Source organism: Rhinolophus sinicus, chromosome 13 (genome assembly GCF_057876585.1).
Source record: "Rhinolophus sinicus isolate RSI-liver-muscle chromosome 13, RSI-T2T, whole genome shotgun sequence".
Lineage (NCBI taxonomy): Eukaryota > Metazoa > Chordata > Mammalia > Chiroptera > Rhinolophidae > Rhinolophus > Rhinolophus sinicus.
In genome coordinates this window covers 23696194-23829985 of record NC_142513.1, presented here as the reverse complement: position 1 = coordinate 23829985, position 133792 = coordinate 23696194, and the positions used below count along the sequence as shown (strand labels likewise).

At 42.8% G+C, this 133792-nt stretch overlaps 4 protein-coding genes across 24 annotated transcripts; 1 reads left to right on the top strand and 3 right to left on the bottom strand.

Annotated features, from left to right (window-relative positions):
• Positions 1–5425: 5425 nt before the first annotated feature.
• Positions 5426–31896, bottom strand: RAD21L1 (RAD21 cohesin complex component like 1). Of its 4 annotated transcripts, none has more exons than XM_074317498.2 (14): positions 31786–31896; positions 29786–29961; positions 28493–28622; positions 26670–26763; positions 24871–24977; positions 22913–23083; positions 22076–22171; positions 20858–20965; positions 19066–19292; positions 18730–18826; positions 17798–17922; positions 15681–15776; positions 13324–13401; positions 5426–8601 (listed from the first exon to the last, which is right to left on the bottom strand). In XM_074317498.2, the coding sequence occupies exons 2-14, from the start codon at positions 29927–29929 to the stop codon at positions 8413–8415; spliced, it is 1662 nt and encodes a 553-aa protein (XP_074173599.2). In that variant the 5' UTR covers positions 29930–29961; positions 31786–31896; the 3' UTR covers positions 5426–8412. The 4 variants fall into 4 exon arrangements, with proteins under 4 accessions (XP_074173599.2, XP_074173600.2, XP_088645342.1 ...); XM_074317499.2 differs by having other exon boundaries at positions 15681–15773; XM_088789216.1 differs by lacking the exons at positions 28493–28622; positions 29786–29961 and having other exon boundaries at positions 31786–31892.
• A 7695-nt stretch (positions 31897–39591) lies between these two features.
• On the bottom strand, positions 39592–63583 carry C13H20orf202 (chromosome 13 C20orf202 homolog). 16 transcript variants are annotated; one of them, XM_088789214.1, is made up of 7 exons: positions 62786–63560; positions 61617–61768; positions 48815–48877; positions 47796–47891; positions 46795–46863; positions 44288–44397; positions 39592–41675 (listed from the first exon to the last, which is right to left on the bottom strand). In XM_088789214.1, exons 6-7 carry the CDS (start codon positions 44351–44353, stop codon positions 41442–41444), a joined length of 300 nt encoding a protein of 99 aa, XP_088645340.1. In that variant the 5' UTR covers positions 44354–44397; positions 46795–46863; positions 47796–47891; positions 48815–48877; positions 61617–61768; positions 62786–63560; the 3' UTR covers positions 39592–41441. The 16 variants fall into 16 exon arrangements, 2 of the variants coding, with proteins under 2 accessions (XP_088645340.1, XP_088645339.1); XR_016018210.1 differs by adding exons at positions 42607–42773; positions 43281–43357 and having other exon boundaries at positions 41550–41675; positions 44288–47891; positions 62786–63583; XR_016018208.1 differs by adding an exon at positions 42607–43357 and having other exon boundaries at positions 41550–41675; positions 45110–47891; positions 62786–63583.
• Positions 62185–69150, top strand: TMEM74B (transmembrane protein 74B). Of its 2 annotated transcripts, none has more exons than XM_019755211.3 (2): positions 62185–62484; positions 66613–69150. In XM_019755211.3, exon 2 carries the CDS (start codon positions 66654–66656, stop codon positions 67350–67352), a length of 699 nt encoding a protein of 232 aa, XP_019610770.2. In that variant the 5' UTR covers positions 62185–62484; positions 66613–66653; the 3' UTR covers positions 67353–69150. The 2 variants fall into 2 exon arrangements, with proteins under 2 accessions (XP_019610770.2, XP_019610769.2); XM_019755210.3 differs by lacking the exon at positions 62185–62484 and adding an exon at positions 62531–62700.
• Positions 69151–78407: 9257 nt separating this feature from the next.
• Positions 78408–113592, bottom strand: PSMF1 (proteasome inhibitor subunit 1). 2 transcript variants are annotated; one of them, XM_019755198.3, is made up of 7 exons: positions 113101–113592; positions 106590–106742; positions 105053–105135; positions 95067–95255; positions 83457–83510; positions 82170–82328; positions 78408–81638 (listed from the first exon to the last, which is right to left on the bottom strand). In XM_019755198.3, the coding sequence occupies exons 1-7, from the start codon at positions 113227–113229 to the stop codon at positions 81587–81589; spliced, it is 819 nt and encodes a 272-aa protein (XP_019610757.1). In that variant the 5' UTR covers positions 113230–113592; the 3' UTR covers positions 78408–81586. The 2 variants fall into 2 exon arrangements, with proteins under 2 accessions (XP_019610757.1, XP_088645338.1); XM_088789212.1 differs by having other exon boundaries at positions 80320–80489; positions 113101–113429.
• Positions 113593–133792: the final 20200 nt, after the last annotated feature.

The window sequence follows — 133792 nt, the reverse complement described above, 5'->3', positions numbered from 1 at the left end:
CCCCCCAAACTACGTACCTCTGAGAACCGGGGTTATTTAACGCAACCTGCGCTTGAACTACTAAGAAAAATGAGAGCAAGATTCTTAAATGTCTGAAAATGAAAATGTTTTTCTTGGAAGTTAAGATGGTGAATCATTGGAAAGGTGGAAAGCTAAACAAACACAACCTGAAGTAAGTGTTCCTGAAACACCTTCTCTTTCTGTCTTCTATCACGATCACAGGGGAAACGAGGGGAAAAACAAGAGGAAAAGTCCAGAAAACTGTATTTCTGCCTAGTCCTTGCACTTCTAGCCATGCAACAAGTGGTAGCTCCATAAGTTATCGCCATAAGAGTTATCAAATGTCACAGTTTCCTAAGTGGGGCGCAGTGGGAAGGGGCTACTTCCTTCTGAAGCAGCCCTAACTATCTGATCAGTCATTCCTCTATTCAAAACCATCCCTCACTTCTAGGTCTCTGCTCAAATGTCACAGTTTCAGGGAAGCCTTTCTTGACCACTCCAAAGAAAACAGTAACCCCTGTCTCCCCCACTCCCTGTGCTCTAGTGTTGCTGTATTTTGCCACCAGCTGATGTGTTGTGTATTTACTATTTGTTAGTCTGTCATTATCACCCGCCCTAGAATGTATACTCCATGAGGGAAGGAACTGTTTTGTCCCCAACTATATCCTCAGTGCCTACAATAATAGACTAACACATATTAGGTGCTCAATAAATATTGACAAAGTGAATGACAAAGCAAGCACACATTGTGCCAGGCCCAAATCTTCTGTAAGAACACTAGGCCAGATGCCATCCTGGTCTCTTTAAGCCTGTTTTCTTTTGGCAAGGTTGAACTTGGTACCCTCTACTCTCTACTCTAAGCGGACTTTTCCAAGAGAAGAATTTGTAAAGTGACTTCACTGACTTTGTATCATGACTGCAATACTGGCCTGGTGAGAAAGACTATTTATAAAGTACATGAAGAAATAATGATTTTAAATTAACTGTTACCTTTCAGAGTTAAATCTTTCTCTGTAGCTCTGATTTGTGGTAAATCTATCACTCAATAACAATGCCTATAATTTTGCAATAAAGGCCTATACATTTTTTTTTATTTTTTTTTTTGGCATTGGTTATATTTTTCCCTCTATTTAATTAACTTGAATTTTCCTGTCAGATGACCATCATTATACTATGCTTTGTGGGAAAACATGGTAGAACAATTGTACTAGGAACAGGAAACTGTAGTTGAAAAAGCCATGGGAAATAAGGCCTGCTGTCTAAACAAAAACTAATGTTATATTAGCAAGTTAATTGATGAAATGTTTTATCTCCCTAAGGCCCACATAATTATATAAGTGACTTCTTTACACTTAAAGCAAAAGCAAAGGAAGTCATGTAATTACTGCTTGTTTATCAGGAGATAATTTGAGATCCTCATTAAAAAATATGTATATATTTTTATTTGTCTCCCATGTTTTTTTGCTTGGTACTTAGAAGACTACATTTCCCAGAAACCTCCACAAGGAACTTCCTCAAAACTAGAGAGCACCTCCATCCACAATACTACCATCTGGAATGGTGTTAACTTGTAAAGAATTCTCTCCTCAGCATCATAAAGCATGTGATTGAGAAGAGAACCAGTGTTTAGTTATAATGTAAATTGCGACAAATTAGGATTTTAAGTGTAAAACAAAATTATTCTAAAGAAATCAGTAGTTTTATACTAATTGGGAAATACTTACATTTATTTAGTTTCAAAGCAATTTTGGTTCCAATTCTGGGTAAGCACACTCCTCCCACTGAATGTTGTAATAAAATAAAACCTGAGCTAAATGCAGGGAGCAACTGCTTGAGGATTCTAAAGAGAAAATCCTAGCAGGCAAGTTGGGGAAGAAGGCCAGAATTTGAGGTACCACAGAATTAGTGAATTTACCATTTTTGTTTTCTCTAGTATCCCTTAGCCTGGTCTCAAGGCAGCCCAAAATCTAGAATTGGGGAATCAACACATAGAGAGCTCCCAAAGCATCTCCCTAGTTCTGACTTGAGGATCAGGAAAGGAATCCCCTTTAATGCTCAGGGTGAGTGGGGGAAATCATTTTTCTTTTCTTTTCTTTTTTAGTCTTTTCTCCAGTGTCTCATGACCCAGCCTTTAGGCAACCCTGCAGTGGTGGCTATGGCAGCAGGGACCCACAGGTGCCTAAAACTCTGAGAGAGGAGAAACTTCTCCAATCAGAGTAACTGTGGTCTTGAGAGAGGATAAGCTTCTGCTGTTTTTTGTCTCTTTCTGTCCTCCCAACATGTTGCTTAAGATGCAGGTTCAATTGTGGGAAGAAGGCAGCAAAACAGAACAAACAAATTTCCAGACTCCAGCTTTCTGGTAAATCCCAAACAGGATAAACCAATTAATAATAACAATGATAATAATAGAAAAATTATACCTTTCATTTACTATTGAAAACTAAAAACAAAGAAAAATCTTGACAGTAATCAAGGAAAAATGATGCACTAATTATACTAGAATAATGATTTGAATAACTGTGGGCTTCTCAACGAAACCATGGAGATCAGGAGAAAAATGAGGAAAAAGATTCTAAATTGATGAAAGAAATGAACAGTCAACCAGGATTCCATACCCCACAAAAATATCCTTCAGGAATAAAAATGATATAAAGACATTCTCAGATAAAAGGAAACTAAGAGAAGTCATCACCAGAAGACCTTCTCTGAAAGAACTGCTGAAGAAAATTCTTCAGAAAGAAGGGAAACTATATTAGAAGGAAACTTGGAACATCAGGAAGTAAAGGAAGACAATCAAAATGGTAAATATCTGGGTAAATGTAATAGACTATTGTCCTTTTGAATTCTTTAAAATATGTTTCACAATTAACAGCAAAAATTGCAACATTGTCTGATGGGGTTTCAATTATGTATATGTAAAACATAAGACAATTACAATTACAATATAAAGGAGGGAGTGTAAAGGAACTTATATGCTACAAAGTTTCTACACTCCAGTTGAAGTGGTAAAATATGGATTCCAAATAGAGTGTGAAAAGTTAAGCATGTATTTTTTAATCCTTAGAGCAACCATTTGAAAATATCTACAACAAAAGATATAATAAAAAATAAACAAAGTAAAATGGAATTCTAAAACATTTTTGAATATTACAAAAGAAGGCAAGAAAGGGGGAAATAGAGGAATGAAAAATAGAGTGAACAAACAGTAAACAAATAATAAAGTGGTAGATCTAAATCCAAACATATCAATATCTACATTAAATGCAAATAGTTTAAACACATCAATTAAAACAGAGATTGTCAGAATGGATACAAAAATTACTTAATTAGATGCTATCTAAAGGAAACTCAGTTTAAATATAATGATATAGGTAGGCAAAAAGTAAAAGATAGAAAAAGATGTGCCATGCAAATACTGATCAAAGGAAAGTTGGAATGGTTTAATATGAGAAACAGTAGACTTCACACAGAAGGACAAATACTGTATACTTTCACTTATATGTGTAACCTAAAAAATAAAACAAATGAATAAACAAAACAGAAACAGATTCATAAATACAGAAAACAAATTGGTGGTTACTAGAAGGGGAAAGGGTTGGGGATTGAGCAAAATAGAAGAAGGAAATTAAGAGGTACAAACTTCCAGTTATAAAATAAGTAAGTCTTGGGGATGTAATGTACAGCATGGGGAATATAGCCAATAATATTCTAATAACTTTGTATGGTGACAGATGGAACTAGACTTATTGTGGTGATCATTTTATAATGTATATAAATATAAAATCACTATGATGTACACCTGAAACTCATAGGATATTATATGCCAATTATACTTCAGTTAAAAAAAGAAAAAGTAGACTTCAGAGCAAAGAAAATTAACAGGGATAGAGAAAATCATTATATAGCAATAAAAGGGTCACTTCACCAGGAAGACATAATGATTGTAAATGTGGATGGATTAAAAAGAGCTTCAAAATACATGAGGCAAAACCTGTCAGAACTGAAAGGAGAAATGGACATATTCACAATTATAAGTACAGACATGAACACTGCTCAGTAATACACAGTATTAGTAGACAGAACATAAGGAAAGATATGGAAGAACCGAGCAGTACTATCAGCCAACTAGGTCCAAGTGACATGTATAGAACACTCCACCTAATAACTGCATAATATATTCTTATAGGAAAATATTCTTTACAAGCACCCTAGAACTTCCACCAAGATAGATGCTATATTAGATCATAAAACAAACCTTAAATAAGTTTACAAGAATCAAAATCACTTAAAGTACGTTCTTCAATGATATAGACTAGAAATGAATTATAGAAAAAGAATAGGAAAATCTCCTTTTGGAAATTAAACAATATACTTCTAAATAATCCATCCACAGGTCAAAAAGGAAGTCTCAAGGGAAATTAGAAAATATTTTGAACTGAACAAAAGTGAAACTACAATATATCAAATTTGTGCAATGCAGCTAAAGTAGTGCTTGGAGTGAAAAATATGCCATTAAACATTTATATTAGAAAAGAAAGAAGGTCTCTTATCAATTAAGCTTCCACTTTATAATAACTAAAAAAATAAAAGCAGAATAAACCCAAAGCAAGCCAAAGGAAAAAAATAATAAATATCAGAGAAGAAATCAATGAAATGGAAAAAAGAGAAAGAAAAGAGAAAAATCAATGAAATCAAACACTGGTTCTTTGAAAAGACCAATAAAATTAATAAACTTTTAGTACTACTGAAAAGAAAAAAGAGAGAAGACATAAATTATCAGTATCTGGAATGAAAGAAAGGTTATTACTATGGACTCCACAGACAAGAAAGGGTAAAAGAATACTCCAAACAACTCTACACATATCATCACCAATTTAGATGAAATGGAACAATTCCTTGCAAATCACAAACTATCAAAACTCAGAGCAAATGAAATATGTAACTGAATAGCTCCACAACTATTTAAAAATTGAATTCACATTTTAAAATCTTCCAAAATATCATCTCCAGATCCAGATGGTTTCATGGGTGAATTCTATCAGACGTTTAAAATAACAGCAGTTCTACAGAGTCTCTTCCAGAAAAATAAAATGGGAGGAAACATTTTCCAAAACCAGGAAAAGACAGTATAAGACAAATACAGACCACTATTCCTCATGAACACAAATGCAAAAATCCTAAACAAAATATTAGCAAATCCATATGAAAAGATGCTTAACATCATTATTTATAAGGGAACTGCAAATCAAAACCACGAGATATCACTTCACACTCACTAAGATTTCTATAATCAAAAAAAGGGACATGTCCAACTAGAATGTAAGCACTGTAAGAACCAAAAAAAAAAAAAAAAAAAAAAAAAAAAGACAGAGAGAGAGAGAGAGAGAGAAACAATAACAAAAGTGTTGGTGAGGGTGTAGAGAAATTGGAATTCTCATATAATGCTGGTGGAAATGTAAAATGGTGAGCTACTTTGGGAAACAACTTGACAGTTTCTAAAAAAGTTTAACAGTTATCACATGATAACTCCATAATATCATAGACATATGGTATCATATGATAACTTAGCAATTCCACTCCTAGGTGTATATTCAAGAAAGATGAAAACATGTATATACAAAAATTTATACACTAGTGTTCATAACAGCATTATTCATAATTGTCAAAAAGTGAAAAGCAACACACATGCCTACTAACTGATGAATGGATAAACATTCATATAATGGAATATTAATTTGGCCATTTAAAGGAATGAAGTACAGATACATTTTACAACAGGGATAAACCTTAACAACATTACATTATATGAAGTGTGGTTAAACAATACTGTGAATGTTTAAATAAAAATAATTTACAGTAAGACACAATGCCATTAATCCCCCTCAAAATACTTCCCCTTGCTTTGAACACACTTATCCCATTGTTCTTGCCACTTTCTGAAGCAGTTCTGGAATTCCTCTTTCGTGAGTGTCTTTAGTTGCACTGTCATGCGTGGCTGTCTTGATGTCCTGAATTGATTCAAAACGTTTACCTTTCCTGGTCATGTTGACTTTGGGGAAGTCAGAAGTCGCACAACGCCAGATTTGGTGAATAAGGTGGATGAGGACATACTGTAATGTTTTTGTTGGACAGAAATTGCTGTACCAGAAGCGATGTGTGACACGGAGCCTTTCCGTTGTGATCACAAAATCCGGTGAATGCTGCTGCTGAGTGCCAACCAACGGAAAGGCAGGATCTTCAGTACGGGAAGTGGCACATCGAACCTTAGTAACAAAATGTGGTAAGTTTCAACTTGTTTGGAGCAGTCAGTTGGGTGTGAGCTACAGTTGAGAGAAGCTGTGTTTGAAAGTGTGCTGTAAATCATCCTCCACCATGACAATGCTCTGTGTCATACATTGCTTCTGGGATATGGCAATTGTATTAATGACAAAATTACAGAGATGGGGAGCAGATTAGTGGTTGTCAAGGTCTAGGGAAGAGAGTATGGAGGGAGTTAGCAGTGGCTACAAAAGCGTAGCACAAGTGATCCTTAAAATGGAACTGTTCTGTTTCTTGACTCTGGTGGTGTCACATGAAGCTACGTATGTAATACAATTGCATAGAACTAAATACACACAAACAAATAAGTGCATGTGAAACTGGTGAAATATGGATAAGGTGAATGCAATGCATCAATATCAATTTCTTGTGATATTGTGTTATAATTATGCAAGATGTTACCTTTGGGGGAAACTTGGTGAAGGGTAAATAAGATTTCTCTGTCTTATTATGATTTTTTATAACTGCAGGGGACCTACAATTATGCCAAAAAAACCACAGTAAGCAAAAAGTCAACTGGAACTCTCATACATTGCTAGCAGGAGTGCAAAAACGTACATCCACTCTGGAAAATAATTTGGTAATTTCTCATTAAAGTTAAACATGCATTTGTCATATGACCTAGCCATCTCACTTCTAGATATTTACCCTAGAGAAATAACAACTTATAGTCACAGAAAAACTGTACACAAGTGTAGGTAACAACTCTGTTTATAATTGTCAAAAACTAGAAACAACTTAAATGTCCTTCAGGGGATAAATGGATAAATAAAACTGTGGTACATTCAGACAACACAATACTACTCAGCAATAAATAGGATAGAACCACTGATACAACACCTTGGACTAATCTCAAAGACATTATACTGAGTGGAAGAAGCCAGTCTCCAAAAGGTTACATACTATATGATTCCATTTACATGGCATTCTCAAAAGGACAAAACTATAGTCATGCAGAAGGGTGGTTGCCAGGAGTTAGAATGGAGGAAAGATGTGACTTTGAAGGGACTTTTTTTGGTGACAGTACTTTTGGTGTCCTGCATGTGTACAGGAGTCTATATATGTGTTAAAATTGATAGACCTGTGCACCAAAATGAAAAAGTCAAATTTTCTGTATGTTAATTTAAATAACAAAAGAAAATTTTAAAAAGGCAATTTGACATTTAAATCTTATAGTTAATACGTTCAAAGAGACCATTTAGAATTTAGTTCGTAGCACAATTTCAGATACAACAGTATTTTAGAGAGTACCATGGGCTTCATCTTACAGTATATTATGGGACTCACAGAGCATTATATGAAAATTTACTGACAAACTTCAACTAAGAAAAAAGAAAAACAATGGTTTTAATGTAAAAAATGCTCAGTAAACACCAACTAAAAGGACATTTATTTTAATGACTTTTACTTGAATTGTAGCTGCAGACAACATACTGAATAAGTGTCTTGCTAATTTTTTTCAACATAAGAAGCAGACTTAGTTTTCTTGACACATGAATGGTGGTTAAAATAATCATTAAATAGTGAATAAAATGGTTAAATGACCTATAAATAGACTAAAACCACTCAGATAATTTCAAACAAAGATGAATTTTATAACTCTCCAATTAAGACATTAGATTAAAAACCATGGCACTAGGTCAAATCAAGGATGATATGCATTATAATCAAATAAATTATTGTCTGTGGGGAAATAAGAAAATGTTAATTATTAATTAATCCCATAAATTTTAAATAAATAATCCAATGTAAAATAATCTTTTAAAAAACATCCTTGAATGTTTCTTGAAGGCATATGTATTTTAAAAATGTACTCTAACATGCAACATTCAAGGTAGGAAAATGGTAACTGTTATACATTCAAGTCAGCTAAGTTAAAAATATTACTTAGCTATAATTCAGTATTTCTGTAAGCATACAGGTTTCCAGTTCTGGCTATGTTTATTTTGGACTTACAAGGAAGAAATGGGAAGTTGTCCTGTCTATGAAATGGATCAGACCTTCAGCTGCTTCCAGACACCTACTGCATCAAAAATTAGACAATCTATACAGAAATTTCAATGGTGATATAAATCTGCATGTTCTGGATTTCTTTCACATTTTATGGAACATTGGTCCCACTGTAGCTATAATATCTGTGTAGGGAGCACTCTGGCTCAGCTCAATAGCCTGCTGTTTTTTTAGCACAAGAAAGGTATAAAATTTGGCAGCAACTTCTTTTCGGCCGCTATTCCTGCAGAGAGTCGTCAGACTAAAGAACTGCCTTCCCATCTTGTTGGATTCCTAGGAAAATAATTCGAAAAGAGGAAAGGAAAGGGAAACATGATTATTAAAAGTAGAGCAGGTTGCACATGCATAATGAACAAAAACAATACTGATATTTTTGATAAGTGATTGTGAAATCCTTAAGTGGAGAAACGCAAATGACTCATTAGTAAACTTAAAAACCATATAAGTCATTGAGCACAAGCTTGGTTCATTGAGAAAATACATGCAAAAGAACTCTAAAGTGTTACACAAATTTCTAACGTGTTATACAAATGTTAGGTCTTTTAAAAAACTGATGTTAACATAAATGGCTCCTGTAGAAAGTACAATTAGTTTAGACTTGCAGGGAGAAAAATTCCACAGTACTTTGCAAGGCTTCAAATATAATGAAAATTATGAGGCTTCTATCAGGTTTCTTTTCCTTAAAGGTAGTAGCGGGTGGAGTGACAATAAAACTCTAGTGGTAAATGGAGACTTATCTTTGACCTTTCAGTGATAGGGCAATATGATTATACAAACGTCTCCCAGTTTCTTTACACAGGTTAAAAAGATGTTGGATTCACCATATGGTACCTGTGAACCTGCTAGAACAAATTGAGGTACAACAAAGTGTTTTATTGTAGATGAAAATAACTTCTTTTATAAAGATTAGTACTTGGAATCAGATTCCCAGGCTAGAAGTATAGTTTTTTGGTTAGAAATACTGTGGTGAATACTGGCCAGCCTCCCTGTGAGTATTATACTCCTTAAATAGTTGCGAAGCACTTTTATTTTTTATTTTTTTATTGGGGAATATTGGGGAACAATGTGTTTTTCAGGGCCCATCAGCTCCAAGTCATTGTCCTTCAATCTAGTTGTAGAGGGTGCAGCTCAGCTCCAAGTCTAGTCGCCGTTTTCAATCTTAGTTGCAGGGGACGCAGCCCACTATCCCATGCGGGAATTGAATCGGCAACTTTGCTGTTGAGAGCTCGCGCTCTAACCAACTGAGCCATCCAGCTGCCCGTGAAGCACTTTTAGAAATACCATATACAAGTTTTTTTGTTTTTTTTTGCCAGTCCATAACATTTAACAAATTAATAAGTTAAATACTTGATCTCAACCGAAGGAGTGGCCCTGTGTCACAACCTTTCAGAGAAGGCATGACAAGCCTTTATTTATTCCCTCACTTGAGGAAACACGATATGGATTGGGTGGCTTTTTCCCCTGGGAGAGAGCAGGGACAGCCTTTTCTATTTCAAGAATCCTTTTGAAAAACACTCTGAGTGGACAAATATGCAAGACTGAACACATGTGCTTATTCTGTTCCCTTTAGAAACACCTCTAAAATGAAGGAAAAGAATTAAAAGGCAACAAAGGAAGGAGATGAAAGACAAAGAAAGTGGGAGACTAACTGACTTGGCAGAGTGGAGAAAGCTGAAACCTAAGTGCCAACAGAGAGGAAGGCCAGCAAAAAGCAAGCCAGTCTGAGCTACAGGACCTTGGAAAAGCTCAGGAATTGGAGGCCACAGTATATTATAAGATGAAGATATGTGATGAAAACAGAAGAATTCCTTGAAAGTCTATTTGGGATCAGTTAGACACTCTGGTTTACCCAACCACTTCACTGAACCAAGAGACCATGACTCCCACACCCTGGCAGGCTTTTTCCCCTGGGAAAGATCAGGGACTGCCTTTCAAGAACTCTTTTGAAAAATACCCTGAGGGGACAAATGTGCAAGATTGAGCAAATGTGCTTATTCTGTTCCCTCCACAAACCCCTCTAAAATGAAGGATGCAGGAAGGTGCCTTTCGGAGGTACTGACAATTGAGATTCTAACACTGGGACACCAGGCAAAGTGAATGGCAAAGTGTCATACAGTTAACTGGGGGATTCAGTGAAATTCTACACTCTAAACAATAAGGCAGCCAGCCTTTCCCTTACCCGTTTTTCATTCCTAAATCATAGGCATCATGCTTATATCTCATAGATAGTAGATTTGAAGAGTAAGCTGGGAAAACTGACCATTCAGAGGAAAAAAACACTTATAGAGAACGACATCTGTGTGTGTGTGTTGGGAGGGGGGCACCACCCAATTACTTCACTCATAAAGACCACAAGTCTATAAGCCCCACCCATCCTTATATAACTTCCAATCAGATTTTTGGTGTCTCACTCTTAATAAAAACAGATAACCAAAGTTTTACCAGACATTTGAGTAAACTTCCTAACATTCAAAAGCAAAAAAGAATGCATCCGAGAAAATTGCTAAGGAAACAGATAATGTCAGGAACAGAAGCAAACTATAACATTTAAAAGTTAAGAAAAGACACTGCATCCATAAAAAATGATGAGGATAATACTGAGAGAAAGCGGATCAGTGATTTGCTTGGGGAGAAATTGGACAAGGAATTATCAAGAGGCACAAGGAACTTTCTGGGGTTGTACGTAAGTTCACTATCTTGATTGTGGTAATGGTTTCATAGGTATAAAACTATGTCAAAACTTATCTAACTATACTTTAAATAGGTATGGTTTATCATATGCCGGTCATATCTCAATAAAGCGGTTAAAAAATTACTAAATAAAAATATTAAGATGCTATAAAACAAGAGAATAATTAAAAAATTAAGAAAAAAATTCCTGGAAAACAAAAAAGGTGAAAGCACAAACAAAATTTAATAGACTCCAAGATAAAATTGAAGAAATCTTCTAGAGAGTAGGAAAAAAAAGAAATTAATATAGAGGGTGAAAGATTTTTTTTTAATTAAAGGTGCAATTCTGGAGATCCAACATCTGAGCCACCTGGTCCCATCTGGTGGTCCAGAAAGAGAGAACAGATTAACAACAAGGAGGAAATCCAAGAAATACAAAAAATTTCCTATAACTCAAGGACATGAACTTTCAGAATAAAGAACCCACTACACGCTTAGCACAATAAATGAAAAAAGACCTGTACCAAAGCACATCATCATGAAATTTCAGACCACTAGGGATAAAGAAAAGATCTAAAAGCTTCCAGAGAGAAAATAAAGGTCACCTACGGAGGATCACTAACCAAGCAGCATCTGACTTTTCAACAACACAGGAAGCCTAGAAATGTTACAACGCCTTCAACATCTGAGACAGATTATTTTCAAACTATGTTCAGAGAAAACCAAGCAAGTTAAAGAACATTTCAAACTTATATGTAGGGTCTCTATCTCCTATGCCCTCTTTATCTCAGGAAATTATGAGAGGATGTTAACCGAAAGGAAGATCAAAGTACCAAGAAATAGAGGAATAAGAAAAGAGACAAAGGAATTCCCATGCACGGTAAAGTAACGTCCCAAGACAAAAACTGTGGAGCAGACCTACAGAGCAACTAATCCAGATTAGAACAAGAGGATGATGAGCTCCAGGAGGGATTTCTTAAAGAAAAAAAAAGTGGAACTGATGAATTAATTGCTATATTTGACCACACTAAAAGGGTTTTAAAAATATTATGTCACCAGAGAGTTTGGGAAAAGAATTAAGGATGGGTATATAGACACTAAACTAATAGAAAAAAATGAGGTAATGACTAACCCCGCGCCCACCCCCCCAACCAATTCCTATAAAGTTGACAAGAAAATAAATGTAATTACACTATGAAGTTTCAATGTGAACTAATTTTTACATAGTCTTTGTGGTAGCAACTGCTGGTTGTCCCTTAATATCCATTCTCCTCTTCTTCTGTAGTAATAGAATTATTAGCTGGGTCCAAGTTTGCCATATAAGGACTACATTTCCCAGCTAGATGTGGCGAGGTGACTAAGTGCTGGTCAATGAGTGAGAAAAGTGATACACACAGTTACTGGGTTGTGCCCTTAAGGGAAGCTTTGCTACTGATTGGAATGCAGACATGGTGGGTAGTCACCCATTTTGGATCCTAAGAAAAAGAAAATGAGATAAAGGGAAACTGGGTCTCTGGCAACTTGGAGAGCATCGCTGCGATACCAGATTGTACTTTTACCTGAGAGAGAAATAAATTCCTATCCTTTTTAAGCCATTGCTATGTCTCTCTGTCACAATTAAACCTGCCTCAAAATCATTACAAGTATAACACTGTAAGCACTGAATACTGTGCTTAAAATATACTGGAGAGGGGGGAGATATAACTAAGCTAAATTTTCATTTTCTATTGAAAGACGTAAATGGATAAAATTTAAAGCTGAAATCAAGAAATTAAAAACATGTTAATTAGAAATATGGAAAGACATACTAAAAGAAATAGCTTAATGTAGTTGCTTCTGGTGAGGCAGGACTTAGGAATCAGAAGGGTAACACAAAGGAATTCTGTGTTTCCTTTTCAGCCTTATAGCTGAAAGTTTAAAACTATTAAGTTTAAAACTACTAAACTTTTAAAATTATATAATGTATTATTTTGATAAAAATATAAGTTAAAATTTAAAATTATCTGTCTCACTCTTAAACTGTTATAAACTAAGTTCCACACTGAGAATTGGTTGACAGCCTGCTAAAAACAAGAATGGGACAGAATAGATGTCAAGGGTCACGAGTGTGGGTAAGACGTTGATTAGAACACACAGACTCTGAAAACAAACGCCCATATTTAGCTTTGGATATCCCGCTCAAAAATCATCTCACTCTAGTATAATTTAACCTCAACAAAAACATGATGAAAAACGGTTTCATTTTTATTAATACCTTGAAGACTGAAGTCAACATATTACTTATTTTAAAAATGAAAATAGGATTGACAAACCCTACCATCTTACCCGCAAACTATTTAACATCCGAAGTGTTCTTCGATTCCATCGCTCTATCTCAGGATTTTGTTCATTTCCCAATGACTCCTGTTTGAATGATTGATAAAGTATTTCACTTAAGCAAATTTTACTGAATGTCTACTGTTTGTCAGGCAGAGTGTTAGCGGCTACAAGAAACACAACTATAACACTGGGTCCTGCCAAATGAGGAGTTTATAGTCTGATAATAGAATAAGATTAGCATACAAATAGAGACCAACCTTCGCAGGATTACATCTATACTCCCCAGGCTATCTTCTGATTAGGGGCTCAGAACAGGAGATTCTGCAGTCTTTATTTGTAATGCATCCCGGGGCATTGGGCCCTTACTTTCAAAGTAAAGTCAGCAAAGATGAGCACTTTGGGCTAGAATTTATCCCAACTCTGGTCAATCTGAACTCACTTAATTGGAGTAAACACAAATCTATAGAAAAACTGCCTTGTAAAGGTCTTTATTTGAACTTACTTGGTGATATAGAAGCTCTAACAATAACTGATGTTTAGTAGTCTGTATATAACTGGATTTTGAGGGTGCCTTGTCCAAAAAAGATCAACCCACTGCCTGTCATGTAATATGAATAGATTTATTCTTTACAGTCTTTAAAACGTAGCAACCTTCAGAAATACCTCAATATTTAAAAATTGTAAAGTTGAAATCCCTTCATGGGAACTCACTTGAAACGCTTACCAACTAACACCTGGGCATAGGAAAGAGAACAGAAACTGGGCATAGGAAAGATGCTAATCAGTTTACTAAAAGAGCAGGCCTAGGGAGGGCTGGGGAAAGGAAAGTGGCACAAATCTGACCTACTTTATAATTTTCCCAGGCTACCTCTGACCATGCAACCCAGTGGGATGTGACTCACCCTTATCACAGGTTCGCTGTCAAGCTTTCATATAGACCTCTGGCCCCCAGACATTTTCTAAAAGTGCTTTCCATTTTGTGGACTCTAGGATGATTTCAGAAAGCTCCAGAATACTCTGTATGATATTTTAAATCATTTGAGGCTAAAGGCTCTGCTGAGTCCCCATTCCCACCAGCTGTACCAGCTTCCTGGTCCTGCCTACGCTATATTCTTTCTTCTATTCCTAAGAGAAAATTTGAAAATATGGTCACTTTATTCTGAACAGTTCCCCAAATCCCTCCAGGTACCATTTATGTTTATTCCGTTCTGGTCTGTTCTGGGGTAAATGAACTCAATTTATTACTATTAATTTTTACTGTTAAATACACAAAATGCTATTTTTCAAATGTAAAAAGCAATGGTCCAACTCTTTGTGAAAGATCACTTATATTGCACAACTAAACTAACCAGGAAAAGGCTCAGAAGAAATAGTCTGTGTGTTTTGCTGAAACCTATCTACTTGATCTATCTGGACACCCTACAGCTGACTCCATTGTATGGAAAGCCCAGTGGATTATTAAAACAGCTGACCTTGTGCTGTGTTGTAGTTTGCTCGACCATGTATGGAAAATAACCTGTGTCTATAGCGGCAAAGGGAAAGGCGAAAATGAATCAACCCACTTCTGGCTCAGCTGTTTAAATGTTTTAGGTAAAAAGTTAAGGTATTTATTCTGTCCTAGATTATCTAGAGAATTCAGTCTGTTTTCCATATATGAAAAAACAATCTAATAGTCTTGAAACTCATAATGATAATTTAAAAATAAAATTAACATCAGGCATTAAGCATTTTGATATTTACTAAGAAACTTCTGCTAACATTCATTACAATCTTAAGAATGCCTTCAGCACTCTGGGACAAAATATAAAGAAATAAGACAGTAATATATGTATATGGAGTCAGACGAGTCAGATGTTACTTCTGGCTTTGCTGTTGACGTGGGGCCCTTTGAGCAGACTATTTTCTTTTTCTGATCTCTAGAAGTCTTATATAGATTATAAATACAGGCCTTGAGCCATATAATGTTTTAGAAAAAAATGCCCATATATTTTTTTGGTAAATAAAGTATAATTTCAAATGCCTTGGCCATACTCTTAATATAGCTCTGTTTCTGTAGAGATGTTATAAGAGTAACTTAAAACAGGGATTCTCAACATTTTTAATCTGTGACTACCTTTGATAAGCATACAAACCTCACACCTTCCTTTAAAATTATTTGAAGTTAAAATAAAGACAAAAAGGTTAAAGCAATTCTGAATGTTTTATAAAACTACTCATACACATCTTTGTTGAGATCACTAACTTAAATTATAATTTTAGCAAGTCACATGACATCTCTGAAAACCAATTTTTAGGTAAATAAGATTTTAAACATTGAGGAATAGAGCTTTTAAGAACATTCCCAAGACTATGCATATATTTACCAATTCCACTGGACAATTTTCAATTTCTTGTGTCAAGATGGCATTCACTGAAGAGGATTCCTCAGCAGCTGAAGAAACCATTTCAACAATATCCTGCTAAAGCAAATTACAAAAAAATACGTAAGTCACCACAGTAGTAGTAGTTGTCATCACAGAATAATCTCATTTTGTTAAATTCTTTAATCACATGAATGCTCATTTATAAAACTAATTTAAAATACTACTCATATTCTCAAAATATTATTTCTGAAATATCCCAGGTAGGCAGTCCCTGACTTAAATATTCCTGTTTTCTGTATGCCTCCCACAAATGGAGAACTTGCATGCCCCTCCCCCTTTGCTTCCAATATTTGTCCCTTCTATTTCTCTTGCCACTGCAGATCTCATATCAAAAGTCTTTGCTGCTGTGCAGCTCAGGCCACTTTCCTCTGAAGCGTTTTATCTAGCCCCAGTCCCCTACCTCTATTCTCATGCCAGTACCAGGTGGCAGAGGAAGGAGATCTGCAAACAGAGGGAGAAAGAGGGAAGGGATATTAATATCCCTACCTAGGGCCATGACAGGATTCTTGCCACCACTGCTGGAGCTGTCACTGGCAAAAGGGAAGAAAAACTGTGACTGGAAGGGGAGCAAAGATATAAAGGAAGAAGGATAAAGAGAAATCCAGGAATTCTCCATTCCGTATCATCTCCCCTTTTCATCGCCATAGGGGCTGTCAGTCCCTTCATCTTTAACCTGTCTCTAAGCTTCATTCCCCAACTGTCAGCTATGATCTTGATTAAGTTAGGAGCTTCTTACAACATAGTTACTTGATTTTTCACTTTAGCTTTTTAAAATTTTAGTGAAAATAAGGAGCTGCATTTTATTCTTTAATATACATATTTGTGGAGCCTTTTGTTTTTCTCTTTTAATTTCTATGAATAGTCTACATTTTAGATACTCTCAATTTTGCAGTTACTTTACATAAAAATTCAGTTTATGAAGATTTGAAAATGATTAATTGGAATCACTATTTCCCCATCCCTTCAAACTGACTGTGCTCCCATTCTTGACTATATTTCATATCTGTTGACCATTGTTGGAAGCATAATAAGAACAAAATTGAAGGTTAAAGCAGAATCGTAGGACAAAGGAGCAAAAGGTTCAAAAGAACCAGTGCATCAATCTCTTGCCTTCACTTCAAGCATTTGGGAAAATCTATTTTGTTAATATGTTTAAAAGTCATAAATTAAACAAACTTGCTTAATCATAATTTTCAGTAGGTGTGCTCTAAGAAATTCTCAAGCCCAAATAAGGAAGAGAGTAGTAGTGGCAACCCAGTATCCTAATATCCAGCATGTTATCAAATAGTAAAACACATTCTCTTTTAATGCATTATGAAATTATCCTTCCTTCCAAGGGCATTCAGTTTCATTGTGGACTGACTTTGAATTCCCTGAGTGGTTATCAAAGTACAGTGATGATGGAACAGACCAGAAAAGCATTGGTTTATTTTTATCTGGTGTGACTATAATATTTACACTTGTACAAGCAATAAAGTGACAATTGAGAAAATATTTTAAAGTACATTGTTTTCAAGTATGTTTTCAAATAAGTACGTTTTTCAAATAAAAATTTTGTCTTCAAATAAAAACTTTTTAAGATTTTATTTGGTCATGGATCGTTAGATAGTCTTTCAGATTCAAGGCTAAGGTAACTGGTAAGTCTAGAATATGTTACTCTAAGAGGTGGGAAGGGAGAATTTATGATCAGAAACAAAACAGGTATATTGTCTAGAGTCCTAAAGGATTCCATGACATATTGAATGTGGGGCCTAGTAGAATTCTCAGCATATAACCAGAATCAACTACAATTATTTATTTAATGTTCCATGCAAAATACTTTTTCTGTATGAAACTACTTATCTTGTAATTTACCATCCTAAACTTCTAGAAAATACTGTTTTGAAGGTGAAAATCATGTTTTATCCTGCAGTACTACTACTTACTAAAGAAATCATAGGATAATCTGAGATGAATATAAACTATAAATATACGAAGACATACCAGAGTCTCAATGTTCCTTCACTATATCTCTGTTAGAAAAAGAATATTTTTATGATTCTCTTTGGTTAACTTACCTCAGAGTTAATATTTATATTGGTATCCTCATGAGGTCTACAGTTTGATCCATCAATCACATCCTTCCAAGTTTTGGGTTGAATTAACTCTTGCTGGGAATTTGGCTCTTCCATGATGGAGGCCTCTGAATTATTAAGGAAGTAAAGAAGATTTCACCACAAAGATATCTTTCAAACTTAAATTGGAATATGATTGTTACAAAAGAAAGCTTCTGATATTGGAATTCAAGAACTTAAGCAAAGGGTGTACAAACAGCTATGGCTCCCAAGTCTCACATATTTATCTTCCGTTTCCCCACATCTGCCTCTTTATCACTTCCACTCTCTATCCTCCACCGACCTCCTCAGCACTCAGCCCCATACATTCACTCACAAGACAACAGGGATAGTTCAAGCCCATGTTGGTATACTGTTCAGCACATTTTGATGATTTCAGGAAGTAGAGGTTCACTCACCACATAAGTTGACTTTGTTATTCCTTTACAATAGTCACAATAATAATCACCAATATTAATACTTCATGTATCCTCTGGGTATATGGAAATATTTATGTCTCAGGTTAGTTGTATTGTTTAAATACTATTCTTATCACTAGGTGACTTTTCATGTCTTAAAGTGAAACGTTATCCTACTAGATTAAAAAAAGTTTCTTTGTTGAAGGTTTTTGAGTACTGCCTTTGAGGGTGGGGGAAATGGGAAAGAATAAGACAAGAATAGTATACACCTTATCTTTTTATGTAGCTTTTGGACAAAAATTAATCTGCAAAGCAGAAAATACAATGCTGACGTAACAATTTTTTTAAGTTCAAATACTCTTCCAGAGAAAGCATTTATACTTGGGAATATGGACTTGGATCCCATCTTCATTTTGAAATGCAAAATGAAATTTTTGTTTGTACAACATTCCCCTCAACATCAACAGAATGTCTCACCTACTATGTTTCTGCTTCCGATTTCTTCCCTTACTGACTCCTGTATCAATTTTCTTCCAAGTTTAAAGTCAGAGGACAGAAAGCGTTTTGTAAACAACTGTAAAAATACACATTTTTGTTTCTTGTTTTTGTGCAAGTAAAGCAATTCAATAAAATACAAGCACATATGCTAAAAAAAATCAAATCTATAATTCGTGCACATACATCCAGCAAATTAATTCAAAATAAGGGGACAGTTTTTCACAAGTTTAAATTCTGCTGTACAAATGAGTGTAAATATGCATTTGTTTATTTATAACCAAACACTGCACCCATGCAAAGGATGGCAAAAATTACCATTTTCAGTTCAGTATGAATCAAATCCTGATTAGCAGATGACAAAAGTGTACCGACTCCTCCCCTCTTCTTCCACATCATCAGTCTCTGGGTAGGAGGTGCAAGCTCCAAAACTGTGAGTGTGTCAGTAAAGGATGTAAGCTGTTTATGCATAATTTTGCTACTGATCTCCTTGACTGGATCTACGAGCAATTTCCTCTTTTTGCCTTTCCTTTTCCAAGCGACATCTAAATGTAAGAAATAGTTACAAATGTGATTGGTTGTACAGCTTTGTTAAGTGATATTCTAGGCACTGCGTATCTAAGAAATGTCTACCACAAAACAACCTACAGAGTTGCATAGTGAAGAAAATCCTCTTCTCTCTATTGAAATTATGCTTTACAAAGGTTTTGCACAACTAGAGTGTCTAAGCCGCCAACAGTTAACTCCTTTTGTAAGGTGTTACTCACAGGTGCTAACGAGGGATTCTGTTCACCTACTAAGTGGACAACGGAGGAAATCTGTAGCAAAAGGTATATTGATAGGGAGGGCACTCAGTTCTGAGGTTCCTTAAAATAGCTACATAACAAGATAACTTTTTGAAACATTCATTTGTATTTATCCAGTGTGTTTTTCCCTCCTCCACTGAAATTCATACACAAAGTCCAAATGGGTAGCTAAGCCCATGGGATTTTATTCCTATAGGTAATTTTACCAGGTAGAAAGCAGAAGTCAAGCTTTTCCTTAGTAAAGAGGCAAAAGGGGCAGAGAGGGTTAGATTTCCCAGAATTAACGAAGATCTGAGATCAGATGGAGCCTGAAAGAACAGAAAACTGCTTACTGATGTAAAATCCTGGGAATATAACAAGATCCCCAGTAAAATCCTGGGAATATAACAAGATCCCCAGTAAAATCCTGGGAATATAACAAGATCCCCAGTAAAATCCTGGGAATATAACAAGATCCCCAGTAAAATCCTGGGAATATAACAAGATCCCCAGTAAAATCCTGGGAATATAACAAGATCCCCAGTAAAATCCTGGGAATATAACAAGATCCCAGAGGAGTGGGCTGTGTGATGACCCCAGAGGCTGGGACGGTGGGCACCACAAACTGGTGTGGCTAATGACCAGAGGGGTTCCCTTCCACCTGCCAAACACCTCCCCCAAGTTTTGATACTACATGGCTTAGGGCAGATAGGGTAGCTATGCAAACTGAAATTCTTGCCAGCCCAGTGGGATAGAGGGTCAGAGTTGAATTTAGTAAAGAAAAAAAATGGAATGCTTTATTCCTTGCATGCCTGAGTTTATAAACTAAAATCCCCATCAATTCTACTACTTAAAACTAGGATGTTCTTAAAAGGTCTAGTTTTATATTAGATTCACATTTACTGTTTATTTTTAAAAACATGGTTGAGATTAAACGTTAGAGGAAATAGTGCCTTTCTACAAATCCTTTTATTCTGCCTTATTTTATATTCATTTGTATGTTTATTTATTTCCTGATCAGAAGGTAAACTTCTTAAAAGCAGGAACTATGTCTTCTTCATTTCTGTGCCCAACACTGAGTAATGGCTCAATAACAATTAGAATTGAACTCAGTTTCCCTAGCTGGAAATACGACCATGGTTTGACCAGGCTGAATATAATGAAAGGACCATCTCAAATTTCCTTCACACTCTTCCCCTATTATACGACAAATGTTATTACTAGATTGACCACCTCCTAAAATATTTCATAGGTTATTCACACATTCAACAGTAAATAAGACAGTAGGTGTCAAAAATAAAAATAAATGCATGAACGTCTCTGACCTGAAGCATCAATTGGATCAAGGATAAATATTTCCTCTTCTTTTGATAATGTGGTTGCATCCATTTTTTCATTTTCAGGTAGACATATATGTTCTGGATTATTTGGTTCTATTAATCCACGTCACCGAAGGAATTATATGTATATATAAAAAAAGACAGTTATATATATATAAAAAAGGAATTATATATATATTATATATGTATATATTATATATATATAATATATATGTATATATATACAAAACAGTTACGTTACAAACTAAAGGACTATATGAGAATTGAAGTAAAAGGTAAACTAACTGGAGATTTATTTTGCTAATAAATAAGTTAGCAAAAGAACCACATATGAATTCTTAGAATTATGTATTTAATAGAGTTGAAGAGACTCAGATTTCTATGGTCTGGGACCCCCAATATCCAGGTGCGTCAAGTAGCATCACTCTCTTTTGCACACGTGACATACAAGGCCAGACTTCGATGTGACTGTGACTCGAGTCACAGTCAAGTGAAAGCAGTGGTACCAACCATAATAAATGACTGACTTAAATCTGATTACATGTCTGCTAAAAAACTTGCATTCTGTTAAATCATTTAATTATTAGTTGACCCATAAAGAACCATATATAAATTTGTATTGCCCATGTCTTTTCACATTTTAAATTTCTACTATGGTGTTAGAAAGCAAATCTAACCTTAAAAAGAGTGAAGAAACAAAATGGAGCTAATCATACTTTTAATTCTTAAAAAAAAAGCAGACTAAAAGACCTCAAATCATTTAAGGTACCTTCACATGAATTTGAAGTAGAAAATATCCCTCCACTTGTAATTTCTCTTAAATTGTATATAGATTGCCAAACCATATTAATATTCATATGGTATTAATATTAATAATTAATAACCATATTAATGTCAAACATTAATGACGTTTTTACCATGTAAAGTATATTAATTTAATGATTCAAAAGAACAGTATTTTGGCAGAGAATTTAATGTGCTCTCATACCAAATAAACCTGTTCCTGGTTAAATGACCATTATTGTATCTTTCTCAGAACAAAGTTTCCTATTTTACATTGTCTGGAGTCAGACTAAGAGAGTTTGAGGAACATTTTTTATTACCTTTCACTATAATACATTGCTACTTAAAGCCAGAAGTTCTGAGGTTTAAACTGAATATTAGCATCTGTTCACTTTCCACACAAAGGAAATTTCAACATACCCACTATAGTATCAGGAGGCTCAGGAGGCAGAGAAATTTCTTTGTTCAAATGCATGTCTTCTAACAGGATAGTCTCATCATCTTGCAATAGATTGTCTTGAAAAACACAATAAATATTTTTCATCAGAGTTGAATGTATCATTTTTTCACTAAAGCTTTATTGACATTATTGTATGCAAGGAATTGTGAAGGGATAAAAAAATATAAATGAACCACATTTAATTAAGTTTAATTGGTTACATAGACTATCACATTTCCTGCAGGATAACATAGAATTTTATATATTTAATTTCCTTTCCTTTATTAAAAATCTATTTTTAGGTGTTTAATTTCAGGAAATATTTCCTAAACTAACATCAAGATAATATTCTTGTTACAAAGTTGAGTTTCCTAGTTTTTGTCTACCCTATTTTTATGATTACTTTATAATATCATAATATAAAAATAAAATAATAATTTAAATGCTAGGTAGATCCTTTAGAATAGCTGTCCCACAATTTCTGTTAAAGAAAGCAATGTTTTTTAGTGTATGACCTAGTATATTTTGTGAGGAATATTCTAATCTCACTCTTTCCCCTTTAAAAATAAGGAATTTTTAAAAATAAAAACAAGCAGTATTTCACAACCTACACGGAAAATATGTTTAAACACATGGCTATTTACTTAGACCTAAATGTTTAAATATTCCATAAACTTTGAAAACTTGTGTAAAAAATGTGTTGATTTGTATGACATATAAGCATACCTTATATTTTAGTTTGATCTAATAAATCTACTAATACATTATAGTAATCTGATGAAATAAATATCCAATTTCTGTAGAACCAGAGAGCATACCAATCATTTGTCCTGCAGTCCCTTCATCTCCAAATCCGTCTCCAGTGTTATAGAGGAGAGATTTTTCTCCATTGAGGCTTTCAGAACTATGTTCGAGTAAAGGGCCACTGGAATTCAGCAATATGTTGTCATCAAAGAAGCTATGTCTTCTAAGAATTTCAGATTCCTCCCCTAAATAAATATATATCATTAATGCTGACTTAGAGAAACACAGAATTTTAGGGTTAGAAGGAAATTCAGATATCATCTTATATAGTCCTACTCAATTTACAGATAAGGAAAATGAGAGCTAAAAAACTTTTTTTGAATTATTAAACTAAAGTCACTCAGTTAATCAGTGGAGACTGGATTTCTAGTCTAATGCTTTTTCCAATACAATAAGAAATAAAAAAGCCAAACATCAGGATAGAGTTTTTAGTCATGGTACAGTTTAATAATTTCACAGAAGGTTATTATTGGCAGTGGAATGATTCTTCTACTTTAGGTAGGTCATGTTCTGCTTGATCAAGTATTATTCATATTATTTCAAGGATAATTGCTTGTGTTATTTATCCATATTGGGAGTTTGGAAAAGAAGGAGCATATCTGCCTTCTTGGGAATGGAAAGGTGGGTAAAGTATTAAAGAATGGGTTTCCAACATTCATTCAATAAATACTTATTGAATGACTGGGTATTAGGCAATATGCTAAGAGTTGGAAATACAGCAGTAAAGAAATCAAAAACTGGTCAGCTAACATTAACTGAATGCTTATTATGTGTATTATATTATGCAATAGAAGATATTATTATAATACTCATTGTACAGACAAGGAAACACAACCACAGAAAGGTTTTGTGACATGTACATAGTCACACCCTAATATATGACAGAGTTAGGATCTGAACCTAGCAGAGACAGTGGTAGTATCAGTGTTAGAATTCTGGCTGGTGAAATATTTTGCCAAATTGAGATTTAGGAGAGAAAACTCCCAAGACACTGACAGAAACAGATAAAATAAACTCCCTGCTTCAAACTGGCTGCTTCCAGATTGGCTGTCAGCCCATGCATAGTCTTTCCCATCCTTGGGTTTGAATCTCTGAGTCCAGGAGTCTGAAACCCCAGAGCCTCAGAGGTTGGTCTTTTCATCCTGCCCTCTACCAACCATGTTAGTGCAAGTCAGAAAGAAAATCATGCAGTATCATTTGTACTGAAAATTCTTCCATAGGCACACATCTTCTAGAAAGTAAGGGTTGAAAAAGGCAAACTTCATTGTGCTGGACTAAACATTTGCTCAATAGAAAAGACTAATTTTTTCAAAAAGAGCTAAAAATATGTTCACATCTTCTAGGTGATAGCTCCCCACCCTTGCAAAAAAAATCAGCCTTGGTCAATAAGATAATAATAACATTTGTGAACAGACACTATAGTCTTAGCACTGAGCTTCACAAGAACTGAGACTACGCAAAAAAAAAAAAAGATGAAATAATCATTGCCTTCAATCTTACATTGCAATACAAAATAGGATGGATTAATATTAAACATTTGGAGGACATTACGTTTGAGTTCGTTTTTGAGGGAGAGAAAATTACTTATTGATGGAAAAGATTAAAGGAAGGAATAAGAGAAATAATCCTGTGATGTTGTTAATAGTATCCCAATTTTACAGATAGGGCAATAAGGTTCAGAGAAGTTAGGATAATTTGCCCAATATCACATAGCAAGTCAACAGAGAAAACCCAGACGCACACCCATATCTGCTGGTCTACTAAGAACATGCTCTTGTTACATAAACTAGAAAAAGGCAAGGACAAAAATCATTGGGGAGGGGGGTGGAATTTACACTTATACATCAAAAGATTTATTCTAAAGCTATTTCTACTGGCACAGAAATAGCTATTTCTAATGGCATTGTTTCAATTTTAAAATGCAAATATAATTGATTATGACTTGTAATTTAAAATTCTCAAATATTCTCACCAAAGTTCCCAGCTTGGAAAAGTAGATCATTGCCATAATCATCTCTAAGTGTGATTTCTTCTGGTTTGCTTTGGTTCAGAGTAAATTGTTCTGAAATATCAATAGCACTATGGAAAAATATAAGATTGGGGAATATGTATGAATAAAACACAATGATTTTGCAGTATATTGCAAAACCACAACAACAAAAATAGGTTTTATAAAAATAAAGGAAACCTATTTTCTCAATAGTATTATGTATAAACACTAGTTTATCATACACGAATACGATCTCCAGGTTGTCAAATCTAATGGTTAATTCTTAGTCTTTATCTTATTTACCCTAACCAATAGCATTTGAAATAGATGTTCACTTTCTTCCTCATGGAACACTTTCTACTCCTGGCCTCTGGGATACTACTTTCTCGATTTTCTTCCTACCTTATTGGCTGTTCCTTATCCATCTCCTTTGTTACTTCTTCCTCATCTCCCAGACTATTAACCTAACACTCAGTCCTCAGACCTCTGTCTCTCAAATGTACACTCACTCCCTTGGGGATCTCTTATGCCTTGTGGGTGAAGTTCCATCTATATACACACAACTCCTAAATTTATATATTCCATCCAGACAGCTTTCCTGAATCTCAGATGCAGATATTCAACTACCTACCTACTCCTCTTGGATATGTAACAGTTATCTCAAAACATATGTCCAAAACCTAATTGACTTCCTTCACCCTGCCCCTCTTAAACATGCCATTCCCTAGTTATCCTAATACTATCATTAAGTGGTAACTCCATTCTCATGCCAAAAATCATATAATCATCCTTCACTTCCATCTTTCACTTAAAGCCATATACAACCATCAAATTCTATTGGCTCTGCCTTCAAAATATATCCATAATTTGAATGCTACCACCTTGATAAAATCAAGGCTGAGAACCCATCATGGACGCTGCCATCTTTCACCTGCCCTTCTTACTGCAGTAATCTTCTCACACTCTCTGCTTCCTCCCTTTCCCCCTTACAGTAAGTAGCCAGAGGGAGCACGTTGAAATCAAATCAAATCAGTCTCTCTTCTATTCACAAACCCTCCTGTGCTCCTTATCTGAGTAAAATAGAAGTCCTTATTGTAGCCTGCAACACCCTACATCCTCTGCATCCCTCCCGCTACCTCTCTGACGTCATTTCCTTTCACTCGGACCCTCACTTACTCCACTCATCTCACCTGCCTCCTTGCTGTTCCTTGAAAATGTCTAATGCGCTCTGCCTGAGGGCCTTTCCACCTGCTCTACCTGGAACATTCTTCCTCATATTACTGAACGATTTGTTCCTTCACCTCCTTCAGGTTTCTGCTCTGAACTTATTTGAAAAGCCTTTCCTAACCATTCTATTATTTATTTGATTTTCTATTTATCTTCATAATGCTGATCGTCTCCTGACATATTGTATATTTACTTATTTATTTGTTTATTATCTGTCTATTCCAACTAAAATGTAACATTCATGAGGCCAGGAGCTGTGCTTTATTCATTGCCATCTCCTCAGTGCCTACAACAGTGTCTGGCATATGGAAGGCATCCAATAAGTGTTTGCTGAATGCATGAATGAATATTCTGTCAATTTGCAAACTACATTCAGCAAATATAATGATACATTTTTGGTGTAGTACTTAGAAATTTCACACTAAATTAAGTCTTTGCCAATTGCATGTTTACTCCAGTTGTTAACTACATTCCATTCGCGTTCATGAAATCTGAAGATCAAAACAATAGTATCAAGAAAATCAAACTGAAGGAAAATAAATAAAATAATTTACTTCACATTCAGGATGTCAAAATCATGAAATTCTTCTGGCAGTGTGATAGCATTGTAAGCTGCTTCAAAATTCTCTCTTGGAAGATCAACTAGTCCTAAAAACAATAAAAACACCACATCCAATAAGCAATGATGCTATATAAGTGAGAAACTCCCACCTAAATCTCTTTTATTTAAGTGAAACTTTCTCTCACTGGACTACTGTTTAGTCTCCTAACTGGTTTCCCTGTATCCACGCCTGGCCCTCTACAGTCCATGCTCTAAAAAGCAGCCGGAGTGATATTTTGAACACAAAATCAGATCAGATCACTCCCATGCTTAAAATGATTCAATGACATCCCCAGTGCATGTAAATAAAATCCCAATTTCTAATCAGGGCTTCTGTAGCCCTACAAACCTATCGGCATCATCAAACGACACTCTCTCTCTCAATCACTATACTCCAGCCATACTGGCCTTTTTGTTTCCCGAACAAGTCAAGCACTTTTCCACCTCAAGACCTTTGCTCTTGCAGTTCTCTCTGCCCAGAATGCTATTCCCTCAGGGACTTTTTACACGGCTGGGTATTTCTCATTCTTCAAGTTTGAGCTACATTCTATCCTCTCAGAAATGTTTTTCCCAACCAGCTTAACTAAAATAAATTTTGCTGTTATTTTCTGTTGTAGTACTCTTTTTATATTCCTTCATAGCATAATCACAATCTGTAATTATTATAACAATTTTAGATTGCAATAATTATGGTAAACCTTTTCTATTACCTGATGTCCTCACCAGACCGAAAGGGATCTTATTTGTCTTGTTTGTCCTTATATCCCAGAACCTTACATAGTGTTTCACACAAAGTATGAGCTCAATAAATATTTGTAGAATATATAATGAACAATGTGGAAATAATCAACAAATGAATCATATTAGATATCATTATGAATCTACCTAGAGATTCTACAAATATTTTAAATAAAGAAAAAAACTCTGTCAACCCTGATTCAACAAATATTAACCTAGGGAATAGTATGTGCAAGACACTAAGAAAAGTACTACAAGAAATTCAGAAAATAAATATGACAAAGATGTTGCCTCAAGGAGCTTGCAGACTAGTGTGAGAGGAAAAGCCTATACCCAAATAACCATAATACAAGATGGAAAATGATTAATGTCTTAAAATTAAAATTAAATTAAATTTTGAAGGCATTATATTTATGGTACTGTGTTTCCCCCAAAATAAGACCGGGTCTTATATTAAGTTTTGCTCCAAAATACGCATTACGGCTTATGTTCAGGGGAGGTCATCCTGAAAAATCATGCTAGGGCTTATTTTCCGATTAGGTCTTATTTTTGGGGAAACACAGTATACGTAAATCTACAGTACTTTGGAATGCCTAGAGAATTTCTATAATATTTCATAAATAGCTTGCATTTAGAGTCTTGAGAATTATGAAAACAATGACAATTATTGATATCTAGGTTTTGTCAATCATACTATTTCTAAGTTATCTCAAAAAGGCAAAAACAGATATGGCAAACTAAGTGACCCATTAAAACTGAATATCAGCGTTTCTTACACAAATGTGGTAGCTTATGTACATACACAGAAACATTACAAGTTTTTTAAAGCAAAACCTTTCCTTGCAAACACAGGAAAAGAGCAAGGGAAAGAATGAAATTTGTCCTTAATCATGGAAACTTAGACTCAGTCAAAAGAAAGTTTACATTCACTATATTCACCCTGTAAATACAGAGTGCCGCCAATTAAAAGATTCAACCCAAAATAAAAATGCAAAAGGGAACCGAGATGAATAAGACAAATCAATATTGCACATATACCTGGGCGAAATGTCATCTTCATTTTAAGCAATGCTTCACTGCAGTCTGCCAAAAGATATTTTGCCTTCCTATTATAGATTCGAACAACTCCCAAAAGAAGGTGTCCTGAAGTTCGAAGTGCAATTTTCACCTTTCAATAATTTTTAAAGTATTAGAATATTAAAAATTAGATGTAAAATGGTTAACTTTTGTTCTTATTCAATGAAGATAATTGAATGTGGCGTTTAAGTGAGGTAGGCTATCATCGGTTTCATGGGAAAATAAAATCTTCAGTCAGGCAGACTTGGGGTCAAACCTTGGCTCAGTTGCTGAGGCTGAGTCATTTAAACTTCCTGAACTTCGATTAATTAATAATGACTACCACTTATTATATACTTATTTTGTGCCAGGCATTGTCCTAAGGGCTTTTGATATATTAATTTAAGGTTGACAACAACCTCTATTTAAAGAAGAAAAAAATGAGACTCAGATATGTTAAGTAGCATGGCCAAAGTAACACAACTATTAAGAGATGGAGCAGGAATTAAATTTAAATTTGACCAACTTACTTAAGACTAAGTAAATAGTCTTAACTACCAGACTTCCCTGAACCTAAAAGAAGCTCTTAGGATTGTTGTGAAGATTAAATAAACTAATGAACATAAAGTCTAGTCCAGTGTCTGAAACGTGGTAGATTTTCAATTATAATTCATCCTTTTCTCAAGCAGAAAAATACTTAACCTATAAAAATATTTAAATATTTTAATGCAAATTCTAATAGCTTGTTATAGTTTTCATAATGAACATAGTACTTTATTGTTTATTAAATGTTTTCATATATATTTTCATTGATTTATACTCAGTCCTCCTTTTTTCTTTCTACTCTCTTCATCCATTCACTAATTTTTCTAAGACATACTTATTTGCTACCTACTATGTATATTTTGTTAGGGAAAAAGAAAGGATTATAAAATATGAATAAAACATGGCCTTTATCCTTCAGGGTCCAATCTATTTATGATAAATATAAAACAGTTATTATTGCCAACAGAAACTTATACAAGTATATATATTCCTATAGCATTTATTGCCTGAATATATTATATATAGTCTGAATATATATAATATTATATATATTATATATATTGTCTGAATATATATATATACACACACACAATAAATGCTATAGGAATTAAGAGAGAAGACCATTTGAGAAGTAAAACTTCCTTGGAAATGTATTTCATGATATAATGTATTTTAATTCCTTTCCTCTCCATAGGCAAATACATACTATAATTTTAATCAATAACATACCTTAGGTGAAAGAATTTTTTCAATGGTTATCTCTAGATTACATTCAAATACATGAGCCTTTGTGAGTTTCTTCTCCCAGTGAGCTGCAAGCCAGATTTTGGCCAATGGCCCTCGCTTACTCATAAGCACATGTGTGTAGAACATGTTGCCTGTATTTCTTAGTTGTATTTCATGAACTAGAGAGAACATTAAAAGATATTTAAAATTGATTACAAAAGCTTTTTAGTGCTATTTTCATCAATTTTACAAAATAACGTTCAGATTATCTTCTAGTTCAATGTATTATTCAATTCAAATTATATAAGAAACATTTAAAATACAAAATGATAAACTAATGACAGAGCTCTATTAGATTGTGAACCACACCTGGTTTAAATGTATCCTGATCACTGATTGCTTTTTATATTTACTTATTTTACGCTATAAAGGATTTGAGTTCTCTTATTAACATGGTCAAATAAAGGAGGAAGCCTGGGAAAAACAGGAGATGGAAACTGGGAAAAAAACCATAGAACAGGAAAAGGTGGACAAAACTAAGAAAACTCAACATAGGTCACCTCTTTTCTAAAACTTAAGAATTTGAGAAGTGTTGGATCTTTGATTTACATCCAAGTGTTGAATTTCTTTGTTCTCTTCAAGATACTCTGATTTATCAACAATATGTTAATTATTGAAGTTAAAATAATGGAACTTCAAAGGGCCATAAAGTGGGGAAAAAGTCAAAAAACAAGAAACTATAAGGAAAAAATCAGAAGGCAAGAAAGGAAAAAAGAATCAAATTAAAATGTTTTGAAATAAGAGTGGTAAAAGAAAACCACTTAAAACATAAACAAAGAAGTTATGCACATTTCTACAAATTGTACTGTTCTCAATAATATCAAAAGGCTCCATTATTAAGTAAAGGGATGTCATAATAGTGTGGCTGACTTCTAGAGAAGAATCAAATTATTGCTCACATACAAGCAATCTTAAACTGTCACTATATAAAAGCTTTTTTATTCCTTTTCTATTTAAAGTTCTGAGAAAAAAGGAAATTGAGCCAAAATGAACAAAAGACAAAATTAGCCACAGAATTAACAATTTAGCTTAACTTTGATCAATGTCCATTTCCACCCCAAGAGTGAAATCATAGGGCCCAAAAGAAAGATTACGCAATCTACCAAACCACATTCCCCAATTGGAGCTAGAGATTTTAATGTTTGTGGGCTGTGTCTCCCACTTTCTTCCTTTCTATTCCGTGTGTTTGGTATCTTGGAGTAAATTCCAATTTATCTTTTTAATGTACTTTATGATTAGTAACATACTTTAAGAAATAAAAAAAACCTGTGATTTGATATTCCTGAGACATTGATTTTCTTGAGTATTCCCGCCCCCTCCCCCCCCCACAAAACCCCCAAAAGTCCTGAGGGTGATTTCTAGATTGAATTTCCTCCGTGCAAAGTAAAGCTAACGCTAACGCACGGGCCTAAGAGCCAGGGATGGGCTAACTCGAGAAGGGCCCCAGGGAAGGAGTGGTGAGGCGCGGGGTGAATGGCAGCCGGAGGCAGGAGGAAGGGGCGAAGGCGGATCAGGCGGGGATGCTCCGGGAGAGGGCCGAGGCAGGCGAGCTCCTTCAGGGGAGCAAACTGGGGGAGACGAAAAGGAAGGTGCTGGGGCAGGGGCTGTCCCGGGCTGAGAAGACAGCGAGCGCCAAGCACAGGGACGCCAAGAGCTCCCTCCACAGACGGCTCCTCAGAATTCAAGGCACGCTGCTCAGAGAGGGAAACTGAGGCCAGAGGGTCGACCAAAAGCGCCAGTTTCCCCACAGTGTGGAGGAGGAGATTCCGGGCCGCGCGTCCAGCCCAGGGAGGGCTGCGGATCGCGGCGTTTCTCCCTCAGGCAGGACTCACGAAGGTGAGGAGCCCCGCGGGGCGCGTGCCGGGATGCTGGGGGCCGCGGGCCCATCACTCAGCCCGCCTTCAGCCCTCAGATCCCGCCCGGTCCCTCAGGTTGCGCCCTACTTTCAGCGCCAGGTTTAAGAAGAGGTGCGTCCGAGGAGGGGGATGCGAAGAGGAGTGGTCCGGTAAGCGTGTGGGGTCTGAGGTGCTTTGCTCCCAGCCGCGGGGCGTCAGCGAATGCGCGGCCGGACGAGGGGCGGGGCGGGGAGGGTCGAGGGGCGGGCCGAAGGGGCGGAGTGGCAGTGGATGGGCGGGGCAAAGGAGAGGTGGGAGAGAGGGGCGGGGCATTAGGCAGCGCAGGACGAGGGGCGGGGGCTGCAGGAGAAGGAGCAGGGGTGCATCGTCAGGGGCTGGGCGGGGCTAAGGGGGCAGTGGGTCAAGGACCCAGCAAGGCGAGGGGAGGGACGGAAAGGGGACTGGACGGGACAAGGCACTACCGTCCTAACGCGAAGTCACCCGCGTGATGCTTGCGCTCTTGGAGTTCTCTGACCTTGGACTTCACTGGTGCAGGAGGATGACAGAGGACCAGCCCGGGCCCCCACAGAACCATTGTGAAAGGTGGTAATGTCTGACCCCTCTCCCTGGTCTCTGAATATCCCTAGGATGGAGTCTCATCTCTTCTACTTATTAGCTAAGGGGGTTATTTAATTCCTTGAGCCTCAGTTTTTCTCATCTACAAAATGGAAATGATGATAATAAAAGTGCCATAGGTATTGTAAGAGATAAATGAGATGATGCATGTAAAAGAGCCTAGCAATAATAAATGCTCAATAAGTACTACCTATTATTACTGTTGTTATTAACAAGATCATTACATTGACCCACACTTTGGAGACAGCAAACATTTTCCTGTCTGGAATATCACAGTTTTCAATAACCAAAGGCATTTGCTAGGACATAAGAAAAATCATACTAGAGCATAAGGATCCAAAGCTGGCTTCCTTCCTTGAGTGTCATAGTAAATACAAATAAATCTTGAAACAGCAATGGCATCTAATATATAGGTTATTGATAAGGTCCCAGGCTCCTTGCTGATACCTTGTCTCATTTACTCTTCAAACAACCTCGCAAAGTAGTTCCCCTTTTGCAATGAGGATATGGCCTAGAGAAGAGAAGCAACCTGTGCAGGGTCACATAGTTGGGAATGGTAGAGACAGGATTCAAACTCAGGTTTAGCTCCCATTTTCCCACCTCAGGGAACGGTGTCACAGCAACCTCTCAAGCAGCTATCTGGGAGACACCCTTGTTGCCAACCTCACCTCTACCGTAATATCAATCCATCAGCAAGCCCATCGCTCCACCTTCAAATATGACTTTATCCACTACTCACTCCACCTTCATCTAAGCCACCTCTCTCCTGAAAAATCTCCAACAGCCTCTTCAGCAGTCCTCTTCATGTCACTTGCCTCCCTTAAGCCCATTGTTCACACTGAAGCCAGAGGGGTCTTGGAAAAAATATAAATCAAATCATGTTACCCTCTCACCTCACCCTTGAAAGCCCCTTACGTCTTCCTGTTGCTCTTAAAGTAAAACACAAACTTCCTAACAGCTACAGGGCCCTATATGGTCTCCCTGTACTTATTATTCTAGCTTCATTTCATATGTGTGGATTTCTCTTGACAATAATGATTCTTCAGTTTCAGGGCCCTTGCTTGCATTGGCTCCTCAGAGGCCCTTGGAGAAACATAGCAATTTGTTCACCTGGCCATCTTTTTGTAAACATGGCAGAATTAAGATATTTATAATCCTTTAAGATCGATCTATCTTTCCACTCCAACTCCCTCTATCACACTGTGTTGGTGGTGGCAATGGCGTGCCTGAAAGATGCAGCTAAGGCAGAGTTAAGTTAGGTGTCCATTTAATTTAGGTTCCGAGAAGTTTTGGACTGAATGGTTGTGTCTCCCCAAAATTCATGTGTTGAAATCCTAACCCGCAATGTGATGGTATTAGGAGGTGGGCCTTTGGGAGGTGCTTGGGTCATGAGGGCAGAGCCCTCATGGATGGGATTAGTGTCCTTATAAAAGGGACCCCAGAGAGCTCCCTTGCCCCTTCTGCCACGTGAGGACAGAGAGAAGACTGAAGTCTATGAACTAGGAAGCAGGTTCTCACCAGACAGTGAATGTGCTAGCACCTTGATCTTGGACTTTCCAGCCTCTGTGAGAAAGAAACATATGTTGGTTAAGCCACCCAGTATATTGTAGTTTGCTCAAAAAGACAAGACAAGAGGGATTCACTTATATGGTTAACCGTCACGTCCATCTATAGGAATGTCATTGCTGTCCACCTCAGTGCAGGAATGGCTCCCAGGAGGACTCCTCCTGCCCACTGTGCTGGTTCACCCTGCACTGTGACATGGAGGTGCTGGGTCACACGTTGTCTTATTGCCCAGCCTCAGGAGTATGTAGATAGTGGGTGGGAAACAGGATCTGAAACATACAGAGCCAGAAGCTAGTCTACAGAAAATTCTCCCAATCATCAGACATGCTAAACCGTAAGCAGAGGATTTGGCTCTCAGCAAAGCCTAGTTAAAGCAGGAGTCCTTTCCTGTCAGAAATATAGTTGGCAGTACAGCATATATAATTAAAAGTGCATTGCATGTTTTTTCTTCCTTTCTAGTAGGAATTGCACAAACTAGAGAAGTCAGAGTCCTGTATTTGTAGGTCATGGGGTAAACATATGGCAATATTACAAACAGCTAGACATCCATGTGGGAAGTTGCGTGTCTTATGATCTCATTGTATTGGGTCATGTCTTCCTTAGCATTTCTGCCCTAACGATGTCTGGTGGTTACAGATGAAATGACCTGTGGATCATAACAAAAGTAGTAATTCATTGAGAGGAATAAGCACATTTCAAATCAAAATAACAAATAGACTTGGATTGTTTGATAATCTAATTAATTAAAAGGAGTGAATTATATAAAAACATTGGGTACAGACTTAAATTTCTCACTTATTTGACATGAAATACTGACATGGATGAAGATTTAATCTTTTTTTGGGGGGGAAATTGACAATAAAATGGTCAATGTGCTGTCAACTTAAAGAGTACTTAAAATTAGTCACTATTCAAGAGTTACAGCTTATATATGAACAACTTAAAGGTTGTCCCAAATTTGACAATAATCCTGAAAATTAACATGGCATTTAAGCTTTACAACTTAAAGAAAATTGTTTAAACTATCCACAAAAAGCTAATCAGTCTTTGTAAAGACCAAATTATCTTCTTTACATTATATCTTTATAGAAAGACAAAAGTCATTGTCTTATCACTAGATGATCAAAGAATATATAGCAAAAAATATAAATAAAATTATTATAGACCTATATATCATGCAGCTAATTAATACAAATATTGTGTTATCTCTAGATTGTATGATGTTTATATTTGTCAGCTTTTAAAATGTTGTAATCTGTTATTTCTTCTGTCATTCGAAAAAAAAAAAATCCTCTAACTGAATTTCATATCTATGAGTTTGTATTCTTTTTCTTTAAGAAAAGAACACCCTAAATTTTAAAAGCTTCAGCCCCCACAAAATCCTGGTCTTGACCTTTCCCAACCCAGTTCTTCTGGCTCCCTCTGCTCTCGCCATATTGGAGTCCCTCTGTGCACACTGCTTAGGAAAGTGCCTGGCACATAGTAGTATTAGAAAAATATTTGTAGATGAATGAATGAATGATTCAGAAACTGGAATGCTAGAATGTTAACTACATGAAAACATGAATTTTGTCTGTTTGATTCATTGCTACATTTTTACATCCAGAATAGAGGCTGGCATACACCAAGTGCACAATAAGTATTTTTTAAAAAATGAATCCAAGCCTGTTCAAATGCATAAAATGCTTCTATCCATCGCCTCCAGTTATTGCCAGTTTACACTTTACCAAGATCTCACAGCTCTGAGAGGTGTCCTTTTTATTTTTGAGTTATGGTTAAATGGAGGCTCAGAGAAGTGACTTGCCCCAGGTCACTCAGTCAGGGGCAGAGCTGAAATTCAAACCCAAATTTCCAGGGCCAGAAAGCCTTATCTTCCTTGGCCGTCCCAATAAGGTGTCCCACAATAGGAAAGCAGATGGTGTAGGAGCCAGTCCTATCACCAGAGCAGGCAGGTTTCCGGAAGAATTACTCTGCATGGACACCAGGTGGCGCCCATCTACAAAGTAGTTACCCTGGTCTGATAGCATTTGGTAAGGGACGCAAAAACATTTGTCAAAAACCAAACTCTGAGCCACCAGTTTAATTTGCTCTCAAACTGTCCTGCTTTTGCTTCCTTGGCCATTGCTCTTTAGGCCTGAATAGAAAAACCTCGTCTTTTCCTCCTGTGTGTTTCTCCTTTACTTTTACACAGAGCACTTCACTTGTGACACTTCTGGTCGCCAAACGTGTGAGGGTTTTCCCCACACCAAGCAATTCTCCACTAGATGGGTGTTCTACAACTTAACTCAGTTCTGACCCTATCTACCTGGAGATCCCACGGGCTAAGGGCTCAGTCCCACAAGACTTCTCCCACCCCACTTCAGACGCCAATCACAAGCAGCAGGTCCCCAGGTTACCCACAATTCAGTCCGACTTGGCTACAAATCGTAGGTTCCCATGACTCCCTCCTTGGTTCAGTTAATTTGCTAGAGTGGCTCGTAGACCTCAGGGGAACACTTACCTTTATCGGCTTATTAAAGGATACAGATAAACAGCCAGATGAAAAGATACATAGGACATGGTCTGGGAGGGTCCCCAATGCAGTAGAGCAGCTACACCCTCCTGGGGTACATCACCCTCCTGGTATGTGGATGTGATCCCCAACCTGGAAGAGCCCTGAACCCTCTACTATTGGGATTTTCTGGAGGCTTCCTCACATAGGCACGATCAATTAACTCCACTTCTGGCCCTTCAATCCTCTCTAGACGATGGGGGCGGGGGGGCTGGAGCTGAAAATTCCAAGCTTCTAATCATGGCTTGGTCTTTCTGATGACCAGTCCCCATTCAGGAGCCACCCAGGAACCTGCTCAGTGTCAATAGAACAATGGAACAAAAGATGCTCCCAGTGTTCTTATCACTTAGGAATTTATAAGCATTTTAGTAGCCCCATGTCAGGGATGGGTCAAAGACAAATGTTAGAGCAAGAGATGCTCCTCATGCTCTTATCACTTAGGAAACTACAAATGTTTTAGGAACTCTGTGTCAGAAACTGGGCCTGTTTTCTCCTCTGACAAATGGGAATATTAATACACATTTCCTAGCCAGATGATATGTTTTGGTATCTACACATAGTAAAGGTTCAATAACTATGTGGCCTCCTTCTTCTGACAAGGCCCAAGGTCATCTTCAGCTATATAAAATTCTTCTTAGCCCTGCATATTGGCCAGAGACTGATTTCCAGAAGGAATGAGAGGGAATTTTCCTTTTGTTGATCACCTGTTCTGCTAGGCTGAAAAATGACCCCTGCATCCTCACCCCTGGAATTTGTGAATGTTATTTCATATGGAGAAAAGGGAGCACATCTGTGCAGATGTGATTAAAGATTTTAAGATGGGGAGATTATCCTGGATTATCCGGGTGGGCCCCAAGTACAATTCCATGTGTTCTCAGCAAAAGAAAAGCAGAAGGAGATATTACTCACATAGGAGAAGGCAATGTGAAATCAGAGGCAGAGATCAGAGTGATGTGGCCTCAAGCCAAGGAATGCCAGCAGTCACCAGAAGCTAGAGGAGGCCAGCAATGCATTCTCTCCTACAGTCTTGGGAGGGAGTACAGCCTGGCCAACACCTTGATTTTGACCCAGTGAAACTGACTTTGGCCCAGTGACATAGGAGCAGAGCTCAGGCCTGGGGGGCAAAGGAAGGACAGGAAGAGGCAGGGCAGACATTCCACCTATGAACTGGGGTTCAAGATATACTGGGAGCAGGGAAAGGGGTGCACCATTGGGGACACCCAGATTCTGTTCTTCCCTACTACTATGGTGATTTCAGAGGGTGTGGTCTTAGAGATGTCTTTGAGTTTCTTTTCCTCACAGAGAAATGCACAGAGATCCTCTTGCACCAGAAGGAGAGGAAAGGGCATGTAAGCCTGATTTCCGCTGCCTCCTCTCTCCCATGGCGCTCCTCCCCCCACTGTTGCTGATCAGAAGAGCAACATCTTAGGGTAGGTAAGAGCTCTGCTTACGTACACGATAGATCTGAGATTTAATGCCACCACGGCCATTTACTCACTGTGTTATTTTGGGCATCTTAGCTCTACTAAACATCAATTCCTTCATCTATAAAGTGGAGATATAATATTACCCCCCCCCCTTTTTTTGTAGAGCCACTGACTGGGTTCAGTGCAATGAGATCTTTATAGTGTTTCATGTAGTGCTGGCAGTTAGGGTAGATGATTGATAAAGAAAATCAATAGCTTACATGACACATATACAGTCCTCGTTAGATGACAGGCACTGTTGTCAATGTTTTACACGTATTAACTTATTTGTTCCTCGTGACGGCCCCAAGAGGTGGGAAAATATTATGATTCCCATTCTACAGATGATGAAACTGAGGCACAGAGAATTTAATGACTTGCCCAAGGGCACACAATTAGTAAACGGTAGAGCTGGGATTTGAACATAGGCAGTGAGGCTCCAGGCTGTACTTACAACCACTGCACTATCCTGAGTTTAAAAATGGTAGCTGTTATCATTAATTATAATAGCTAAAATTTATGTGCTAGGAACATGTTGACTCATTGTATTTGCTCAATAGCCCTGTGACGTAATTTCTATTATTATCTCCACTCTATAGAGGAACAGACTGAGGAAAGAAAAGTTATGCGACTTGCCTAAGGTCACAGAGCTAATAAGTAGCGACCTAGGAGTTAAACCCAGATAGTCTAGTGTCAAGGGTCTGATTCCTAATCTCTACATTACATTACCATATTGATGATGATGGTGATGGAGTAGAAGAGATAGAAGAAGTGATGAAAAAGGAAGAGGAAGAGGGGGAGAAAACCAACCTATGATGTGTCCAAGTGTCAAAAGCTGAGCTGATCAGTCAGATTTCCTCTCTATAGATTTTGACCTAGAGAAATAGCAGGCGAGTGACATCTTTAGCGGTGGGAGTGGAAACTGAAAAGATACAGAAAGAAGAGCAGAGAGTTAAGCTCAGACATGGTTATAGGAAGCTGAATCTACAAGGTTGGATGGCCTCTGCAGAACAGACTCCAACCCTGGCTGTCAGACTTCACTTGGAGGATGAGGGTTATGTAAACTTGATTCCCAGTCCCCAACTCAGAAGCTCTGACTTAGAAGGCCCAGGTGCGGCCAGGTGTTATCATTTCTAACGTGCACCTGAGACGCTTCTGAGACAGTGCTGGAGGCTGATGAGGACACACTCTGACAGGATAGGAAGCTGGTCTGTTGAGAGAGAATGGAGTGTGTATCTGCCACCCTGGTGCTCAGCAGACTCTCCCTGTGTTCCCCACATGTCCCAGCCCCCTCCTGGGACAGACCACATGATATGTTCTAGCTAATGGGCTGTGGGAGGAAGGGACACATATCACTTCCTGCCTAAAGTGTCAAAGAGCCAGTGTGTAACTCTCCACATGTATCTTCCTTGCTGTGGCATCTGGTGGATCCCCGCGGGGACCGGGACCTAGTGCCGTGAGAAGCTGGTGCTGGCTGGTGTCATGGGGAGGAATGGCTGCTGTGAGGTGAAGAAGCATTGCTGGGTGGTGCTCGTAGGAACAGGATGCCCCCAGGAAGCTACAGAGAACAAAGCTGAAGAAGCAAGTTCTTTCTCCCTCCTCCATCCCTGGGGTGTCCCTCCAGCCCCACCCTGCTTATTGGCTAATGCTAACAAACTCGCACCTGGAGCACAGATAACACAGAAATGTTGTTTGTGGGGTTCCAGCCCCAGCATCACAGTGCACGTTGTTTTTAAGTATTTATTTCTTTTTAATTGGGATAAAATATAACATAACATAAATGGTACCATTTTCACATTTTTAAGTGTACGGTTCAGTGGTGTCAAGTGCTTTCACATTGTTATGCCATCACCACCACCACTATTCATCCAAAACATTTTTCATCTTGCAACACTGAAACTCTGTACCCATTAAACAACACCCCACTCCCCACTCTCCAAGCTCCTGGCAACCACCATTCTACTTTGTGTCTTTATGGATTTGACTACTCTAGGTACTCAAATAAGTCGAATCATACAATATTTGTCCTTTTGTGACTGGCTTACTGGTATTTCACTTAGCACAATGTCTTCAAAGTTTATCCATGTTGTAGCGTGTGCCAGATTTTCCTTCCTTTTTAAGGCTGAATGAAATTCCATTTTATGTATATATCACATTTGGTTTATGCATTCAGCTATCAATAGAGAAGTATTTTTTTATATTATCAAATATTATATAAAAAAATCACAGGCTAGTCTGACTACAAACATTGTACATAAGAACATACCCCTCCCAAATTTGCTTCTGTGTGCAGTGGGTTTACTTTTGCAAAGCTATAAAAACAATATTTTAACAACATGCAGGTCAATTTTCAAAAATATAAAGTCCTACCAATAATCGGACTACCTTAACACCATGGCTTCCCCCGCCCCCACCAGTTCCATTTAAAAATCTTTCTTATAGGCAGATACACTTTTTAAAAGTTATGACTCCAGCACCCCATACAACTGAGTGTTCTGCCACATCATAAACCTTGTTGCCTGCTGCTACAGGGTTGTTCTTGCCAATCCTGAGAGAGGGAAATGCTGTTTTCTTCATCATTTCCCGCTGTTATTTCTTTGAACATCTGGATTGTATTCCTCAGGACCGCTTTGATTGCAAATGAGTGAAACCTTACTCAAATCAGCTTAAGCAAAAGTAAGTTGGTGTGTGTGGTTGTTGGTGGTGAAATTTACTGGTTTCAGTCACTAGAAAGAATGCAGGAGTAACTCATAGAATGAGGGCCCAAAACCAGGGACTAAAAAGAGCAAGTACTCTTCCTCTTGGCTTATCTCATGTGGCCCTCTCTCTCCTTTGAAGATCAGCCTCTTTCTTTTCTACTGCAGACAGGCCTTCTTCACTTGGAAGGAAACATGGCCACTGGCAGCCTTAGCTTTGCAACTGCAGTAGAACAAGCATCCAGCTAATAATCCCAGAGAAGGGCTATGATTGGCTGTGTTGAGTCACATGCTCACCCACTAGGCCAATCATGTTGTTAGGGTGACCATGGATTAGAATTGGGCAGGCCTGATCACACGTCCATTCCTATGGCCAGGGTGGTGACATGGTCTGTTGCTTTCAGAGAAAGGGGAATAAGAGGGCCTGTTGGGAAGCCAGAAAACAAGTAACAAGTCATTACACAGGGTTCCATTTTTCACCATGGCAACACTAGATGAACATTCTCACACACTGAACTCTATCTTTGTTTCAATAATCAGTTTGTGAGAAACTGCCAAAGATAAGATTTACTGTCAGGGTGCTTGCCAGAAGCCATGTAGCATGTTTGTGTCTTCAAAACATGTTCACATCCAATACTGTATTTGTGCCTCGTCAAAAATGCTGACAAGCAACAAAAAAGGAACACAGAGTAACACAGAGAAGTTGAGTGATGGGTCCAGGGACACATCATGGATGAGAGCAGAGGTGAACCCAGAAACTTCCTGATTCCCATTCCAGCTCTCTCCCAACAACGTCACAAAGCTTGACTAGTGGTGGGAGGGGTCAAGGCCCCGCTCATCTCTAGCCAGTTAAGGGAGGGAGCTTCGTCTGCTGTCTAAGCCTTGGAGGAGCTGGGCCAGCCGCCTGGATGATATGGGCTGGTGGCCCCTGCCTTCAGAGCCTGCTCGAGCTCTAGTGGGGGATGTCCCTCCGCTGGACTTTGCGTCTTCCCATTGTGCACTCTCAGCACGCAGCTCCTCCAGGACACTGTGAAGATGCCTCAGCGTGAGCAGGAGCCTCTGGTCTTGGACCTGCATCTCAGCCTAGGAGAGAGAATGAGTCTGTGAGGGGGGTGGGCAGAGCACTGGACATTCCCCAGAAAGCCCGTTCCCATCACTTTCTCACAGGAGATAAACCACAACTTCACAGAAACCATGTCCACCAAAGCCTCAGTTTCTTCATCTGCAAAGTGGAAAGCAAATTACTTACCTTTCAAGAACTCTTATGAGGACTGAATGAATTAGCCTCCACTGTAAAATATGACGAGGGGAACCACCAAGGTCTGTGATTATTTTCATCATCACCATCATCAATATTAAATATTATTATTCTTATTTACAACCCACTATATGCTTTAATCTTCACTCTGAAAAATCATTGTGTAGGTATTACGATGATAGTGACTTCATGTTAAATGGAATACACCCTGTAGGCAGGCAGCAGCTCTTTGGAACACTGATTCTCAGCATAAGATCCAGGGAACCCTTGGGTCCCAAAAGTCCTTTCAGGGGGTCAGTGAGGTCAAAGCTACTTTCATTACAACACCAAGATATTGCCCTTTTCACTTTTATCTTCTTAAGAGTGTACGGTGGAGTTTTCCAGAAGCTATGTGACCTGAGATGGCATCAGACTGAATGCAGAAACATATGAGAGTCCAGCTGTGTTCTGTCAAGGGAGACAACCATGCAAAACAGTGCTACTCTTCTCATTAGATATTTTCTTTGAAAAATACAGTTATTTTAAATAAAATATTTTATTAACATGTAACGAGTTTACTATTATTTTTAAATGCACGAATAAATACATGCTAAAAATTTCTCAGTTTTGGTTTCTGATTCAATCAATATTGATAGCTGTAACTCATATAAATAAGGGCTTTTTGGTGTCCTTAATAATTTTTAAGAACGTGAAGAGGTTCTAAGACTAAAAACTTTGAGAACTGCTTCTTCAGGCCTCTCTACCTCCCTCACTCACCCATCCCCACTCCTCTCGTTTTTCCCCAGGGATGTCTTTCCCCACACATTGATCCATGGTAGTCATTGGTGTTACTGATTTTTCCTTCTGCTGCATAAAGTGATTGTCGAGTGCTGGTCCTTCCCTGGTGGTCAAGTAGGGCTTCTTGGCTGGGGTCCAGAGGGGCCCTTATGGAGTCATGCAAATTCCATGTAATAGAGATAAAACAAAAACAGGCTTGACTAGGAAGTTCACAAGTCAGGAATCAGCAAGAGGAGATTTAAGGCTCCCATGTCTGGGCATCATGTGCAGAGAGGTGCCTGGGCCTGGGAGGCTGTGCCCCGGGTAGGCTGCCCCTGCCCTGCCTTGTTCCTTCTCTTTATGGGGTGAGAGAAAGGAACTTTATCGGGTGGAAAGTGGTACTTTTGGTTCAGTATGGGCACCCAGTGTTTAGAGAAGCATGGGGAAGGCCTGCTGCCCAGCTTCTGGATCCTTGAGGACTGTAAAAAGCTGCAGCTCCTGCTGCTGGCATCCCCTGGTCCCAAGAGAAGCCCTACTGGGTCAGCCCCTCCCACCGGCGTGAGGATGGGTTGGAGTCCCAGCTGATCTGTTGCCTGGCAACCCAGAAAGGTCATTTTTGGACAATCCTGTCTGCCCTTCCCCAGAAGGAGAATCTGGGATATTGGAATATAAACCTTGGGTGTCTTCTGAGGTTCCCTGAACCACCTCCTTCTTGCTCTTCGCTGATGTCCAAAAGCACTTTGGGGCACCCCTGTATTTTGGAACATGGAGAAAACACCACAGAGAGAGTCATAAGGCCTGGCATCCTGAGAGAGACCAAGGAACAGAACTCAGGAGAGTTAGTTCAGTTCAGGAGAGTTAGTGCCCCTTGGGATGGACCTTTACCAACAGGAAATGGGAGACAGGAATGAGCTGGGCAGATACATTTCCTCTTCTTTCTCTCTCCCACAGGGTATAGATCCTTCTTTGACACCTACAGAGAAATCCTGCAGCCAGATAAACCATGCTGCAGCACTGCTGGGCGTCCTTAAGGCTCCTTCTGAAGTGGCAGGCAGCTTGGTAACACAATGTATTTCCTGGCATAGCATTAGCTTTTGCCTCCATTCCCTATATCCCTCACTCTCATTGCTCTGGGTGTGTACCTCCAAATAAATGTTTAGTATCCCAATCTTTGTGCGAGCCTCTGCTTTCTAGAGGACCCAGGCTAAGACAGAGACCCATGTCCCCCTGGGTCGGGATTGTAATAGCCAATGTAGGTGTGCCAAGCAGACACTACGTGAATTATACTGTCATCTCACTGAATTCTTATAGTAACCCCTGCGATTTGGCACTATTGTTATCCCCATCTTATGATAAGAAAACTGAGGCTCAAAGCGGTAAAACCACTTACTAGAAGCCACACAGCCGCAGAGCTGGGCACGTTATCAGGACTCAGTGTAACTCTAAAACCAGTCTGGCAAGCACCTCACCCAGAGTCTCCTATGTAGGCCACGACCTACTTATTCCAGTACTTGCGATGGTGACAGAGCACTGTGTGGCTGGTCCCAGAGGGGTGCCTGCAGGGCCGACACCCCATCCTGCAGCCTCTGCCCCAGCCAAGGGGGCACCTGGGTGGGGGAACCAGAGAACCTTGGAAGATATAGGGAGGAAACACCAGGTAAAAGGAAATGCAAAGCCTTACCAGCTCCTTTCTCAGCCATTCCAGGGTCTGCCCAAGATTTTGGGTTGGCTCTTCTGCTGTTTTCATCTCAGTGTCCTCGGGAGAGACCTTGACACTGACCTGTGATGGGCCTGAGGGACGTTTAATGAGTACAGTCTCCCTCCTGCTTCAGACTGGAAGCAGGGTCTGGCCAAGTTACTGAGGATGGAGTTAATGAGAGCAGAAAGTGGCTCACATTGGAAAATGTAGTTGGCTTTTTTTTTTTTTTTAAAGGGCTTCAGTGCTCTGAACAGAACAAGGGGGGAGGGCAGGAGGGAGACCATTGGGATATGGGTGTGTCAGGGCCTGCGGGCTCCAGAATCCAAGATCTGATGCCAAATAGGATCACAGATGCTGTAAAGCTTTAAATGATAACAACAATAATTATTATGAGACTAGGTGTCCCCTTCCGAGGGCTCTAAGTGATATATATATATATATATATACAATCTCTATACATAAAATATATTCTCTATTATTTATACACAAAAGCTCATTTTATATTATGTATAAAATATAGACACATTATATATTATATAATATGTATTAATGTAATATTATTTATTTATGTATTTATATATATATATATACACTTATATATAAATAAAATCTCCTTTGGGACGAATACCCCATCTGCATCCTCAGTCCCCTCCTTCCGTTCCTCACCTATCCATAGAGTCTAGATAAAGGGAAATGCTCATTCTCCAAGTCCCCTTGCTTCTGGGAAGCCCAGGTGTCCTATGTCTAGCAAATGAAATCAAAACAGAAATTTGCTGTTAGACTTCTAGGAAAACTTTTACCCACCTGATAAAAGGAAAGCTGTCAATGATGCCCCCCCCCCCTTACTCCTACTTTCTCCCCCTTCCTTCTGCCTTGAATGTGGATGTGATGTCCGGGGCTACAGTAACCATCTTGCAACCCTAAGACAAAGGCAGAGGCATTTGAAATCACTGAGTCATAGAATCACCAACAGCATCTGCCTGTTTTGTGAAACAATAAACCCCATTTTTAATTGGGCAATCACAATCCTAACAGACACACCATTTATTCTTCACAATACGCTATGGAGTGGGTACCCTTTAATTCTCTCTTTCAAAAAACACTTATTGAGCACCTACTGTGTGCCAAGCTCTGCTGTAGGCACTGAGGATATAGCCCAAAATCAGAGAGACAGAGGCCCTGCTTTTCTGGAGCTGCTATCATAGTGGATGGAAATAAACCATAATCAAATTAATATTATAATGAAAATAAATAGGACCTATTCTCATTTTTCTATTCCACCCACATGAGCTAGGAACCCCAAACTAAGAATTAACATAGTGATCCCAGCTAAAGAGCTGAGGTGAGTCACAAAACAAACTCAACCCATTTTGGAGGGGTTGCCCTCAACCCACGCTATGCAAGCTGTCCTGAAGATGAATCATGATCCAACATTACAAAACACACAAGGAAACCACCCACCATAAGTGAGAGTCAGCAGACACCATCCATAGCAAGATCAGACCCCTCTTCCCTTAAGAACTTCAGATGAAGATAACAAAAAAAGCATTTTGAAAAGAATTAAAATCATATGAGAAAAAATGAAAAAACATAAGAAAAAAGACTATTTAAAAAGGCAGATTTTTCAAAAGGCAGATTGGTGGTTGCTGGGAGTGGGGGGTGGGGGTGGGCAAAATGGGTGAGGGAAATCAAAAGGTACAAACTTCCAGTTATAAAATAAACAAATCATGCGGCTGTAATGTACAGCATGGCTACTATAGTTAATAATACCATATTGCCTATTTCAAAGTTGCTAAGAGAACAAATCTTAAAAGTTCTCAGCACAAGAAAAAATATTCTGTACCTATGTATATGGTGCTTGATGTTAACTAGACGTATTGTGGTGATCATTTTACAAAACACACAACTATCAAATCATTACATTATATACCTGAAACTAATGTAGAGTTGTATGTCAATCATACCTCAATAAAAAGGGGCAGACTTGAAAAAGAATTAAACAGAACTTATACAAGCAAAAATTATAGGTTCAGAGGTGTCATTTAGCACTATCTCCATGTCCGACTCCTATTCTAGGGCCTTACCACCCTTGGGGCTGTCCCCTCTCCTATCCTGTGCCCTTGGCCCTCATCCTCACTTAGTAAAATACAAATTAGTAGGACATTTAACAGAAAGAAGCTTTTGCATGCGAGAGCCCTCCAACCCTCCAACCCTCCATTCCTACCACACAAGCACATGCCATTGCACCAACCAGAGGGAGCGTGAGGATGGAGTGCGGTTGGCTCGGGAGTCCCAACACCGCGTCTCCTTCTGTGGCTGTTAGTCCTCTTCCAGCAGCGCCACCCTCCCTTTGGCCCAGACACACAAAGCTGGTCATCTAATCATGTGTTTTCTGCTTGTGTCCCGTATCTGTGTACGCATAGGTCCTGAGCACATGCTCTGTACCTGTGTCCTCCAGGAAATGCTGCCAGGACCCGAGCAACACTCACCTTCTCCATATGTGCCCAAGGCGTCCTACGGCAAAGCACACCTGACTCTGCTTCAGGAACATGCTGGACCTGTACAGAGGACAGGCTGGAAGTTCTGGGAACAGCCCTTAACAATGACAATCAGGTGTTGGTGGATAAATAGCTCCCTTCCCTCAGCTCCCAGGTAGGACATACTCCAGCAGGACAGTCCAGCAGGACTAAGCCCCAGGTGCCCACAGCAGTTACATGCTCAGCAACATGTCTGCAGTACATTAGAAACCTTCCCCTTCCTGTCTCACTTCCCCACCTCACTGTGCTTCCTGGAACTTCCTCCCAAATAATCCACTTGCCCTCAAATTCTTGTCTCGGGTCTACTTCTGGGGGAACTCAACCTATGAAGCATCCTATCCACGTATGCCCGGTACACACGAGTATGGTGCCCCTCTTTCTGTGCACACCTGTGCTGGACATGACTGTCCGGTACACAGGTATTCCAGCCCTTCTGCTCTGTACACAGGCGCCCTGTGTACACGTGTCCTACATACATCAGTCCATTGCCCAGGTACCCAGTACCCAGTCCTAAGTCAGGAAGCACAGCCTCTGACCCTGCTGAGGTGGTGGAGACTCTGGTGAAGCAGAAGAGGATCGTAGGAAGAGAGTCCCTTGGCCCCAACTAGCCTTCAGTGTAACTTAGAGGCAAGCTGCCCTATTGATTGGAGCCCCAATTACCTTTTCGGGTGAACGAGCTCTAGGTCACCAAGCTGTCGGTGTTGGGGTGGAGGGACCAGGTGAGACAACCCATGTGAAGCCCAGCACAGGGACCAGACCATAGGAGATGCTCCATCAAGGCTCCCCCTTTCCCTCTCTTCCTGGGTCCACCCTCTCCCAAGGGAATGGCTATATATCCAGCTAACCCAGCACCTCCAGTGTACTAGGCCTTATGCTGGCCTGGGGAACAGGGAACATGAATGAGAGAAGACAAGATCCCTGCCCTCATGGAGTTGCCAAGAGGAGGTACTCACTGTTACAGAGGCTGGGAATGCGGGTCTCGATTTCCTTTCCTTCCAGGACAGGAAGAGATCTCAGCACCCAAGTTTTCCATTTCCTAAGGCTGAGAGCTTCAGACAGACCAGGTGGAGAGAAGGGAATGTCAACCAGGCTGGCTAAAGGTGTACGTGCATGTGGGCATGTGTGTGTGGTCACTCCCTCTAGGGCCTGGACATGGCCACAATTCCTGTCTGCAAATCCCTGAACCATGTCCTACTACCATGATATCAGAGCTGCTCCATAAAAGCATCAGAGCTCCAGGAAAACCAGATGAGCCAGGTTGGTGCCAGAGGGTAAATACAAGACAAGTGAACAAACCTAGACTCTAGACTCAGCAAGATGCTCAGAGACAGATGAAACAGAATGGGGCAGGGGAGAGGAGGCATGTAGCTGATCAGCCCTGAGACTCTAAGTCTATCGTCCACCTGAGGTCCCGAAAATCAATATGGAAGTCAGAGGCCCTTGGTTCAGGTTGTAGTGCTACTAACCCTTAGTGTGGCCATAGGACAATCTCGTCTCTCTTTGGCGTTCAATTTTCCCAAATGTAAAATTGGGGACAATGTTGACAATCAGGAATTTTGCATGCACTTTGAAAATTATGATGGCACCCAGCACAGTGGTTATGAGCACTGAGCTGGGGGTGGGGGTGGGGCTGGGGCTGGATTTGAACCCTGTATTTGTGGTATACCAGCTGTGTGACCTTGGGCAAGTTTTTAACCACTCTGTGCCTCTGCTTCCTCATCATAAAATGGGGGATAATAATAGCACCTACACAATAAGGTGGCTAAGATGACAAAGTGAGATGATATTTGTAAAGTACTTGGAACAATTCCTGGCATATGGGACGGTCTATATAAGTGTTGGTCAACTAAAATAAACACACAAGCAATTCACTACTATTACTTCATTTCTGAGTCTGTTAAGTGTTGTTCCCTCTTCCAGGAATACTTTTCCTTTCTCCTCCTTCCTTCACCTAATGAGATCTCAATCTTACCTGAGTTATTTTTTCATATTACCCTCCTGGACACACTGCAGGCTGTTTTCAGAGTTTTCTCACCTGGAACACAGAAGGGGCAGGTTGGATCTATATTTTTCAAACCTCAGTTACTCACATACCTCTTTCTCAATATTTACCTACCACCTCAGCTTTGATTTACTGATCTTTGTCTTTAAATTGATCATGTTAGAAATATTTTTCTGTGTGAAGAAAATCTGTAGTAATAGTAGCTTTTACAAGATAGTTTATTTCTCTAACAAATAAAAGTATGGGAAGCTATCCTAGGCTGGTGTTTCCACGGTCATCTGGGATCCAGATTTCTTCAATTTTGTTGCTCTCCCATCCTAACATGCTCCCTCCTCATGGTCCAAGATGGCTGCTGCAGTTTCAGCCATCACGTCAGCAGGAACAACAAAAGGGGAGAAGGAGGGCATATCTCCTTCCTATAAGAACATTTAATACACTTTGCCCACACCACCTCCTCTGATATTCTAATAGCTTATTGTCCATTTGGTCATACCTCACTGCGAGCAAGGCTGGGAAAGGAAATCCTTATTTTGAATGCACAGTGCTAGCTATCAAGGATTCCATCCCAGTGGAAGGAAGGAAGAGTGAATATTGGAAGAAATCAGCAGATTATATGTTGTCACAACTTTATATAGACATTTTTTTCTGTCCTCATCTAAGTAACATTATCCATGATATCTTTAGTTCCATGAGCTAGCTGTATATTTTTCTAAAACACATTAAAATAAATGCCTAGCCATTAAAATGAATACATACATGAGTGTGTGCATATTTACAGATATAGTATTGACTATGGTAGATTGTTACTATCCCCCAGTGATCCGTGCCTCTCAGTATTCATACCCTTATGTACCCTTCCCCTTCAATCTGGACTGGCCTGTGACCTGCACTGAAGCAACAGAATGCAGTAGAAGTGACCTGTACTTGTCCCAACCCTCAGCTTTAAGAAGCTCCAACAGCTTTTGTACCCTGCGGAAAGTTGAGGGCCACAAAAAACTCTAACGACCTTGAGACCACCATTGTGTGAGGAAGCCCAAGAGAGCCACCTGGGGAGACCATGTGGAAGAGAATAGAGAAACCCTGCTGGCAGTGAGAACCAAGTTCCCAGATACACAGCCAAGTCTGAGCTTTTCCAATCAGCTTCTAGCTGTTTCTATCACTCCAGCTAACATCATATAGAGCAGAATTGAACTGTCGTTGCGGAGACCAGCCCAAACTGAAAAACTGAACAAATAAATGATAATATTCTTTTAAGTTGCTATGTTTTGGGGGTTGTGGGGACAGAGCCCCAGAGAGCAGTTTCCAGGCTCTCAGTCTCACATAGAAAGGTGCTGGCTCAGGTAGTAAATGGCCATCAACTGTGATTGGACGGCCATCAGCTGTGGCTAGTTGGCCATCAGCTGTAACCAGTGAGCCACTGGCCACTAATATAACTGCTGTGGCTACACTAACAGAAAATGGGGGCTAGCAAGAAGATGGTGGCTGAGCTAGCAAGCGGCGGAGTGTGGCGGAGTGTGGAATGTGGATTCTGTGGCTCCTGCTTCCTGTGTCTCCAACCCAGCCGCCAGTGAGACTATAGTGTATGACTCCCCTACCTATGGCTCCGTGGGTGTTCCTTTTTGGTCTCGCCATATCCTGCGTTCTTATGTGGGGAGCGGGACCAGAGGCCCCGCAGGCCACCCCGCGTAACTCCCTGCATGACAGGGTGGTATTATGCAGCAATAGCTAACCAAAGCACATTTATCTATATATCACCTAAAATCATGTTATGTGCCACTACCCTTTGGAAAATTCTGGAGTAAGTGATATTCTCATGTTCTGTAAGAGGTCTCCGTTCTCTCAAAGGCCCATACATCTCACAGATACAAATCTGCAGTGAATTGACAGAACTTACCACATGCCAACATGACCACAATAACGTCCGAAATGGTCACTGTTTTCTCTCTTGTCCACTTGCAGCTGGGAGCAGCCACAAGAAGAATGTTTTCAAAATGCAAATCTGATCACATCTCCTTCCTGTTTTTCACCCACTGCAGTGTCCACAAGGGGTCTTCTTAGGTTCAGCTACACACTCACTCAACAGATGGCCCTTAAGCCACACTTGGCATTGACCTACTCTGCAGGATGTAGGACAGGAACTTCAGCTTGCTAGCATGGCACTCAATGAATGCTAGAATCAGGAGCTCTTCTGGGGGGGAGGGGTGTGTCCTTGCTGTTGTCTAGCAGAGCAGGACAGCACAAGTGCAAGGTGGTGAGATCCCTATCTGGTGGGTACAGGAGCCATCCTGGCTTAAAAGCTTCATGTCCCATGGGAGCCAGTATCTTGGACCTGCTCAGTTATATGAGTCACCACGTTCACGAAGCCCAAAATATGAGTTCCCACCAGGTATTTATAATTCCTTCCAGCCCAGATGCAATTTACCAATCAAGGATTTGTTTTTAATTTTATTTTTTAGAACAATTTTAGATTTACAGAGAAACTGGGAAGAGAGTAAAGAAAGTTCCCATCTACCCCACACTCAGCTTCCTCTATTATTAACACCTTATATCAGTATGTTACATTTGTTACAATGAATAAAGCAATATTGATACATTATGAGCTAAAGTCCCTACTTTATTCAGATTTCTTTAGTGTTTACCTAATGTCCTTTTTGTGCCCCAGGATCCCACTGAGGATACCATAGTATATTTAGTCATCATGTCTCTGTAGGCTCCTTTTGACTGACAGTTTCTCAGACTTGCCTTGTTTTTGATGATCTTGATAGTTTTGAGGAGTACTGGTCACGTATTTTATAAAATGTCCCTCAACTGGGATATGTCTTATGTTTATCTCATGGCTTAGACTAGAGTTATGGGTTTAGGGAGGAAGACCACAGAGGTAAACTGCCATTCTCATCACATCATATCAAGGGTACATACTTACATGATTTGACAGTTGATGTTGACCTTGATCATCTGCCTGAAGTAATCAGGTTTGTCAAATTTCTCCCCTCTAAAGTTACTCCTACCCACAACCCTTTTATACTATAGACGCTCTGAAAATCACAATGCTCAGCCCACATTTAAAGTCTGGGCAGTTACGTTCCCTTTCCTCGAGGATGGAGTATCTACATGTTTGGATTTCTGCATGGGAGATTTATCTCCCCCCTCCCATTTTTTTCATTTATTATACTTTAAGTTACAGTCCAATATTCCTTTATTTATTTTGTTGATCAGATTTTTCCAGCTTTGGCCATTGGGAGCTCTTTCAGTTGGCTCCTATGTCTTCTGACATACCCCCATCATTGTGTGTGTGTGTGTGTGTTTGTATGTGTGTGAGTGTGTGTGTGTGTGTGTGTGTGTGTGTGTGTGTGTATTTAAGCACTTCCTGATTTCTTACTTTCTGGCACTGTATGATGTTCCAGTCTCATCTTGTATATTTCTTGCCCGCGTCCTAGGATCAGCCATTTTCCCCTGGTTCCTTTTATTGGAGAAAGGTATTAGAAACCAAGATCTGGGCGCGAGGTGTGCTCATAGCTGTGCAGTATCATTGCTTCTAGGATGCCTTGGCTGACAGAGAAATACTCACATATATGTGTATACTAACCTGTGTATAGACACCTACCTACAAATACTTCGATATGTAATTATCTACATCTATGTGAAGCTAAGCATGAGTTCATACCGATATCTCCAATTCTAATCTGTTACTATGTGGATCACTCTAGCCTCCTCCTTGTGGGTCATTTTTTTCATAGCAATGTTCCCTAGTAACAGAGTGGACATACGTTTATCTGTTTCCAAGGAAACAGAGCTAGACAGTTAACCAAAGCTATAATTCTCATGTAAAAGAGGAAAACATTTTTTTAACCCTTATTCTTCCTGATCAGCGGCTCCCCAAGGCTCTGAGGATGAAGAACTAACGCCTTGGCCTGCAAGGTTCTGCAGTGATGTGGCTCACAGACCGTCCTGCCTCATCTCCCCGCATGTTCCTCACTGTGTCCAGCATGGCCACTACTCTAGCTTCCTTCAACCCTCACACTAACCGTACTTCCTTCCCTCCCAGGGCCTTTGCTGGGGCCAGTCTCTCTGCTGGGCCTCTCTTCCTTGCCCTCTTTACCTGGTTGCCTCTGATCCTTCTAATCTCAGCTCAGTCCTTGCTTCCGGAGGGGAGCCACCCCCATCGCCCAGGCTAGGTCAGCACTTTGTTTCAGGTTGACATAGCATCATGCACCTTTGCTTTGTAGCACTTCCTACAGTAGCAGTGTTACATTGACTTATCTTTTTCTCCCACTAGAATACAAGCTACTTGTGGGTAGGGATGAAGTCTACCTAGTTAACCAGTATATAAGAGATGCTCTTATTCTCTGTGTTGAAGTTCTCACTGAGTTCATCCATTCCTCTCCCCAGTTCAGTGAGCATCTTTATGACCATTACTTTAAAGTCTTTATCAGGTAAATGACTGATCTCCATTTCACTGAGGTTTTGTGTTTTTGTTTTCCCTGAGGTTTTATCCTGTTCTTTCATTTGGAATATATTCCTGTGCTTCTTCATTTTGCTTGACTCTCTCTTTCTCTGTTGGTTTCTATACAGTAGATGAAACCACCACCTCTCCCAGTCTTAAAGGAGTGGCCTTGAATAGTCACCTGTCACTCAGCCCTGCCTCAGGTCTTGGTTGTCTTTCAAACCTTTGTGCTTGTCCAAGCAGCCTATTATATTTTTAACAGCTCCCAGTAGTTGAGGACGTACAAGACCTGTGCATGTCCTAAAGGTGAGGATCGCAGCATCTAGATATAGGCTGCCTGGAAGCCAGGTCCTCAGGAACCAGCTTTTAAAAGTATGCAAGTATATACATTCCTGTGGGACTGCAAGCATAAGCCCTACTGGCCACCAAAGCCAGGTAATCTGGAGGTTTCCCCTAGATGGCAGTTGTAAAAATTAGGGCTCCAGACAAGTGTATAAGCCCTTTTCTGGGTGATACTGGTGAGCTAGAGCAAGGCAAGATGGCATCCACAGCCTACATACCTTGAGAGCAGCTCCAAAGGCCACCAAACAGGTGCCAAACCTGAAATTTGACTCTCAGGCCAAAGTTTCAGGACAAGTGAAGAGGCCTCCCTCACAGAATGACTGGGGTGTGTGCCTCAGTCTACTGTCTGTGCAATGCACTCGGGGTGGCAGCTTGCCAAGAACTGTCTCTCTGATTGCCATGGTCCTGTGGGACCCAGGAATGCTAGACCCCTGGACACCAGACCCACGCAATCAAGGGGTATCCCCTGGGCAGAGTCTGCAAAAATCAGTGCGTCAGACTCATATAAAGCTCCCTTTCAGGAGATATTGGCACTCCAGAGCATGTCAGAGGGTGAGTGCAAACATAGCACCACCCACCGAGGTCTGCAGAAAGGATTACAGTCAGCCCCTAGAGGCATGTTTAATTAGAAGCCTTCCCCTCAGGCCTCAGTCATAATGATTAGGTAATAAGCCTCCTTCACAGAAAGACCAAGTTCCTGAGTCTGTTGCCTCTTGTTGTGTTCTGGGGTAGCTGTTTAAGCGATCTTTCTCCATTAGTTACAGTCCTGTGGGACTCAGAAGCATGAGCCCCTCTGGCCACCAGAGTCAGGCAATGTAGAGGTAACCTTTGGCAGTAGTTATAAAAATTGAGGTGCCAGACAAGAGTATAAGCTCCTTTCTGGGTGACACCAATTATTACAGTCCATGGGACCAGGATCATAAGCTCCTCTGTCCTTCAGAGCCAAGCAACAAGAGGTGTCCCTTAGGTAGCAGCCATAAAATTCAGGGTACCAGACACATGTAAAAGCTCCATTCTGGGAGAGACTGGCAAGATGGCATTTGCCAGTCTCCATCCCTGGAGATTCTTCCAGCAGGCTCCTAGATGTGTGTTTTAAAATAGATGCCTGTCTGTCAGGCTGATTCTTTAACATAAGCAGGTATGCCTCCTTCACTTTATATCCAGGCATGATTGGCTGCCTCTGAGCTGGGCCCTGGGGTGGGTAAGTTTGAGCATGTGAGACCTTTAAGAGCAATTCTCAAATTGCTTCAGTCTTGTGGGTCTCGGGATGCAAGGCCTATTACTTTTCAAAGTTAGATGTTTCGGGGGCACATATCGAAAGAGTATATCTTAAAAGTTGGAATGCCTGATGTGAGGTTTGAACCGTTTGCTCCTCAGGGAGAAGCTCTGGGTTTTGAGTTACCTCCCTGTTATGGGTTGCCATTTCAGGGATGGGGTTTATGGTGAGATTGTGTCCCAGTCTCTCCTAGATGAAGCAGAAGAAAGGATCCGTCAACTTGAAGACAAGGCAGTGGAATTCACCCAGTTAGAGCAGCAAAAAGATTTTTTTAAAAAGTGAAGATAGTTTAAGGGACTTATAAGACAACATCAAACAACCTGAGATTCGAATCATAGGGCTCCCAGAAGGAGAAGAGAAAGTGAAAGCACCAGAAATATTATTTGAAGAAATAATGGCTGAAAAATTCCCTAACCTGGGGAAGGAAACAAATATCCAGATCCAGGAATCCCAGGGAGTTCCAAATAAGAGGAACTCAAAGAGACCCACACCAAGATACATTATAATTGAAATGTCAAAAGTTAAAGACAAAGAGAGAATATTAAAAGCAGCAAGAGAAAAACAACTTCTTAGGTACAAGGAAACCCCCGTAAGATTATAAGCAGATATTTCAGCAGAAACTTTGTAAGCCAGAAGGGATGACACAATATATTCAAAGTGATGGAACAATAAAACTTCCAACCAAGAATACTCTATCCAGCGAAGTTATTCAGAAGTGGAGAGAGAAAAAAATTTTCAGAATAGCAAAACCTAAAGGAGTTTATCACCACTAAACCAACCTTACAAGAAATGTTAAAGGAAATTCTTTAAGCTGAAAGGAAAGAGTACTAGTTAGTAATAAGAACATATATGAAAGGTAAATATATATTAAAGGTAGACGATTAATCACTTACAAAGCTAATATGATGATTAAGGACAAAAGTAGTAAAAATAACTGATAATACAATTATTTAAGGGATACACAAGACAAAAACATGTAAAACATGACATCGAAAATATAAAATGTGTGTGCGTGGGGGAGTAATAATGTTGAGCTTTACAATAGATCAAATTTATGTTGTCATCAACCTAAAATATACTATTATATATAAGTTGTTATATGTAAGCCTCATGGTAACCATAAAGTAAAACCTATAATAAATACACAAAAGATAAAGAGAAAGGAAAAAGGCATACCAATAAAGAAAGTCTTCCAAACAAAAAGGAAGAAAGCAAGAGAAGAAGGAACAAAGAGGAACTACAAAATAGCCAGAAAACAATTAACAAAATGACAATCAGCACATGCCTAGCAATAATTACGATAAATGTAAATTGACTACATTCTCCAATCAAAAGACACAAAGTGGATGGATGGGTAAAAAAACAAGACCCACTTATACGCTGCCTACAAGAGACTCACTTTAGATGTAAGGACACGTATAGACTGCAAGTGAAGGGATGGAAAAAGATTCCATACAAACGGAAACCAAAAGAAGCTGGAGTAGTTATACTTATATCAGACAAAATAGACTTTAAAACAAATACTGTGATAAGAGATAAAGAAGGGCATTACATAATGATAAAGAGGTCAATTCAACAAGAAGACATAACATTTATAAATATTTACATATCCAACACACAAGCACCTAAATATAAAGTAAATATTAACAGATCCAAAGGGAGAAATAGACAGCAATATAATAATAGTACTGGACTTCAATACCTCATTTATATCAATGGATAGGTAATCCAGACAGAAAATCAGTAAAGAAACATCAGCTTTAAATGGCACATTAGACTAGATGGACTTAACAGACATTTCTAGAACATTCCATCCAAAAGTAACAGAATATACATTCTTCTCAAGTGCACATGGAACATTTTCCAAGATAGGTCAATATGTTAGGCCACAAAACAAGTCTTAATAAGTTTGAGAGGGTTGAAATCATATCAAACATCTTTTCTGACCACAATAATATGAAACTAGAAATTAACTACACAAAGAAAACTGGAAAATTCACAAATATACAGCGATTAAACAAAATACTACTAAACAACCAATGGGTCAAAGAAGAAATCAAAAGAGAAATAAAAAATACCTTGAGACAAAGAAATGGAAATATAACAGACCAAAATTTATGGAATGCAGGAAAAGCAGTTCTAAGAGGGAAGTTCATAGCTATACTGCCCACCTCAATAAACAAAAAAAGTCTGAAATAAACAACCTAACTTTACACCCCAAAGAACTAGAAAAATAAGAACAAACGAAATGCAAAGTTAGTAGTAGGAAGGAAATAACAAAGACTAGAGCAGAAATAAATTAGAGATTAAAAGACAATAGAGGGGCCAGCCCGGGGGCTCAGGTGGTTAGAGCTCCATGCTCCTAAGTCCAAAGGCTGCCGGTTCAATTCCCACATGGGCCAGTGGGCTCTCAACCACAAGGTTGCCAGTTCAATTCCTCAAGTCCCGCAAGGGATGGTGGGCTGCGCCCCTTGCAACTAGCAACGGCAACTGGACCTGGAGCTGAGCCTCCACAACTAAGACTGAAAGAACAACAACTTGAAGCTGAACGGCACCCTCCACAACTAAGATTGAAAGGACAACAACTCAACTTGGAAAAAAGTCCTGGACGTACACACACTGTTCCCCAATAAAGTACTGTTCCCCAATAACGTCCTGTTCCCCTTCCCCAATAAAATCTTAAAAAAAAAAAAAAAAGACAATGGGAAAGATCAGTAAAACTAAGAGCTTTTCTTTGAAAAGATAAACAAAATAGAAAAACCTTCAACTAGGCTCACCAAGAAAAAAAAAAAGAGGACTCAAATACAATCAGAAATGAAAGCGGTGGTGCTACAACTGATACCACAGAAATACAAAGGATCATAAAAGCCTACTATGAACAATTATATGCCAACAAATTGGACAACCTAGAAGAAACAGATGAATTCCTAGAAATTTACAACCTACAAGACTGAGTCATGATGAAATAGAAGATCTGAACAGACTGATTACTAATAAGGAGCTTGAATCAGTAATCAATAATCTGCCAACAAACTAAAATCTAGGACAAAATGGCTTTACTGGTGAATTCTACTGAACATTCAGAGAACTAATACCAATCCTCCTCATACTCTTCCAAAAAATAGAAGAGGAGGAAACTCTTCTAAACTCATTTTATGACGCCAGCATTACCTTAATACCAAAACCAGACAAGGATGACACAAGAAAAGAAAATTACAGGCCAATATCCCTGATGAACATAGATGTAAAAATCTTCAACAAAATATTAGCAAATCAAATTCAGCAATACATTAAAAGGATCATACACCATAATCAAATGGGATTTATTCCAGGGATGCAAGGATGGTTCAACATCTACAAATCAGTCAATGTGATACACCACATTAACAAAATGAAAGATAAAAATCATTTGACCATCTCAATAGATGCAGAAAAAGCATTTGACAAAACTCAACATCCAATAATGATAAAAACGCGTACCAAAGCAGGTATAGAGAGAACGTACCTCAATATAATAAAGAGCATACAAGGTCTAACAATTAAGTTTGCAAACTCATCCTAGAAAAAGTGCTACATACCTCATTGCTCAATATCACTAAGGTCACCTTCGAAGTGCTCCCCTTGGGAAGCTATCACCGATGCCAGCGCCTAGTCCACCCTTCAGAGCAATTTTGGAACTCTTTTTCTGGATGGCCATCAGAGCTGTCGTCATATTGCCCTTGATGTCCTGAATGTCATCAAAATGTCTTCCTTTCAATATTTATTTTATCTTCAGTAAAGAAAGAAGTCACTGGGGGCCAGATCAGGTGAGTTGGGTGGGTATTCCAATACAGTTATTTGTTTCCTGGCTATAAACTCCCTCACAGACAGTGACGTGTGAGCTGGTGCATTGTCGTGATACAAGAGCCATGAATTGTTGGCAAAAAGTTCAGGTCGTCTAACTTTTTCACGCAGCCTTTTCAGCACTTCCAAATAGTAAACTTGGTTAACTGTTCGTCTAGTTGGAACAAATTTATAATGAATAATTCCTCTCATATCAAAAAAAGTTAGCAACATTGTTGCAATAAGTTCATGAACTTAATTGTCACACTTTGTAGATCACAAGCCCACTGCTAACATTATACTCAACAGTGAAAATTTGAAAGTGATTCCTCTAAGATCAGGAACAAGACAAGTAATGCCCACTCTCACCACTTTTATTCAACATGGTATTAGAAATCCTAGCTATGGCAATTAGGAATAAAAAGAAATACAGGCATCTAAATTGGAAAGGAAGAAGTGAAACCATCACTATTTGCAGATGACAGGATATTATATATATAGGAAACCCTAAAGACTCCTTCAAAATATGGCTAGAACAAATAAATGAAGTCAGTAAAGTTGAGGATACAAAATCAATACTCAAAAATCCCTTGTGTTTCTATACACTAATAACAAACTATCAAGAGGAGAAATTAATAAAACAATTTCATTTACAATTGCACCAAAAAGAATAAAATATCTAGGAATAAATTTAACCAAGGAGGTGAAAGACCTGTATACTGAAAACTACATGAAATTAAAGAAAGAGATTGAAGAAGACACAAATAAATAGAAAGGTTTTCTGTGCTTGTGGATTGGAAGAATTAATATTGCTAAAATGTTCATACTACCCAAAACAATCTGCAGATTTAATGCAATCCCTATCAAAATTCCCCTCGAATTTTTTCACAGAACTAGAACAAAGAATTCTAAAATTTGTATGGAACCATAAATGACCCTGAGTGGAAGTATCATGCTTTCTGATTTCAAACTATATTACAAAGCTATAGTAATTAAAACAGTATGGTATTGGCATAAAACAGATCAATAGCTCAGTAGAACAGAATAGAAAGCCCAGAAATAAACCCATGCCTATATTGTCAATTAATTTACAACAAAGGAGCTAAGGATATACAATAGGAAAAGGACTATCTCTTCAATAAATGGTGTTGGGAAAGTTGGACAGCCACATGCAAAAGAATGAAACTGGACCACTATCTTACACCACACACAAAAGTTAACTCAAAATGGATTAAAGACTTAAATATAAGACTGAGACCATAAAACTCCTAGAAAAAAAATAGGCAATAAGTTCCTTGACTTAGGCCTTGGTGATGATTTTTTTAATCTGACACCAAAAGCAAAAGGAACAAATGCAAAAATAAATAAGTGGGACTACATAAAACTAAAAAGCTTCTGCACAGCAACAAGATAACAAGGCAACATACTGAATGGGAGAAAATAATTGTAAATCATATATATGATAAGGGACACCATCCAAAATATATAAAACGCTCATACAACTCAATAGCAAAAAATAAACAATGTGATTAAAAAATAGTCACATCTGAATAGACATTTTTCCAAAGAAGACATATGGATGGCCAACAGGTACGTGAAAAAATACACTACATGATTCATCATCAGAGAAATGCAAATCAAAACCACTATGAGATATCAGTTCACACCTGTTAGAATGGCTATAATAAAAAAGACAACAAATAAAAGTGTTGGCGAGGATGTAGAGAAAAGGGAACCCTCATACACTGCTGGTGGAAATGTAAATTGGTGCACCCACTATGGAAAACAGTATAGAGGCTCCTCAAAAAATTAAGACTAGAACTACCATATGATCCAGCAATTTCATTTCTGAATATTTATCCAAAGAAAACAAAAACACTAACTGGAAAAGATATATGCACCGTCATGTTCATTGCAGCGTTATTTACAATAGCCAAGAAATGGAAACAACCTGTGTCCACTGATGGATGAATGGATAAAGAAATTGTGGCCTATAGCTATATCTATATATCTACATACACACACACACACACACACACACACACACACACACACACAGAAGAATATTATTCAGCCATAAAAAGAATGAAATCTTGCCATTTGTGACAACATGGATGGACATTGAAGGTATTATGCTAAGTGAAACAAATCAGACAGAGAAAGACAAATATCATATGATCTCTCTTATATGTGGAATCTATAAATCTATGAATGAATGAATGAATGAATACCAAGCTCGTAGACACAGAGAACAGACTGGTGGATGCCAGAGACGAGGGCTGGAAATACCAGGAAGAAGAGTATCCCAGGCAGAAGGAACAGCAAAGGCAAAGTCTCTGAGCCAATACTGTGCATGACTGAGGGAGGGAACCAGGAGTGCTCTATAGGGAGTATCTCATTTAATCCCCATAACCCTTACTAAGTCCATTTCACAGATGAGGAAACTGAGCTCCGAGAGGGGAGCCTTTGCACAAGGCCACACAGCTGTGAGTGGCAGAGCTGGAATTCCCTCAGGAATCCGGTTACATAGCTAGATTCTCTTCCAAGTCCCCCAAAACAGGCCAGGCAGGCCTCTGGAAGGCAGGTAGAGACCGAAGCCTTCTCAACCCTGGAGGTCCTGCCCTGAATTCCACCTCCTCGCAGGCCCAAGCATCTGGCTTCCAGGTGGCCTCTGCTCTCCTGGTTGTTGAGGACTGCACAGGCATTTGCAGTAGGACAGATCACACTCTCGCACGAGGTGGCTTGAGAAGGCAGGACAGGACTCATTTTCTGCCTGTCCTTCCAGATGGCCGACCACTGCCAACCTTCTCAAAGCCCCGGTAGCCTGTATTTTCATGATCCCATTGGCAGAGGTGAACACTGAGGTTCACAGAAGTGAGAAGACTTACCTGAAGCCACGCTGGTGGCAATGGGGTCATCCTAGAAACCCATGCTCTTCAGACCAAACTTTTCTTTGGACTTGGCCTGGGCCCCAAAAGAGGGAGTGTCTCTTTAACTCATGTGCTCTGGGCACCTCATTTGATTCACCTTAATCTGGGACCTGTAAAGGAAAGAAACAGTGAAAGTCACCCCTATTCACCGCCTGTTCACCCCACCCATCACGCCGGGCTCCGGGGTCCAAGAGAACACCTCTCTTGGGCTGTGCACCCCACTGTCCACAGAGAAAGAAGAGCAGGTAAAAAGGTGGTGTGGCGGGAGGGGCGGGGGGACGAAGGGGTGTTCGTCAAAGGCTTCCTTTCAGCCTTCAGGCGGCGCCCTTGAACCACGGAGACGCACGCATCTGTGAAGACTGTTCGGACTTAAGGACCCGGGTCCTACCTGGGGCCCGTGTGTGTGCGGGGGTGGGGTGGGGTGCAGAGGAGAGGGCTGGGGAGGGAAGGAAGATTTTGAGTTTGGCGCAGTCAGGACTCCCAGCGGTGGGGAGAGACAGGAGGCGGGGGAGGGGTCCTCTTCAACACCCACCTCCACGCCCCGCCCCTGCGCCGGGGGACCGCGCGCTCGAAGCTTCAGTTCACTAAGCCCGCTGATGAGCCCTAAGGGGAAGGGGAGAAGGGTGTCCCTCCACCCTTACCCCAGTCAGACCCCCGCCGCCCAGTCCCTCCCGGTGCTAACTCTCCGGGCGCCCTCGCCGGCCGCGGGCGGAGCACGATCCGCTGAGCTCCGCGATCCCGGGCTCCCGCCCCTTCCCTTGTCCCCCCTCCCCGGAGACCCCAGCTGCCGTGGCCACCGGCGTGCAGCCCCGCGCGGCGCAAGCAGGTACGTGCGCCTTGGCGGTGGCTCCCCGCGGGGCTGGGAAGGGGGCGGGAGCCGGGGAGGGCGAAAAGGTGGCGGCCGGGCCCGCGCCCTCCCGGGCTGCGCCGCAGCGGAGACACCCGCGGGCGGGCGCCGGCTGCAGGGAGGCGAGCGGGTGCCCTCGCTCTCGCCCGCCGGCCGCCCGGCGCCTCGCCTCCCGCGTGGGGAGGCCCGGCACAGGCACGCTCGCGGAGCTGGGACTGCGGGGACGGCCGGAGGCTGAGGCCCGAGGCGGGGAGGGGTGGCCACAGAGAACTAGCCTGACCTCGCGGCCCGACCGAAGGACATACGGCGAGGGGACTCGGGCGCACGCGGGTCCTCGCAGAGCCTGGCCTCGCTGGGCCGCCTCGCCACCCGGCTACCGGTGCCGCCGGGCTCGGCCTGGCCTGGCCCGGCCGCGTTTATGGTCAAGGGCAAGAGCAGGGGGTGTGAGCTGCAGGCAGGCGGGCGCGCGGGTGCGGCGGGCAGCCCAGCGCCAGCGCTTGCGAGGAACTTTGGGTATAACAGCGTGGACCTGCGTGTGCGTATGTGCGCGCCCTGAGGCTTTGTGTACAACTCGCGCGTGTGTGTGTCGGTTGGGTTTTGTGAAGCTTCACCCACGGCCGCTGTGCGTCTGCTTCTCCGCGTGTTGGTGTGCGCGTGTAGGGTGTTGGGCCCGGGTGGGTCTTGGTGGGTCTTGTAGCTTAGATCTTAGCAGTCCTAGGGTGTGTGTGTGTGTGTGTGTGTGTGTGTGTGTGTGTGTGTGTGTGTGTATGTAACCAGCTCTATCCCTTTCTGGGTGTGGGTACCAGTGGGGTCCGCGGATCTGTGGGTCCCACCGCGTGGCTTCCCATGACTGTGGGTCCTAGGCGTGGAAACGGCCCCTAGGGGTGTCAGTGTAGAACTGGGGTGTGCCTTTCCGGTCCTGTTGGACCGCAGATGGGATTGGAGTGTAACTGGTACAATTGCTGGCTGTGAGCCGTGGACCCCAGCATCTTTGTCAGTTTGTTTCTGCTTATGTTTTGGGTAACTGACTGGGCGTGCCTTGTGTGACTGTGGGTATCTCTGAACCTGTGTGTGAGAGAAATGCTGAGACGAGGCTCGTTTTTCTCCACCCTCTTCCTAACTCTGGCATCCTAAAGAAAAAGTTTTGGGTTCCTGCTGATGAAAAAGAGCTCTGCTCCCAGAATTTGGGTGTCCTGGGTTTTCTCTGGGATACAGAGGCATCAATGTGCCAGGCTGGGAAGGTGGTTCCTGGGCCATTCCAGGGGTTGAGTTCTCTGAAGGGTGCTGAAGACCCTGGGGTGGGATGGAGGGTGACATCTGGACACCTACTGCGCAGGAGCAGTCACTGCCAATCCCTGTTTGTGGCTGGGCACTCAGGAAAAGGCTTTGGTGTTAAGAGTAAAAAAGCCAAACGGCTTACCTCTCCTCTTGGTGTACTGGGAATGGGAGCAGTCTGGGCAGGACCTGGCCTTGAACAGGCCTCCGAGACCCGTGTGTGGGAGGGATTGTCTGCCTGAGCAGGTTGCCAAGCCATTCCTGGGGAGTGGCTGTGTTCTAAGCACTGTGCAGGGGGCTGGGGACCCAGACGGAATTTAGACATATCCCTGCCCTCAAGCTACTCATCCTGGCTGTTAAACAGTGGGATAAACTAAAGAGTCTAGAATGACAGCTGGGAGGGTGGAATGATGCCACTGGCACAAGAGTTTGTGGGTTTGCAGGTTTGTAGCAGGTCTTAGGGATCTGAGTTGCACTCCAGCCCCCCACAAGCGTGCCATGGGCTCTTAGCCACCTTTTGCAAATGGAGATAGTAATTCTTGCTTGTGGGGCTGGTGAGGGTTATACGAGATAATCCCAAGGGAAGTGCCCGCTATAAGGGCCCAACAGGGAGTGTGGGTGCTCAGTAAACATTTATTAAATTGAAACTCAGGAGAGAGGGATGTGGTGATAGAAATGGATTGTAAGTGGAAACAGGCTTTGTACGCAGATGAAAGGCTCTGTGTGTGTTAAGAGGTGTTCAATGCAAGTCCATGTTGGAAATAAGATCAGAAAGATCAAAAAACGTGCCTTCCTGTACTGAGGCTCTTTGAGCTTCATTCATTTCCTTCATTTCCACTTCATTCATTTTCTCTCTCTCTCTCTCTCTCTCTCTCTCACACACACACACACACAGAACCACAGTGCACTAGAGAATAAACTCAGGCATGGAGTACAAAGAAACATATAGAATCATGGGTACGTGTGTGTGTGTGTGTACACACTACAGCACATGAGTCACTCTGCATCTGGGGGTCTCTGTACAGTGTGGGGACTTTGGTCTGTGTGCCTGGGGCCCTGGATGTATGTACCCCCAGGACATCGGTGTGTACGGGGAACAGAGGAGTTCTGCTGTGGGATCAGGAAGTCTACTTGCCAGGTGGGGACGGAGGCTGCCGGGGGACCTGTGGGTAGAACCCTGGGGCTGCCGAAGGGAGTACTCCATCATCAACTCCAGCTGTGTTGTTGGGAGGGCATGGGGGCCTAGGTGGCCAGATTCTTCCATTTCGTAAAAGAAGCCAGGAATCTGAAGTTTAAAATGTAAAATCTTTTGCTTTTTATACCGGGGTGCCAAAACAAATGTATACAAGTGGACACTTTGGTCAACGTTGCTCAAGCAGTAGTTCACTGTAATCAGAAGTGTCTGGATGCTGATGGTAACGACTTTGAGCACCTCTTGTAATTGCAGAAGTCGAACGTGACTTGTACTCATCTTTTGTTATTGGTATATATTATTACAATTTTAATAGTTTTTTCCTTTCTTAAAATGTGTATACATTTTTTTTGGCACCCTCTGTATATTGGCAAATACTTCACCAAAAACAAATGAACAGACCATAAACAAACAAAAAAAAGCAAAACTTCTGTGAGCCAAATGTAGCCCATGGGCTGTAATGTGTTGTCTTTTGGCAGGAAGGCTGTCTGTCTGTGCAGGGGTGTGTTCAGGTATTGGGTGGGATATTTCCGCTTTGAGCAGAGAGTGCCCCTTCTCCCCTCCTCTTTCAGCTCCCCTTCTGTCGTCCTCATCCAGGTCTCCCCGCCCCACCCTCTACTTACATAAAGGCATTTGGCTTTGACTTTAGTCATGGCTCTCAAATATGCTTCCTGGCAGCCCCCATCCATGCCTACCCTGACCGCATCAGATTCCTCCCTGGACCTCTAGCCTCTACTCTTTTTTTCTCATTTGTTCTCCACTCAGCAGCCAGAGAGAGCTTTCTGAAACTTAGGCAGATGTCAGCATTCCCTGCCCCAACACCTTGCCTAGCAGTTCCTTGGCCTGGCTTTAAGTGTCCTTTGAGCGTGGGTCCCAGCTGACCTCTTAGGCACCCATTCCCCCATCCAGAATACCCACATCCACTTTCATTGCTGGGGGATTTTTCCACCCATCCTCTGAGGTCTGGCTCAAATGCCACCAACTCCCAGAGGCTTCCCTGACTTTCTCCTCTTTGTTCCCAGACCACCTCCATCATCTCAACCCCCCACCCCCACCCCGTCCCCCCGCTCCCGTCATCCTTACTTCATCACAACAGTGTCCACTAATTGAACTGGCTGGGGCCTTATGTGCATTATTGTATGAAGTCCTCACATTAACCCTACGAGGGAGGCATTTTATTTATTCCCATTTAACAAATGAGAAGTCGTATCACTTGCCCAAGCTCAAGGGGTGTAGCTGGGATTTGAACCTGTGAGCCACTGTATCTAAATTCCCTTCCTCATCATAATAGCTCATCACTGATACTGAGCACTTATTGTTATGAGTGCTTTATATGGATTATCTCAATCCCTACATCAGGGAGTGGCAGTAGTATTGCCATTTAATAGATGGGAAAACTGAGGCCCAGAGAGGATAAGTGAATTGCCCAAAGATGGCCAGTGGTGAAACAGGATCCTAGCACAGAGTGGATCTCACTGCTGTCTTTGTGCTTTTCCCCACCTCCCTCTCTGGCAGGCACCCCAGGTGGGAACTGCACCTGACTCACCTACACGTGGCTCGGGGCCCAATGTGATATCCAGCACCAGCAGCTCTTGGTAGAGATTTGCTCAACTCGACTGACTTTCTGTTTTCCTTTCCAGCTGCCAAGGGGCCAAGGGATGAGCAGGGGCCCTTCTTCTCAATGGCATCTCCCCCTGGTCTGGAACTGAAGACACTGAGCAATGGTCCCCAGACCCCAAGGAGACCAGCTCCTCTGGGCCTGGTGGCCCCATCCAGCGACGGTGTGGAGAATGCCTGCTTCTCCTCAGAGGAGCATGAGACCCGTTTCCAGAACCCTGGGGATGCCAGACTGGGCAGCTCCCCCACCCCCCCTGGGGGTGTCCCCTCATGGCCCCAATCCCAGAGGGATGATCTGTCCCTGCATTCAGAAGAGGGGCCAGGCCTGGAGCCTGTGAGCCGCCCGGTGGATTATGGCTTCGTTTCTGCTCTGGTTTTCCTGGTGAGTGGGATCCTCCTGGTAGTGACGGCGTACGCCATCCCCCGCGAGGCCCGCGTCAACCCAGACTCAGTGACAGCGCGGGAGATGGAACGACTGGAGATGTACTATGCCCGCCTGGGCTCCCACTTGGACAAGTGCATTATCGCGGGCCTGGGGCTGCTCACAGTGGGCGGCATGCTCTTGTCTGTGCTGCTCATGGTCTCCCTGTGCAAGGGCGAGCTCTACCGCCGGCCGACCTTCGTCCCTGGCAGGGGCTCCAGGAAAACGTACGGCTCCATTAACCTGCGCATGAGACAGCTCAATGGGGACTGCGGCCAGGGCCTGGTGGAGAATGAAGTTGTCCAGGTCTCAGAGACCAGCCACACCCTCCAGGGGTCTTAAGGAGGGGCCTGCCTGATCTGGCTGCTGCAGCTCCAGGGCCACAAGCCCCCCAAGGCCTGGGATTTCAGGCTGAGCTCCACACAGGGCCCTAGGAAAGAAGTCTTGGGGGCTGGACGTGGAGCTGGGAGCCTGGCTCAGGCTCCACTGGAGAGAGCAGCCCCCTGATCTGTTTTGTAGCTTCAGGTTTTGCATAAGGTTTTGTTTGGAGGATGGCTTCTGCTGCTAAAAATACAAATGTTTGGAAACTGCTGCCTTTGGAAGATGAGGTTTCTTGGCACTTCTGAGGACTGAGAGCAGTTTGAAAGGCTGCCCATTCTGTTCCTGGTGCCTTTGGGAATTCCGGCATCTCTGTTGTTCTCAGCAGCCAAGGACGGGTGTTGGGCAACTTTGGAGGGACCCCTGTCAGCCCTGACCATCTAAGGTTGGAGATAACACCGGGGTGACCCTCCCCTCCTGACCTCAGTACCCCTGACTGTAAAGTGAGGGTTGGACTGGACTACCCCTTGGGCCCCTGCAGGTCTGCCCTAGGAATGGGCACCCGGTATGTGCCTCTGGCCAGTGCTTCAGGGGAGTGGGGTGTCAGCAGGTGCTAACCATTCTCCACTCCATTTTCTGGCTCAGCCTTGGCCACCACTGTCAGACAGCCAGCAGCTCACATGGTCCTGCCAGAGTCCCTTAAGTCCCCTGGTGAGGCCCGGTTAAATCCAAAGTTTGCTACCACCTGGCTTTGGTCTTTGGGCATCTGCAGTGACTAGATTTTAGCACACATTTCCCAAAGTCAAGTGCACAGTTTCAGCAACTCCCTGAAGAAGAGGGGTCTTTTATATAAGAAAGGATAAGGGCTTTGTTGTGTCTTTATGGACATGATGTGGGCCTGCGTCATTTCCCCTCCTCAATAGTATGTCTCTTGGGTCTGACTTTATTCTGAGAGCAGAAAAAAAAATTTTTTTTTTAATGCTGAATTTGCAACCTCCCCCGTCCCCCCTTCTTAGCAGTAAAGTGCAGTCCCAAAATATTTGGGGAGAAATCAGGCACATTCTGGTGGCTTGGAAACTCCAGCCACAGTGATCACAGTTTGTTCTGTTTCTTTTGTGGAGTGTTTCCAGGCTCCATCCAGACTTTTTAAACTACTGACGAGGAAAGGAAGTGGGTCCTAGGGGGCAAGGAGATAAAGGTGTCTGAGGACTGGGGGAGGCATTGTGCGGTCTGAATGGCCCTAGAGGGCTTCGAGAGTACATGCCTTCTAGGCCACTGATGTGAAGACTCTACAAGGGCCATTTCAGTGAGCCCCTGACCCCATTCAGATCTCACTTACTCCACTTCAGCTGCCCATATGGGCCAGGGATCCTGACTGTCTCCTGGGGGTGGGAAAGGGGGGTGGGCATGGGGTCTGTAGACTAGAGCAGCTCTGATTAGTTGTAACCTGAGCCTTCAGGCTGATGAGTGGAACATCTGGGCAGTATAACATCACAGCTTATGACAGATCAAATATCTGCTCCCGCTGGCAGGTTTTGCCAGGAGCAGAAGGCTGGAGGGGACAAGGGCTGTTCAGCGTGGCCTGCCAGGTGCTGTTCCTAGTGTTGAAGGGGTGTGGTTTGAAAAGAACAAAGCCTCAATATGGTGAAAGCCTCCTAAGTCAGAGCTTCCACTGATGTGTCCATTTTTCCCAGACTCCACGCAAAGGGGTGAATGCAGAAAGTGGCATGAGCCTTTTTGGGTAAACTACAGTAGAAATGAACATCCCAAAGGATGAGCTAAGACCTTTCAATCCGTAATGATAATAAAAATATCAGGGCAGGCCATGTGGATTACTGTGACGGTGGGGGATTCATTTGGAGACTAAACCTGTTGAGTGGATGCATCTGGGACCATCAGTTCCTATAGTTTCAATGCACTAAATTGGATGTAGGGGCTATATCAGTTAGAAGATTAAATCCCAGGAATCTCAGGTTTTCTCTGAGCCAGAGAAGCCTGCTTTGCATCCTAATGCAGAAACTCCTTTAGAAAATGTGTATAATGGATTGAGGCAGTCATTACCTTGTCAGTGAATTAAGAAAACTTGAGAAATGCCAAAACACATTTCCCCAAGATCACAGCTGAGATATGCCCGGCAGAGGATCAGAAATGGGATTAGAAGGAGTCGGAGGCGTGCGGTGTAGGGTGTTGAGAACTTTCTACTTTCTTCACAGGCTTTTTTTTTTTTTTTTTTTTAACATTCTTTACCTACAGGAACTCTCTCCCACCTGACATGCTACCAGGGTCCCCAAACCTTGCTTTTCCTGGTGTATTAGAACAGATATCAATTTTGGAGTTGGGAAAACCTGGGTTCAAATCCAGGCTCTGCGGTTTATTTACTGGCTGTGTGACCTCGGGCAAGTTACTCCATCTCTCTGAGTAGCCTTATCTGTGAAGTGAGAGGCATGAAAGCTCAGGCTCAGGCATGTTACGAGGCCCAGTCACAGTGATCAGTCTCCTTCCCCACCTCAGTTGGAGATAACTGGAGTAGGCCTAAAACCTCAGGGTCAACCCTTCTGCCTTTCTTCTCTCACACCTTCCATCCTACTCGTCAGCAGATCTTGCTGGTTCTGCCTTCAGGTTATGACCACTGCCCACCCCTTGGCCACTGTTGCCTGGCCCATGTTGCTCATTGGTGTCCTAATTCCTCTCCTGCCTGCCCTCTGCCCCCCGTTCATCCTTCACTGGACAGCCAGACAGATCCCCCTAAAAGGTTAATTGGGTCAGATCACTCCTCTGCTCAAAACCCTCTGATGGCTCCCTTTCTTTCTAGACAAAAGCCAAAATTCTTGCGTCTGCCAAAGGCACATTTACCATCCAGGCCCCTCATTTGCATAGGCCCCCTTCCAAGGCCCAGAGTCAGATTCTTATTTTTAATTTTGACTTATTTTTAAGGATGGCCCCTAAATTGCATAAGCTTCAGGTTCTCCCAAACCTGAGCCTGTCTCTCACGGTGGCCTGTGAAACCCGATGCAGTCTGGCCCCTGGGCCGCGCCTGCATTATTTCTCACTCCTTGGCCCTTTTGCTCACTCCACACCAGCCACACTCGCCTCCTTGCCTTCCTCTTTCGGGGCCTTGGCGCCGCTTTATGTGGGAGAGGTAGAGGGTCTTCCTGATGGCGGAAGACGCCTCTCCCGCAGCCTTATGGGAGACAGCCAGGTTCTAACTAGTCTTGAAACATCTGCTGGGTGTTTAGGAGCCTGTAAGATATACCAGCCTGATTCTCCCTCACTCAAGGACCTTGAGTGCCCAGGCCTGGACCTTTAGAACTCCAGTATCCATCATCACATCTGCCCACCTCAGGCACTGCGAATCTTCCAGCTGAAAATGCCTGCTGCCTGAGATTCCATCATCATTGCTTCCTTCCTTGGGAATAAGCATTACCTCCTCTGGGATTCTCTTTAAAATGGGCTCCTCCTTGCATGTCCACACTGACACATACACACGCATGGACATATAGGCACATGCCTTGGGCTTGAACACACACACACACACACACACACACACACACACACACACAGCTCTCTTGTCTGACCTAGCTCAGAAGACAGGGACACATACTGCTTTGGAGCAGCTCCAAGCCAGGACAACCTCTGGGTTAGTGATAATGTTTTCTTTTTCTCTAAAAGGCACAGGCCTTGCAGTTCCCAGGATGCTAACTAACCTCATAGCAACAGTTAAGTTTCCACTCTCCAGACGAGGCTGGTATCTCAGTGTCCTTCTTGCGCCTCGACTTGGGTAAAGAGGGAGAGATGTCCAGGGAGTGTTTCCACCTGGTATTTTGGAGGGAACTGTGCGGTCCCAGGCTGGGAACAAGGTGAGCCAGGTCCTGTAGTCACCCCTTCCCTGTGGGCCTTTGGATGAATCACTCCATCTCTCTGGTCCTCCAGAGTAAAATTGGAAACCTTCCCACTCTGCCATCTCTGGGGACTGGGGAGCAGGAAGCCCAAGAAGAAGGCTTTCCAAAGTTAAGAGAATGGTTCTCAGTGTCTGGAGAGCTTTAGAGGGGCAGGAAGCGGGGGGATAATGGGGAGCATTATGAAAAAGGCTTAGGAGGTGAAGTTCTGTCTACGGGTTCTGTCTGGGGGGAAGTGGGGTGTTGTAGTATTGACAAAGTAAAGGAGATGCCCTCCAGCTAGGCCTGTTGGTTTTTCTGTGAGAGACTGGACTCCCCTTGATGTCCCCGAGGAGGGAAATTTCAGCTGAGGGAAGGAGAAGCTTGCTGAGATCTTGCCTGCTTGGAGTGGCAGGGAGCTCCCTGTCAGTGGAGGTATGTTAGCATTTACTGGGCAGATGTTGGGTACCTCCGGGGATGGACTGTAGTGGATTTGGGTAGGATTTAGTCAAGAGGTTCCCCAAGCTTCCAACCCACCTCCTTTGAATAGAGCCAATGCCCCAATGGCCGGAGCCTGGCTAGACAGTAGCACCCCTGGCCCTGCTGTACCTTCTTGTCTTTGGCCCAAACACCCTATTACATACATCATTCCTCTTCCTGCGTCGGGTTGTCCAAGAGCAGATGGGCAGGGCCAAGATATCTGAATGGTGCAGAGGGTGGCAGGATTAGCACTTTTTTCCTTCCAGGGGTCCAAGCACTTCCGAGCTTCCTCCCTACTCAAATCTCAGAGGGATTGGGGACTGGGCCCCTTATGGAGGAGGATCGTCCATCAGGTGAAGAGTACAAAGGCACTGGCTCGAGTCTGATTGCCTGGATGCTTGGTGGATACCTAATGCGAGCCTGTTTCTTCGTCTATAAAATGGGGGTGCTAATAAAAGCACCTTTCCCGTAAGGCATGGTGAGCAATCACTCAATAATGTTACCTATTCACCTTCATGCCTCCATTTATTCACACCTGATCTGCATTCTTTCCTGGGCGAGGCAATGCACAACACATGGCCCCAGCCTTTGAGGATCTAGGGAAACAGGACAGTGCCGGGCAGGCTGTGTGTGTTGGGCGGGGGGGGGGGGGGGGGGGGGGGCAGGTGGGAGGGTACAGAGGCAGTACCTGATTGAGTTAGGGTCAGAAAAGGCTTTCCTGGAAGGAATGATGTCTAATAGGAATCTTAAACAGTGAGGCAGCATCCAATGTGGGGAGAGTGGGGAGGAAAGGTATTCCAGGCAGAGGAACAGCACGAGCAGAGGCTCAGAGGCACAAAGCAGCCCAGTGGGTACTGAAGAGCGGCAGGTGGGAAGGAGCTCTGCAGATTCTGTGCTGGAGTGCTGAGAGGAGGCTTGCCGAAGGGCAGGGGCGTCATTGTGAGGGCTTGTATTTCATCATCTATAGAACGGGGACAGCCAGTTCTCAGCTCACAGGGTGGTTATGAGGACTTGAGTTCATGCTGCTACAGCACACAGCACGGGGCCTGGTACGTGCTGAGGCTCACTATTAGCCTTTACGATTACGTGCAGATTTGTGTGTCAGGAAGACTCTTCTGATGACAAATGTATTGTTGGATGACACTGGCACTAGGGAGGCCAGTTCATGGGACTGTGGCCTCCAGCTGCAGCCAGAGGACATGACCTTGAACTCCAGGACTCAGACTTGGCAGCCTGTCCCTTCTCAGCTTCTGAGCTGCCAAGGTCGAAATGGCAGCTGCTGCTCTCCTGGGCCTGGGGGAAAGTTAGTGAGTGAAAGGATCTTCTGGCAGGAAAGTTGGCCCTAAGGGAGCAGGGATAGCAGCAGCAGAAGGCGGCTGCCATGCCAACCTCTTTTTGGGCCGTGGTGCATCTGAGCCAATACTGATGTAGGGTCAAGAGCATTCAGAAAAGGCCATCGCTCTCCCTCTCCCAGTTCTTCTTCTCTTCCTCCAATCTCTCCTATACTTCTCTTTTTTACATCCACATTACCTTTCACTGAAGCCACTCCGGGGGGCGGGGGGTTAGGCACCCACAGGTGTGCTGTTACTATTGCTGACTCACCTGCCAGCCATCTGACCTCCTGAGAATCTCCAAACTCCACCATCAAAAATGAAAACGGGGCCAAGTGCAAATGCCTGTAGGGCTTGGCAGGTGACATTCACGAATGACAGGTGGCTGTGGACAGCAGTGGCAAGATGAAAGGGGTGCCTGATTCAGCTCTGGCTGGCTGTTGGCCTGTGGTAGATGGGCTGAGGGTTGCCTGAGCTCCTGATTTTTTAAGAGCAGCTGAACACCTGGACCTTTGTGTGGGTAAAAGGATTGAGAAAGGGATTATTATCCCGTTGTCTGAGAATTGTGATAGGCCAAAACTGAGGGCAGGGGAGTGTCCAATGAGATGCCACCTGCTGGGGCCAGACCACCCCCCCCCCATCCCAGGGCTTACTAAATCACTCATAGCAATGGGGGGTGCCCTCAAGAAGTGGACTAGCCTCTCCGCTCCGCAGGAGGCTTGCTGAACTGCAAGGCCTGCAGACTACTCTAGTGCTGCTCCTCTGAGGTCCTCTAGTCTTTCTTTCAACAAAGATCTGAGCACCAATCCAGTGCCAGTTTTGGAGGCACTGAACAGATGAAAAATGAGAGTATTCTCGAGAGGACTTGAAATGTGTCTTTTGGAGCTCGGGGCAATTGTGAACATGGAGATAAGGTCTGTTTCTGACCCAGAGAATTTCTGATGTGGGAACAGCCCGTGCTGGCTTGAAGGGATGGGGTGCTGGGGATCAGGGAGGAAGAAGAGCTGTCCTGCATCCCCTCCCAGTGTCCTGAGGCCCTTGAAGGGAGGTGGAGGGACTCCAAGTGTAGATACAGCGAGGTGAGAAGAGGCTGGAGCTGTGGGGTGACACAGGTGGTTATGCAGCCCAGCACACTACAGCAAGCAGCAGATGGGCTGTGAGTCACTGATGGACTGGGCAGAGACCCTAACTCCTATCTGAGAGTCTAGGATGAAGTTCTAACCCCCCCCCAATTATGCATGTTGTCAATTGGGGACCCCAGCATCAAAAAACCAAAAACCCCAAACACAACCCAGTATATATTAGAGCAAGTGCACCTCCCCCCACAACTCATCATCACGACCAGTGAAGAGATTTCTCACCCCACACAGTGGAGGAGCGAAGGTTCAAGAGCTCAGAGGAGACCTCTTGGAACCAGATGTAGTTGGACTGAGTTTGAAATCAAAATGACCAGTTAGTTATGGGTTGGGCCCTAGCTGCTAAAATGAGCAAGGATTTGGTAGCTGTCAGTTGGATGTAATGAAAACACCATGTTTGTACATTTCAATGAGCCAGTTACACATTAGATCATCAAAGTTTCAAATGAAATATAGTGTTCTCTCTGTGGCAGGCACTTTTAAATCTTTGTATCTACCAGCTTATTTAAACCTCATAACCACCTTGGAGAGCAGATGCTATCACTTCCATTTTACTGATACGGAAGCTGTGAAACAGACAGGTTAAGTGACTTGCCCAAGGTCACAAGGTGAGAGCTGGTAACTAGCAGTGTCAAGACTCAAATTTAACGGTATTCCATTATGCATCTTACAAATTTAATAACATGTGGGCCGGTCAGAGCATGTTTGTGCACAGATCTGGGCTGTGGGCTGCCAATGGTTTAAATGTGGGTTGGGAAGCTCTGTAGGGGAGAGGACGGCAGGTGGAGGAGTACTGAACTTCAGGCCCATGGCCCACTTAGAATCATGGAATCTCACAGATGGGCAGGATCTTGGTGACAGTCAGGTCCACCTTTATCCCCATTTTACAGATGGGGAAAGCCAAAGAGGGGGGGCAGGACTTGCCCAAGGTCACCACGGCCCAGGGCCCCTGCTCATCTCTCTCTTCTTTAGGCTACTCACTTGAATTTATGTCCTGGGAACCAAGAAGTCTACAGGCTGAAACTGCTCCTGTGGTTCTCATCTGAAGGAGAGGGGGAGGACAGGGCTGTCTGGGAGGCAGGATGCCTAGGTCCAGCTCCCCTTCTCTTCGGGATGCCCGTCTGTCCCAGGAGTGGGCCATCCTGCGTTAGGGAGTAGTTGTTTGGCCCAACCTGGCCCAAAGGCTGCCTCTGGCAGCAGCAAGGAAGGTGGGCGCTGACCAGGGTGCTGAACCTGTACAGTGCCTTCCTCTTGGCCTAGCTAAGGGGAGGGAGGTGAGTGGGAAGGGTGACCTCATATTTTGGTCATCCAGGGACCAACATTACTGTTTTGGGCAGTTCTTAGTGGGAAAGTCTTGGAGCCAGGTATTCTGTGGTCTGCATGGGCTTGGGAAGGTCACTAAACTGCTTTGGACCTTTTTCATCTGTTCAACGGGAAGAGTAGTTCCTATCCTACTAAATCCAGAATGCAGAGGTGAGCATCATTTGGTGAGCCGAGCCCTGCACAGAGCCCAAGCCCATCTCACCGTCAGAGGGCCTTCATGGGCCTGTATTTTCCTCTGTAGAATGGGGCCTGTGCTGGGTGGTTTCAGATGCTCCTAACCTGTGAACACTGTGGCTGTAAGTGGAAGTGCTGACACACGAGACACTTGATTGTCTTGGGACTGAGTTAGGAGTCTTAGACCATCCTGAGGGTTATGCAGCATCATTCCTCTCTCACATAAATCCTGATTTGGTTCCCCAGGCTGAGGAGTGGGTTTTGCCCAGGATCCATGCTTCTCACCTGGACAGGGTGTGGAGTCTGGGTATAGCAGTTCCTCAAAGAGCACTGGCTTTAGACCAGGCTGTTTCCCATCTCTGTGCCGCCACCCATAGTGGGGCAAGTCCAGCACCTCAGCCAATGCTGCTGTTTACCTCAGGGTGGCTACATGAGACCAGGAAAAACCTAGAACACTGGGGGAACCAGATTAATGCTTGTTTCCTGCACTGGAGGGCCCCCTGAGGTTCCCTTCCTCTTGTCCATGAATCTCCAGGCTTATCTACCCATATGGCCTCAGTTATAATAGCTGGTAGCCACTGAGCTCCAACTGTGTTTATAAGACACATTATTTGGCCGGACCCTGTGACAATCCTGAAGGTAGAGGTGATGCTCATTTTGCAGATAAGGCCACACACCAGCAAAGGCAGAGCTGAGAGTCACACTCACACCTGCCTGATTCTGAGACCTCTGCTTGGCTTTGAGCAGATTACTGGACCTTTCCAAATTCTCTTTCTCTGGTCTAGAAAATGAGGATAATATCTCATTATGGTTGTTATGATTTGAAGATATAATATATGCTATTTTACACAGGTATATGCATATTTAAAACCTTATGAAACACATTTGAGTGACCCATGGGGACATGGGAATGGAGTGGGTACAGGGAGTAAAAGTGGAAAAACTTAAAATGAGGGGGTTCTTGCATGCACCAGTCACAGTGCCATAACCCAGGATGACTGACTCCATTCTTTGTACCTGATGTCCAGGGGAAGGAAAACGAGTTTGTACCTAGAGCGTCTCAAACTTTAAGGTGCACATGAATCAATCACCTGGAGAACTAGTGAAAACACAGATTCTCGTTTAATATGCCTGGGGTGGGGCCTGCGATTTTGCATTTCTAACAGGTCCCCAGGAGCTGCTGCTGGTTTGAGTACCAAGGATGTGGAAAAGTCTTCCCTTCTCACGAGTTCTCAAACATGCTTTACACTATGAATCACCTGAGGAACGTGTAAAACATGGACTGAAAGGCCCTTCCCCGGATCACAGTCTGGCTGGGCCCTGGATGTAGTGTTCTTTGAGCAAGCATCTCGGGAGGCTGTTTGGCTCAGACAAGCTGAGGAAGCACTTGGCGCTCATGTACCACGGCCCATGGAGCAGACACGAGGCCAGCCTATCGGACCTGTCCAAGTGCCCGGTCCTGAATGCAGAGCTGAGAAAAGGGAACAAGGGCATTTCCCCCGGCTCTCTTGCAGCTATGGTTTGAGAGGTGATGTGGATTCCAACTATCAGATGCATTCAATCAAGCCTCGAGCTTGGCACTGAGCGGAACGGGGGTCAAGGTGGCAGCATGAAGGGCAGTCACCTCCTGGTGCAGATCTAGGCAGTGGCTGTGCGGCTCTGGGGTTTCCTGATCCCCAGATCACGGCAATAATCATATAACCTTGTTGATCTCTATGCCCAAATCTGTTTGCTTAAAAAAGCTAAGTCGTGTCTGTTTACTGCAGCTGAACCCCAGGCTAACACTTGAGCGTGCAGCACCCTCCCACTCTCTCCTCCCTCTGAATCTCCATCACACTGTCCCTCTCACAACACTCACCATATGTGGCTTGTATGGAACGTGGCCTTTTGTGTGGTCATCCAACCTCCTCTACTAACTGCACCATCAGCCTCAGCAGAGACTGAGCCTTCCACTCTGTACCTCCCACCCAGCCTTGCAGCTAGTGAGGTGTTTAAGCCTCATGTCATTGCTTCTCTTTGCATTCCAGGGTCTGCCCTTAGTCACCTGGGTCTTGCCACCCATCACTGCCCACCATCCCCACTGCCTGCCACTCCTGCCTTCTAACCCATCCTGCAGGCAGCCGGACTGGCTCGGGTGTGCTTCGTGGAATCCCAAGGACAAACAAGGGCTGGGGACTTGGCTGCCTGCCTTTGAATCTCTCCTGTGGTGCAAAAAGTCGATAGTAGCTCACAAGCATGCAAGTTTTAAGACAGAGAAAGCTGAGGATATTCTCATGGGGGGGTCTTTCCTCTCCTTGGTGGTGGGACCTGTCTTTTTGGAACTGCACCAAAGTAGACAAGATTAGAAGGTGACAGAGGATACTAACTGCTCCCAGACTCTAATTTTCCTTCTGTGAAGAGAAGCATGGATTAGTAACAGAATTTTACTGAAGACGGTGGAAAGGGAGGCTGTGAGAAAAGCTGGGTTTCAAAGAATGAGCTTCTGTGTGGGGCTTGCTACCTGTTTTCTAACTACGTGTCAACAGGTACTAACCATCCAGCACAGGAATATCGTCTCTATTTTGAGCATAAGACATTCTTGGAGTTGGGGCCTCAAGAGATTCATGACTTCATGATGGAGGCTGACAGAAGCTCCTGACTGAGTATATAAATGCAATGAGAAACACAGCCAGATCAAAACCTGAGAGGAAGACAGGCAAGGAGGAGAAAGTAGGGGTTGCCAGAGATGGTACAAGCAGTGTATGGCACGTCACCAAAAGACAGGATTTAGAACCAGACCTTTATTTTATTTGTAAGCCACTGGAAGAACAAAATTTCAAATCAAGCAAAAGTAATGCTATGAACCTCACTAGATCTGGAAAGGTCATGGGAACGTCCCTACAGACAGGGCCTGTCTGAAACCACATCCAGCCCAGAACCTTCCCCAAAAGTCAAACCCAACTCCTCCGTGGCTCACCAGCCATAGTCATGTCATTCCCAAGTGGTTATTACCAAAGCCATGGTCTGCTCCCCGGGGTGACTGGCTCTGCTCTCTGCCTTGTTTGGCCTAGGTCAAAATTCTTTTTTTTTAAAATAAGGACAAAACCACAATGAGATACCACTTCACACCGACTATGAGGGTTATACATAAGAAGACTAATAAGTACTGGCAAGGACGTGGAGAAATCGGAACCCTCACACCCTTCTGGTGGGAATGCAAAATGGTGCAGCCACTTTGGAAAACAGCCTGGCAGTTCTTCAAAAAGTTAAGTATCAAATTACCATATGATCCAGCAATTCCACTCCTAGGTATATACCCAAGAGAATAAAAAACATATGTCCACACAAAAACTTGTACACAGATGTTCATAGCAATACTATTCATAGTAACCAAAAAGTGGAAACAACCCAAGTGCCCATTACTGATAAATGGATAAAGAAAATGTGGTATATTGATACAACGGAATATTATTCAGCCGCAAAAAGGAATGATGTACTGATACATGCTACAACATGGGTGAACCTTTAAAACATTAAGTGAAAGAAGCCAGACACAAAAGGCCACGTATTATGTGATTCCATTTACAAGAATGGTCCAGAATTGGCAAATCTTTAAAGATAGAAAATAGACGGGTAGTTGCGTGGCACTGGGAGTGGGGGGATGGAGAGCGACTGTTAATGGGTCTGGGTCTCTTTTTGGGGTGGTGAAAATGTTCAGGAATTAGATACGGTGATGGATGCATACATAACACTGTGAATATACTAAAAATCACTTAATCGCACACTTTTAAGAGGGTGAACTTTATGGGTATGTGAATTGTATCTCAATAAAATTATGAAAGAAAGAGGAATAGGTATTATTAAGTGCCGGCATTTATTAAGGCTCCACAGAATATACACCTGACCCACTCCCCCCTGCTGCTTGGTGACGACTCGCGGGGGAAGGAGGGGAGTGGCCCCGGCTCCAAGCACTGACAGCTCGACCTAGAAGTTCCTAAAGGACCCCACGTAACAACTAAGATACTGTCTGTGCCCCTCAATGTCCTTGATGCAAGGAGACCCCCCCACACTCACAAAGTGGCCGATTCTGCAGATGAATCACTAAAGCTTCTGTTTTCAGAAGACAGAATTATGTATATGGCTGTCCTTTCGACCTTTGCTACTAGAAAATCTAAGTGGCAAACTTACTGTTTCGGTCTTGTCTTTTCTTTGAATCGGGTCCTAAAAGTTAGATCTACCTTCCCTGCTTATCTGATGGTCTCAGGTCCGATGTTTCCTTTTATAATAAAGGATGCTTTTATGAGCAAATTGCCCCAGGTCCTTTTGGCAGTGGGTATGGTCCAATTTCAAAACAAAAACATCCCACCCATCTGCTGACCCGTAGGGAAAAAGACTGACTGGTGATTTCATGTGCAGCTCTGCCTGACCCAGAGCAGAGACGTTCCAAGGGATTCGCGGGGGTCTTTGACTGCCAGTGCGAGAGGAGGCCGCCAGGAATGCCCAGGGGGCCCGCTCATGCCAGCCGCCCGCCCAGGCCCAGGCTCCAACGTAGGCTGACTCTGGGCCCATGTGCCAGTTTAGTTAACCTTAGCTCGCTCTCGGGCAGGGCAGACAGGCAGTGCCACACATTAGCAGACACCTCGGGAAGGCTGTGGGAGCCCCGTGCACAGACAAATCACAGGTCCTAACGTATGGGAAGGAACCCCAGGAGCCGAGGTGTGAGACCCACCCAGGCTGGAAACGCTGGCTGTGAAGCCAAAGTGCCTCGTGCTTTGATCGCTCGCCTCCGAGCCTGGCGCGCTATGCTGCTCGTCCCACTCCAGCACAGGGGCTCGTCACTGACCACGTCTGTCAGGCCTCGGGCTGAAAAGGATTGCGAAAACACCCAAGGTCAGGTGGGCCTGGACCGAGGCCCCCAGCGTCCAGAGGTGGGGCTCCTGAGGGGTGAAATGCCTTCCTGGGTTTTCGCTTGACTAACTCCTCCATCCGCCAGCCACTGGCTTCCACAGGTGGCTTCCCTGCTCCTCTTGAAGTTCAAAACCAGGCTCAGACGGAGCCCACACTGCTGTGCTTGCCTGGGCCCCCGGGGAGGTGAGAGGCAGAGTTACAGACTCTGTGGGTAAGCACCACACACAACCCGCGACCTTCAACCTTCTGCTTTTGCCCCTGTTCCTACGGGTCGCCATACAGAGGCAGACGCCAGAAAGTCACAGTAGGAAGGGCACCTCAGATTTCATAGGTGAGGGGAGAGGAAGGGACTGAGGGTCACTTCGGAAGTTAGTGGTAAAAATGAGATTAGCTTTCAGGTCTGTTCTGTTTACAGGCCGCCACTGCTCAGGCACAGACAGACCCAGAGGACTGGCTCACATGAAAGTCACCCCTGTGACCTGTGGGTTTTCCAGTCACTCATTTTCATCCATGGGGCCAGACCGGGACCCATCTTAGTGATGTCAAGAGCAATAGCAATTTATGAAGGGAAGGTGCCGGAGAAGCAAGAATGGGCCCTGGGTAGGAAGAGTTATTTAGCTTCACAAAGATTCAGTCTCTAAAGGCTCATAATTAGAAGGAACTGTGCAGTAAAGAAAAGTAAGTGGGAGACGGCAACATGATTTTTGTATTGACATTTGGTTCTTAATAATATCATCCAAAATGCGTTCTGTTCTTATAGCACTGCATCGAGTCGAGGGTATGTGTTGCCGGAGTCTCCTTTGGGAAGTGGGGAGGGGCTGGTGGTGAGAGAGACATACTGATTTCTCTTTGGGACCTATGTGCAGCCAGGTGGAGAGCTGCAGCAGGCCCCTTGGCTCTGACAGAGGGTGGGGAGGCAATCCCAGCCGGCCTGCAAACACATGGGCAGAGTCCCTTGCCCCCAGCCCGTAAAAACACGGCTGCTGACGGGGCCAGTGGTGGCCGCTCCAGGAGAGTGAAAGAAAGGATGGGATGTTACATTCTTGAGGCCTTCACAGGTACATGTCATCGAAGCCCGGCGGGGGAAGATGGTCTGGGTTAGGTCTGGAATGGAAAGAGGGGCTGGTGAGTTGGAGTGATGGAAGGCCAAGGGCACACAGGCACACAGGACCCTAGCTGAGGGAGCCTGCCCTCCACAGTGATGTGGGGGTTCGTGGAGTTTCAGAGCATGCGCTCCACAGCCAGACTGACTGGGACTGAATCCTGATTTTTCCACCTCGGGTAAGTTACTTCATCTTTCAGGGCCTCGAGCTCTGCATCTGTAAAATGTGGATACTAATACCTACCTGCAAGTGTTGCTACAAGGATCCGGTGAGTTCCTGAAATGTGCTCAACTTCCAGTACGTGAGTAGCTCCTCCTTCTCTGGGCCCTCCCTGAGGGGAGCTGGGGGAAGGGAGGCACCGAGGGATGGGGCGCTCCCGAAGCTCCAGGGAGCATCAGACAGGGTCTCGACACGGCTCCACTCTCTTGGCAGTGGGGGATGGAGCTAGTGGCAACGCTGTGGCTTTATTCCTGACACACTAAGCTGAGCTGCCATCGAGTCCTGCTTCTCGTATACCTGAGTGAATACCTACCCAGATGGGCTGGTCCCAGTGGGTCCAAAGGGGTCAAAGCGCGCTCCCGGGGGCACAGCGCCTGGAGGAAGCCGGTTTGGGAGGCCTGAGGATGGGTCAATAAGAACTCTTGGGAAGCCGGATCTCAGGGGATCCACAATCATGCCACCTCTCCGACACCTGACGCAAGAAGGAAAGATGGGTCAGCAGGTGTGACAGGGAGCTGCTGGGAGAAGAGGCGAAGGAGGACAGAATGGACTAAGAATGTCTGGGATATTCCCTCTGGGTGGTTCAAGCAAAAACATGGGGATGGCTGCCTGAGTGACACCAGGCAAAAACAAAAAGCATACCTTCCCTGGCCTGGACTTTCGGCTCTCCAGCCTCCCTGAGCCCACAAAACTGACATCCCTGCCATGTCCTACACCCAGGGGAGACACTTTGATCAAGAACAGATGCCAGAACTTACCAAGGTCAATGCAGAACCATCCCAAGGCCCTGCAGGGCACTACTTTAGGTCTAAGGCCTAATAAGAGCCTTGAGACAATTCATGCTGCTAGCTTTTTGGCTGTTTCCTTGAAGAGCCTCAGGGTAATCTATGGACTACCTGCGGGTCACCTGTCTGGCTCCTGACAGCGTTTGTCCCGCATGGAGTTCCATGAACCTGACCTCCTGTGCTCAAACTAGGACACATGAGCTGATGTTCCCCTAAACGTTGAGGTCACGGTTCAAGCTTAGCTGCAGACTTATGTGATTTCCCCACTGGCTGAAAATGAGATGTTCAAGTTGGGTCACTTTGCAGCAGAGGTTAAAATCTAGTCTGAATCATTTGGAGAAGACAGTGCACAGCTGAGGCTGTAAAGACTTTGTTGAGTGCATGACAAGAACCACATAGAGCCTAGTGGGGATCAGACACTCCCCTTATCAAGTGAGGTGACCTCTGAAGAGCAGTGAGCTTTCCTGAGGTCTGTAGCCCACTGTGTGCTCTTCAGTCTGCACCTGATAAGCTCACGTGGTACCCTGCCATCCAAGGGAGGGCTACTATCCTCCACAGGGCGAGCGGGGCCAGAAGTGACAGAGCAGCTGCTCCCTGGGCTTGCGCAGCCTCCGACCCCCAGCACTCGGAGCTCTCCTGCACTGCTCTGGGCACGGCAGAGCAGAACAAGTGGCAGTGATTTCTTAGCTGCTCAGCAACAACCTACCTCCCTCACCCCAAAGAAGACTGATGAAAAGCTCTAAAATTAGCAGGTGAGCTGGGGCTAAAAGCCATGAGAACGAGCTGTGTTGCTGCCGCTCCCCAGCAGTACTCACCCAAAGGGGTCTAGGTCATCTCCCCCGACAGAAAACGGGCCCAGAGGATCACACCTGAAACAAACAAGGGACAATTACCATAAGTCCCAGAGCAGTGAGGCGCCTGGGCTCCCAGGGGCCCGAACCTGATGCGCGTGGGGTCACAGATGCACTCCCAGGCTTGGGGGACAGGCAAAACCCCTCCAGGAGACCATAACACAAGGGATATTTCAAAGTGGTCCCTGGCACAGACTAACACTGATTAGTATGACAACAGCAATACTACAAAGACTTGCACACAAAACTAAAAACATGCAGGACCCCAATTCTGTAGGAAAAAAAATATATTAATGTGGTAACCTTCACATACATTTTATTTTATTCATACCTTTCTCAAATTCCTAAACTCTGGATAAAGAACCAAGAACTTTTAGATCAGCAAATTATTCTAAAACCCAAAACCAAAAGCTAAGACGTAAAAGCTGCCAAGGGAGGAACGCGCTGGGCGCTCTCCTTCAGCCAGCACACTGCTCTGCAGCCTTGCTGTCATTATGGTCCCTGCCTGACATGTTCGTACCACAGGTACTGCATACCTGCTGACGCAGTGTAGCCCATTGGACGGCCACAAGCCATTGTAACCACCAAGATTTCCTCCACCTCCCACCAAGAACCAATGTTTGCCCTCATTGACAACACATGAGCTAAGAGCATAAATCAGTGCGTGCTTTCTGGAGATTCTGTTACATATATACAAACAAAATATATCGATCTTTCAAAAGCCTTATGGATCCTTACAGTCTTTGACCCAATAATTTTATGTCTAGGCATCAATCTGAAAGAAAGAATACAGAATTCAAATTAAAATGTCACCATAAAAACTTGAATCAAGGGAACTGGATCGGCCTAAATGGGGACCAGTTTAGGTACATTATGGTATATCCTAAATGCAGCCGCCATGGAAACAGCGTGCTTAGAATGTTTTAAAAATGCTGTGGAAAAATGCTATGCTCTCATGCTAGCTATGGGAGAAAAGGGGATTATCAGTAGCCTAGGAAATAAACCGTGGAGAGAGAGAGAGAGAGAGTGTGTGTGTGTGTGTGTGTGTGTGTGTGTGTAAATAAAACTAGAAAGAAGCATACCAAACATATAAACAGTGACAGTTATACCTGGGTGGGGAGTTTCTTCTTTCAATTTCCTGTGTTTTGTTTTTTTTCTATAAAGGATATGGATATGGATAGAATAAAAAAAAAAAGTTAGTATTTGAAAAAGTGGTCTTTGGAACCTGCTTGGAGCCCCAGCAAGCAATTCAAACCTGACAGTTCTGGGGCATGGCAGTTTCCCACCAGACCTCTGGAGAGCCTTGTAAACAGCAGCTAATCTGAGCTTACATGTAAGAAGCCATTAATTAAAGAACTGGGAAAAAATCCAAAAGTAGGTGCTTCTCCAGTCAGCTCTACCTCATGGGCTGGAAAGGATATTGTGATTTAGGTCAACTAGGTTTCCAAAGGAAAGGAATTTTTCCTGCCCTAGGTTACTGTTCCCAAGGCTTGGTTCATGGAGCTGGCAGTGGGTTTTTGGTGGTCCGCTGGTCTCTCAACGTCCTTCCGGCCTCACTCGACAGATCAGATGGTGCCAGTAGGTAGCAAAGCAGTTTACCAAACACCTCCACAAACTGCCCCCCTCCGAGCAGCCAGCAGAAGGGGATTTCAGTGGCTATAAAAACGCCCAGGAGAACAGAACCTTGGCAGCTCCTGAAATATGCAGTCATGTCTGTTTTTCTCTCCTGGGCCAGTGTGGAGAGGGGAGGAGACATGGAGAACAATGGGCGCTAGAAAGTCCGCTGCAAGGCCCACCCCAACAATTTGTGTACTTGGAACTGTCACAGCACATCCTTTACGCTTACACTCAACACAGTCTCGCTGCAACACATGCGCACTCCCGTGAGCTCATTAAGTACACGCGAAGAACTCATTTAAAAATAGTCTGTCCTGGATGTGCTGAATGAGGCTCTTGGGATTTTTAAAAAGAAGGTACTTTTTGTACATGGTCTCTGAAATCAAGCCCCTACTACTTCATCTGGCAATCAACTGAAGGAAAGTGTTGTACACTAACCCTGTAGGCACAACTGCGTGGCTCGGCCCACTGGACAAAAGGGGCCCCTCTAAGGGACTTCATCCTGACCTCACACAATTTCCTTCTCATACGCTCCCCTCTCCTCAGATAGAAACAACACGCTTCTTTTGGGCACACAAACCCAGCTGACACCATTCGAATGGCTGAGGTGCTCTGGTGAACTGGAAAGGCCTCAGGACTGGAATTCAGAGATGGGCTCTGACCTCTGGGTGGGGAATCACAGATAATTGTGACCCCATGGGCCCCTGGTTGGCAGGGGTCTGTCACAAAAACCTCTGCATCTCGGTCTAAGTCTAAGTAGTAAGTCTAAGTAGTAACACTCATAGGGTCTGCTGTGATGGTGAAACATAGTATTGGACATGAACAGACAGGAAAGGCCTGGAAGAGCGCATTAATAGCAGCCACCACTATTCATCGAGAACTTTCTTTGTGTCAGGCACCGTGCTAAATTTAGTTTTTAAAAGACTAAAATTTTAAATTTAATTTTCTGAATAGGTAATGCATTTAGCAGTTTCAAAATTCAAGAGTAAAAAAGGATATAAAGATCCATAATCTGAGGCTAGCTGTGTTTTGGAATTCGGAATTTTTTGTATTTCAGAAAGGTCAGATGAGTACACCTAACATATATTGTGTAACACTCCCAAGCAGCGCTCTGTAACTAAATACGCTAATATTTCTGCAAAATGAATGAGTACTCACAAGTAGGATAAATGAAGATACAAGGAGCTTCATGCCACGTCAGGTCAGGTTTTGCAACCAAACGAGGTTTATCAGCAATCTTACGGAAAAAAACCTTGCTTTTCAGAGCTCTTTTGATTTCAGAATTGTAGATAGGAGATTGTAGATTCAAAAAAGTAAAAAAATCTCCCTCTCCTCCCTGTCCCCCCAGCCTACCAAGTCTTCCCACACACAACTAATAACATCAGTTTCTTGTATGTCCTTCCAAAGATACTCTGCATATATGAGCAAATATGACTCCCCCCAATTTTTTAATAGATGGATGTCCTGAGCTCCTTATATACATTATCTTATTTCATCTTTGCAGCAGCCCTCTGGGTACATGAGCTTGTTAGTTCAGGAATACGATTGACAGTATATGTTGCCGATGACAAAATTCAAGCTTTCAAGTGAAAACTAGCAATCTGGAAATTTGTATTTACCACTAGCTTGATGGCTTCCCAATACAGATGGTGAGGAAATCGATAATATTAATGAATGAGATTTTTTGACATTGTGTAATAAAATGTGTCAACGTTTAGCAGATCTGCACATCTCAGTGATATTTTCTAAACAACTAATACATGATCTTCCAATATTACGCATGGGTAAAAGATCCATTCAAGGGGCATGACAGACCAGTGGATTTCAATGTAATAATGTACAAAAAGTTCACCAATATGGATTCAGATTCCACTTTACAACTAACCTTTAAAGAAACCATCACTTGTCAAGTTCTGGTATAATGCAAAGAAGAATATCCACAATTATTTGGAAAGGTTATCAAACTACTCCTCTCCTTTCCAACAACCTATCTATGTTAAGGCTTGAACAAAAACATTATCGCCTACAGACTAAATACAGAAGGAGAAATAAGAATCTAGCTGTCTTCTATGTCTGATATTAAAGAGATTTACAACAATGTAAAACAATGTCACTCTTCTAATTTTTTTGTTTTGAAAAACATAGTTCCTTTCATAAAATTTATTATTTATGTTAACACATAATGGATTTATTATTGTTATTTTAAAATGAATGAATAAATGCATATTTTAAAATTTCCAGCTACAATCTCTAATATGGTAAATATTGATAGATACTACTCAAACAAATAAGAGCTCTTTGGGGTTTTCAATAATTTTTGAGAATGCAAGAGGATTCCTGAGACCAAAAAGTTTGAGATCTGCCAGCTTAGGAAATGTAACGCAAGGAAGTGAAAAATAAATAAATTTATAAATTTATATACTGATGTTCAGAGTGTACAATTTAAAATGAAATATTGGACATGCTTCAACTACTCCATTGAGGCTAGGCAAACGAAACAGCATAATAAAATATCAGACACTAAAAAAAGATGTTTAGCACTTCAGTCAATGAATTATGCAATTTTAAAAAGGAAATATAGAACACAAATACCAGTAGCATTAAAAAATATGTAATGATACAGACTGATTGGGATTGAAATGAATTTTGAATGACATAAATAAGAGCTTTGTAAGTAAGGATTTATTTTTAGCAAAGCTGGTTAAGCATAGGAAAACCTGCTTTTGCAAAACAGCGAACAAGATCTGGGACATAGAGTCTCCTGACTGAGGACAGATGGAGCAAAGGGAAATTGGTTAGAACTGTAATGACAATAACCAAAAAAAAGTTAGGCTTAGATGAAAACAAAACTTCCCTTACATACGGGCTGTTTTCAGTAATTCTTCCCTCAAGATCTCAGGAGTAGGAGACCTACTTTACACGCTCAATTCTCCGTCACAATGGAATGTCCTCGCCATCAAAACCAGCATCAAACCAGCAGACCCCGTATCCTTTGACAAGTTCTGGACACAAATCACCCCACACTGAGAGAAGCAAGTCACTAGGCACTAGGGAAGACAACCCCACTTCAGTTTGCATTTGAAGGTTTCCAGGTATGGGGTAGGCAAGATGGGGTATAGAAGGTGAGGGGTGAGACACAGGGCTGTGCCCTGCGGGGAAGGGCGCGGGCTGCTGTTTCCTGCGTGGAGGGCAAGCCACGCTGTTCAGGGATGGGGTAAGGAACACTCTGCAGCACCAGATGGGCCTGCAGCTGTACTGCTCTATCCGTTCTCTCCGCCCCAAGGCCCCACCCCCAAATTGGGCATTTGAGGGAAAAACAAAAAGGTGAAAGTGTGAGTGCCTGGTTGCCCAGCAACATGGAGAGGGGAGCTATAATAAAGGAATCGGTGTCATCACAGACATCTGTGCTACAGAGAAAGGGGGCTGGCAAAGAGTAGGGGTGGAGGGAGGAGAAGGGGGCTAGAGAGAGAAGACCTGACAGGTTTGTCAACTCACTAGTGTCTGACAAAAAGTCTCCTTAACATCCCGCCTCCTCTTCCAACCATCTCATCCAGTTCAGTGTCCAAGTCCTGGGAGATAGGCTTGCTTGACGAAGACCTAATTGGGGGTGGGGGCAGGGGGGCAGAGGATGGATTTTTCTCCATAATCAATGTATGCTCACTACTTTGAACTTGTACACAAATTTATTACATGAACTAAAACTGAAGGGTACAGTGGGGAAAGCTTCTGAGACCCACGTAAAGCCCAGTGTCCACCCTCCCAATTAGATAATTCTGGGAAGTTATGCTACCTCCCTATCCACTGTCTCCTCCTCCTATAAAGTGGGGATGCCACCGATCTTCTTGGAGGGCTGTCTGAAAGATGAACAACCATAAAAGCAAGCACTGGTTCAGTGGTCACCACTTGGTGGACAGCCAAGAAACGGTAGTTGTTCCTCTCCTCAATAATGGCAGCCAATGCTGGTAGGGAAACAATGTCCTGGTCTAAATGCAGTCACCCAACACGCCCTCTGGGCCAATCTTCTCACACCTGAGTGGCTCCACTCACCAAAGTCTTTTCTTGGGGTGGTGTTTTGGGGAGGAGGCTACGTATTTAATAACATAAAACAACGTTCTCAATGGGGAGAGCCTCTACTCATTACACCTTCAGTCTTGTTCTCATCTCTGCTGCTACTGAACGGGACCCACTGAATGTTTACTGAACATTTACTATATTCTGAGCAATGAGATGAACACATGATATCCATCATCAAATTCAACCCTAAGACACCTCTGAGACAGGCATAATAATCCCAAAGTACAGCTGAGGAAACCAAGGCTCGGGGGGGCTAAATGTGCTCATCAAAAGACAGGTAGAGCTACAAGATCGGGGTTGGAACCCAGCCAACCAACCTCCAAAGCCTGTGCTCCTAACTACCATACAATGCCCGCTCCTTGACAAGGGGGGTGGGTGGGTGGCAGGAAGAAGGGGGACAAATCCCGCCTGCTCAGAGTGGCGTGTAACAGGACGAGGCTTGGCCTCCTGCCCTACCCCTTCCAACCCACCAGGCTCTTTAGCCAAAGGCACCACTGCCCTCATCAGAATCCTTCGGTGGTTTCCACAGGGAGATGCACGTACTTCGCATCAGGGGCCTTCCAAAATCTCGTCCCATCCTCCTCAGCTGTTGTATCCTAGGATTCCAGACACGAATTTTCTCTAGCCCCCTTCAAAAAGTCCCATGCTTTCAGACCTTGATGCCTCTGGCCTACTGTTCCCAAAGCCTTGAATAACCTATCCCCTGAAAGAAATAATTCAGACACATAAAAAGGAAAAAAGAAAAGGAGCTTACGGAATCCTTCTCTTCCCCATGAAGACACAGCTCAGGCAGCACCTCCTCCAAGAAGCCTTTCCCAGGGTACCCATCAAGGGTCTCTGTGCTAATGTCTATAAGTGGCAGCTATCACTTTTATTTACTGACCTACTCATATCTCCCACATCAGAGGGAGAGCATGTGCCTCAAGAGTAGGAGCCCAGTCCTAGGGGTCCCTAACCCACAGGGAAACGTTTGATGAATAGAGAACTCATAAAAAATGTACAAGGCATACATAGGTCCAGGTGATGGAGATACAAAGAGGTTAAAAAGTGGGGCAAAGGGGATTCACACTTGAAAAAAGCCAATAATTTTAGATAAAAAATAATCGAGTGGTAGTGTTATCAAGAGTGAGGTGAAGGGGTTTCGGCCAATGAAACGAACACGGAGGGCAGGAAGGGGCAGGGCTGGCTGTGCCTGCAGCAGACCTATGATTGGCTGAGACCATTCCCAGCCTCTCTCACCTTTTGGGCCTAGAACATCTATGCCCACATCTTCCCCAAGCCTTTCTCAGCCCCAAGACCCAGAGCCTTCACTTAGTAACGGTTCCTGAACTGAGGCCCACACCACTCAGTTGGTGATTCTCCACCGTGATAGGGAGCATTGTATCCTGCTCCTTCCCCAAGTGTGGAAGCCTGCCCTGGCCTCTGCAACCCACTCACCACCCCCCCACACCACCCACACCCGGCTCTAACCACACTGCCTGTCCTCCCAGCAGCGCTCTGCACAGGACAGGCCTTCAGGCTGGAGCACCCTTTCTACCCCCCCCTTTGCTTGGCTAACAGCTCCTTCTTGGGACAGCCTTCCCTGAACACCATGTGTGGTTCAGGTTCCTCTTTCTAGGAGCTCCCAAGTACCTGCTGTTCATCCCCTGTGCGACGAGCTGAGAGTAGGAGACAGGATGGCATCACTGGTCTTTGTAAAGCAAAGGGGCTAGATCTAGTGTCCCACACATAGTGAGCTCAGTAAGTACCAGAGACTTAAGAACCTAAGTGGCTCCTCAGCATCTACACTTTGGATTATTGTTTATTTTGAAATAATTACCCACGAATGTATGGATTATTTCTGGACTCAATTCTATTCCCTTGCTTTACGTCTATCCTTCTGACAGTATCACACTGTCTTAATTACTGTAGCTTCGTAGTAAGCTTTGAAATTAAGTGTGAGTCCTCCAATGTTTTTCTTTTTCAAGATCTTTTTTTTTTCAACCAGCTATTGGGGTTCCCTTGTATTTCCATATGAATTTTAAGATCAGATTGCCAATTTCTAAAAAAATAAAATAAAACAAAACCCTAGAAACAGAAAAAAGCTCTGGATTTTGATTGGGATTGCATTGAATACGTGGATCAACTTGGGGAGTACTGAGAATATTAAGTCTTCCTATCCATGAACACAGGATGTCTTTCCATTATTTAGATCTTCCTTAATTTCTTTCAACAATGTTTTATAGTGCTCAGTATACAAGTTTTGCACTTCTTTTGTTAAATTTATTCTTTTCTTTTGTTAAATTTATTCTTTTGGGGGTTACTGTAAATGGAATCAGTTCCTTAATTTCATTTCCAGATTGTTCACTGCAGACATACAGAAATATAACTGATTTTTATTCATCTTGTATCCTGTCATGTTGCTGAATTTGTTTATTAGTCCTAACAGTTTTTTTTAAATTCCTTAGTATATTCTAGACACAAGATCCAATGTCATTGTCAATAGAGATTGTTTACTTCTTACTTTCTAATCTAAATACCTTTTATTTCTTTTTCTTGAGTGACTGCCCTACCTAGAATCTCAAATACCATGTTGTATAAAAGTCACAAGAGCAAATATCCTTGCTTGTTCCTGATCTTAGGGCCAAGCCTTCCCTCTTTCTCCTTTATGTGAGATGTTAGCTGTGGTCTTTTTGCAGATGCTCTTTATTAGGTTGAGAGCATTTCCTTCTTTTGCTGAATGCTTTTATCATGAAAGGGTGTTGGATTTTGCAAATGCTTTTTTCCTTGTCTATTTGAAATAAGCATGTGGGTGTTTTTTTTTAATCCTTTGTTCTATTAATATGATGCATTACACTGATTTATTTTCGGATGTTAAACTAACCATTCCTGGAATAAATTTCATTTGGTCATGGTGTATAATCCTTTTTATGTGTGGCTGGATTTGTTTTGCTGGTATTTTGTTGAGGACTTTTATATCTATATTCACAAGGGATACTGGTTTGTAGTTTTCTTGCAAGACCTTTGATTTTGTTATCAGGGTAATCCTGGCCTCAGAGAATGAGTTGGGAAGTGTCCCTTCCTCTTCTATTTTTTGAAAGAGTTTGTGAAGGATTAGTATTAATAAAACATTCATTATTAAATAAATTTTCAAATGGACCAAAAAATAGTAAAAATAGTAATAACTTATGAACCCCTATGCATCCTTCCACTCAGTTTCAATAATTATCAATATTCTACTATTCTTATTTCACCTATACTCATTTCTCAATGTCTGATTCTTTCAGGGGGGTGAAATTATTTTAAAGCAAATCCCAGGCATATCATTTCACCCTTAAAGATTTATATATCTATAAAGATATATATATATATATATATAAAGACATATATATAGACATATATATGTATATATACATATATATACATATATATGTAAATATATCTCTAACAGACTTTTTTTTTAACATAACCAAAATTTAATTGTTTCATCTAACAAAATTAACAGTAATTCCTAATGTTATCTAATACCTGGTACATGTTCAAATTTCCCCAAATGTTTCAAAATGATTTTTAGAATTAGCGTGAATCAAGATCTAAACAAAGCCCAACATTGTATTTAGTTGGTACGACTCTTTTAATAACAGCCCCCTTCTCTCTTTTCTCCCCATGGCCTTCATTTATTTGATGAAAAAAATAAGTTTAATTTATTGCGTAAAAATTTTTCACGTTCCATTTTTGGCTGGAACACATGTATTCTCCTATCCTCCTGCTTCTTTTAAACTGGGAGTTCAATCTAGACACAAATTGCTGTAAACTTACTTATTAGAAGACACTTAATGACTGTCTGTCCCATTTTCAGTGTTAAGATTGATCTACGGGTTCAGGGGCTACCAGCCTGATCCAGCTATTATAAAGTTCCCCGTCAACATTTGACCTACTGGTTTTAGCAACCACTGATAATTTGTGCCCAGGTGTACGATTTCAGTAGAAATTGCAACATGGTGATTTTCTAATTCTTTCAGTTCCTCCAAGGCTAGGATTTGTTTACCTTCACAATCATAGACTCCAGGTCTATGATTCCCAAATCAGTATGGCACAGCCTGCAGGTGCCACTGTGGAAGTCCTGGGGACATTTTTGCTTGTCACGGTGTCAGGAGAGTCCTCAAGGTATTTACAGGCAGAGACCAGCTGCTGCATGCTCTACAATTCACAGCTAAATTCCACATAATGAAGAACGACCTGTATCCCACAGCTTTCGAAGTCTTGTTAGACACTCATGGAGATGTAATTCCCTGAGTCCAAGACCACTTCTATATGAACACAAAGTATTTTTTATACTGCACTAATGCAAATTTTTCCAGGACGATAACTATGATGTAATCGAAGCAACACTGTCCATCTATTACTTTTGTTTGCCATTCTCCTAAGGGCTGTTCATCGTTTCAGGAAAGTCATGTTGGTAAGAGTAATACAGTTTGTGTATTTCAACTGCTGATACAACACATCTGTATGTGCCAGCTTTTATAACTGTTGAATTCAAGATAACTCTACATACAACTACAAATGTCTACGTTTCCAGTGAAATCTTGCTCAGGCATCTACACAGTGAAAAACACATCATCTTATTACTAATTACTCTCTTTTTACTTTCCATTTATATCATAGTTAGGATTTTATACCGATTCCTTTTGAAACTGTACATTCTGTAAGTTAGATTAGCTGTGAATTCCATTTTGAGGGAGTAAAGGAGATTTCACAGAATATTTAGTTTGAAACAGGAAGTAAGTCTGAGAGAGCTGAGAATTTTCTACTTAAAGTCTAAAAACCTCCTCCAACTTGACCACTGTCCAGGGCGTATTCTTAAATCTTGCCACCATATTCTGGGTACATCACAGCCAGAACCTTGTGCTGGGTGTGAGGACACCTGGACCCCAGCCCTGCTCTGTCTCTTTATTAGCGGCTTGTGACCTCAGGCAGGTCATCTTACCTCTGTTCCTGTCTGTAAAATAAGAAGGTTAGATCAGACGAGCTGTTCTAATGTTTCAGCCACTTTTTGTTATTCTCTCCTCTCCCCACAGGACCCAGTATTTTTGGAGATTATCATTTATTACTTATTACAGTAATTAAATCAATTTCCCATGAACTAACCAAAGGCATATAACTGCAAAACAGAATAAAATAACAACAGCAGTTAACACTTACTGAACGCTTATGATGGTCCCCAGGGAACCCTCCCACAACTCCGCCAATCCTACCAGTACCACCACCACACTGTGGACTCAAACTGGGAAGTGCCGTCTCAGCCAGAGACTAAGGCCTCCCGGGTACTTGTCTCCTCCCATAGAGCAGACGTCTCCAGCCCTAAAAGCTGCCATCCTAGTCTGCAAAGATCTTGGACATCACTTGTTCGTACCCCGTGCTGTTTTGGAAAAGTTCTGAATTTGTGAAGAGGTCAGGGGACTACAGTGAAATGAAATGAAACAGGCCAGACGCTAGGACTACATCCTCTGGGAAAGCACCTCTGCATCTTCGCATTTTCCCAAAAAGCCTGGTCCAGGGCCCCTCACAGACACAGAGCTCTGGGATGAATAACTGAATCACGTGGGCAGCCACCCAGGAGAACTGCACACGAGCCCCACGGGCACTGAGCCTTGGGCTGACTAAGGGGCTCTCTGTGACCTCTAGGAAGGGGGCAGGTGGCCTTCAGACGCTGGGGAGTTGGGATGACTAGTAGCTGTACAAAAACTCACTGCTCTACTTATGTCTCCACGCTCTATGTCCATATACCAACACTGACAATTCCGTTGAAGACACATGGGGGCCAGAGAGGGGGTCAAGCAGCAGGACAGTCATGGCTGGAATCCTTCTGCAAAAGCATGGGCTGCCCACGGAGACTGTACTCACCAGGGAGGCTGCCGGCTGGTGTGCGGGTGGGGTGGGTGAATCCGGAGTGGGTCCACCTCTCTGGCAGTGGCAGGGGGAAACTCCCGCTGGGGCCTGTTTACATTATTAGCCTTGTCCCATTGCTCATGGATAGGTGTGATGATTCCAGAAACAATACGAGACCGAAGTTCCTCACTGTTCTTGTAGGTCCTGCAGGAAGTAGACGAGGGGTCAACTGCTTGTTGCTGGCTGGCAACCCCGCACACAGTATTTTGGTGACAGCGGCAGCAGCCCTGACAGCTCTTGGCGTTGCGCTTGGACCGTTTGCAGGGGTGGGAACGGGTTGCCCGGCGGGCTTGGGTGAGGGGGGCAACGGTCTGGCGTTGTCTCCGAGATTTGGGCCTAAGCTTCTTCGGCATCTGAGTTGCCCCTCCTCATTTACCACCCCATCAGAAAGAGGTGAGGACGCAGGGGCACAGGGCCTGGACTGGCTACTCCTCTGCATGGGCCCCGGCCCCCCACCCTCAACTGTGTGCTCATCATGTGTCATGGGAGGGTCATGGAAGGCAAAGGCGCCGTGGGGACGATGAACTGGGTTCCCGGTCCAGGGAGGAAGGGCTCTGGGGCTCAAGGTCCAGGGCCGTCACTAACTCGGGGGCCATCGGAAGGCTGCTCTAGCCTTCTTTCCTCTGCCTGTGAGAGACAAGCAATGCAAGCTACAGCTGAGGTGTTTAGGCAGACTGACATAACAGAGCAAGCAGGACGCTCGAGTTCCTAACATTCTGGTGTTTTAAAATGAGCTACGTCCTGGGTCAAAAAAGCAAACCTTGCAAATGGAAAAGAACTAAAATCATATAGAATATGTTCTCTGACCATATGGTATCACAGTAAACATCATCACAGAAAGGAAGTCTCTAAATACGTGAAAATTAAGCAACACAAGTCTAGATGATCCATGAATCAGAGAGGAAGTCTAGAAAAACAAAAACAACGCGGTGAATAAAACTACAACATATTAGAATAGTGGGATACAGCTAAAGCAGTGTCGAGAGAAACTTTATAGCACTAATAGCTTACATTGGAAAAGAGGAAAGAAATCAATAATCAAAATTCTGACCTAAGAACCAAGAAAAAGAAGAACAAATTAAGCCCAAAGCAAGCAGAAGTAAGGGAACAATAAAGAACAGAAATCAATAAAACAGAAAACAAAAATAATAGAGAAAATTAATGAAAAAAGCTGGTTCTTTAAAAAAATGAATAAAATTGGTAAACTCTAGCAAGATTGGTGAACATAAAAAGAGAGAAGACACAAATCACTAGCATCCAGAATAAAATGGGATATTACAACAGATCTGTGGCCATTGAAAGGATAAGAGCCTACTAAGAATGACTTATTCAGCAACTTAGACCAATTCTTCAAAAACCACAAACTGTAAGAACTCAGCCAAATGAAACATAATCAGAATAGTCTATTAAAGTAACTACATTCATAATTAAGCACCGCCAAAAAGAAACCTCTAAATCCAAATGATTTCAGTGGAGAATTCTACCAAACACTTAAAGAAGAAGTAACATCAATTTACAGTCACTTCCAGAAAATACAAGGGGACATTTCCCAACTCATTTTATGAGGCCAGTATTACCTTGATATGAAAACCAGACAAAGAGAGTACCAAAAAAGAAAACCACAGACCAGTATTTCCTATGAACTTGGATGCAAAAATGTTCAACAAAATATTAACAAATTGAATTTAAAAATATATAAAAAGAATTATACACCACAGGATTTACTGTAGGTATGCAAGGCTGGTTCAATATCCACAAATCCCTACCATATCAATAAGCTAAGAAAAATCATATGATCGTATCAACTAATGTAGAAAAAGCATTTGACAAAATCTACCACGATAGAGCCATTCATGATAAAGACTCTCAACAAACTAGGAATAGTTTGATAAAGAGCATCTACAAAAAACCTATAGCTAACTATGTACTTAATTAATGACAGCCTGAATACTTCGTCTTTAAGACTGGGAACAAGGCGAGGATGCTCTCTCTCACCGCTCTTAGTTAGCATAATACTGGAAGTTCTAGCCCCTTCAATAAGGCAAGAAAAAGCATACAGATGAGAAAACAAGGAATAAAACTGCCCCTGTTTGCAGATGACATGATAATCTACTTTGAAATTCTCAAGGAATACAAGAAAACTCCAAAAACACTGTGAGTTCACCAAGAGTTCAGTATACAAGACAGGATACAAGATCCACACACAAAAATAAATTGCATTGCTATATACTAACAACAAACATTTGAAAATCAAAACCAAGGACAGAACATCATTTATAATCACCTCTAACCACACCCCCCCAAAGAAATAAAAACATACTCAGATTCCATATGCTTAAAATTATAAAATGATAATGAAAGAAACCGAATAAGACCTAAATTAATGGAGGCATACCATTTTCATAGTAAAAGTGTCAAGTTTCCCCCTTATAGGTTTAACGCAACTCCTATCAAAATCCTAGCAAGGTTATTTTTTTTTATTGACATAGACAAGCTTATTCTAAAGTTCACACAGAAAGGCTAAACCCTAGAAAGCTAAACCTATCTTGACAAAGAAGTGAATGGAAGAATCATTCTACTCAATATTAAGGTCTACAATAATCATTACTGTGTGATACTGGCTGAGAGACAGACACAAAGATCAATGGGGAAAACAGAGAACCCAGAAATAGACCCACTCAAGTACAGACAACTGATTTCTGACAAAAGTTGCAAAAGTAATTCAATAAAAGAAAAACTAGTGTTGGAGCAATCAGACATTCATAGGTAAAAAAATCTGTTTAAACCTCACAACTTAAATCACACTCTTTAACTGTAAAACATAAGACTATAAAATGTTTAGAAAAAAAAATAGGAGAAAATTTTGGGGACTCTAGGGCTAGGCAAAGAGTTCTTACACCTGACACCAAAAGTTTGATTCATAAAAGCAATTGATAAATGGTATTATCAAAATTCAAAACTTTTGCTTTGCAAAAGACCCTGCTAAGAGAGAGAAAAAAACAAACTACAGGCTGGGTGAAAACACTTATAAACCACCATCTAAGAAAGGACTTGCATCTGAAATATATAAGGAACTCTCAAAAATTCAACAGTTAAAAAAAAATTCAATTAGAAAATGGGCAAAAGACATGAATAGACATTTTCCCAAGGAAGATAGACAGATGGCAAATACACGCATGAAAAGATGCTCAAAATCATTAGCCATTGGGGAGATGCAAACTAAAACCACAAGCTATTACTACACATCCATCATAATAACTAAAATGAGAAATAGTGACAACACCAAATGCTGGTGAAGATACAAAGGCACTGTATCACTCATACACTGGTGGTGGATATGTAAAATGGTACAGGCACTCTGGAAAATTGTTTGGCAATTTCTTTAAAAACTAAACATGCAATTCCCATTGTACTCTTGGACATTTATTCAGAAAAATATTATGTCCACACAAAATCCTGTACATGAATATTCACAGCACCTTTATTTGTAATAGCAAAAAACTGGTAATAATTCAGATATCCTTCAATTAGTGAATGATTAAAAAAACTGTGGTACATCCATACTATGAAATACTACTCAGCATCAAAAAGGAACAAACAATTGATGCATGCAACAATTCAGATGGATCACAAGGGTATTATGCTGAGTGAGAAAAGCCAATCCCAAAAGCTTGCATACTGTATGATTCCATTTATATAACATTTTTGAAATGACAGAATTTTAGAAATGAAGAATAATGGTTACCAGGGGGTTAGGGGGAGTGGATGTGGCGATAAAAAGGCATCAAGAAGGATCCTTGTGGTGATGGAAATGCTTTGTATCATTGTATCAAAGTCAAATCCTGGTTGTCCCATGTAGTAGTTTTGCACAATGTTACCATTGAGATAAAATGTATAAAGGCCACAAAGTCTCTCTCTATTATTTTTTACAACTGCATGTAAGTCTACAATTATCTCAAAACAAACAGTTTAATTAAAAATACATTTATTATGTAATCATAAAATAAACTGATTAGACTAGATCAGTGGTATGAGGTCTTCTCCAGCAGGCGAGGGAACCCAGGGAGGGCAAGAGAGAAAGCCAAGAGGATAGGGCACAGGGACCTCCATTTCCTGCGCCCACCTTTTCCACTAGAGCGACTCTACTTGAGCCAGTTTAGTAAGTCAATCCTAAAGAACACCGTGCTTGAAGTTTCATGGTTAGAAAGTGTTAATACCTGTAATAGCTTGGAAGCGCTAAGGGCCTGTGGTCCATCCACCACCACAAAGAAGAGGTTTCTACTCAGAACACAGAACTCTGTGGTCCTTGCTACTTCTCTGACAAGCAGGGCAGAGGGATAAGTAAATCTAACTCCTCTTTCCTTCCAATCATACGACCATGTGTGATACAGTTGGAAGGCCCTCTGATCTCCCTATGTAAGATGTTTACATGTAGAACTCAGGTATGATTCAAAAATTACCAAGTATTGAAAGAAGTTCTCACACAATTTCTAAGTCTCAGCAGAACTGCCCCTTTGGTAGTAACAAAAGACAACTTGTCGTCCTGTCTAATGTAGAAGGGGCGTAGCAGAAAGGTACCGGTTTATTCTCCTTAGCAATCAGTTCGCTCACCAAGGGGCACCAATTCCCACCTGAAGCAGACAAGGCAGCCAAGCAGACAAGCAGGGCCACACGAGGGAAGGGGACTGGAGGCAGGCAGCCCGCTCAGTGCTGCTCGCAGTAAGGCAGAGGAGAGAGGGGGGCCTTCCGATCAGGAGGCAGAGCCATAGCCTGGCTGTCAGGGCCTCCGTGTCCATGGACAAGATTCCTACTGATCCTACTTTCCTCCCTTTGCGTGTTTACCCAGAGCTTGGGCCCAGCACTGTGCACTCCATTCTCAGAGCCACACGCTGAGGTAGTGGGATTGTGTCCCTCATTTCCCAGTAATCAAACAACAAAACACTCACACACATAAAACTCTAACACCAAATGCATTTACAAAAAAGTCAATGGATATACTATTTCATAGTATGAATGTACCACAGTTTTTTTTAATCATTCACTAATTGAAGGATATCTGAATTATTACCAGTTCTTTGCTATTTGTTTTATCACCGTTTCTCTCTCTCAGTATCGCTGAGGGGACTAAATGCTCGAAGGAGCATGAACAGCTTAACACATCCCTGGGATCTTCCACAAGTTTTGACAATTTCTCTCCCAACGGAATTCCAGAATGAAGAAGTCAAGAGAGAGACAACTCTCCAAATGTCCTTCCCTAACCTTCTTAAGGGGTGTGGTGGGGTCACGGTGTGGGCAGCACCCAAAAGAGCAGCTTTGCCAAGGCCAGGCCTGGCCTTACTCCTTCTTTCCTGTCTGCTATATGCAAACCGGACCTGGGCCCTGTCCTCTTAGCCCAGCTCTAAGAAGTTAATCATAACATACCCACTTATTAAATGCTTAAAAGGTTGTTTCCAAATATTAAACATGGCGGGGGGGGGAGGGCAGGGGAGGCTTCTCTGAGGAGCTGACATTTAAGTGGGAACTGAAGGAAGAACAGGAGTTGGCCGTGTGAGGTGGCGGGCGGAGAGCACTTCAGCAGGAGGGCAGAAGGAGCATGGCACCCTGGCCGAGACACAGGAACTATGGGGGCAGTGGCACAGGATGACGTGGGAGGGCTTGGGCACTAGGCTTCAGGCATTATCAGGGATTTTGTTTTTATCCTCAGAGAAATCAAAACTCACTGAAGAGTGTGGCAGTTTCTTTGGATTAGAAAATTTTTTTTCCTGTACCAATGTAACCAGTTTTAAGTGTACAGCTCAGTAGTATTCAAATACATTCATACCACTGTGCAACCGTCACCACCACCCATCTCCAGAACTTTTTCATCTTGCAAAACTGAAATTCTGTACCTACTAAACAATATGCCCCATTTCCCGTCCCCCAGCCCCTAGCAAGCACCACTGTACTGTCTGACTCTATGAATCTGACTACTCTAGGCACCTCATATAAATGCAACCATACGATATTTGCCCTTTTGTGTCCTTTCCCTTAGATAGTGTCTTCAATGTTCATCTGTGTTGCAGCGTAGGTCAGGAATTGCTTTCTCCTGACGGCTGAATAACATCCCGTTGCATGTACACCATATTTGGTTATGCACTCATCTGTCCTAGGTATTCATGGATACCTGTTACTTCTACCTTTCGGCTACTGTAAAGAATGCTTCTATGAACATGGGTGTACAAATATCTCTTCAAGACTGTGCTTTCAATTCTACTGGTTATATGCCCAGAAGTGGAATTGGTGGATGATTACGGTAATTTAATTTTTTAAAGAAACACCATACCATTTTCTATAGTGGTTGCACTATTTAGTGTTTAAGGGTTCCAATTTCCCCACATTCTTGCCAATACTTATTTTCTGTTTTTCTTTTCTTTTCTTTTTTTTTGATAGTGGCCATCCTAACATGTGTGAGGTGGTGTCGCTGAAGGATATCCAGCAAGGGTTTTAAACATGATCTGATCTGTTTTAAAAAGTCTGGTCTGACTGCTATCTGGGAAATGGACTGGAGGGTGGTGAGCAGTAGTGGAAGCTGGGGTCTCCTCACACAGAGGCTGCATGCAAGAGGGGAGGAGACAGACAGGGGTGGTCACAATGACGGAGGTGGTTTGGAAGTCTGAGAGGAGTGGAGCGGGTTCAAAATGGTTATTGCTGATTAGATACAATTAAATGCAACAGGGTTTCTAGGCAGTTCTGATGACTGTGCTTTTACTGTGAGGCCGGGCTTCCTCCAAAACCCCGAGGAAATCAATGAGGATAGAAAAGAAGTCCTTAAATGGAATAAAGTGGAAATAAATGGGCCTAACTATATAGCAAACAGATAATTTCATTACACTGATGGAAAAACAAGCATTAATCCAAGTATCTTCTGAACACAATACTCTATATACTTCCTCAGAGGGACACACTCAAAGGACAAAAAGAACTGGGAAAAAATCGTATTAGAAACTTCACTTAGTAGCTTTCTTCTTGGTAGGCACTGATGCAGCAGTTCAGAAACGATTTGTGTATTTTAGGATCGAACAAATAAGTAAACACGTTGATGCTCTTAGGCATCAGGGTTCTCCCCACAGACTGGAGCTATAAGGAGGGAATAAGAGAATAAGGATCCCACAGGGTTAGATTAAAAATACAAGTATCAGTTTGATTTTTAAGAAAAAAACTTTAAAAATAAAGCTTCTAACTCTAGTCTCTGACAAAACCTGGAAGTGATAACATCCTTAGTCTTAACGAGCACACACTAAGGGTTTTTAAATAATACTCCCCACTGTCACGCGGGGTGAAACGCGGGGTCTCTGGTCCCGCTCCCCGCACAAGAACACAGGACATGATGAGACCAAAAATGAACACCCACGGAGCCATAGATAGGGTAGTCATACCACTATATTCTCACTGGGTTGGAGACGCAGAAAGCAGAAGCCACACGATCCGCAGCCCGCCGTCCACTTTTCTCTGCCAACCATCCTCACTTGCTAACTGCAATCCACCGTGCTAAGTGCAATCCACCCTTGCTAGCTCAGCCACCATCTTCTTGCTAGCCCCCATTTTTGCTACCGTAGCCACAGCAGTTATATTAGCGGCCAATGGCTCTCTGAATACAGCTGACGGCCAACTAGCCACAGTTGATGGCCATTTACTACCTAAGCCAGCACCTTTCCACGTGAGGCCAAGAGCCTGGAAACTGCACTCCTGGCTCTGTCCCCACACCCACCAACAGAAATCATGGCTCCTCAGAAAAATGGGCGATTTCAAGGTAGGGGGCAAGGAAAGTGCAAGGTGAGGCTGGAACATCTTATTGTGCCAGACAGGAAGAAAACGCTCAAAGAAGGATGAGGACATGTCAAAAGGACACAGGAGGCAGCTTGAAGGGGTTCCCACCAGTCAGCTCTGGAACGACGTGAGCATTCAAAGAACAACAGAAATGAACTATAACTGAATAAAGAAAACCCCACTAGTCTATACTAATATTTTAAACAATAGAAACGAGGGGGACAAGGAGTATAGAAAACCTTTTTATAAAAAAATGCTAAAATAAATGTAGAAAGAATGATAAACATAGAAACTTACTGTTTTATAATCATCACAATAATAACTGATTTGGCAAGAAACATCAATAGGTGCTAAAACCACTGGGCGAAGACCATTAGGAAGCAGAATATTCAGTCCGCTAGTGTAATCCCACAGATCACTTATTAAACACAAAGGAAAACAGGTGCCTTTACTATAGAGAAAGCTGGAAGATACTGTCATAACCAAGTGATCAAACCGAACAAAATCAGCTGTGATACAGGTCACACACCTGATGCGAAATGCTGAGAACAGAGTCTCACCTACACAGTGTTCTTGTCGAAAACGTTCAACCTCCATCAAATGATGAGCAAGCAATCTGATCTTGAGGAAAAAAATCTGAACATTCTACACAAGAACTGACCTCAAGTCTTCAAAGATACCAATGCCACAAAAAAACAAAAGTCTAAGAAACTGTTCTAGATTAAAGGTAATTTAAGAGACATGACAATAAATGCAATGTGTTATCTTGGTTGGACAAGAAGAAAAACTCAACCCAAAAACCGAAAGACTAGCAAAAAAGGAAACTTGGGATGACTGCAGAAATCTGAACACGAACTATGTACTAAACTTACCAACACATCGGTGCTACATTTCCTGACCGTGATAACTGTATTAAAGTTATATAGGAGGATGCCCTTGTAAACACCTGGAATTACATTATGAAATATTTAGGTGTCAAGAAATAATGCTCAGATGGTTCAAGAACAAAAGAGCATACAGAAAAATTCAGCAAATATGGCAAAATGTTAAAAAAATGAGTGAATCTAGGTCGTGGGTATATGAGTGATTATTGTACTATTTTTGCAAGCCATCTTTTCTGCAGGGTTGCAAATTTCAAAATCAAAAGTCAAGAGAATGAGAAGATAAAAGCCTGACTAGAGAAAATATTTATAAAACACATATGATAAAACAGTGCTATAAAAAATATACAAAAAAAACCTCCTAAAACTCAACAAATAGAAAATAACTCAAATAAAAAATGGGCCAAAGACCTGAACAACTGCCTCACCAAAGAAGATACAGATGGCAAAAAAGCACATGAAAAGCTCCACATCGTATGTCATCAGAGAAACGCAAATTAAAAGAAAAATGAGATACCACTGCACACTTACGAGAATGGCCAAACTCTGAAACACTAACACTCCCAAATGCTGACGAGGATGTGGAGCAACAGGAAGCCACATGCATTGCTGGTGGGGACACAATGGCACAGCCCCTTTGGAAGACAGTCTGGCAGTTTCTTACACACCGACACACACTCCAACACCACTAAGAACGAACCCTATAGTAAACTATGGACTTTGGGTGATAATGTGTGTCAATATATAGGTTCACCCAATTAAAAAAATGTCCCTCTGGTGCGGGAGACTGACAGTGAAGGAGGCTGGGCGTACATGTGTGTGCGTAGGGCAGGCGCAGGAGGTACATGGGAACTCTGCACTTGCTGCTCAATTCTGCGGTGACCCTAAAACGGCTCTAAAAAAATAAAGTCTATTAAAACAAAGTTGGGCGTGGAGTGGAGTCCCGAAAAGGCACGTTTTCCTCAGCAGCCTACTCTGACAGCCTCCAATGGCCCAGCGCATCTCTATTCTGTAGCCACTGTAGCACTTGTGGACTCTTGACTGCATGATTTTATTTCCCGTGGCATTTCCCATGTGAGTCTTCTCTTCAAATCAATTAAAAACAGAGAAGAGAACGGAGGAGTGGCTGTGCCCACGAATGAAAGATCCTTCCATTAACCTTCCTTCATTCTCTGGATACCCCCACCCCATTCCTAATTTCTGGCCACCGGTTCTCTTTTCTTTTTCCCAGGGGAAACTATTACTTAGAAGTACCTGTCAAAGTCACTCAGGTGTTCTGAATCGATATAATCATCCAAGTTCAGGGTCAAGTCTGACACTTGCTGTGAGCCATATTCCTAGAAAAATAAAAACGAAAATAAGCGACTGGGAATATTTGGGGGCTAATGAGTGGATTAGTGGGGGGAGAGTGACAATTAAATATTCAAGCTAAATACATATACACACAAAGACACATCCAGAAGGACTGTTTGTAATATAGGAAACACCCTTCTAATGCCTGGGGACTTCTCTGATTTAGGAATACTGTCTTTCTGAGGCAGAGCCCAGAAAACCTACTTCCCAGGCTCTTTTGCTGCTTGTGCACAGGTGTGTAACTGAGGTGCCAAACGGATGCACAACTTTGACTTTGAGGTGGGCGATATGAAGAAGGAAGACGAGCAAGGGACAGATTTCTTGCTAATGAGGGGTCACAGCATCAGTGGCTCATGAGAAGAGGCACCAGGGCTGGCAGTATTGGCCAGTATCTAATGCCTCAGGGTGGTGGCAGTAGCACTGGTTTCCATGGCATGGTTTAGGGCACTATCCTGGAAGCCCAGCCTTGAACTTGTTTCCAGCCCTTCTGACGATTCAATGAGCTACCCCAGTTCTTTTAATAAACCCAATCTGTTTAAACCTGAGGGGATTTTGTTGTTTGTAACTAAGAAGCTTGTCTGATATAAGATCTAAATGGTCATCGAAAGGGAGGAATAAATTGTGGTATTATGAAATACTATATAGTGGTTAGAATAAATAAGGTATATCTATATGCATTCCCATGTAAACACCTCCAAAACATGTTGAGTGGAAAAAGCCAGGTGCAGTACAATACAGACTGTATGATACTTTTACATGAACACATGCAGGCAACCAGGTCAAACAAAAAGAAAGTCACTGCCCTCATGGTGCTTATAGTCCAGTGACAGAACGTAACACTAACCCAAAGCATAAATACATACATAATTACACATTGTGGTACCAGGCAGGAAAATAAAATCATGAAGCAGAGGCATAATTTAGATTTTTCTGGCAAGTGAGAGTCGGAAGTCAGGACTGAGCTTTTTGACTAAGTGAAAAATGAGAGGGAGTTAGCCAGGCTAAAGAAAAGATGGAGGGTGTACATGATGTGTGTGAGGCGACCCACGGTGGAGGGGAGAGCTTTCCAGCACAGGAAACAAGAAGTGTAAAGCCTCCAAGGCAGCAGAGAGCTAGGCTTATCTAAAGAACTACAGTAGCCACCGGGGGCTACAGTAAGTTTTTTCTCCCATGTTGTCACTAAATGGTTTATCGTAACCATTCCCCTGTGATGGACAGTCCCCTGAGCCCTTATAATACCAGGTGGTGAAAATCTTTGAGCACAGAGCTTTTCTATACGTCGGGCTCTTGCCTTAGGATCAAGTTGCAGAAGTAGGCTCACCAGGTAAGGACTTCACAGACATTCCGAGCTCTCCATGCATACTGTTAGATGGGTTTCGAAAGGCAGACCCCACTGCCCACTCCCATCAGCAGACGTCCCCACGTCTCGGACACTCACCAGCACGTTGATGATCATGCTCTTCTCCACAGTGACAGCCTTCACCAGGAGCTTTCTGGCCCCATCCTTAGATTCATACCGGAGGGCATACAGGTCTTTATTGTTGCTCCACTCCGCAGGCAGCAGTTCTGATTTCTTGTCACTGGGACCCGGCTGAGAAGACACCAGGGTTGTGAGATGGGCGGTCATGACCTCAGAACACAGTTATACAGGACCCTGTAGACAATCTAATCCCATCCCTCTCTTCCCAGATGAGGGCATGGAGGTCAGGAGAAACAAAATGTCCCAGGCCCTAGCAGGTTAGAGGTCTGGGACCCGGGTGTCTGGACTCCTTGCTTTTGATCCCCTCTCATCTCTGACGAGCTTCGTGACAGAGCACAGGAACTGTCAAGAATCTGCAGCCATGGTTCAGTAGTCATCTCCTCACCACCTCCCCTGCCAAGAATAAGGCAAAGCATCTCAAGGGATACTGTGCAATTCTAAGGCAGTGTTTTTCAAAGATTGGAATTCGGGCCATCTGCAGTAGGGTCACCAAAATACTGACAAAAAATACAGATTCTAATGCACTCCTCCAGACCACTGGAGTGCTTTAACAAAAATTACAAACAATTGTCATACACACGCAAAATGTAGCAGAAGTACAAGATAAAAGAGAATGATAAAATGCACACCTATGTATACCTAGCAGCAGCTTAAGAAACAGAACACTGCCAGTACGGCTAAAGCCTCGAGTAACGAACCCCCAGCAAAGCTCCCTCCTTCCCTCTCACAGGTAATGACTCCTCTGTATTTCTACAGATTTCTTAACTTTTCCTTATAGTTAGTTGTATTGCTATGCATACAACCCTAACAATAAATTGTTTCAAATGTTTCTGAATTTTATTGCATCGCTTTTATCACTTGCCTTTCTCATTCGATAGTTTCTTGAGATTCACCCATGTCAATGTATTTAACTACAGCTGATCACTATAGGGCATCTCATTGCTACACAGCAGTTCACAGCTATACAGCATACAATGGTGTATGTTGCCAGTTACATTCTCACTTTTTGATAGATATTTGGAGTGCGTACAGTTTGTTTAGCTATTACAATCACCGCTACTATGAATGCCCTTGTACACATCCCAGTACACACGTGGATGAATGTCTACCCAGTATGTACAGAGGAAGAACTTTTACTTTAGAAGTGCACAGATTTGCACTCCCATCAACAAAGGCTAAGAGTTCTGGATGTTCCACGTGGTCAGCAACATTGCTATGTTCAGTTTTTAAATTTCTGCCAACCTAGGGGGTGCAAAGATGCATCACTCTGAGTTGTGATGTCTTCCTTTCTTTTGTTTTTTAGTAATCCTGCGACTTTCCTTTATACACTAGTTTGAGAACTAGATCTCAAACTATTTCTATAGTAAAAACTAATACAGTGATTTCCAGGTGGGGAAGGAGTTCTTAAACAAGGTTGACAAAGAGAAAAAAAGTGCTGTCTTTGAGACTGTTCGTTATTTAAAGCTTCTGTTCAACAACAGATACTACAAAGTTAACAGGCAGCCACAGGCTAGAATAAGCTATCAGCCGTGGCTACAAATGAAAAGAATTAATAACTAGCACAACAAGGGAATGCCTGGAAAACTAACAATGAAAGTTGGGAACCTACTTGAAAAATTGGCGACCAAGATATGAACAAGCAAAAGATTAAAACAGCTAAGTGTATAAAGGATTATTCAACTTTACCAGCACTCAGAGAAACGCAGGTTGAAATAATGAGATCCCAGGTTACACCCATCAGACTGGTATTATCCATTTTTATACTTTTTTGCCAAGTGTTTGTGTCAATGTGGGAGAATGGTGGCCATTTAAACTCTTACTACCGTGTTTCCCCGAAAATAAGACCAGGTCTTATATTAATTTTTGCTCCAAAAGATGCATTAGGACTTATGTTCAGGTTCAGGGGATGTCACCCTGAGAAATCATGCTAGGGCTTATTTTCTGGTTAGGTCTTATATTCGGGGAAACACGGTACCCCTCTGAAGAGCAATCCGGCCATACTGCAATGAGGGGGGCTGACACTTCATGAACCAAAACCTCCACCCCTGGAAGAACCCCTGTGGAAGCACAGAGGACATGATGAGGGACCTTCATCACAGCCTTATCAGGGACACCAAAGTGGAGCTGATATGCAAAAGATGCTCACAGAGGAATATGCTGTATCCATGAGAAGGAACAAACGGGGTCTAACTGTAGCATTACAGATAAAAAGTAAAAAAATAGGACTTATAGAAAAGTTAAGGAAAAAATGAGATTTATAGCTGGATATTATTTATGTAAAAAATTTTTTAAAACACATGCAAAAAATCTGTATTTTTTTCATGGATTCATATTTATATAGCTAAATATGGAGCAAATGGACTGGGAAGATCTATATTTGTGAAAATATAGTAGGAGAGAGTGGGACCAAAGATGAAGAACAAGGGCAGTAAGACAAAGGTCCAGCAATGCAGGCCTTACACACCCCATGGACAGACAGCAGGAGGCCACGAGTGGAGAACTGTAGGCCTCTCCTCCTTGGTCACTCAGGAATCCAATGGGGAAAGAGATCTCAAGTAAAATTCAAGGTGTTGCTACTAACGTGGTTTAAAGCCTGACCTGATGACAAGGAAACTCACAGGCCTGAAGCAGAGAAATGAGTGACAAAAAACAAAAGTGAAACTAATCAAACAAAATCAAAACAGAAGAGAAACTACTCTGTTAAGAAAGAGAAACTCTCGTCATCGTCATCGCAACCCAATTTTCTGTAACGTGTAGTGTTGTGGATTTAATGTTTACTTTGGAAATCAAGAATTTCATAACATGCCTGTCTTTGTTAAGGGCCTCTGAATTTATATTTGTATCTTCCATCTACAGCATTCAACCCATCAGAATTTTTTCTTGGAAGGTAGATAGTTCAGTATGCTCACTACCCCATAACCTCTAGCTTCCAGAACCAGAGAGAATCTTGGGGCCAGGTGAGGCTGATACCTCTCAATGCAGTAGAACAAAATGTTTCCCAGCCCCAAGGGCTGCCCTGATATGGGAAAAACAAGTGGAACTGAGAGGGACTGGCCCTGGTGGTATCAGGCCAAACACGGCTTCCAACTGCCCTCTAGGCCCTTGATATATCGGGCCTCCCAGAAAGCTACGATTGGAATGTAGCCAAAGTGCATGCTGTGTAGTTTAAGTCCCTCAGATGAAAAATCGGAGGGCTGACAGGGGCTGAGAATTGCCCCAAGTCATACTAAGGCAGACACAGAGCTGGGTTTGCCATTCAGAGATTCTGGTTGCCCAGGCCATGGCTGGAGAAGATTTTTCCCAGCCAGGTCCACCAGAATGACCCCCAAAAAGGAAATAGAGCTGTCCCCTTAGGCAACTCCTGGAGGTTGGAAGCATTCTTTAGTGGTCATGAATTCATCCCAGTGCCTCTGAGCTAAAATGCACCCAAAGAAACTCAAACAGATTACTTTGAGAATTTTCTCTTTGTCATCCTTAGATTCCTACAACAGAAAACAAAATTCTCTAATTTAAGTCTACGGCCATCTCTCTCCCACTGCCACCTACACCAGTTGACACACCTGTAAAGCTTTTATGAGGCATGCTGCTGACTTCAAGAAAGAAATCCAAATATTGGATTTTTACTCAAACCAATGGCTGCATTGCTTCCCTAATCAAGTTTTATGGACACAATTCCCGTACCAGAGGAGGCAAACCCAAAGAAAAACGCAGGAAATTTAGCTTTTCATTTAACTGCAAATATATTATATGATCGAGTACGTACACACTTTTGGGACCGTCCTCTCTCTCTCATCACCCCCAGAAGGGTGCAGAGCCGGAGGTGGCTAGAGAGGCAACATACACATCCTCTGAGCTTGACAGACACTACTGGTCTCTGCAGAGTCTTCCAGTTCCAGGCCAGAAAATTAAATACTCGCTCAAATAAATTAATAGGAAAGATGCCTCTCCAAATGGCTTCAACTCTGAATGAAAGTAGACTCAGCAGAAGTGAAAGGAGGACAAGTGCAACCTGAGCTCCAATGGCACTTAAAAGAAAGAGCAAAGAGAAGCAAAAATCCAGTCTAGTGTGCAGTGCAAACAGCTGTCCCCTCCGAGGCATGCATGACTTAGTACCGGGGTAGCCATACGAATAGGGGGCCATGCCTTGCAAGATGCTCCTCCTCACCCTCCCTCGCCTCCCACAAGACGTCTGCAGCCAGCGTCTTTTTCTGACCTGCATGGAATAAACACACCGCACCATGAACAGGGTGGAATTAGATGGGCTTTTCAGAATTAGTTCAGGACCTTTTATTTTAACCAGTCTTAAAATGAAATCATATTCTTTCTGCAGATTTCACCTGAAAATTTTGGGGCTCGGAGTACATGGCAAGGAGATGACGCTGGCTGGAAGGAGCCACTGATCTATATGAACTGACGTTCCTAGGCTGTCAAAGTGACTCAGAGACGATGTGAGAGGGGATGAGTGGTGGGAGCAGATCTGTAGTGTTGATATGTATCGTGGAATGGGGAGAAAAGAAGGAAGTCACGCCGACCCTGTGTAACAAGTTCCTGTTCCAGGAGAAGAGGTTCTGACGGTGTGTCAGAGTAGTAGCAGCTAGCTGGGAATACACACGGCAAGTGAGATGTGTGAGGAGGGGCACAGAACAGGGCAGACCTGTTAGATCTGAAGGAGAGCGCAAGGGGCAGGGTGGGGGGAGGTGAGGGCCCATGGAGGAGCTCAAGGTCAGGACCAAATCTTACTCCGCTTTCTCATCCCACTGCCCCTTGCACATCCTACCAATTCTTGGGAGAACTTCCCAGGAAAAGCTGAAATGAAATGACTGGGGCAAGTGAAAGAACTGTCAAATACCGGAAAGCTAGAGTGGGGCAAATGAGGAGATACAGGTTTCTGTTGGGGAGACTGTACACTGAAAGGGCAGGCCTGACACTTTTGAGTGGGAGCTGTCTCTATTTGGTCTAAAATGATGACAGACAAGGTAAGTGGATGGAGCGCAGGGTGAACAGAAAGGCCAGGAACAGAGACATCTGGGGGCAAGAAATGGTTCCTGTTTCCAAGTGTGTGTATGTGAAAGACCGGCCCTTCTTTTCCAGCCTTATCTCCAGTCCTATTGTCCACATGAGGGAAGAAGCATATGTGAGCTTGGAGGTGGGGAAAAGGGATGCTAAGTGTATATGTGGGGTCCCAGTGAGAAACTTGAGGTTTGGGGGGAGGGAGAAAAAAAAGAGAAAGTGAGAGAGAGAAAAATCCATGACAGTTCTTGTGCTTCTGATTCTGTTGGTGCCAGCAGAGAGACAGGTATGGTTGTGGTGGTCACTAGTTCAAAGAGACAGTGGAATGGGGCAGTGAGAAATCTGGGGAGCAGCTGGTTCTAAGTACTCAGGATGTGTAAACCGTGTTTGAGGAGGGATCCCAAAAGCTCTTTCTTGGTCAGGAGAGGGAACATTAAGACTCTGGATGTGTATCTGGGGAACTGAAAAAGGATTAGGGAGTTTGAGAACTGAAGCAGTTAGAAATGAGAGTAAAGTTAAAATCTCACTGTAAGATGCAAGGGGTGAGGTGCCCTGCTCCCCAGAGCTGGTCTAGGTTCTGAGAGTGAGAAGAGCGTGACAGTGAGGGGCAGGCTTGGAGTGCTGAGTGTGTGTGTGGTGACTATGGCTGGGAGGGTATTTTCTGAGGGAGGAGAAGGGAAATGAAGGGGGAGTAAGGAGGCTAGGCCCAGTTATCACAGGAAGCTGCTGTGTAGTACGAGAATCACAGGGAAGATGGGAGAATGGTTCAGCAAAGAACTAGTGAGGTAGGCTGGGCCCAGCAGTCCCAGGGCTCCCTGGGGGTGACAAGGCCCCCAGCTGTGAGAGGCAGAGCCTGACAAGGGAGGGCAGGAGGGAGGGACAGCTGTGGGGAGGAGACCTTACACCCAGGCTGTCTGTGTGTGGGAGGCACCTGTCTCCCCTGGCCCGAGTTGGGGCTCACAGCGGTGAGTAGGATGCACTGGGCCCTTGTTTGGGGCTGAGTAGGTCAAAGCTCACCCCTCTCCCTGTGCTTGGATCCAGTGATCTGCTGGAGGCCAGAGTACAGTATGGCGGCAGTACTGAGTACAGCTCCTCATCCCCCACTGTGTGGGAAGGAGCTTAGGGGACTTCAGGTAGGTGAGGGGTGCGCATGGGAGGACACCCGTCGAGGTGCCAGGTCCACACAATCCTGGCCTGGGAGACTGCGAGGCTGTGCTGAAGCGAGTTTCAATCCCGTGCCAGCTGTGTTGGAGGGGCTTCGGGCTGAGCTGGGACAGTACAGCACTTCGCCCACCCGCAGACTACTTAGGTGCTGTACCCGTGGGGTCGTGAACCCCAGGTTCCGAACTTGGGAGGGAAGAAAGGACAGGCGCTTTGGACCAGGCCTTCGGTCCTATGGGTTTGGGCAGAAGACACCTTACCCCCTCCCCCCTGATCCTGAACCGGCTCCGTGGCGTACCTGGTCGCCGGTACCCAAGGCGTGGTAGCCGTGCGTCACCACCTCCCAGTGAAGGAAGCAGACGAGCGCGTCCTGCGCGCAGGTGATTGCCGGCGCCGCCGACGCGAACAGCACCTCCAGGCCCGCCATGCGCGTCCCGGGCTTCTGCGGGCAGAGGAAGTAAGGAAACGCGGTGAGCCCGCTCGGCCCTCCGAGTACTGATGACTCCGCTCTGCTACTCCGCTAGTCCTGCCTGCGTCTCCACAACCGGCCAAAATGGAGACTCCCCGGGGTGGGGGCAGGGCCGCCGGAAGTAGCTCTAAAGGCTGGCGCAGCGGCGGGAGCGCGCCGGGGCTGGACACTGGAGAGTGACACTTAAAGGTTCCGCCAGGTAGCGCGCGGGCGGGCCCCGGGGGGAGCGGCCCTTCAAAGCTGGAATCCTTATCTTCCCGGGTTTCTAGCCAGACCGCTGCAGACAGGGTGTTTTGAGGAGAGGCCGCTTCGTTCTGAGCCACAGACATCCCACCCACAAAACGGGATGGGTGTATGCCAGTGGCGGAAGAGGTTAAGAAATATGGCTAAAATATGTTCATCAGAATAGTTGGCTCTTATATAGTGCTTGCTATATGGCTAAAATATACTCATAATAATAGTTGGCTCTTATGTAGTGCTTGCTATGTGCCACGTTATTCCCAATGCTTTACTTCTTGTATTCATTTACGTAATCTTCATGACCTAATTTTGTGAGGTTGGTATTAATGATATCCCCATTTTACAGTTGGGTAAATAGAAGCACAGAGGGTAAATTTGACCAAGATGACTGTCTCTCTGCGTCCTCTCCACACTGGCTGGAGAGCCATCCATGTCCTCCCACCCCTCCTCGGGGGTCCAACTTCTGAGAACAGTGGCTACTGGGTACCACACACTGTGTGGGGGCCACGTGTCCTCCTGCCCAGAGTCAGACACCATTTCTACCTGGCAGGAATCCGGCTGGCAGTGCCAGGCGTCTGATTGGGTGGAGGCTTTGGTATCAGCTGTCTGCAACCCTCGGAGCCTACAGCTGCTGCAGGCTACCAAAAAGCAGGCGATGCCTGCCATGGCTAACAGGGTGGCGTGCAATCCAGCGGCTTGAGAGACCCACCAATTCACTGAGGGGTAACATTTCTCCCAAACAGATCGCACCTCCTGTTCCCAGTGCCACTTCTCACGGGTCTCCCAAAACAGATCTTTCATACGTATAAACAGCTCCATTACCTTTCGGATCACTTCGGCCAACACCGGACCCTGCTCGCTGCGCAATTTGTCATGCAGAGTATCATGCAGGGGTCTCTGGTCCCACTCCCCACATAAAAACGCAGGACATGGTGATGCCCAAAAGCAACACCCACGGAGCCATAGATAGGGGAGTCATACCACTATATTGTCCCTGGTGGCTGGGTTGGAGACACAGGAAGCAGGAGCTACACGAGCTGCAACCCACCGTCTGCTTCTCTGCCAACCAACCTCACTTACTAACTGTAATCCACCGTGCTAACTGAAATCCGTCTCTCTGCAATCTGCAGTCCACAATCCGCCTGCTAGTTTAGCCACGGCAGTTATATCAGTGGCTAATGGCTAACCGGTAACAGCTGATGGCCAACTAGTCACAGCTGATGGGCATCTACTACCCAAGCCAGCACCTTTCCATGTGAGGCCGAGAGTCTGGAAGCCCAAGCCAAAAGTAAGGGGGCGAGGTTGCAGGCCTCAGAGAGTAACACGCATGCAGATGTGGCGTGATCTTGTCTCAGCAGGGGTTGATCGGGAAAAAATAGACCAACAGCCCAATGTTGGAACTTTGGAAACAGTTGCGTCCGGAACAGCAATTCCGGCAAAGCCTAAAGGAGAAGTCATTGAAAGTGACAGGGGTACTCAATTTACGGGGCAAGAAGTGCAGCAATGGACATACAATGGTTGTTTCATACCCCGTACAATCCACAAGCAGCTTGCATGATTGAACGCTACAATGGCCTTTTGAAGAAAGGTCTCCAGGTGTCAAAACACCCTCCCACGATGCACAACTGGGCCTCGCGTCTGTGGGATATCTTGAGAATCCTGAATAAGAGACCACAGAAGGGAGGGCCCGCACCAGTAGAAGCTCTGCTACATTGGACGGCCGCTCTCATCCAGGTACAGGTTATCACAAGTGAGACTCTGTTAAAGCCAGGCCATAGCAGAAATGGAAACATTTTGCTGCCAGCACCCACATACTTGAAAGCAGGGGAATGACAGCAATGGACTTGGCCGTGGCAGGTTAAAAGCCCACACTGTTAGTGGTTGGGCCTGATAGCTTCATGGAGGAGCTGGTTTGACTCATGATTTGCAAATGATGCCAGGAGTAGTGGCCGAGTGGCCACCGCAAGTGACTGTAGTATGCAGAGGTCTCGATGCCGGGATGATTTTGCGGGAAACCTATATGCTCTCACTATGGCCTATTATGGGGTCCCTTGTTCTGTTACATGTTGAAACTACACAAGGGACTCCAAGTACTGCCATAAAGGTCTGGTACCACAAACCAGGAAAGGTGCCAGTGGCAGCGACCCTCCTTTCCCAGGACAAAAAGCTAGCGTGTATCCTCCCAGATGGAAGGGATTTGCCATTGTTGGTTCCCAAGACTACTGTTTCTTTCTGCCCATAGGTGCCTATAGGCTAATACAGCACAGGGACCCTTGCGGAAGATGCTTGTCATGTAGATTGTGAGGTGAGACCCTGTAGGGGTGGAGTGTGGGGACAGACCCCCAGTGAGCAGTTTCCAGGCTCTGGGCCTCAAGTGGAAAGATGCTGGCTCGGGTAGTAGAAGGCCATCAGCTGTTACCGGTTAGCTATTAGCCACTGATATAACTTCCGTGGCTAAGCTAGCAAGGGGCGGAGTGTGGATTGTGGATTACAGAGAGACAGATTTCAGTTAGCACGGTGGATTGCAGTTAGCAAGTGAGGTTGGTTGGCAGAGAAGCGGACGGCGGGTTGCAGCTCATGTGGCTCCTGCTTCCTGTGTCTCCAACCCAGCCACCAGCGAGACTATAGTGGTATGACTCCCCTATCTATGGCTCCGTCGGTGTTCCCTTTTGGCCTCACCATATCCTGCAGTTTTATGTGGGGAGCAGGACCAGAGACCCCGCATGACACCCTGCATGACAATGACACAGCCAGCCACTGAGTGGCAGAGATGGTACTGGAACCTAGCAGTCTGGCTCCTAGAATAACATTTATTAAGTGTTTATTGTGTGCTAGATCCTGTGCCAAAACCTTTACATCACCCTAACAACATTTCTATGAGGTATGTTCCATTATCACCCCCCATGTGACACATGACAAAACCAGCTCAGAGAATTGAAATCACTTCTCCCCCAAGAAGACAGAACTGCTGGCCCCAAAGCCAAAGCCCCTAATCCACTACCAGATTTCAGTTGTTTATTTGCCTGTCTCCTTCATGACTTTTACCTCCTATTATTTCTTCAACAAGTTTCTTGAAATCCACTTACTGTTTTTACTCAAATTAGTTTAGTTTCCCATTCCAGTCAGCACCCTGTTGCAAGCCATATTCATTTCTCACTTGGATGCCTGCACCAGCCTCCGAACTGCCCTACGCCCTCTCTGCCTCTCCAAAGTCTGTTTGACACTCTGCGACTAGAGTTTCTGTTAGAACACAAGCCAGATCACAACCCTCCTCTGTTCAAAACCCTCCCAGGGTTTCCATCACACTCCAAAAGTCAAGTCCTCTCCAGGGCCTGCAGAAATCTGCATTTGGTCTGCACCCCCCTACCCCCACCCCTTACCTCTCTCACTCTGGTATCGGTTCCTCCAACTCTTCCTTCGTCACCTGCATTCTTGACTGCAATGACCTTGACTCCTATCTCCTCTCACACCCACATCTGATCCAACAGCAAAGCTAGTGAACTTTGCTCTCAAGATATACTCATATCCTAAATCTGACCACTTCCTACACCTCCACTGCCTCCACCCTGGTCTGATCCTCCAGCATCTATACTTGGACTATACAGTAGCTTCCAACCCATTCTCCCTCTTCCACATGTTCGATTCTCCAGGCCATAACATGTACTGCTGCTGTCTCTGCCCGGAGTTCTCTTTCCGCAAAAGGTTGTTCCTTCCTTTTAAGTAACTCCTTCCCTCACCTCCTAATTAGCTTCAGCAGAGGGATACCCTGACACTAACCATAATCTGATGGATATTAGGTATTTATTTGTTTGCTTGTTTATTTAGTGAATGTCTTCCCACCAGACTGTGACAAGGGAGCAGGAACCATATCTATCTTGTACACAGGTATGCCTGAGTGCCTTCCTGGCTCAATATATACTTATTGAATAAATAAATGATAGATGAATGAATTATTGGCCTGGGCTCAACCCCATTGGGCTAGTCTCACCTCTTTGCAGTCTACCACTCACTTTGTTAGCTGACCCTGTACCTCTCCAAATTTTGTGTTCCTGGGGTTCACCTGGAATGGTCAGATTCTGGAACCCCATCTGCAGAGCTTTTAGCTGAGCAAGTCTGAGATGGAGTGCAGGTATGTTGACCACACTCTGGGCGATGCTAAAGCTGGTGACCATTGAACTCCTGTGATATACTGCCTGTGGCATAAAGCTATTGGCTCTTTCCACCGAGAAGCTCTGCGCTTTCAGGCATCCCTGTCTTTGCTTGCTCTGTTTCTTCTGCTTGCAGTGTCCTTCCCCAGTTATGGAAAATTCCACCCATTTATTCATTCATTCATTCATTCATTCAATCATGCAGTAAACCTCCATAGGCTGGGTTGCCATGGATGGTGATACAGACTGTGCACTACACAAAGGTGCCCACCTTCCTGGCAGCCCTGTTCCTAAGTGCCTACTGTGAGCCAGGCCCAGAGGAACAAGCCACTATGGAGTTCACGATCTAGTGGCAAAAAATTATTACAGACACAGGTAACTCAGTGTGAGAACTCATGACAAAGGGGTACTTGGAGGTCTGTGCAAGCCCAGAGGAGGCAACTAATTCAGTCTATGGGTCAGGGAGGATTTATTGGAGGAAGAGAGGCTCAACCGCACTGGACCATAATGGGAGATTGGGAGTGAAGTGAGGAACGAAAGGTGTTCCCGTTGTGGGGAACAGCATATGCCAAAGCTTGGAGGTGTGAAATGCAGCCAGCACTGTGTGATTAGAGGGCCAATGCTGCCATCTGAGTGAGGCCTTCCTTCAGCTCCTCTGCCCAAAACGAATTACTCTCTCCTTGGGGCCATTTATCAGTGGGGGTGCCAAAGGGTGGGTGTGGGACAGTGAGGGCTGTCAGCCTCAGTAGGGAGGAGAATTTTATCATTGAAGTTGATTAGAATGGCTGGTTCATGGTGATAATAAAAAGCAGACTGGCTGTTGGTCAGTTTTATTATTGCTTTTAAGTTTTTTTTATAGACAGTGTACCTTCACAGCCCCCATTGCCTGCACCTTGGCAAACAGCTCCCCCACCCCCACTCTTTGGTTTGCCCACTGCTTTGCATACTATTGGTTATAGCTTGGAACCCACACAACTTTGACTCCCTGTTATACGTTTGGTTCCCTCATCATCCCTGTTAGCTTGGGTTCCCTTAGAAGCCAACACGAGACTAGGATTTGAGTGGTTTATGTGGGAGCTGATTCCAGGAAATAGCAATAAGGGAGAGGGGAAGTGAGACAGGAAAGGAAGGCAGCCAATAGGCGTTAAGGCAATCAAGCCAAGATGTTTCCTCTGGGCACCTGGAGCTCGCTTCTGCCTGGCAGCTCTGAGGCAGTGTAGGACATGACTCAGTTGTCCCAATTGAGGGCGAAGGAACTGGGGGGATTTTTTCACTCACTCCCTGTCTGCCACAGGTTGAGGGCTGCTTCTGGGAGCATGAAAAGCCCTCAGGTAGAGAAATACAGAGTTTAGAGAAAGCAGCCATTGGTGCTTAGAGGTGAGTGCTGAGGAGTGAATGGGGCACAGTGGCTATGGCCCCAAACTAAGGTGAGCCGTGCCTTAAGCATCTGTCTACTGAAAGAATTAGGTGAGCTCTGCCTCTTGCACTAGGCTGTGAGTCCCTGAGGGCCAGGACTGTGTTCTGTCCACCCCGGACCCCAGGGTCTCCAGCAGCCTCCATGATGGGAACAAATGGGAGGGTCTCCTGGGGCTGGAGGTTGTCTGCATCTGCCCCTGGTCCATCTAGCACTTCTGTGGCCTTACCTCCATCAACAAGAGTCTCAGTTGTCCCTGTCAGGCCTGTGAGTGGCTACGAGGGGAAGCAGGTGGAAGGTGCCTCCCCGGCTGGGCCCTCACTTCTTAGGCAGTGGAGAGCTCATGCCAGAAATGAGGACCCAGGATGGTGGAAAGAAGGTGGCAGGTGGCTGCAGCCACCAGTTCCTGGTTGCCAAGTGATAGCAATATGAATATTCCAAGCTCACTAGAGACTGTCTCCCTGGAAACTGTGGAGAGGTGAGCTAAGGGGCAGGGCCCAGAGGGGCACTGAGGTAGAGTCATTCACCACTGGAATCCTTCTATTCCTTTTGCCTAGCATCAGTCCCACAACCTCACCTCTTCCAAGAAGCTCTCCATGATTAGTACTGTTCAATACTAATGAGAACCCAAGACTTCCCATTCCCCTTGTCAGTGGGGTGCCTAGCATATTTGACACCTGGAAGAAATAACTCTCTTTTTAAAAATTACATTATAACTTTAATATTACTCTATTCATTTTTGAAAGTTTTTTTTATTGTGGTAAAAAATGCATAATATGAAATTTAAGCATCTTAACCATTTTAAAGTATATTGTCATAGTATTAAATAAATTCACATTGTTATACTGCAATCACCACCACCATCCATCTTCAGAACACTTTTCATCTTGTAAACCTGGAACTCTGTCCCCATTAAACAATAGCACCCCACTCCTCCCTCCTCCCAATCCCTGGCAACTACCATCCAACTTTCTGTGTCTAAGAATCTGACTACTCTATGTGAAGAATCTGATTCACATAAGTGGAATCAGACAGTATTTATCTTTTTCTGACTTGCTTATTTCATAGCATATCGTCTTCAAGGTTCATCTATGTCATAGCATGTGTCAGAATTTCCTTCCTTTCTAATAATATTCCATTGTCTATATCTAGCCACATATAAGTATATATACACAATGGAATATTTATATCTATATCTATCACATTGTGCTTATTCACTCATCTGTTGATGGACACTTGGGTTGCTTCTTCCTTTTGGCTGTTGTGCCTAATGCTGTTATGACCATGGATGAACAAATATCTGTTCAAGACCCTGCTTTCCATTCTTTTGGGTCTATACCCAGAAGAGGAATTGCTGAATAAATTGTAATTCTATTTTTAATTTTTTGAGGAATCACCATACTGTTTTCTACAGCAACTGTACTATTTTACATTTCCACCAACAGTGCACAAGGGGTGTTCCCTTTTCTACACATCCTTGCCAACACTTGTTATTTTCTGGGGTTTTTGATAGTGGCCATTCCTAATGGGTATGAAGTGGTATTTCATTGTGGATTTGCATTTCCTAATGATTAGTGATTTTGAGCATCTATTCATATACTTATTTCACCATTTATATATCTTTGAAGAAATGTCTATTCAAGTCCTTTGGCCATTTTTGAATTAGGTTGCTTTTTAAATAGACATTTTTTAGAGCAATGTCAGAGTCACAGCAAAACTGAGTGGAAGGTACAGAGATTTCCCACATACCCTCTGTCCCCACACATGAATAGCTTCTCTTTTTATCAGCATTCCCTACATCATTATCACCACAGTCCATAGTTTACATTAGGGTTCACTCTCGGTGTTGTGCCTTCTGTGGGTTTGGACAAATGCATACTGATATGTTTCTACCATTATGGTTTCATAAAGAGTAATTTCACTGCCCTAAAAATCCTGTGTGCTCTACCTAACCATCCCTCCCTTCCCCTCACCCCTGGCAGCCACTGATCTTTTTACTGTTTCCATAGTTTCGTCTTTTCCAAAATATCGTATAGTTGGAATCATACAGTATGTAGTCTTTTCAGACTGTCTTCTTTTAATTATTATAGTAATATGTATTTAAGATTCTTCCACGTGTTTTCATGGTAGCTCTTTTTTCTTTAAGCACTGAATAACATTGCATTATCTGTATGTACCACAGTTTACTTAGCCATTCACCTACTAAAGGACATCTTGGTTGCCTCCAAGTTTTGGCAATTATGAATAAAGCTTCCATAAATATCTGTGGGCAGGTTTTTGTGTGGACATAATTTTTCAACTCCTTTGGGTAAATACCAAGGAGTGGCAATTGCTGGATTATATGGTAGAGAGTATATTTAGTTTTGTACGAATCGACTACACTGTCTTCCAAAGTGGCTGGACCATTTTGCATTCCCACCAACAATGGATGAGAGTTCCTGTTGCTCCACATCCTCACCAGCATTTCATTATCACTGTTCTGGATTCTGGCCATTCTAGTAGGTGTGTAGTGGTATCTGTTTTTAATTTGCATTTCTCTGTTGACATATGATGTCATCAGAGCATCTTTTCATATGCTTATTTGCCATCTGTATATCTCCTTTAGTGAGGTGTCTGTTTAAGTCTTTGGCCCAATTTTTAATTGGGTTGTTTGTTTTCTTATTGTTGTTAAGAATTCTTTGTATATTTTGGATTAAAGTCCTTTATCAGATGTATATTTTGCAAATATTTTCTCCCAGTTTGTGGTTTCTCATTTCATTCTCTTGACAATGTCTTTCACAGAGTAAAATTTAATAAAGTCTAGCTTATGGATTCTTTCTTTCATGAATTGTGTCTTTGGCAAAAAGTCATTGCCAAACCCCAGCTCATTTACATTTTCTCCTATGTTAGCTTCTAGGAGTTTTATAGTTTTGAATTTTATGTTTATGTCTGTGATTCATTTTGAGTTAATTTTGTGGAGAATATAAGGTCTGTGTCAAGATGCCTTTTATTTATTTATTTATTTTTTGCATGTGAATGTTTAGCTGTTCCAGCACCATTTGTTAAAAAGAATATAATTTTTCCATTATATTGCCTTTGCTCCTTTGTGAAAGATCAGTCGACTGTATTTACTTGGGTCTATTTTAAGGTCTCTATTCTGTTCCATTGATTTGTCTGTATATCCTTTCATCCATACCACCTTGTCTCAATTACTGTAGCTATATAGTAAGTTTTGAAGTCAGGTAATGTCAGTCCTCCAACTTTGTTCTCCTTCAATGTAGTGTTTGCTACTCTGAGTCTTTTGCCACTCCACATAAACTTTAGAATGTTTGTCCATATCCATAAAATAATTTGTTGGGATTTTTATTGGGATTGCGTTGAATCTACAGATAAAGTTTGGAAGACCTGACATCTTAACAGTATTGAGTCTTACTATCCATGAATATGGAATATCTGCGGTTAGTTAGTTCTTTCATTTGTTTCATCAGAGTTTTGTAGTGCTCCTCATATAGATCTCGAAATATTTTTGGTGAAATTTTAAGAGTTCTCTAAATATTCTGGATATTAATCCCTTATCAGATATACGATTTGCAAATATGTTTTCTCATTTTGTGGGTTGTCTTTTTACTTTGTTGATAGTGTCTTTGGATGTACAAAAGTTTTGTACAAAAGTTTTTAATTTTCATGAAGTTTAATTTGTTGTTGTTTTTTTCTCTTATTGCCTGTGCTTTTGGTGTCAGATCCAGGAAATCATTGTCAAATCCAATGTCATGAAGCTCTTACACTATGTTTTTCTTCTAATATTTTTATAGTTTTAGGTCTTATGTTTAGGGCTTTGGTCCATTTTGAGTTAATTTTTGTGTATGGTGTGAGGTAGAGGGTCCATCTTCATTCTTTTGCATGTGGATATCCAGTTTTCCTAGCACCATTTGTTGTAAAGATTGCCCTTTCACCATGAATGGTCTGGACACCCTTGTCAAAAATCACTTAACCATATATGAAAGGGCTCTCTATTCTGTTCCATTGGTATATTTTGGTGTGTATATATATATATATATATATCTTTATTCTAGTACCATACTCTTTTGATTTCTGTAGCTTTGTAGTAAGTTTTGAAACCAGGAAGTATGAGTCTTCCAGTGGAGCATTCCCCTATCTACATGACAAAATTATTTTAAGTAATAACATATGATAATAAACAAAAATCAGTTTCCTGATTCATACTTTTTTCATAATGGTATAAGTTATACATAGTACAAATCCTCCTTTTCAGTGTACAATTCTGTGTTTTGGCAAATGTGCATCATCCCATAACTACCATAAACTCTAGATATTTTTAGAAGGCGGTGATTTAGTTTAAAAATTATCTTTATTGAAGTATAATTTACATCCAATAAAAGCAACCATTTTAATTGTACACTTTGATAAGTTTTGACAAATGTACAAACCAGTATAACCACCATGACAATCCAGATGCAAAGTATTGATCTCACTCCAAAAAGTTTCCTGATGCTTCTCTGCCAATCTCTCTAACCTCTGGCTCAGGCAATCACTGATCTCTGTCTCTATAGATTAATTTGGCTTCTTGACATTTCATAAACATAAAATATGTATGTTGGTTGTAGTAAATCTCTAACTGCAAACTCCAGATGTCAGAATGGAGTTAGTAGTCAGAGATTTACTACAAATAAGACTTGCCAAAAAAAGGGAGGGAATGGGAGCAGGAGTAGATGGGGAAGACTTTCACACCAAGATGCAGGTCGGGCACGTGTGAAAAGGGGACAGAATGAGGATCGGCCAGGAGGAGCCTCCGACATCAGTGCCGTTCCGAGAAAGTCTCAGCCAGCCCAACATGGAGCCCCAGAACCAAGATTCCCATAGACTCCTATTTTGGGCAGAATTGGCCAAGCGTCCCTCTGTACTCTTTCTGTGCCCCATCACTGGGTGACCTGCTGTGACGAGCATCACCTCAGCATTATCCCAAAGGTGCTACAGCTGGAGGCTGTTGGCGAACTTCACTCCCCATAGCTGATCGGCAATTTCTTTCTTGAAGAGAGACTGTCATCCCTCTATAGCTGAGTCATAAACTATGTACTCTTGTGTCTGGGGTTTTTCATTCATCAGCATATCTGAGGTTCATCTATGTTGTCCTGTGTATCAGCTCCTTCCTTTTTATTCCTGAGTAATATTCCATTGCATGGATGTACCAGTTTATCCACTCCCTTTCTGATGGCTGTTTGGGTTATTTCCAGTTTGGGGTGATTATGAATAATGCTGCTATAAACATTCATATACAGGTCTTGGTGTGGACATATATTCTCATTAGTCTTGGATGAATTCCTAGAGTGGGATTGCTGGGTCATGTGGTTGCAGCGTATAATTATAAGAAACTGCAAAAAGGATTTCCAAAGTGTTTGTACCATTTAATACTCCCCTGAGCAATGAATGAGATCCCTGGTTGCTCCACATCCAGCAGGAAGGGATTTAATATGAAACATTCAGTGCTTACAAAACCATTGAGTGGTTGGAAGTAAAGATTAGGCTGGAGGCAGCTTTCAGAGAATCTTGGAAGTTGCAGGACCTGCAGAAAAACACCAGCAAGGACCACAGCTGCCTTCTTTCCTGAGGCACTGTTCAAAACCTGAAGAGGTGGCTGCAGAATTGAACCCTGAAACTTTGGGTTCTGCCACTGCTGATGGAGAAACAATCATGTGCCTTTGCTGCCTCCTGTTGACTGAATCTAACTCAGAACATTGCAGGCAAGTCATTCTGGAAAATGTCTGGCTTCAGGCCCCTGTGATACAGAAGAGAGACATAGGTGTGTGTGTGAGCAGGGGAGTAGGCTGTGGGGTGGTGGACAGGGATGGTTTTGAGGTGTTCACAGACGAATTGGACAGTGAGTATTGTCTCGTTTAATTCCCACAACTCTTTAAGGTAGAAACTATTAAGACTCTCATTTCTAAAATTAAAAAAAAAGGAAGGCACAGTAAGGTTGTACTTTTGCATCTAAGTGACGCAGTTAGACTTTGAACCAGATGGTGTGCGTATTTGCTACAGCACCACACGGCTGTGCTCCTGATGGCCTCACAAGGACTTGTAGGCACCCAAGCTTTGTGTTTCGAGGTCTCCACAAGAAAAGATGATAGAACTGTGACTGAGTTTTCTGGGCCTAGGCTGGAAGCATGAAAGGCTGGGAATAGGGAAAAGGGCCAGGCTGGGAACAGATAAATGACTTAAGCATGAGAAGCCCCTCTAACCACAGCACACACAGAGGACCCACACAGGCAAGGGAAGCCACAAGAGGGCGCCCAGGCCCACCCAAATGTCCACCGAGGGCAGCCATGCTGGGTGAGGTGCACATCTCCTTTGTCTTGACTCTTTCTACCAGGAGGTTCAGGGGAGCCCTAGACTGGGGGCTCCGCAGCAGGCTCTGTCCTCAGTGCAGTCAGTTTTCATGTATGGAAATACATGCTTTTAGCTCTGGGCATCATTGATCCCAGGGAGAAACAATCCTCAGAAAACTCAAGTTCCAGGGGGCACAAGCAGTCAGCTCTGCTTATTTTGGAGGCTATTCTCCTTCCTGCACCCCCTACTTCTCTCAGCAGACATCTTTGTATCCATATTTTCACAGACTTGGTCATGATCCTTTCCCCTGCCCCTGACCCCAGCTCAGTTCCAGTCCCAAAACCCCATAAGGCACTTGCTCCACCTTGGTCAGGTAGGTGGGCTGGGCAACAGGTCTCACCCTGAAAGGCCAGAAGCTTTACCTGATGCTCCCTGAACTAGAACATGAGCTTCGTGAGCACAGGGATTTGGGTCTGTTTGATTCACTGCTGTACCTCTAGCTCCTAGAACAGTGCCTGGAATACATAGTAGGCACCCAATAAATATTTATTGAATTACTGAATGAATTAGCAAATGTATAGAGTGACAAAGTGTCTAGGTCTTGGAGCCAAGCAACCTGGGTTTACATCTCAGCTTCATTGCTTACTCTCTATGCAACTTCGGGCAAATGACATAAATTGTCAAATAGGGATTATAATGTTAGTTCCCCAGAGGTTGTTGGGAGGATTCCTGGAGATGATGTCACTAAAGTGCCTCCCAGAGTGCCTGACACATGCCAGGAGCTCCTAACTGGTGGCTCATTATTTGAGATAATGAGGCCTTGGAAAGCAGCTACTATTTATTGAGCATTTACCATGTGTCTGGCACTTGGCTTTCATTATCTAATTCAATTTTCTTAACTACTGCATGAGAGGTTAAGTAGCTCAGAAAGGTTAAGTAATTTGGCCAGGGTCACACAGTTGAGAAGAACAAACTTGGGTTTAAGTCCAGGTCTTGAAGACTGCAGCATGCAAGGTCAGACTCCCTGGGTTCAAGTCCTGCCTCCATCACTTACAAGTAGGATGACCTTGGGCAAGTTTCTCAATGGGGAGATCTAGGAAAGAACAGAAGTGGGCCACCACATAGGCCTGGACTGTTCTTTAGGATTTGGAGGAATTAAAGATACCACTAACTGTAAGCCTGCAGCCTTACTCCCTGGAGACTGAATGACTTGCCAAGGTGTCTGGAACCTACTCTTTCACCACAGCATCACCTGGCTCCCATCATGCACCAGGCATTTCCAAATGCATTCTTTGGACTCCACCTGGAGCTGGATTCACAATGTAGTCAAGGAGGCAGAAACACACACACACACACACACACACACACACACACACACACACACACACACACAGCTCCAGAAGAAAATGTTGGCTTTAGCTGTATAAACTTGGCTAAGTTGCTTTGCTTTTCTGGGCCCTAATTTCCTACCTGTATAAGAATTTTCTAGAAAATATACATGGATGGGCTGAATCCTGAGCCCTGGAGGTAAACAAGGGGCAAAGGGAGGGTTGACTTCCAGGATTTTTGCTGTAAGAATCAGGCACTGATTTCTAAGATCCCGTTTAAAGATAATTTTCAGAAAACGGTAAAATCATGACTCTCTTACTAACCTTAAAGTAATCATGTGTTAAATATTTTATTTTACTTGTTAAACAATGAGAGACCCAGATAGATGTTATAACTGGTTCAAAGGAAAAGTCGCAAAAGGACAGATGTATATGGAGTAAAGGAATTGAATTATAAATGGAGGCAGTTAGTTTTTCCACAAGGGGAGGAAAGTCAATTGTATTAGATAAGACAGAGTCTGCATGCCTATCAGTGACCTACAGTTTCCAAAGAGGCACAGAAGAGGCTAGAATCAGCAGAGGGGTGTGCTAGGCCGGGAGATTCTAGGCTTCTCATCCTGGGTAAATGTAGTGCTTCTCAACTTTTCTAGGTTTTAGTTTCCTCATCTGTGAAATGGGATTACTACTTGTATTACCTCCCAAGGTTGTTGTAAAGATGCAATGAGCTGGTAGAGTGCTTAGAACGGGCCTGGTATACAGCAAGCTGTTCTCAGACTATTCTTAGGGGGAGGAGCCACCACGTGCTGAGTGACTGTATGGGTTAGGCCCTTTGTTTTGTGTGTATTGCCTCATTTCATCCTCCTCATAACTTGATACAGGAGAGGCTATTATAACCTTTGATTAGGGAACTGAGGCTCACAAAAGGGGTGGCACTTGCCCAAAGTTGCACTGAAAGTAAGTGCAAACTCAGTTAAGACCCAGTGTCATGCAGGGTCTCAGCTCCTGCTCCCCGCACAAGACTGTAGGATGTGGTGAGGCCAGAAAGGAACATCAACGGAGCCATTGATACCGCTAACACCAACGGGGGTTCATACTGCTATTTCTCTCTGGCGGCTGGGTTGGAGACACAGGAAGCAGGCTCCACACGATGCGCAATCTGCCATCTGCTTTTCTGTCAACCAACCCACCAAACAACCAACCCCCTTGCCAGAGTAGTCACAGCAGTTATATTAGTGGCCAATGGCCAGCCAGCCACAGCGATGGCTTTCTGATCACAGCTGATGGCCATCCAATAACCGAGCCAGCACCTTTCCACGTGAGGCCGAGAGCCTGGAAACTGCTCTCCTGGCTCTGTCCCCATACCCAGGTCGGTCTGGTCTCCTAAACTATGTGATTTTGTTGAATACCTGTGTGACCTTAAGAAGGTCCTCTCTCTCGCTGGCCTTGGTCTGCCCATCTCTCCAGGAGGGTTGGACCAGCTGACCAGACTGGTGTTACATTCAGTGCTTTACAAATAGGGCTGCATCACAGATAAGAGCAACGTTGTGCAGTTAAGCTAGGACTTCAAGGAAACACAGCACTGTCTCTATCTCAGTTTGCACATGTGAAAAATGGGGGAGATAATAGTGCCTGATAAGCTTGCTACGAGAATGGAATGAAAGCGTGTGTGCATGGGGTTAGAATTTACCACAGTGAGCAGACGTGCACAAACAAGGCAGAATCTTTGCTTAATCTAACTGATCTCTTTGCCTCTCTCAACATCTGATAACGGCCCACCTTGCAGTGTGTGTGTGTGTGTGTGTGTGTGTGTGTGTGTGTGTGTGTGTGCACGCGCACATGTGTATAAAAGAAGCTCCCAGGGATCTTGCTTCCATCTCTACCTCTTTTTCCCTGATATATTCCTCTTCCCTGATTTCCCTGTTCTTCCTTCCTAGGTAGATGGGACAAAAAAGGAAAAAGAAAGAAAACCTGTATCTATTAGTAGTCACTCCCCATTCCCCCGTTCCCATCTCCTTGGCAACCACTAATCTATCTTATATTTCTAAGGACTTGACTATTCTGCACATTTCATATATAATAGAATCATACAGTATGTGGCCTTTTCAGGCTGGCTTCTTTCACATATACGTAGCATCATGTTTTCCAGGTTCATTCATCATGAGGCATGTTTCAGTATTTTATTCTTTTTGATGGCTGAATCATATTCTATTGTACGGATATAACACATTTTGTTTATCCATTTATCAGCTGATCGACATTTGGGTTGTTTCCACTTTTAGGTTATTATGAATAATACTGTTATGGACATTCATGTACAAGTTTTCGTGTGAATGTTTTCAGTTCTTTTGAGTATATGTTAGGTTGGGAATTCATGGGTTATATGATAATTCTACATTTAACTTTATGAAGAACTACCAAATAATTTTCCAATGGGGCTGCATCATTCTACCTTTCAACCAGCATTGTATGAAAGTTCCAACTTCTCCACATTTTTGCCAACAATTGTTATTATCCTTATTTTTTATTTTATCCATTCTACTCGTAGTAGTTATGAAGCACTATCTCACTGTGGTTTTGATTTTCTTTGCCCTAGTAACTAATGACTGAGCATTTCTTCATGTGCTTTTTGGCCACTTGTATATCTTCTTTGGAAAAGGTGTCTATGCACATCCTTTGCCCATTTTTAAATTGGCTGTTTGGGGTTTATTATTATTGTTCCGTTGTAAGTTCTGTAAATGTTCTGGATACTATACCCTTATCAGATAAATGATTTGCAAATATTTTCTCCCATTTTGTGAGTTGTCTTTTTACTTTCTTGATAGTGTTCTTCGAATTACAAAGGTTTTTAATTTTTTTTCTTTGCTTGCTGGTGCTTTAGTTGCCATATCTAAGAAATCATTGCCTAATTCGACCTACTCCTAAATTGTATTCTAAGAGTTGTATGGTGCTAGCTCTTAGTTTTAAGTCCTTGATCTATTTTTAGTTAATTTATGTATATGGATTGAGATAGAGGTCCACGTTTATTCTTTTGCTTTTGAACATCCGGTTGTCCCAATACCATTTATTGAAAAGACTATTCTTTCCCCTCTTGAGTTATCTTGCCACCTTTGTCAAAAATCAACTATCCCTAAATGTATGGATTTCTGGCCTCTTGGTTTTATTCCAGTGATCTATGTAACAACTAGTAGGTTAGAAAATACTTTTATTGTCTTCCCCGTCCTTCCTCCCAAATAAATTGTACAGGGTGCTAAAATTAGAAATCAGGGGTTCCTTGAGTTCCAGAAAGGCCTAATTCAGCCACCAATTAACTAGAATCCCTTGAGTGACAGTGACAATAGCCTTGCTGATCACTGGGCCCTTCCTGCCCACTATCCCATCTGCTCCTCTCAGGGATCCCTCAGAGATGATAGGGGGTGGGGTGTCAGCACCATCCTGCCTTATAGATCAGGAAACTGAAGGACTCAAGCTGCTTGCCACAGGTTACTTAGCAGGTCAGTAAGAAGGTTTGTGATATCTTCACTGAGCCTCCTGGGGCCTCAGTGTCCCCATCTGCAGAATGGGCAGAAGAGCACTTAGGCTGGATAATTTCTAAACTTTCACACCTGCTGTGAAGTTTCTGGAGTGGGAGAGAAAAAGAGAAAGAGAAGGGAGTAAAGAAAGGGAGAGGAAGAAAGCAGGAAGAGATGCAGAGTGTTAAAAGGGTGGCTTCAGTTTCAGCTTTTCTTTCTTTTCTTTTTTCTTTTTTTTAGATCATAATGAGAAAATATGCAAACCAGATGTTGTCCTGGTGACTTGCAGTAGCCGAGAGTGGAACTGTGCTGTGATAATACCACATTAGCTAAAAGCAATATATCAACAGCCCTAGTCATCAGAGCAAAGCAGTTGGCATTTGCAGACACAGTGCCCCCCACGCTTGAGTTCAGTGTTCAAAAGGGTCTCAGACTCCGACTGGGTTTACAGATTCTTCCAAGAAAAGCCCATTCTTTAGAGGTTGTCTAGCCCCTTCTCCTACTCACACCTCTGGGGAGAGCCTCACTCATAGGGCAAGGCCGGGACCCCAGCCACTCACTTGGCGACACATTTGAGGCAAGATGGGGAGGCAGCAGCCAAAAGAGCCAGACTCAGTGGGGGCCGATGGAGCATGGCCCAAACAGCCCACAGGATCACAGTCCACACTGTTATTACTTTTTAATTAAAATGGCGTCTTTTTCCCTTATTACAAAAGCCACGTCTGTTTATTTTAGCAAAATTAGACAAGGCAGACCAGGAAAAAGAAAAATTAAGAACTACCCATGACCCAGACAGCCATTGTTAAGGCCTGCTGTATTCAAGAGTCAAACTAAATGCACAGAGGGCCAGGCAGTTAATGTAAATGTGAATTGGATGGTACTAAAATTAATATAAAGGTGTGACTAGGATGAATTAATTCATATGAAAATTAATCTAACCACGTGAATTGTGATATTAGAATTACCAGGAATGTTTGACTCTGCGGAATAATATAAAATATGCAGCCAGTGTAAAGATAGTTAAAAGTCAGAGATTTAAAATAATGTCTTAGGTTTCCAAGAGTCACCAGTTTGAAACATCTGCTGTGCATCTTTCTAGATCTATTAGTCTATCTATCTAAAATACATATATATGTACATGTAGTATACATATATGCATATGTATAAAGAGATACTAAATATGCATAAACACACATGTATACAGATAAACACACATATATACACATACAGGAAGTGCAATTTTATGTGGATACTCAATATAACATTCAGATAAACGTGGAAATATTTGGGTTGAAGGAAGATTAGTGACTAGTATTTCTACCCTTTCTCATCACTGTCTCATCCTAAAAGCAGCCTCCAAATAACTCTGGGCAACACAGGAATCTGGTTTGAAAACCAGTTATCCACGCCACTCGTTCCTAGTCTTTAGCACTTCGTGGACCAGTAAATGCCACTTTCCAAAAATTAGGGGGCAGTGATCTAGATTGCCAATTTTCATTTCATCAAATGTGGCAGGCATGGCTAGCTGCCCTCTCAATAGGCACCTCCTACCACCCTATCCCTTTCTTAGTTTTGTTTGAGGGGCCATGCACCTGTCCCAAGCAACTAATCATCATTAGTAAACTCAACATGGAAATCTCATTTCCTTTTGCCAGATTATTGATTTGCTAGACTCCCTTGCAGCTAAGAGTTGCCCTGTGACCTAATTTAACTAATGAGACATAGAGGAATGTCTGCTGAAGACTTCTGAGAAAGCTTTTGCTTTCTTGTAAAAAGGAAAACATTATTGGTACCGTCTTATACCTTGGACATGAATACAATACCAAGAGCAGTGGCAACCTTCTTGGGACTATGAGGAAAAGGGCAAAAGAACCACAGAGACTCCTACCTGCCTAGCAGTGGTGAGCCCTGAAACTTCCTCAGTGGTTGCTACCTCCAGACTTCTTTTAATAAGAAACAATAACCTCCTATTTGTTTATGCCACCGTTCATTGGATTTTTTGTTATATACAGCTTGGAAAGAAGGAAAAACTTAACATCCATTATCACCATCAAGCCAAGGAAGTAGAACAAAGTTAATGTGACAGAAAAGGAATGTTTTATGAACATCTTGCTCTTGTCTCTATTTTTCTGACTTTGCCATAGACTAGCAAAGACTTTTCACCAAGCAGCCTTGTCCCATGGACGAATATCTGGGAATTGCCTATCTTTACCATAGCAACAGATCGAATGAGTAAAGAATAGACCATCGTCAGAGCTCTAGTTGTTAGACAGACCAGACTCCTATTGTTGGACATTCAGATTGTTTCTAGCTGTTTCCGTATAAACAGTTCCGCAATGAAGATCCTTGAAACTAAATCTTTGCCCTCCTCTTTATTGATTTTCTTAGAATAAATTCCTAGAAGTATAATCTGAAGATAGAAGAATATGTATATTTTACATATTCAGCTCATATTGTCTAAATGTCTTTCAGGAAGAAAATACCAAGTTATACAGTTACCTCCCCACAGATGTTTCACACAACTTGCATGGATAACACTAGTCACCCCAGGATTTTTCCCAAACTTTGCTCTGGGCCAAGGTGGTTTGAGTTGGCCAACTTCTGCCCTCTGCCACTAGGAGCCCTGATTTACACACCTGTGCCAGCTCCAGCCCTCCCAAGATCAAAGCCACTTGCATATTTACAAGTGGTCACTGCCCATCTTCCAATCCTGCTATGCCCTCTCCTGTTCCCCCAAAACTAGGAAAATAAAGTCAGGGCCCTGGTCAGCTTCAGACACAGCCTGTGCCATCAGGGCCTGCTGACATCCCCAGCCTCATCGCCTGCCTTTCTCTGGCACATCCAGCCATAGGGAGCTACTTCCTGCTCTACAACCACATCATGAGCTTTTGTGCTTCTGTACAGGATGTTCCCATCACTGGGAAGGTCTTTCTTCTCTTCCTAGCTAACTGGTGCTCGTCTTTCAAAATTCCGCTCAACTATCACTGCCACAGCTTCATGATCTCCCCAAGTTAGGCAAGGGCCCCACTCCCCTTTATAATGCTTTCCCTATCATACCCTGGTCACTCTGGCAATTGCCTGTCCACCTGTCTTATTCCCCCACCTGACTGTTAGGTCCTCAAAGGACAGAGAGCCAGGGAGAGAGAATTCCCTTTGACGGAAGCCCTGTCTTCCTCTCTGCTCTCCACACATACAAACTCGACCCACCTGTCAAGCCCTTGCACAAAGATCTCACAGCCCCCACCCTGGAAGTCTTCCCTAGTGGCCTCAGAACCCATCCACTCCCTGGGGCCTGGCTCATTTGGCCTTGCCCCTGAGGAAACAGTTGCCAGCAAGCAGGGCCTAGAATCATGCCTCCGCTTTGTCACTGTCCCAGTCACTGGAGCAGCTGTAACAAAATACCAGAGACTGGGGGCTGAAACAACAAACATTTACTGGTCACAGTTCTAGAAGCCGGGAGGTCCAACATCAAGGCCCTGGCAGATTCAGTGTCTGGTGAGGGCCCTCTTCTTGATTTGCAGATGGCTGCCTTCTTGCTATGATCTCACATGGCAAAAA

Bases quoted from the DNA above. Each gene is read 5' to 3' on its own strand.
- RAD21L1 (XM_074317498.2), bottom strand. From the start codon at position 29,929: ATGTTCTACACACATGTGCTTATGAGTAAGCGAGGGCCATTGGCCAAA. The intron at 23,084-24,870 runs GTGAGAATATTT...ATATTTATTTAG, and splicing joins TTTCCAAGCTGGGAACTTTG to GGGAGGAATCTGAAATTCTT. The intron at 22,172-22,912 runs GTATGCTCTCTG...GTGTTTTTCAAG, and splicing joins GACTGCAGGACAAATGATTG to ACAATCTATTGCAAGATGAT.
- C13H20orf202 (XM_088789214.1), bottom strand. From the start codon at position 44,353: ATGAAAACAGCAGAAGAGCCAACCCAAAATCTTGGGCAGACCCTGGAA. The intron at 41,676-44,287 runs GTAAGGCTTTGC...TCTCTCTCCTAG, and splicing joins AATGGCTGAGAAAGGAGCTG to GCTGAGATGCAGGTCCAAGA.
- TMEM74B (XM_019755211.3), top strand. From the start codon at position 66,654: ATGGCATCTCCCCCTGGTCTGGAACTGAAGACACTGAGCAATGGTCCC.
- PSMF1 (XM_019755198.3), bottom strand. From the start codon at position 113,229: ATGGCGGGCCTGGAGGTGCTGTTCGCGTCGGCGGCGCCGGCAATCACC. The intron at 105,136-106,589 runs GTGAGTGTCCGA...TTATTTTTCTAG, and splicing joins GCATGATCATCAACGTGCTG to GAATATGGCTCACAGCAAGT. The intron at 95,256-105,052 runs GTACTTCTAAGT...TACTTCCTGCAG, and splicing joins CACCTGAGTGACTTTGACAG to GACCTACAAGAACAGTGAGG.